At 40.3% G+C, this 124119-nt stretch overlaps 2 protein-coding genes and 1 pseudogene across 5 annotated transcripts; 2 read left to right on the top strand and 1 right to left on the bottom strand.

The window, feature by feature from the left end:
* The first annotated feature begins 12167 nt into the window (after positions 1 to 12167).
* PROX2 (prospero homeobox 2) lies at positions 12168 to 20682 on the top strand. 2 transcript variants are annotated; one of them, XM_030319578.1, is made up of 4 exons: positions 12168 to 13495; positions 17450 to 17557; positions 18583 to 18777; positions 20238 to 20682. In XM_030319578.1, exons 1-4 carry the CDS (start codon positions 12173 to 12175, stop codon positions 20421 to 20423), a joined length of 1812 nt encoding a protein of 603 aa, XP_030175438.1. In that variant the 5' UTR covers positions 12168 to 12172; the 3' UTR covers positions 20424 to 20682. The 2 variants fall into 2 exon arrangements, with proteins under 2 accessions (XP_030175438.1, XP_030175439.1); XM_030319579.1 differs by lacking the exon at positions 17450 to 17557 and having other exon boundaries at positions 12168 to 12925.
* A 20412-nt stretch (positions 20683 to 41094) lies between these two features.
* Positions 41095 to 116158, bottom strand: YLPM1 (YLP motif containing 1). 3 transcript variants are annotated; one of them, XM_030319575.1, is made up of 21 exons: positions 115170 to 116158; positions 105896 to 106132; positions 104793 to 104972; positions 103033 to 104027; positions 83906 to 86026; positions 81156 to 81276; positions 73444 to 73864; positions 73239 to 73331; positions 72824 to 73019; positions 72022 to 72140; positions 70962 to 71116; positions 67462 to 67524; positions 67055 to 67174; positions 66406 to 66582; positions 66243 to 66326; positions 65871 to 65954; positions 63597 to 63677; positions 60397 to 60448; positions 55199 to 55329; positions 41826 to 42008; positions 41095 to 41510 (listed from the first exon to the last, which is right to left on the bottom strand). In XM_030319575.1, the coding sequence occupies exons 1-20, from the start codon at positions 116043 to 116045 to the stop codon at positions 41862 to 41864; spliced, it is 6453 nt and encodes a 2150-aa protein (XP_030175435.1). In that variant the 5' UTR covers positions 116046 to 116158; the 3' UTR covers positions 41095 to 41510; positions 41826 to 41861. The 3 variants fall into 3 exon arrangements, with proteins under 3 accessions (XP_030175435.1, XP_030175436.1, XP_030175437.1); XM_030319576.1 differs by lacking the exon at positions 73239 to 73331; XM_030319577.1 differs by lacking the exons at positions 41095 to 41510; positions 41826 to 42008; positions 60397 to 60448 and having other exon boundaries at positions 55213 to 55329.
* On the top strand, positions 74946 to 75964 carry LOC115516683 (annotated as a pseudogene).
* Positions 116159 to 124119: the final 7961 nt, after the last annotated feature.

The following is a 124119-nucleotide window of genomic DNA, read 5'->3' as shown; positions in this document are numbered from 1 at the left end:
CAGATACCCTTCTGTTCAATTGTAATTAATGATAATGGGTGGATGAAACTCAATAAAAATGTAGACATTGTTGGGCCTATTTTTAAACGTAATGTAACTGGGATCACAGCATCTGTATCATTCTGTGACTTACTTCTTTCACTCAACAGTGCGTTTTGAGGATTTACCCATGTTGAGTTGAGCTGTAGTTCATTGATTCTCATTGCCGTATATCATAACATACGCTCCACTTCCCAAACTGAAGGAGGAGAAGATGGCAAAATTCAAGTGATGTCTGGGGGTAGGTGGATTTGGCCGGTGAGTTCTCCCCAGCTCTGTCACAGATGGAGGCTTTTGGCCCAGCAAACAGCCTCCCCAACAGTGTTTAGACCTCTGCTAAAAGGAGAAGCCACACAGCCACTCCTTCCCGCACAGCCAAGATGCCATATTTTGGTGCCGAGCCGGTTTTAGTATCTTCAGGATGCTTGAGGCACAGGGAGAATGATGTTCGCTTTGGAGCAGCCTCGCTGGGGAATTTGGAAGCAGAGGTCAGGAGCTCCCCGAAGGCCAGTGAGTGCAATGGGAGAAGCTGGGTAATTAAGTCCCCCAATTTTTAAGAAAAGGCAGAAGAGATGGCATTTCAGGAAGGTCTTCTCTCGGCTGGCTGGCTTTTCTGGGCACCTAAGTTGGGGCGGGGGTAGGAGATGGCATGGGGGGGTGGCAGCCAACCAGCTCCGGCCTCTATCTGCATATTCATAAGCCCCCCACAGCGGTTGGCTGCGCTAGGCAGCCCCCAACGTCCCCACTGCCCGTGGCCGCTGCAGGGCTGGGTCTGTCAGATGGTGCCTTGCACTGAGAAGGGGTGGGCGGGAGGCTTCCCTCACCGGCCACAGGCACCAGGCCTGCCTGGGGAGGAAGCCAATCACTTCCTGACCATGGCTCTTTGTGCCCCGGGCTGGTGAAGAGCGGGCTGCTCCATCTCCTGGGGTGGTAGACCCCACCTGGCCGCAGAGCCCAGGACTTGGATCTCCCTGAGGGCGTCTTCTCTGTGAGTAATACCGTCCCCTTCCATTTACCTTGCCAGAGCACTTAAAAAAAAAAAAAAATGATGGAATGCTTCTTAAGAAAATTTTCAAGTATGTAGAAAAGTGGGGAGGCTAGCCTGGCAATACCCACCACGTAGATTTAATCATGGTTAATATGGTGCCATATTTGCTCCACCTGTTTTTGTTGGCGGAAGTATTTTCGAGCAAGTCACAGGCAGGACGGCAGGACTTTTCGCTCCTAGTACCTCACTCTCATACCCTGATACACATCTCCAGAGCACTTTTAAAACGCTCCTTTCATCAGGTTCTCACACCAGTCTTGAGTGACGGGATGATCTCATCCCCATTTTAGACAAGTGGAAAAGGCAGAAAGTGTGGCTTGAGGACAAATGGCTGTAGAAGAGCCCAGACCTCCTAACTCCCAGCCCAGGGCACCTGTCTGGGCCACAGGAGGGGATCTCACGTCCACAAGTGTTTCGCTAGATAGAATGAGACATTGCAGCCACTTTGTGACCTTGGGCATGTCACTTCACCTTGCTACGCTTCGGTTGCCTCATCCAACACATGACGATCTGAGGTTCCCTAGTACTGGTCTGTGATGTTTTCATTGGTTTTCTCTGCTGTGAGCCTAGAGCCTGCTTCAGATCCTCTGTCCCCCTCTCTCTTTCTGCCCCTCCCTCACTCTCTCGCGCTCTCTCTCTCTCTCTCGCAAAAATAAATTTTAAAAAAATTAAAAAAAAAAGAAAAGACATTGTGAAGAGTTTTTTTTTACAAAGCTAAACTTATTTGGGTATTATGCCCTTCCTCCTGTTTTTCTTAAAAAAAAACAAAACAGGATGGTTAAGATTCTTTTATGAAATAAAAATGATGGTGGATTGTAGCCTTATACACTTATTTTGGGGGGCTCTTACCTGCAAGTAAAATGTCAAGACCTCTCTGGCTGGTCCAATTTTTTGTTTGTTTTCCTTTTTATTAATGGTTGACATCTAAAAGTCTGGAAACCGTGCGCTGTGCCAGATGATCCCCGAGTCCCCTGCAGGGCTAAATAAAGTTCCAGGGCTGTGGGGCCTCCCAGACCCGTCCTAGAGGAATTAAGGAGTGCCTATTGTCAGTGCTGGAGACGGCAGGCACGATGATCTGGGAGACCGCACTGTGGTCAATTCCCTTTTACAGATGAAGAAACTGAGAGGAGAAAGAGGCAAAGCTAACTTAGGTAAGAGCTAGTGAGTCTGATCCAGGTCTGACACCCCGTGGATCATTCTCACAGCCACCAATGACGCAGACCCACAGGGTTCTGACTTGGTTGTATTTATGCCTGTCTATGACGGGGTTGTGTGGACTGGGCTGTCACAATGACCTCCTCTACCCATTTCCACCATCAGCCAAGGCAGGGAGAACTGCTCAGGGCTGGACCAGAGACGGACAGGGTCATTCCCAACCCATACCCGCATGGGGATGATTCAGGGGGCTCCCAGAGAATGAAACAGAGATGAGGTTGGACATGAAAACACCTTAGTAAAGTGTGAAAATGCTATATGACCTTGAAATGTGCCCCCACCCCCACCCCCCGAACAAGTTTACATTGACAGCTAAAGTTTGCTAGGCCTGGTAAGTACCTGGATGAGAGGCTGTTCAGGAATACTGTATCATATATAATGTGTGATCACAGCATGAATCCCGGTGGTGGACCCCGAGACCCTGTGACGTCTGCATGGGAGAGGCTGTTTCAGGTTAAGGCTTTTCCTCCATGTTTCTCCAATCATCTTATTGGTGGTTATCTGCTAGGCACAAGGCTGGTCCCTTTGGAATCCAGCCGGGTCTAGGAAATGAACGAAAGAAATTCTGCGAAGAGGAATGCGAAGTGTTCTCAACAAAAAACTGGCAGAAACTTTAACAAGGAAATAACAATAAACCTTCTTTCACAAATCTGGATTTAGCGTCAGTGGCAGCCATGAGAATGAACTGGCATCTCTTGGACTTTGCGTGGTGCGTTTTATCTAAGGCCCTCATAGTCTGCCTTGCTTTACTGATTGGTTCTCTGGTGGCCCTGCTGGAGTGTATCAGAGGTGTTCGCTGTTCCCTAAACGTGGGCACAGCACAGAAGGAAAGATACAGCCTGCACACTGCTGGTCTTACTTTAGCTAGGGCTCTGTGGGCTGCCCTTTCCCTCTGCCTCCTTGGGCAGAACTTTGGGAGATCTCAAGGAAGGTTTCTTGGAAGGGTGTGGACTCTCAGGGAGAAGGGCTTCCCTGCTACGAAGCGATCTGTGCGGCTGAAAATTCCACGGACGTTGGCTGTCTTTTCAGCCGGTACCCCCCCACCTCCACCCCGGCCTCTTACCACTTCAGACACAGTTTCTTTCTTAGGCCTATTATTTACTTGAAATTCCACTTAACTCTTATTTTACGCTTCCTAGCTGTAAAATCCTACATAACTTTATAGTTATCTCACGAGCCCTGTGGTCTGTGCTCGTTTGTAGCTCAATTTGCTTCTCTAGTGGAGTTTTGTATGTCTGGTGTCCAGGAATGTATACCCAAGAAAGAGTCAACGAGAGAAAATCCAGGCTTTGTTCGTTTGTTTTGTTAATTTAGTTAGTTAATTTAATTAGTTTTGTTAATTTTGTTAATTTTCAGAGCAGTTTTAGGTTTACAGCCAAACTGAGCAGGCAGTACAGAAATTTCCCATACATCCCCTGTCCCCACACATGCATAGCCTTTCCCATAAAGGCAAGTTTTAAATTACCAAGGGCAGGGTGCCTGGGTGGCTCAGTCGGTTAAGCAACCGATTTCGGCTCAGGTCATGATCTCATGGCTTGTGGGGCTCATGGGTTTGAGCCTGGCATCGGGCTCTGTCCTGACAGCTCGGAGCCTGGAGCCTACTTTGGATTCTGTGTCTCCTTCTCTCTCTGCCCCTCCCCTACTCATGCTCTGTTTCTCTCTCAAAAATAAATAAACATTTAAAAAAATTAAAAAATTAAATTAGCAAGGGCAAAGATTGCTTTTTTTAAATTAAAAAGTGAAAACATACCCATTGAAAATACGGAAAATACCGAAAAGTAAAAAGAAAAAAATAGAGAAAAAAATTACCCATTAAAAAATTACAGTTCCATCATCTGTAAACAATTATTGCTAACATTTTAATATATTCCTTTTGCATCTTTTTCCCTTTGTATTTTCAAAAGCATTTTTCTCTCTCCCTACTTACTATATACTATAAAATAATGTTCTATAAACTCTTCCTAAACATGATTTTTTGAAAAATGATTACATAATATAGCATCACATAGATAATACCATACTTTATATTTAATCAGTTTCTACTCTAATGCTGGGATGATCATTTTTGACATAAATCTGTGGGTATGGCATCATTTTCTTGATTTCACTTCTTAGACATAGAATCATTGACTCAAATGGTATAAACATGTTTAAGTTTCATAATACATAGCACATAAGTATTTCCTCCAATAGATGAGAAAAATAAGCCAGATTGCTGAGAATCAGAGGTTCAAATGTTGAGATAATATTTTCACCCACCATATTGGCAAAGATTTAAAAGGCTGGCAATGCCCAGTGTTGGTGAGGATGAGGGCATATGTGTTCTTTTATAGATATATTGGTAAGAAAGAAAATTGGCTATTTAGAAGTATATATACAAACAACGCATGAATACATCCTTATACAATTTCAGTTAATACAGAAATATATAGAGTAAAAATCAAAAGTTCTCCTTCAGTCTCTCAACTCCACTACCAATCAGTTGGTACATTTCTGGAGGGCAGTTGAGAAATGAGTATAAAAGTTTGGGGCACCTGGGTGGCTCAGACGGTTAAGTGTCTGACTTTCGCTCAGGTCATGATCTCACGGTTCGTTCTGAGGCTTGCGTTGGGCTCTGTATGTCAGCTCAGAGCCTGGAGCCTGCCTCAGATTCTGTCTCTCCCCTCTTGCGCTCTGTCTCTCTCTCTCTCTCTCTCTCTCTCTCTCAAAAATAAATAAACATTAAAAAAAATTTTTTTTAAGTTTAACACATGCCCAGTCTTTGATCCAGAATTTCTACTTCTAGAAATGCATTCTAAGGAAAAAATAGTGTAAGTTCTAAGAGATATAGACAAGACTGTTCATCCCAATATTATTCATAATAACAATAGCTAACACTTACCAGTAATTTATGATATGGCAGGAAATGGTCTAAAAATGGGTTAACTCATTGGATCCTTACAACAACCTTATAATAACAGCAGGTATTGTGGTTATTTCCCTGTTATTGATGAGAAAGGTGAGGTACAGAGAGGTCACAAAGCTAAGTAAGTGGCCCTAGGGATTCAAATCGAGGCAGTCCGGCTCTGCAGTCCGCACTCTCCACCTCCATACTATCTTGTCTATATTGCTACACCAGTGACAACATAAGAAAAAAATCTGTCTAATCAAAAAGGAATTTGTTAAATAAATTATGATATACATACAGTGGAATATCATCAGCTTTTACAATGTTGTTACAGATGGGTATTCATTAACATGAGAGATCAAAAAAAAAAGGAGGTTATAGGACTATGTATTTATAATTCCATTTCAAAAACTGATATAATTAGGGGAAATCATGTAAGTTTCTGTACACAGAGAAAAAAGTTTTGAAAAATGACAAGCACCAAAATGTTAACTGTGAATTTTCCTTTTCTCTTCTTCTTTCTTCTTTTCTTTCTTTCTTTCTTTCTTTCTTCTTTCTTTCTTTCTTTCTTTCTTTCTTTCTTCTTTCTTTCTTTCTTTTCTTTCTTCTTTCTTCTTTTTCTTTCTTTCTTTTTCTTTCTTTTCTTTCTTTCTTTCTTTCTTTCTTCTTTCTTTCTTTCTTTCTTTTCCTCTCAATACATTCTATATTGGGAAGTAAAATGACTCTTTATTGCTTTCATCATCTACGAAAAGCAGTAAAGCTATTTTTAAAGGGCTGTGGCAGTCGCTACTCTGTCTGTAAATGTGAGTGCGCTGCCAGTTGATTTTTAAACAGAAAGTGTTGCTGCTTCATATGCCACACCCCGGTGAAGGGCTCCGAGTGGCTTGCTGGCCCAGCACAGAGGTTTCCTGTTTCTCAGCTGCCCAGATGCAGAGTTTCCATGATTGTCCTACAGAGATGGGCGTAAACATCTCTGGGTGTCCAACCGCAGTGGTGTTTGGCTAGATTTCTAGTTTCTGGCCTCAAGACATTCCCACTGATTGTTGCTTCATTAAGCACACAGACTCCATATCTTACCCTAGTAGTTCTGCCTTCTGGAGCATACGGACTACATGGAACCTCAGAAACAATGCCTTAAATAACCCACAAGAGAGATTTGGTGACGTCGATGGTTCTATGCCCTATCTATCTATCATCTATCTATCTATCTATCTATCTATCATCTATCTATCTGTATTGATTTTGTTCCATTTAGATGCTAGAAAGATCTGAAATAATGTACCTCTAATGAAGAGATGAAAATCAGTCTAAATGAAGTGCATACAGAACAATTTATTCAACCGAGTCAGCAAACATCTATTTGGTGACAATTGGCAATCAGGCACTACTTGGAGACACAAGGAGGGAGCTCACAGTCTAAAGGGGAAGATTGATTACTTCAGAGAGGGGGTGACATTTCAGTTGGATTTTGGAAAAGGAATAGGGGTGTGTCGGGTAGAAAAAGGAGGGCAGGGCTTTCCAGGGAGAGGGAAGAGTAAGGAGTAAGGGCAGAGACCTGACACAGCGCCCAGGACAGCTCAGTGGCAATGGTGAGTATTGAGGACAGTGGCTCCAGAGGAGGGGAGGCAGCTGCACCTTATATTCAACAGGCAGCTAGCAAAGACTGATTCCACGGAGGGGCATAAGCAGACCCATGTTTTGGAAAATTAATGCCGATGCCAATGTCACTGAGGAAATGGAGACGATCAAAAGGGAACTTGCACTCACTCTCGTCACCGGGGCACCCACCTGCCAGCACCTGTCCACGGACACTGACTTCCTCCACCACCATGGATGAACCAAGGGTTCTCGTCTCTAAAATCGATCCCTTCCCATGTATGAAATCTTGCCCCCACCTTCCTACCTAAGGACCAGCTCCAGAAATTCTCCCCCTGTGGCCTACATTAACAAACTTTATCTTTTCTTAAAAATGTTTATTTTAGTTTTGAGAGAGAGAGAGAGAGAGAGAGTGCGCAAGCAGGGGAGGGGCAGAGAGAGAGGAAGACACAGAATCCGAACAGGCTCCAGGCTCTGAGCTGTCAGCACACAGCCCGATGTGGGGCTGAGACTCACGAGCCATGAGATCACGAGCTGACCCGAAGTTGGCGCTTAACTCACTGAGCCACCCAGGCGCCCCAACAAACTTTATCTTTATACGGCATCATTGCCATTAACCTATAGATATACTGTTATTCTTTCTATCTTGAGAAACCCTCTCTTGACCCCATCTCTCCTTCCAGCCACTGTCCTATTTCTCTCCTCTCTGCAAAACTCCTTGAAAGAGGTGTCATCGTTAAGGTCACCAATTCCTCCTCTTGTCCTCTGCCATAAATCCACTCCAACCAGGCTTTTTCTCCCTGGGCTCCACCGAAACCGCTCTGATCAAGATCTTGAAAGCCTCTGTGTTACTAATAATTGCTATGTGACCTGACCTCTCCCGGCTCCTAGAAACACTTTCTTCACTTGACTCCCAGGAACTCACACACCCCTAGATTTCTTCCTATCTCACTGCTTGCTCCTTTTGCGCCCTTTATTTATTTAAAAAAAAATTTTTAACGTTTATTTATTATTGAGAGACAGACACAGAGTGTGAGCAGGGGAGGGGGCGACACAGAATCCAAAGCAGGCTGAGCTGTCAGCACAGAGCCCGACGCGGGGCTGCGAACTCACAAACTGCGAGATCATGACCTGAGCTGAAGTCGGTCGCTTAACCAACTAAGCCACCCAGGTGCCCCTCCTTTTGCTCCCTTTATTGATTCCCCTCTTACCCCAGGCTCTTCATGCTGCTATGTCCCAGGACTCGGATCTTGGCCCCCTCCTCCTCTCTGTCTACACTCACTCCTCGGAGCTCACCCATCTACATACTGACAGCCATCAACTTTCTATTTCTAGTCCAGATCTCTCTCCACTGACGCCCCAGGCTTATTTACCCCACGGCTTTGTCAATATCTTCATTTAGTTGTCTCATAATTGTCCCAGATTTAACATGCAAAACTGAGCTCCTGATATCTCTCACCAAACCCGTTCCTCTATGGTCCTTCTGACTCAGCTCGTGCCATTTCATCCTTCAACTCACTCAGGCCAAACACGTTGGAGTCATCATCAGGGATACTTTATTTCTCTTTGCGCTCCACATCCAGTCTGTTCGCAAATTCCACTGGCTCCACATTCAACATCTATACAGGATCTGATGCTTTGCTACCGTCCTGGTCCAAGACACCTCATCTCTGTGATTACCATCTAGGTCACTGCCTGGAGGCCTAGATGCCTAGAGCCTCCTAGGGCTGTTTCAACCCTTGCTCCCCCACCCCCGGCCTATTCTCCATCTAGTAAAGAATGATCCTTTTAAAACTAAGTCAGGCCATACTGCTTACAACCTTCCAGTGGCTCCTCATTTATCTCGGAGCAAGGGCTAATGTTTTCACAGTGGCCTTCCATTACTAACTTCGTATGTTATGCCATCTGGCTCCCTCTGCATGAATGTGAGCTCCACGTGGGCAGAGGATTTTGTCTGTTGCCAGCATTTGAGCCACGTTTGTTGAATGAATGAATGAATGAGTGTAGAAGGACCAGAGTGAGGAAAGGCTAGAAGCTGGGGGACCAGTCATGAGGTATTGGAATTGTCTAGGTAAAAAGTTGAAACCCTGAATCCAGAAACGGTAATGGGAAAGCAGTGGACTGTGGTTCAGAGCCATTTTTTGACCATAAGTGACCAGACCAAGTCAGTGGTCCGGGGAGGAGTCAGAGAGACTCCCAGCTTCCAGCTTAAACAAGATAGGTAGTGTGAGAGTTGAAGCAGAGAGGCAGTTACAGAGTTTGTGTTTGAAAATGTTGAACTGGGGCACCTGGCTGGCTCAGTCAGTTAAGGGTCTAACTTGAGCTCAGGTCATGATCTCGCGGTTTGTGAGTTCGAGCCCCGCGTCGGGCTCTGTGCTGACACAGCTCAGAGCCTGGAACCTGCTTCAGATTCCGTGTCTCCTTCTCTCTCTGCCCCTCCCGCTCACACTCTTTCACTCTCTCTCAAAAATAAATAAACGTTAAAAAAAAAAAAAAAGAAAATGTCGAATTTAAGCAGGAGATGTTCACTCAGCAATTAGGATAACCATAACCAATCCCCTCTTCTTTTTGGAAGGTACTTAACTGAAAAAATACACAGCTTGTATTATGGTGAGTTTCTGTGGTTCAAATATCAATTCTGCCAGTTCAGTGGTCATCATTAGTTAGAAAACAGCCCACGGAAGCTTAATGAGCGATCCAGTTATGCTTAGCAGATGGTAAGAGCTAGTGTAAAAATAACTTTTCCTATTATACAAATAATATATATTCCGCGTCAAATGATCACAGGAAGTTAAAAAATGTTTCTCTCTCCAAGAGGTGGTAAACCATCCAAACGGTTGGGATACATTTTTAAAGTTAACGTGAATTAGGCAAGTTATCTGTTTTGTTTTAGTAATTTATAAGTGTCTTACTCAAGGCAAAATCCTTCTACGTACTCCGACCCACGAACCCGGCTTTCTTCCAGTGGCATTTTCCTTGTGACGGACTGGAGCCACCGCCACCTCCCACCCTCGGCCCCAGGCACCAGGAGGGACATTGCTCAGGGCGAGCTTGTGCCAGCTGTGTCTGCTGGTGGTCTGGCAGCTCCGGGTGGAGGCTGTGTCCACATCCACATCCAGCGGCTACAGAAGAGCCACGTTTCGCCCCAGGTAGAGAATTCCAGGTAAATTTTATTTTATTTTATTTTTTTTTAATGAAATTTATTGACAAATTGGTTTCCATACAACACCCAGTGCTCATCCCAAAAGGTGCCCTCCTCAATACCCATCACCCACCCTCCCCTCCCTCCCACCCCCCATCAACCCTCAGTTTGTTCTCAGTTTTTAACAGTCTCTTATGCTTTGGCTCTCCAGGTAAATTTTAGATCAAAAGTAGGACGAAGCTAGTGGACCCTTTCCTGAAAGGACTTGCGCAAGAGAAGCAAAAGGACAGGGTGCCTGGGTGGCTCCGTCGGTTGAGCGTCCGACTTCGGGTCGGGTCATGATCTCACAGTTCGTGGGTTCGAGCCCCGCGTCGGGCTCTGTGCTGACAGCTCAGAGCCTGGAGCCTGCTTCACGTTCTGTGTCTCCCTCTCTCTCTGCCCCTTCCCTGCTCATGCTCTGTCTCTCTCTGTCTCAAAAATAAATAAACATTAAAAAAAAAAAAGAGAGAGAAGCAAAAGGATAGTGGGAATTTGTAGAGGAGAAATATGAATGTACCTCTTTGAGGAAAGGAAGCATCCCCTTGGCAGACAGAGGAGTCAGTCTCTTATACGGGTCTTTCCATCCGCAGGGAGGCAGCTGAAGTGTGGTTGTGTCAAAGGATTTGGAATCTCAGTAACTGAGAGCCACTCTGCGGCCTCGCTGACCCTTGGTTTCCTCATCTGTAAAATGGGAGAATTACACTGATTCTCAAGTTTGGTGTGAGGTGCAATGAGGTAACGTGTGAATGTTTTGTAAACTTGAAGGCCCTTAAACTTGCCATCTGAGGCCTCCTAAAGTACAGTGTATTTTGATACTTTGTGGGGGAAAAATAGCTTTAGGCAGCCTTTTCTAAACTAGCTGCCTCCTTCTTCCCACACCCTCATCCCAATTTACAACCCCTTATTGTGCTTTTTCTTCCTAGCAGATATCACGACGACCTGAAAATATACTTGTTCGTTCTCTCTCCCCGGGGGAGACGGCCAGCTCCATGAGAGCAGGATTCTGCTGGTCTTGTCCTCCACCGTCGCTCCAAGGGCTCAGAAGACGGCCTGATGCACAGTAGGAGCTAAGGAAATAGTTGTTGAATGTGAGCAATGAATACCTGACCTGATTCTTCCAGGAACAGGACAGTGTAGTGGTCAAACAGCTGGTTCTCAAACTTCGGTTTGCCTGTTTCAAATGCAGGTTCTCCCCTGCCCCCCAGGATGGAGGGATTCTGATTTTGCAGGGCTGGTGAGGGCTACTGAATTTGCTATTTTTTTAAAAAAAAATTTTTTTTCAACGTTTATTTTTATTTTTGGGACAGAGAGAGACAGAGCATGAACGGGGGAGGGGCAGAGAGAGAGGGAGACACAGAATCGGAAACAGGCTCCAGGCTCTGAGCCGTCAGCCCAGAGCCCGACGCGGGGCTCGAACCCACGGACCGCGAGATCGTGACCTGGCTGAAGTCGGACGCTTAACCGACTGCGCCACCCAGGCGCCCCTGAATTTGCTATTTTGTACAAGTGCCCTGGGTGATTCTGTTGTGGCAGGCACTAAGGAGGTTACTCTGAATCAGACAGACCTTGTTTTGACTCCAGCCTGCCACTGACTAGTTGTGTGACCTTCCGGAGGTAACTCAACCTCTCTGGGCCTATTTCCGTAAGTGAGAATGACAACATTCTCAGGGATTTGTGACGAGAATTAAATTAGGTCATAGATGTAAAGTTCTTGGCATAATGCCAGCTGTGCAGTTAGCTGCTGCTATTACCTTTATTATAATTCTATCATAATTATGCCCTAGCAAGACAATTCCTCCCTGAAGGATCCCTCTTGGGAATCTCCTCAGAGTAGGGTCCCACCCAGCAGCACAGTATCTCATGGGAGCTGGTGAGAGATCCAGAATCTCTGCCCCGGCCCCGACCTGCTAAATCTGGATCTTCATTTTAACAAGATCCCTGGGTTATTTGCGCACGCAAGTTTGAAAAGCACTGCTCAAAATCACATATGCTGTTTTCTCCCTGTCTCTAATTCAGAGTCTACTCAGATTTGTGAGTTCTGGCATATCAGAGTCTGAATCCTTGACAGCTGCTTCTCATCCTTCTGAGTGTGGAGGAGGAACCCCCAGCTCCCGCGAGGTACCCCTCTCGTTGAGGACATCGGGAGAAAGAATTCCCTTACAGAGCCACAACCGACCTTCTGAGCAAGAGCCTTGTGAGCCAGGGGATGGATCCAAACTCTGGCCTGCTTTCTCCTCTGTCCCGGACCTGTTCCCACCTGGCAGAACCCTGTATGGAAGGTGAAAGAAGCCCAGCCCCCCGAGAGCAAGGCGGAGACCCCCACTTTCCCTGGAGCCCTGTCCCCAGCTCTAGCTTTGCTGACCCTGACTGGTTTTGCGATGAGAACATCCAAGCAAAGAGGGCCAGAGTGGAGACCATTGTCCAAGGCATGTGCCTCTCTCTTAATGCTCTGGTGCCAGGCAATGCCCAAGCCAGGGACAGTCCGTATTGCCCAGAGAAGGCCCAGGAGCGGAAGAGGAAGCAGAGCCTTCCCACGCAGCAAGGCCCTCTGAAGCCGGGCCCTGTCGGAGACCATGGCAGCAGGAAAGGGGGCCCTCGGGTAAGAGAACAGCTCTATCAGCTGAAGCAACAGCTAAGGCATTTGCAAAAGCACATCTTGCAGGCTGCTGAGCCCAGGGACGCAGCTCAGGACCCAGGAGGCTCTGAGATGGACAAGGGCCCTCTAAGCGTAAAGCAGAAGAAGGGCTATGGATCTAGTCCCTGGGCTATGGACAGTGATCACCACCATCAGGGTTCCCGTGGGGACCTCTCCCGGAAAGAAAAACACAGAGCGTCTGAAGTCGAATACCAGTCTGAGGAGCCCAGGTTCCTTCCTTGTGGAGCACAGGATTTGCTGGAGACTCTGAGGAAAGAATTGACCGGGGCCGTGTCCCAAGCTGTAGACTCAGTATTACAAAAGGTACTCTTGGATCCACCGGGCCACCTGACCCAGCTGGGTAGAAGCTTCCGGGGGCTTGTGCCAGAGGGTAGCAGCGAGCCCTCGCCTCCTGAGAGAGGTATCTGTAAAGATCTGTTTCCTTTTGCCACCTTGCCCAGGAGGGCCCAGCCACAGACTGGGGTCCTGTTGCGAAACTTATCATTGGCCACCCCTCTAGATCCTCCCAGGTGCCCTGTCTCTTCAAGAATGATCCCCAGACCCTATCAGGGTCGGCCAGCAAACTGTCCTCTGACTGTGCCTTCCCACATCCAGGAAAATCAGATTCTTAGCCAGCTACTGAGTCATGGACCCAGTGACCACTGGGATAGCAGTCTTCCCCAAGATTCATCTTCCCAAAGTCACTCCTCCCCAGAGTCTGCCCTGCGACCTTGGGGGGCAGTCAAATTGCGACCATCGGTTCTGAGCCAACAGCAGTACCCCTTGCCCTTCACTTCCCCCCGTTTGGAAAGACTGCCCCTTCTTCCCTCGGTGAAGGTGGAACAGGGCGGCCTGCAGTGTGCCCCGGATGTGCTTCCATTTTCTTCAGTCCACATATCCTTTACTAGTAACTGAGGTTCTCAGTGCCACAGCTCAGAGAAATGGGAAATCTGGAAGATGAAGGGAGGTGGGGACAAATAACTCCATGGCGTTTAAATAGCTTTGCTTCCCTGGCGGCCTTCTTACTGTAGCTTCCAGGCCTTCCTTCCCTGGGGCTCATAGTTTTTAGGTTCTGAGAAAGTGGCAGCCACATTTTGGGATTTAAGGATGCTGGGAAGATTCATTTACTTTCTTCTGGGACACATTGGATCCTACCACTACTGACTCTTTGGGTCTAAAAGAGTGTTGTTTTTAAACTCAAATGGGCTTCCAAAATATGGGCTTCCTTCTATGGAAGGAAAAACCCCATAATTCGGTTGTCAGCGGCCTGTACAGCTAAACAGAGAGAGGGAATGACCTCATCTGAAGCATGGCTCCCCCAATCCCTTGGCTGCACAGGCAGAAAAGCCTGCATTGTCTAGGTAATTCACAGGGAAGCTATGAGCGACTAGAAACTTCTGAGGCAGATGGAAAAGGGGATGCTTTCCTGAGGGACTAGACTCAAGAGGCAGCTGGAAGGGGTAAGAAGCCTTTAGTTTAAGGAACAGCTTCTAAGCTGCAGCTGAGAGAACCAGAGCTTGGGGGCTGGGTAGGTAGAGGGAAGGGGGGCCCCTGAGGGGAGGACTGAGGGGCCCAGGCTGGGCTGTAGGGGTCTGGATCTTATTGCAAAAACTTTGCAACCCTTAGGCAGACTCCACTCTTTCAAATAGTGTTGCCCAGAGTAACCCTCCCTCAGGATATTAATAGTTGTTAAATTAGGAAGAAAGCAGCTTGGGTAAATAGGAAGAAAGCAGCTTGGGTAGGTCATTTCTACCGGTTACTTAAATACTGGTTATTAAACACTGGTTATTTCTACTACTGGGTAGTTCGTGGGACTTCTTAGAGGCTTTAACATGCTGATGTCCTATGTGAAGCTCTAAGAGGAGAATGTATGCAGCCTCAGACTCACATGACCAAAGATCCTCTTCCAGCAAGCATCTCGTGGGAGTGAAGTTCCTGACGACATTATTTTGGATGTTGCATTTTTAGCGAGCTGAGCTCAACACCGCTGCTTCTCATAAGCGGACTGTAATTCGGCCTCCAGAGGTCAACGCATCTGTGGAGCTGCACATCCAGGCATGAACTGTTGTGTCCTCTTGGCAGAGGGCGCCGGGTGGGGGGGTGGGTAGGGGGGTTGGGGGGGGTAGGTGGATTGTGTTAATGGCCGCAGGATGGGGTGGGACCAGCTCACTGCCACAAGAGGGTGGGCTCTTGTGTCCTAAATGCCACGAGCGCCCTCTGCCTGTCACGGGTGTTGAAACACCCCTAATGCTTGGGCACCGCTGCGTGCTTCCCAGGCAGGCCAGACGGACTATAAAACCAAGGCCTAGAACACCTCACCGGCCACTGCTGCCTCTTCAGGCAGTAGGAAATCTTCTTGGAGGTGTAGAGGTTGCCAGGAAATCGCCCCGGCTGACAAAGGCTGCCTGTCTGGGCCTTTGGTAAGAGGCCACTGGTTAAGACTCCCTGTTAAAGTCAGGCGGTGGCGGAAGAGCCTGAAGGACTCAGAGCCCAAAGATTCTCTGCTGTACTTCCCTTGGCGGGGGCATGCTGGTATTTCTGGGGGCACCTACTGCGTGCCTAGCCCCGCTCTGTAAAATGAGGAGTGGACTCAGAGTCTGGGGAGGCTGGGGAGGTCATCGACCGGGCCTGGCTGCTTGGAAAGATTTGGGGCTCCCAGGCAGCTTCCTGGTTCCCCAGCTGTCCCCTCATCCCTGTTGCCTATGTTCCAGCATTAGAGATGTGTTCCCGTCGGCCGGGAAAGCCACCGAGCGCCAGCACCCATTCATATTCCCACAACAACCCACGAGACAGGTAGAGCGGGAGTGATGAGACGGTAGGGGGCAGCGTTTGCTGCGCCCGTTCCCTGAGGTCGGCCAACGGTTCACAAGTGAGGGTCCACTGGCACTTAGCCACCATTCTGAAACTCCGAGCTCTGAACAACCCTGTTATTTCTCTCCCCTAAGGTGGATGGGAACATGTTTGGTGGCAAAACCCAACCTGCACTGGTTGGAGGCTATTTATAGACTATCCCACTTAGTGTAAATAGTCCTCCAATTTGCCGTGGCAATGTTAACGTATTGGATTGCAGACTGCTGCCACAGCCCCTGCTCTGGCCGTTAACTGACGTATGGTCTATGCACCATATTACCGTTGTAAAATAATAACTTCTGAAATCCGAACCCCATTTGGCCCGGCGTTTTGGATAAGAGGTTGTGGGCCTGTGTTACGTCACAATCCTCAAGCGGCCACTCTAGATCAGGTATCTGGGAGGCGGGGACAGAGAAGCAAACTAACTTGCCCAAGGTCACAAGACAGACACATGCAGAGCCAGGATTCAAACCCAAGCACAAGTTTTAACTACTATACTCACATTTTAGAAATGAGGCCCGGAGAATATAAGTGACTTGCTCAAGATCACACAGCTAATAGGTGGCGAAATCAGTATCTGAAACTGGGTCTTTGGACTCTTAAATCCAGGATTCTTTCCACAGCATTTATAAGCCTTTAAGAAGGATAAGAAGTTGGTCCAGTGAGGCAAGGGCAGGGGTCTTCTGGGCAGCAGCCTGGATGCCAGGGCCAGTTGTAACTGAAAATCAGTTGGTTTAGTCTCCTTTGGCTAAACTGGCATGTCCTACTGAGAAGCCTTAATCGTCCTAAAGGTACAGGTCTCCGACCTGAGCGCCAAGGTTACTCTGTATAATGCTTCTCACCCAGCCCCAGGACTGTTCCTGGGAATGCTATGTGTTCTCGTGCAAGAACCTTTATTTCCTTCCCATGCTGGTGCCAGGCAGTCACAACACAGCTCCCTTCTCTTGTTAGAGGGGAAGCAATCTGTTCTCAGAGTGACGTATGGGTTGGAATATCATTTCCATATTTCTGTACGGATTAAGGCTGACCATATAATCACTCATTCATTCCTTCATCCAACCAACATTTATTGAGCACCTACTATGTTCCTAGCACCGGGCTAGGCATGTGGAATACAAAGATGAAAAGATAAGGTCCTTGCCCTCAAGGAGCTCACAGTCTAAATGGGGAGACAAACATGCAGTAAAAATTCCAGGGAGGTCATTGCTACAACAGAGGTTTGTACAAAAAGCTTTGATAGCCCAGGGTAAGGAAGGCCTCATTCAGCAAGGAACTATTTCACAGAGGAAGGGTGTCTGGGCTGAACTGGGAAGGGTGAGGGAAGCTCTGCCAGGCAAATGAGGAGCAGACACAGCCGAGAAGTTCAAGCTTCCTGAGCTGGAGCCAACTGTGCTCTTGTACTCAGGCAGGTTAGGTGTTCATTGGCTTAAACACTGCAAAGGGAGCTCCGAGAATAGAATGGGGACCATCTAGTGGGCTTGTCTCATTTTACAGATGAAGAAACTGAGGCCCAGAAAGGGAATGAAATCTCTACGTGGGGCTTTGAAATCTGGGACAGACCTGCCATCTTTCCCCATCCTGTTCTGAAAGCACACACACAAAGTACAACAAACTGTATTTGATATCATAAAGGCTGTAGAACTTTCACACATCAAAATGTTTTTTAAATTCTGCAAATTTACTGTACATATATGGTATTGAGCATCTGGAAAGCAAAAGCTTTTTTCTTAGTTTTTAAGTAAGCTCTAGGTCCAGTGTGGGACTTGAATTCACAACCCCAAGGTCAAGAGTCACTGGTTTTACTGACTGATCCAGCCAGGCGCCCTAAGAAAGAGCTTATCTGATCAGACAGAAGAATGGAACTAATACACCATTCGCCCAGAAAAAATGAAACAACAGAAAAAAAGAAACCGTCAGGAACAGGACAAGTCATTATTTGGATTAACTGATAAAAATCACATGGTAAAGCGGTGTTAGTTTTCCTTGACGCTGAGATAAATCCAGGAGGGCCTAAATCCTGGTCACTTGAAGAAGGCCAAACTCATGTTTTTCTTCACACGCTACCCCAGCTCCAACCTGCTGAAGGCTTATTTCCCTGATGTCCAGGTAAAGTCATTCTTCACCTCTGAAAGCCTCTGAAAAACTCCCAAGAGGGAATGGTTTTGCCCAGTGGGAGGCAAGTCCTAGGTCATCTTATGTGCACCTCAGGTCCCCTTCATGTTGCTGATGGGATCGGCACAATTTCCAGTTCTGGGCTGAGACTCTGTATGAATAACTTTGGGCCACAAAGGTTGGGTATCTGAATTTTAAGCTTTTGACCTGTAGATATACAAACCCATGGGGAGGAAGGGTGGAGGGGAGAGAGAAACATTAGTAAATGGCATTTTTGGCCTAGTGTTTTATCTCTGCTGGGGAAGACTATGAAAAAGATAGAATACGTAAAGGGTTGGACATTGTCACATTTATATTCAAATTGCTGTATTTCAACACTGAATGAAGGTATGTAGACATCAAGCATGATGATGAGGAAAATCAAGCTCTGACAGCTGGAACCAGACTATGCCTGTTCCCTTACCCTGTGTGTTGGGAGAGGGCAGCTAATACTTTGAATCTACTTCTTTGTGTTTTCCAGATCTTTCCCTCATATTCGGTTGCTTGGTTGACTCCTGCACCAAGCTCTGATTTTGATTCATTCTGCAACTCCAAGGCTGCAATGGCCTGCTCTCTGCTCTATACCTTTATCCCTTCCTTTTGCCCTTGACTTGGCAGAGAGCTCTGGGGCTGCTGTGCCACCTGTCCAGGTGCAGCAGAAGCTGGTACCACACTGGCTTTGACCCGAAACCCTCCCAAAGTCACAGTAGACACCATGGAAATCTTTTCATGGGTAAAAGTCATAAATATAGTACATCAAAACAGTATTTTCTAATCGGCATTATAGCTAATTCGGATTTTTCTGTGTACAAGTGAAAAGGCTAGGAAAATGGCTGTGACTTCTTTTTTTAAAGAAAGCCCTTTCTCATGGTGGCTGAAGCCATCCTTATTAAGCCCTATGTTGAAATGGAGGCTGAGAGTTCTGGCTCTGAGCACCTCATGGCAAACATCCGACCTGATGGGCCCTGTTGTTTGTACAGTTCAACCGCTGCATTACCTCCCAGATGATCAAGTGGTTCAGCAACTTTCGTGAGTTTTATTACATCCAAATGGAAAAATTTGCCCGGCAAGCGATTTCAGATGGTGTCACAAATCCCAAAACGCTGGTGGTACTCCGAGACTCAGAACTTTTTCGAGCTCTCAATATGCACTATAACAAAGGAAATGACTTTGAGGTAAGGAAAATCAAGCTCTGACAGTTGGAACCAGACTATGGGCCCCCTGAGGTCTGATGAGTGCCTTCCCTTTGTGATTGAGTTTTCGAGAAGACCTCCTTCTGTGTCTGTCCGCAAATCACCGAGAGCCAGGGCAGCCTAGGGCCAATCTCTGTATCACCCACACAGATGAGATTCAACATCTTTTAGGCAACAGGTAGATATCACAAGCTGAATGTACAGCCAGTTTTCATCTGAAATGGAAGCAGAAGCCAGCCGGGTGTCGTGCCATTTGAGAGTTAATACTCTGTAATTACAACTGGCTGTAACTTGCGGAACTTCTCCCCGCAGTGTCAGGAGGCATCCGACTACATGCTACGCTGTTGCCGCACCCAGACTTGGCCTCCGTTATCTTTACAACAATTTTTGTTCATTTCATCATTTCGTTCTTTATTCTCACTTGATCAGTTTTATTTGTGGGCCTTTCACGACAAGTCACCTCAGATCCTCTCTCTCTCTCTGGAAATAATGAATAAGCAGTACTCCAGCTTCTGGGTCCTTTGGGGACCTCTGTGAAGGCACGCTGGTGGCATCTTAGAGGGTAAGGTGTAAAGGGTGAGCAAGTGGCCTAGATGTCACCGGTGAGTACTCCTAATCTAGACACGCATTTCCTTGTGTGCAGTGAACAGCTCTGCTGGGCTGCCATTCTGTTCTGCAGGTCACGGACCACCCTTCCCTCGCCTTACCCCTCTCACGTGACTCTGATACTTCCAACGAAGGGGAGGAACGCTGGTATCCACCAGACATTCTGTCAGAACCTGAGCCTCCTTTCTGAGGCTCGTGGGGTCAAGGTGTGTGGACAGGGTGGTGGTGCCACATCTTTGCGTGTGGGGTGGCCATCTGGCACGCGGTGGTGGCAAGCCCTGGGCCAGACTGGGTTTGGAGGACTTGTGGGACTCCCCATCATATACGATGCCAGTCTGTGTCAGGGCCTGGAACATACTGAGTCCCCCTCAACCTGGTGCTTGACTTGGGAAGCAGGAATGGTTCCAAGTCTTTTGGATCCAACCCCAAAAGATGGTGGGATGAGGAAAACAGTTGTAAACTTGGGCGCATGTCTTTCCACATTAGGCACTAAGGAAGAGAATACTAAAAACCTTCGTTGAACCACAGATTTAATTTCGATCAGAGTCCGTTTCTCATTTACTGAAAACGCACCAATAGTAGAATCAGCTTCTCCTCCATAAGGAGTGTCCCTAATATGCTTTTTCCCAGGGCTGTCTCATGGGTACCATCGTTTTAAAGTTTGTATTTGATGAGAGAGCAGGGGATTCTGAGGGCTGCAGAAGTCGAGGGCCGGGAGAGCAGGGATGCTCTTATCAGCCCACCACCCCAGGAACAGGCAGCACTGAGATCTGCATGGTGTCGGTGCTTCAGAGCCTCATGTCTTTTCTTTCTTGTGGGTCTCTTTGGGAATGCAGGTCCCGGATTGCTTCTTGGAAATCGCCAGCTTGACGTTACAGGAGTTCTTCAGGGCTGTCTCCGCAGGGAAAGACTCAGATCCTTCCTGGAAGAAACCCATTTATAAAATTATTTCGAAACTGGACAGTGACATCCCAGAGATATTCAAATCTTCCAGCTACCCCCAGGAGCTGTTTCGGAATTAAGATCTCACAAAGTGAGGTGCAACTGATGAGGTCTTCCTGGGTTTGTCTTAAATGGCAGTCAGTACAGCTGTAGTCATATAAAAAGGGCATAGGGAGAACCCCCCCCCCACATAGGCACTAGTACCATTTCTGATCATTTATTTCCCTTTTCAGAATCATCAGAGGTTTAATCTCAACTATAAAATATATCAACCACATGTAACAGCATGTTGGTAGCATACTGTAAAAGGAACACAACAGTTTGGAAGCAAAACTTAAATCTCCACTTCACTGTTTCTGGGTGTTGTGACCCTGGGAACTTGCTGGGATCACTGCGTCTGTAAAACCAGATTGTGAGGATTAAAAGATAGTAAGTCCTGAAGTACTCTGTGAAATGTTACTCACTACACAAAGGCTAGTGTTTTCCCCAACTTGGCTTTCAGATAAAGTTACCTTTTGTGGGGTTTTTACAGATTGCTGGTTTTAGTTACCTATTTATCGAGCTCCACTTGTTTGCTAGACACTTTCAAATACATTAGCTTTAAGCTTTTCACCCTGAAAAGTAGATATTAGCTTCATTTGAAAAACAACCACACCCAAGCTTTGGAGCTGTGAGGTAACTTGCCAAAGTAGAAGGTAGGGCATTTGGGGTGGCGGGGACGGTCAGGAGTATGGAGGAACCCAAGCCCTTCCGAAGCCAGACTGCATGCTGGACCACCTCATGCTGCTCTGTGATTGCAAACAGACTACCATGGCCAGGAAGTATCCAGCACTGCTGGGACGCTGTCATCTGACAAGCCCTGCCTAGCACTCAGGAGTGCTTCATCACCCAGGATTTCCAGGCCTATTCCAGCATGCCCAACGCAAACTTTCTGTAGGACGTGAGTGTTGCTGTTCATTCATTCATCTGCTGGGAGTTTATCAGCAGGACGGCCCAACTAGTCTCTAGCTGACCAGTGCAACTGATGCCCAGCCTCTTACGTGCAGAAGAAACTGAACTTCAGACTTGGAAGCTTGGAAACAGCCTTAGGAGATATCTGGCCCACCCAGCTTAAATTAGGAAGGAGGGAACTGAGGTCCAGATAGGAGATCTGCACAGCCTGTGCATAGTCTCACAGACAATGAATGGCATAAATCGGGGTGAAACACAGCATCACACACAGAAACAGAAATTCTCCCACTCCATAAGGAAAGTACAGGCCATGGTCAATCTTTCACAGACTCAGGAGTTCATGAAATCAATGCCACCCCCCCCCACACACTGGCCCAATACAAATTGTGACGCACTCTGAGTATCCAGGCGAGACATGTGCAAAGCTCAGTAACTGCATCTGTCCTGTGAGCTAGTCAGAGCCAAGTCTTTGTAAAGGTGTGTGAGCTGGGGTGGGGTGTCCTACAGAGTTCAGGCTCTGTCATTCCGAATAAGGGATGTCTGTGACTGCATTAGCTTCCTTGTTTCCCATCTACATAAAACAAGTTTCTATATTCAACTACCCCACTTCCTTGACTTTTTGGGTGGGCTGGATCAGAGGAGATAAAATCCCTAAACTATTGCTCGATGTATCAACAAAAAAAGGTACGAATAAAGAACTTTCTTTTGAATTTTCCCTTACTTCAAACAGCTGAGAGGAAAAACAAAACAGAAGTACTCAGCCCAAACTAATCTTCAGGTTGCTTTAAGGTTATTTGTAAGTGCCCTTTGATATATCCAGTTGCACTCAGATGATCTTTGCCATATTTTCTCCCAGAATTTTCCCTTCAAAAATGAAGGAATCTGCCAAATTTAAGTCTTAAGAGTAGGCAAGCATGGAGTATCTTGAGCAAGAACAGTTATCTGTGTTTGGAGACGGCAGAAGAACCCACTTCAATAACTATTGAAGATATTCATGAGAAACAATTCCAAGTTCACATGATTGTCTGATATGGAGCTGCCATTTTCTGTCCCAAACCTGAAATTCATTAGCGTGTGTTTTAAAGATTTAGCCACGCCACATCCAGGGCAGTGAACCTTGTCCCAGGGACCAATTAGATGAAATGTACATGCTCAAATTGAAAACATTTGTGTACTACAGTCCTTCCAGAAGTGTTCTCTAACCACTGACCTAAACACAGAAGAATGTATAAATATACATGCCTGCCAATATAAGAATTCTATCTTTGTTATGTTTTTCTGTTTCTACCAAGTATCTCTCTTTCTCTGTTGGGAACACATTCTGAGCCGTTTATTAAGTTCTTTTAGCTGTCATAACATTGCTAAAGATCTGGCCATTCTTTCCATTAAGGTATCTGTGGGTACTGTTCTCTCCCAAATTAGACATTTTCAGACTCTTTCAATGGTAGACATATTTTTATGTCTAATGATCTAGTCTAATTTCATGGGTAGACAGTAGGACCTGGACTGTGGTTTATGATTTTGGCACCACTGGGGAGTTAATACCCTATTAATGATTAAAAGTAGGCAGTTAGTTGGCATTGCATGCAGGAAAAAGTTCACTGGGAACCCTATTTCAAACATGGCTTCAAAGAGGTACACCCAGCTCCAAACCAGATTTGCACAGTGAGGAGGACAAAGGCACCACCCAGGCATATTGATGGTGCCTGAACTGTTTCCTTTGCATCCAAGGAAGAGCAAAGCATAGGGGGTGGAGGTAACAAAGCAATCTTTAATAAGGTTCTGCACCTCAGCCCCATTACTACATGGAGATCTATAGGTCTTTGTTTTCAGTAACAAAATACAGAATCATCAGGGAAAAAAATCTAAAACAAGACATCTCTCGTATAACTTTTACATATGCCTTTAGAAAATATTTTTTAAGTTTACTCCTTTTGAGAGAGAGTGAGAGAGAGGGGGGAGGGGCAGAGAGAGAGGGAAAGAGAATCCCAAGCAGGCTCTGTGCTGTCAGTGGGGAGCCTGACATAGGCCTCGATCTCACAAACCTGAGCTGCAACCAAGAGTTGGACACTTGACTGTGCTACCCAGGTGCTGCTAGAAAAAATTTTTTAAAAAATCCTTATAAAGGTAGCTAAAATTTTGGTAAGCAGTTTCCTGGATGATATCATCTAAATTTTCATAATCCTTGATTCTGATTCTTTTCTTTGTAGTTTCAACTTTTTGCTCTGTAAAGCAGATCAAGTTTTATGATGTATGCATTCAGAACAAAATAGAAATTTAAAGAAACCTTTGATGTTTTCTATAGAAACTCTATTATGCATTTGCATAGATTTCACATAATGCAATTTCATTTTCTCAGGACTGAGAAATAACAATAATGAGGGAGTTATGGGTAAGAGAGGGATGAAGAACGCGTTGGCTAAAGTAAGTTATAGTTCTACCAGGCTGGTGATTAAATTATGCACATTTGAATTTGAGAAGTGCTCTACAACTCTTAACAATTGCTTCAGGACTTGAGGCTCTGGAGGGAAAACATAAGCTTGTGAAAATATAACAAATGTAACACTTCTTATGAAAGTATAAAGACATTCTTGGCCAGATTTAAGTACATATAACACACACTGTAAGGAATGAGCTCTGATTACCTATTTGAGAGTATTAATAATGCATACTGTATCTTGGAGGTAGATCACAGTACCTAAGATTGAAAACTATGTATTAAGTGCTCACCTGTAGAAAAAGATAATTCATGAGCAGTGTATTTTTCAGGGGTATACAATTCCTATTGAAGTAATTCTCTCAGACTATACAAACCTAAGTATGCAGGAGTTGAATACTCAGTCATACTAAAAAGAAAACCCTCAAGCCCCTAGATGTTAGCCTCTAGAGGAAGACGGGAATATCTGAGGAAATGTCAAGGGCAGGTTGAGACAATGAAAACAGTAGAGGAACATCCACCCCAAGCCTCACCAGTTCACACATCCACCTACTCACTGAAGAATCTGCTCCTCCTTCACAAAGAGTCTTTCAGGTCATTTGATTTCTTACAATCTCACCCCTTCATGCTCACAGATTTGTTTTGCTATTTCCAAATTCTCCAGTCACCCCTCAAACATGCATTAGGTCCTAGTCTTCCCTTTGAACACCCCATCCCCTCCATTTACTGATTTCTGTGGCTCAGACTCCTATTCCTTTATAACAGCTTCTGGTCTGGAAATTTAGCTTTGGGCAAGAATGTTGTCTGTACCCTAACCTTTTCCCTACCTGATCCTCAGTTATCTAATCTGCTGCCCCACTCCCACCCTCACTTCCCTCTTAACCAATAGCTTCCTTAAGAAGAGATTTCAGTAAAGTGCATGAGCCTTGGAGTGTGGTTTCATCCTGGCTCAAGCACCTACCAGCTATGGACCTCCACAAGTTACTCTCTCTGCCTCAGCTTTCCCATCTGTAAAACAGAGATAAAATAGTAACCTACCTCACAGCACTGTTCTAAGGTTTAGGTAAAATAATACATGTTTAGGTAAAATAATACAGCACATTCCTAGTGCATGTTATGTTATTACACAGCAGTCATGAACTGTTAGCAAAGTCATGAGTTTGTACTGCTCCACAGCTGAAAAAGAAGTCTTAGCTTAAGAATGGCATGGATGTGTGACATTATAGATGTAAAACATACTCTGAATTTTGTTTTTACTATAACCATGCAGTAAAATGCACTAATACCTGTGATGACAACATAGAACTTAGCTTCAAACTGAGATGTTAACGGTTTCTGAGAGGTAAAGAAAGTCCAGCTAAAAAAAAAAAGCTTTGTGCTATAAAGTCTCTATGCATTCCCTCATTTACTCTTTATAACAATACTCCTATGTTGACGTGTTTACTTGGCACATGACATGACTACTATTGCTATTTGCTAGTTGGTTACCAAAGACATTGACCTGCTTTTGTCTTTTACAGGCCAATACATTGCAGTCTAACACCCTCCTAACTATAAGCTTAGTGACTAAGACATTATTTCTAAAACTATTCAACTTGCCATCTTTCACAAATGTTTTTGGGGGATGTCTCAATGTCCACTGAATAGACTGTTTGGCTTGAATATTTTAACTCCTGCACAGTTGTTCAAAACATCCTTGTTATTCCACTCCTTAGAAGATTAGATGGGTGTGTAGGGGGATCACATATTGACACAACCTTGGTTTTCCTAACATTTAAAATCTATATTCAGGAGCACATTTCTATAAAGATAAGCTTACTTTTTTATTGCAATTAATCTGGCCTTTTTTCTGTTTTTCATTTTATCGTCATTAATGATGATCTTCCTCCTCTGCTCTTTCATGAATGTGGGATTTGTGATTATCTTTTTCAGAATATTTAAGGCTCTTAATGTTTTTTGGCTACTCTGTTCCCAAATAAATTGACTTTTTCAAATCCAGTGTTAGGAGACAATGCTTTGCTGAAGTCTTACTCTTTTAAATCCCTAAGACCCTAAGACCCCTAAGACAGTTACATCTAGTGGGATGTATTCTTTTTATAAACACCCCAAAGCTGCTTTTGCCAAATTACTATCTTGATGTTTAGACATTTCACTTCTCATCACATATCTCATTACTTCATCAGAGCTGAGCTTGCTGGATCCACCAGAGTTTTCCAACCAACCCACTCTAGAACTCTTCTTTCCTCTAGAACTCTTGCTAAAAATAATGTCAGAAATAAGAGTTTCCAAGAAAGACTGGGTTGCAGGTGTTAGAACAAACCACGCATGCAAACGGTTTTGCTAGACTATAGATTTATCAGCAAATCCTGGGAACAAAAAGTTTAATGACACTGAACTTACATTCCTAAGCACCTTAGTTTTGATATACTAGGTGCAGAGACAATTAAAATCCTCACGCCATGTAAATAGTAGATAGGATTATGTATCCTTAAGTTCTGGAGACAGCAATTACCTATAAAACATAAGTGAGGCGGATTTTAATATGTTGACAATGCTTAGAAGATGCTATTAAGTGACTTTCCATTTCTTTATTGTAGAATCATACCTATTCACTTCAAACATACCAGGGCATTTCTCTGGGGGACCGACAGTCTTCTGTTTCAGGAACTAGAAAGTTGCACCATTTATTGAACAAGTCTCAAATGTTCTAAAACTTGGCAGAAGAGGAACTTTTCTAGGATTGAGTCCATTGTTGTTATGCCAGAATTGGTGGACTTGACCCCAAAATAAAGACCACTAATAGATTTTATGTTTTGGGGTATAAATTTATCATTTCACTTCCTTCACATAAAGTGACCATGATTTTCTTCCTCAAAACATAGTCCTTGAGAAACACACCTTTAATGATGATCACATAAGAAAAGTCACTTTATGTTGCAAAAGCTATGCTACCTATCCCCACAAAGCAGCAGTCCCCCAAAATAAAAAGTCCTGAACTCAAGCTGGTGGGACCACAAGCAAAGTGACTCATTCTGAATCCCTTTACAGTTCTTCAAACCCCACGTGGAACACTGTGTCTTGATCACAGTGGTGTTACATGAAACTATACAGGATGACATTGCATAGAACCACACAGATGCACAGACACACACACGCATACACATGAGTGTTTGTAAATCAGAATAAGCTCTGTGGAGTATTCCAATGTCAATTTCTTGGTTTTGAGACATAACTCTATATGACATTACCATAGGGGAAGACTTGGTGAAGGACGCATAAGGAATTCCCTGCACATTTTTTTTTTTGCAATTTCCTATGAATCTATGATTATTTTAAAATACAAATTTAAAACAAAAACCACACAGCCCATGTAGAATCAGAATGTTTGACAGAGTTCTATTGAAGAACTGATGTCCCCTAAGCAAGAAGCAAACAGAAGTCCACACCACCATGAATGAGAGTGCTTCCATAAGGACACTTAAAACCACAACTAATTATCTCAATGCCAAAGCAGGTCAATTTAATAAGGTACCTTCTAGCTTTGTGATTAAATATCAATTTTCATTTTGTTAGGTTTGTTTGGTTCTCTTCTGCACACACAGATAATGAGAACTAGCAGCTAAATCTGCTCTTTGTAATCAGAAGAGTCATAGAAAAATAGCCTCTCCCTTCTGCCCTCTGCACTTGTCTTCTCCCATCTGTGACCTCCTCTACAAATCAAAATTCTCCTCAGAACTTTCCAGTTTAAATAACACTGTACCGCAACTCATTTCTATTGTTAGGAACCTTCACCACAACTGGGAAGGTTGTGGCTTGTTTTCAGGCCCAGGGACACATACGTGTTTCACATTAAAAGACATTTTAAAATCTTGGCTTTATTTGCTCCCAATAAGCCAGATTATCCCTGTGCCTAGACTGTTTCTTTTCTGTCAAGCGCCTTTGGAAACTGCATTAACTCTTTGAGGCTTATGGATTTTATTTTGCATTTAATAAGTTTTATTGATTATTATTGCTATTGGGGCACCTGGGTGGCTCAGTCGGTTAAGTATCTGACTCTTGATTTTGGCTCAGGTCATGATCTCACAGTTCATGGGATCGAGCCCCACGTTGGGCATTGCACTGACAACACGGAGCCTGCTTGGGATTCTCTTTCTCTCTCTGTCCCTCCCCCGCTCATATATGCATTTACTTGTGCACTCTCTCTCAAAATAAAAATTAAAAAATTATTATTAACAAGTATCCTTCCAACACCTCCAACATCTTCCACACCTGCAAAGTACTAACAGACCAGGGCCTTTGGGAATTATTATTAATGAACTTATCTTCATATGGAGATGGAATAAAATTAAACACTTCCTTTAGAACTCTGGTTCTCAAACTTTGCTGCACACTGAAACTCCCTGGTGGGCTTTAAAAATGACCAGTGCTGGGGTGCTTGGCTGGCTCAGTTGGAAGAACATCTAACTCTTGATCTAGGAATTGTGATTTCAAAGTCCCACACTGGGTGTAGAGCCTACTAAAAAAATAAACTTTAAAAAATTTAAAAAAATTACTGGTGCCCCAGTCCCACCTCTAGACTCTAATTGTTATGAGGTGTATATAGCTTGAGCCTTTGGAGTTTTAACAGATCCCCAGGCAATTCTTACATGTCAAGTTTTATAACTAACTGCTCTAGCATATGACTCTTCACGTGGAGCACTATTCGTATTTTGTAATTCTTCCAAACATGCACACATAAAGAGTAATCCTATGCTTATGGAATCTACCAGAACCTTACCAATTATTGGTTTAAGGCCTCCAATGTCAGCATGCTTCCCTGACAATAAACTTTTAGGAATGCCTTTCAAAATCCTGTAGAGTCCTTACTGACACACTCAGATTCACATGTAGTGAAAGCAGAAGACTCTTATGAAAAATAAAACCTCCCCGAAGTACTTTTTTTTTTTTTAAACAACCGACTTAGTCATGTTGGGTTCATAGCAAAACTGAGCAGAAGATACACAGATTTCCCATAAAATTACTTGCCTTCATAAAAGCACAGGCCCCCTCATTATTAACATCCCCATCAGAGTGGTACATTTGCTACAAACTGATAAAACTACATTGATACATCAGCATCACTTAAAATCCATAGTGTTCATTAGGTTTCATCCTTGGTGTTGTGCATTCTATGAGTTTTGACAGGTGTAAATGACATGTATCCATCATTATAGTATCATACAGAATAGTTTCATTGCCCTGGAAAACCTCTCTGCTCACTAAACCCTAGCAACCATTAATCTCTACTGTCCTCACATTGTTACCTTTTCCAGAACATCATATAGTTGGAATTACATAGTGTGTAGCATATGATTCTTCTTTCATTTATTAATATGCATTTATGTTTCCTCCATGACTTTTGATGGCTTCACAGCTCATTTCTTTTTAGTGTTGAATAATATTCCATTGTTTGGATGTACCACAGTTTATTTATCCATTCACCTACTGAAAGACATCTTGATTACTTCCAAATTTTGGCAATTATGAATAGAGCTACTATAAATATCCATGCTCAGATTATTATTGGCCATAGTATTTGAGTCCTTTGAGTAAATACCAAGGAGCATGACTGTGAGTTATATGGTAAAAGTATGTTTACTTTTCTAAGAAACTGCCAAACTGGTTTCCAAAGTGGCTGCATCATGTTGCATTCTCACCAGCAACAAAGAAGAGTTCCTGTTGCTCCACATCCTCATCAGCATTTGGTGGTGTCAGTGATCTAGATTTTGGCCATTCTAACGGTATGTGAGGATACCTTGTTGTTTTCATTTGCATTGCCCTGATGACATATGATATGAAGCATCTTTTCATATGCTTATTTTCCAACTGTATATCTTTTTGGTGACCTACCTGGTAAAGTCTTTGGCCCAATTTTAAATTGGTTGTTTTCTTATTCTTGAATTTTAAGAGTTCTTTGAGTATTTTGGAGAATAGTCTTTTATCAGATATGCATTTTGCACATATTTTCTCCCAGTCTGTGGCATGCCTTTTAATTTTCTTGACAGTGTCGCTCATAGAGCAGAAAATTTAATTTGAATGACGTCCAACTTATCAATTCTTTCTTTCATGGGTTGTGTCTCTGGTGATCTAAAAAGTCATCACCAAACTCAAAGTCATTTAGGTTTACTCCTATGTTTTCTTCTTCTCCTTCTTCCTTCCTCCTTCTCCTCCTCCTCCTTTCTTCTTCTTCTTCTTGCTTCCTCACTCCTTCCTCCTTCTCCTCCTCCTTCTTTCTTCTACTTTCTTCTCCTTCTTTTTTTTTTTTAGATGTTTATCTGAAGAGACAGTGTGAGCATGGGAGGGGCGAAGAGAGAGGGAGATACAGAATCCGAAGCAGCTCTGAGATATCTGCACAGAGCCCGATGGGGCTCAAACCCATGAACCATGAGATCGTGACCTGAGCTAAAGTCAGACGCTTAGCTGACTAAGCCACCCAGGCACCCCTCCTATGTTATCTTCTAAGAGTTTTATAGTTTTATGTTTTACATTTAGTTCTATGACCCATTTTGAGTTAATTTTTGTAAAGGGTGTAAGGTCTATGTCTAGATTCAACTTATTTGCATATCGAAGTCCAGGTGTTCTGACACCATTTGTTGAAAATACCATCTTTGCTCCACTGTATTGCCTTTCCTCCTTCGTCAAAGATCAGCTAATTATATTTATGTGGGTCTATTTTGGGATCTCATTTACGTTCCATTTATTTCTGCCTGTTGTCTATTTTGTCTTGATTATTGTAGCTCTGTAAGTAAGTCATGAAGTCAGGTAATATCAGTCCTTCGATTTTGTTCTTCTTCAGTACTGTGTTGGCTATCTTGGGTCTCTTGCTTCTCCATATAAACTTTAGAATCAGTTTGTCAATATCCACAAGAAAACTTGCTGAGATTTTGATTTGGATTGCATTGAATCTATAGATCAATTTGGGAAGAACTGACATCTTGATAATATCGACTCTTCCTATCCATGAACATGGACTATCTCTGCATTTATGTAGTTCTTTCTTTCATCACAGTTTCATAGTTTTCTTCGTATGGATCTTGCACACATTTTGTTAGATTTATACTTACGTATTTTATTTTTAGGGGTGGTAATATAAATGATATTGTTTTTAAGTTCCACTTGTTTATTGCTGGTGCATAGGAAAGCAATTGACTTTTATATATTAACCCTGTATCCTGCAACCCTGCTATACTTATTAGCTCCAGGAGTTTCTTTTGGATTTTCTATATAAACAGTACTGTCTTCTGCAAACAAAGACAGTTTTATTTCTTCTGACCAAATCTGTGTATCTTTTCTTTCCTTTACTTTCTTATTGCATTATCCAGGATTTCCAATACAATTTTCAAAAGCAATGGTGAGAAGGGACATCTTTGCCTGTTCCTGATCTTAGTAGGAACATTAAACATGATGAAATATGTTAGCTGTAGGCTTTTTGTAGTTACACTTTATCCAGTTAAGGAAGTTTCCCTCTATTCCTAGTTTACTGAGGGTTTTTATCATGAATGAGTATTAGATTTTGTCAAATGCTTCTTCTACATCTGTTTATATGATGTGTTTTTTTTTTTTTTTCCTTTAGCCTGTTGATGTGCAGGACAACATTAACTAATTTTTGAATGTTGCATACCCTCCCACTTGTTCATGGTGCATAATTCTTTTTATACATTGTTGGATTCAATTTGCTAATATTTTGTTAGGGAATTTTGCATAGATATTCATGAGAAATCTGTAGCCTGCAGTTTTCTTTTCTTGTAATGTCTTTGGTTTTGATGTCAGGATAATGCTGGCCTCATAGTATGAGCTAGGGAGTATTCCCTTTGCTTCTATCTTCTGAAAGAGATCATAGAGAATTGGTATAATTTCTTCCTGTATCCTGGGATACAGTGAACCCATCTAGGTCTGGTGCTTTTTGTTTTTGAAGGTTAATAATTATTGATTTGATTTCCTTAACAGATACAGGCTTATTCAAATTGTCTATTTTTGCTTTTTTTGAGTTTTGCAAGATTGTGTCTTCTAAGCAACTGGTCTGTTTCATCTAGGTTATCAGATCTGTGGGCAAAGAGTTGTTCACAGTATTTGTTACTCTTTTAATGTCTGAAGTCTATGGGCTCTTTAGTGATGGCCCCTCCCTTTCATTTCTGATATTAGTTATTCATGTAAAGAATGTCCTTTTAATAAAAGTTTTCATACCTAAAAAAATGAACTAGACACTCTCATGAGAAGTGGGTATTCCAGATTTCACCAAACCAATACTTTTTTTTTAAAGCAAGGGTACAGTATCAAAACCTGTTATTTTCCAGGATTTTTCAAACTAGTATTAAACAAGATGTGTAATGTGAGAAGATATTTTCATAGCACCTGTGAATCCAGTTGTCATAATTCCAAAGGAAGAAGAGAAAGAGTTGGAAAAAAGAACTTCATGATTAAGAGAGATAATCTTCCCAAATGACAATTTCCCCACCACTGAAACAGCACCTATTCCCAAAAGCTTAATGGTTTTGATCTATGTATGTCTACTACTTTGAACTTATTTTGCTTATCCCTATCAATTCTAAATTTATTCAAAAGACTGAATTCAAATGAGAGCAGCATAAAAACCTGGGTTTTAAAATACCAAGAAAAGAACTTCTTTTGATATCCCAGCCATTAGTTAGGACTCTTTCTAAAACACATATACAGAAAATTATTAGGAGGACATAAAAGGAAGAATTGTTTCCCTATGGCCTAATAATTAAATTCTTCTGTATTTTTCCTGGAAAATTTCAAACTATGTCCCAAAACGGCATTTACAAGAATGTTCAAGGCAACACTGTCATGACAGTGAAAAACTGTCACAAATAAGAGAAATAATCTATGTTATACAGATATTATGGAATATACCCATACACATATGTATATTTATATATATGTATGTGTGTGTATATATGTATACACAGACATAAGGATCTGCAGACAACATGTAAAGAATATCACTCATGTAAAAAAAAACCAATAAAACTATATCCTTATAGGTACATATATATGTGTATAAATGCACAGAAAAAGGTTTGGAAAGCCACACTCCAAAACGATAACAGTAATTACCTCCAAAAGGTTTGTTGCTCAATAGGGATTCTAGTATTATCTGTAGTATTTTAATTTCTTTAAATGATAAGAATGAACGAATTCGTACTTTATGGCTGAAATGGGTTTGAAAAAGATAATGCCCAAAAACATACTTTAAGAAATCAAACATAGCAAAAGTATACCCACCTTGACACTGACAGGTGCCAACAAAGAAGCTTTAATGACATTCATCCTCTTTCCCCAGTAGAAATAGTAGGAAGCAATGGAGAGTTGTGAGCAGAACATTCTGGTTAAATTCACATCTGAGTATGGCTGCTCAGCTGCTCCACTTAACCAAAGGGAATTCTTGCTGTCTTCTTTCTCTGGGATAGGTGTGTGCACACTATTTAATTGTGCACACACAAGGTGCTTACCTACCATCTTGATAAATGGAGGCACAGAAAGGATGTGCCCAAGGGGGAGGCAAAATACATGCATCCATGTAACAGCAAGCAGTGGACAAAAAATAACCTACTGCAAATTCAGCATCAGTGTATTATGTATATGTACGTATTGCTATCTGCCTCAATGAAACAGAATTGCTCATTCCAAAATATCAGTTACAAGATACTGGCCAAAATATTTACATACTATGTATGTAGTAAACCTGATGTTTCTTCTCCTATGGACATCTTCTTTACAGTAATTGTCTTTCAGACATCTTTTATGGTGTATGTCAGAAGTCCCAAAATGATGGCCTGTTGGTAATATGTGGTCTCCATAGTATTTTGAAAAGGCTGTATCACATAAAAATCCAGCTTTCAACTTTATCTTCATCTGGTAACATTTGGTCTACCTTGCTTCATGGCAACCACTGGCTGGAGAAGAACTGTCTCACTGAGATAGGGCAAGTACCCTGCATCATCCCAGTCCCTGCCATGCCCTACTGCCTCCCCAGGCTGAGAGTCAGGTACCATTATCATTCTGCTTCCATTGTTGTTTTTCACACAGGAAAGAAAATGAACACTTGTACTTCTACATCTACTAAATGTGGGAAAACTAAAGATACACAGCGAAAAATGTTTCAAGAAAAATTAGAAAGAGGACATTTTTCCATGAGAATGAAGAATATTCCTACATGTCTAGTTTGTAAACAAAGTATGTTCCTGATGAAAGAACCAAACATGTATGTTCCTGACAAAAGAACAGAGCATGCCATTATGAAACCATTAGCCAATTCTCACTTATCTTCCTGTCCATAGCAGGTATTTGAATTTTAATGCCTGGTTTATAGAATACTTATGGATATACCACCAACTGGAAGATACAGAGGCAGTGAAAAAGCAAACTCAAGAATTAGAGTTCTGTGAATTATACATATGAATTAATTTATATTTAAACTTAATCACATCAACTCTAAATATGCTTGTTGAGCACCAACTACACATGACAGGTATAGCATATTAGGTGTTACAAGGATGGGAGCGGAGCAAAATATAGATCTTTCCCTCTAGGAGCTTGCATATGGGAATGGGAAGAAAGAATGGGATGGGGAAGAAAGAACAGACAGGTATATAAGCTACTCTACTAGAAAGATAAATTGAGAGGAGACCATAGACCTACGGATGGATACCTAGATTGCTTCTGTATCTTGGCTATTGTAAATCATGTTGCAATAAACACAGGGGTGCATCTATTTTTCCATTTTCTTTGGGTAAATACCCAGTAGTAGAGTTACCGGGCCATAGGATAATTCTATTTTAATTTTTTGAGGAACTTCCCTGTTTTCCACAGTGGCTCCATCAATTAGCATCCTCATCAACAATAAGACAGTAATAACACTGTTTAGTGACAGATGGTGATCACACTAATTGTGGTGAGCTGTTGAATCATTATATTACCCACCTGAAACTAATATTAACACTGTATGTTAATTCTGCTTAAAAAAATTAAATATACCAAAGCTACATGCAAAAGAGAGCGAGCGAGAGAGAGAGAGATCATAGGACAAATCAAACAAAACCCTGTGAGAGATGGAAGGAGGGAGCAAAACAGGAAGCTCAGGAAGAACACAGCTTCAGGTAGAGGGTAGCATGTGAGCCGGGCCTTAAGATACAATTTCTAAAGGAAACAGGAAATTTTAGGGACAGCGCCTACAGCGTAGTGTGCATGTGGTAAGAAGGGTGGAAGAAGAAGCTGGAGGAGTAGTTGGGATCATGTTACTGACAGACTTAATTACCAAGCTGCTGAGTTTGTCCTTAATAAGATGGGTAATAGGGAACTTCCAAGTGAAGTAGGTTACGATGCTTGTCACTGGAGCTGGAACAAACGGGTTAGTTATATTACATAAGAAATCACAAATTACAGAACACAAAATTACTTCCAGGAGCCATCTGAACAGCAAAACATGATTTCCTCTACTCTGTTCTTACATAGTAAGTAATTCAATACTTGTCAAAATTTTAAGCTTCTGTCATTAAAAACATTAAACAATCTAACAAATAATAAATGAGACTCCAAGTGTATAGGTATACCTGTGAGAGTGCAAGGAAGATGATTTTAGAGGTAACCAACTGAATTGTATTGTTCCTGATAGATATGTTTACATCAGAATGCACTTTCAGGTCCACAGAATTTAGAAAACACACACATGTGCACGTGCATACAACACACACAATACTGGAGCATTCACCACCTTAGCACTTATGAAGGCCCTCAGAAAGAAGGTATCATAGTAAGGAAAAAAGAAAGTGCCGAGTCAGGGATGAGGAAACCCAAGTTCTAGGCTTGTTTCCCCATCAAGTAACTGTAAGACTTTGACCAAGTCAGTGGTCTTCTCTCGGCCTCAGAAACTTCATCTCTAACATGAAGGGACTGGACAGGAATGAACCCTAAGGTCTTTCCAACCTCTTCTCTAAACATCAAGAGTTTCAAACCGGCAGCCTTCAAGTCTGAAATGGCAGGCGAACTGCACAGGCCAAAGCATTTGCCAAAAAACCCCCTACCAAACTAAACAGAACCCAAAATAGGTTCCTAGTGCCCAAACGCCGATTTCACATAAAAACCCTGATTTTTCACTTCTCTTGAAAACCCAGAAAATCTGGCAATGGCCCACGTCCCTAGATGGCCACAATCTGCTGTGGCTAAGCAGGCGCTGCCTCCCCTGTAACTGGACCTACCTTGTTCTCCAGTTGGCCAGTCTCCACCCTCTGACTCACTCCTTAGTTACCTGTCCGACTCTGAGTAAGTGTGTGACTACTGCCATGCTCGCGGGAGATAGCCTCTCTGTTCACTCTACAGATACATGAGCCATGCACCAAGCTAGCTAGATGCTGTAAAAGAAATAAACATTAGACATACTTAAGTCAAGAATTAGAATTCACTGTCAGAAGTAATAGGTGTGAGGGGGATTTCAAGTTATGGTGGAAGAGATTATTTCAATTCTTGAAATACAGAAGAGGGATCTGTAATCTAGCTTAACGTTGTCAAAAACAAGAATGTGAATATTTGGTAGGCAGTTTAAGCTTCTTAAGTAGAAGACTCAAAGTCAAGTCCTTTCTTATATAATAAACCATTAAATCTACAAACTCTTCATAGGATCACAAATGCAGGGTCCTGCTGGCGGGCAGAGGGCTGTGCCTAACTGCAGCTCAGCCCCAGCCATGGGGATGCTCGTTGACTAGGGTCTAATGTGAAAGCATTGGGGCCTAAGAAGTGAATCAGATCAGTCACTGAAAAGCATAAATATCCAGAGGTACAGAGGAGAGAGGCATAAGGATTTAACTCTCAGTTATGTATGGCCCAGGGAATCATCAGAGTCTCTGGCCCTCTAAGATGCATCATGATTCTTTGCTTTGTCAGAATCCTATCATGCAGGGCTTTCCAGGAAACAAGGTCTGTTTTTGTCATTTCATTATTGTCATTTCTCTTGACAGGTCACCATTATGCTGTGCTGGCTCTCAAGCACCTGTCACTCTCTGAAGATGTCTATGTAAAGGATGCCATTGGTAGTATTCCTTCATTGCTAGAAATCAGGCAAGTACAGGAAGTGGCAGAGTGATGATGACATACGAAATTCAAAATTTATAAGAGCAAAGACAGCACGGATATCCATCAACGAAAACTTGGTATATTAAATTACGATAAAGACATACGATATGCTGCAGCTGTAAAAGGGAAAAGGGATGGAACACTACTAAGCAATAAAAAGGAACAAACTACTGATACACATCATAACTGGAATGAATGCCAAAAGAATTACATCAAGTAAAACAAGGCCACAAATCCAATCCCAAAAGGTTACATCTTATATAATTTCATTTACATAACATTCTTTAAATGATACAATTACAAAAATGGAGAACAGATTAAAGTCTGCCAAGGATTAGAGATGGGGGTGGGAGGAAGATGGGGGTGGACACACAAACCCACCCATGTGATAAAACTGTAAAGAAATATACCTATACAATATATATCCCATGCCATGAAAAGAACAGAAATATAAATGAAGCAATTGCTAACATTTTTCAGCAAAGCTCCTTAAAATAAGAAGGTAACTCTGGGAAACTAAATAGGGGGGGAGAGAGGGAAAGAGAGCGAGAAGGAGGGAGAGAGGCAGAAAGGGAGAGAGAGAGAGAGAGGGAGGGAGGGAGGGGGGAGAAAGGGAGGAAAAGAGACCGGGAAGGAGGGAAGGAGTGGGCGAGAGAAGGAAAGAGAGAAAGGAGGGGGGGGGGGAGAGGGAGAGAAGAGGGGGAGGGAGACTGAGAATGGGAGTGTTCTATAGATGATCTGAATGACTTCTAAGACATACTATTAGAAAGAAAACACAAAAATAAGGTGCTTTGTGTAGCACTCTACCATCTGAGTAAACAAAAACAAAAATGTTAATAATCAACGCTTGTCCACAGAATTATTTCTGAAACGAAACAAAAGAAACAGGCAACACTGGTTGCTTCTACAGATGGGATGGGAGGTGGCTGAGGGTTGGGATGGGAGATTTTAATTCACTTGCCCTTGAACCTTCTGAATTTTATGCCACATGGATGTATTACTTATTCATAAAACTACTATTTTCTCTTTGAATATATGAAAATCAAGACAAATCAATGCTTCAGCGCTTTCACCTTTGTACACACCTGTTGTCTGGTAACTGCTTTCTGTTACTACTTATCCCCTCCTTGGTGCATATTAGCTAACCTTTGCACCTAACCTCTTAAGCTTCCATACTGGTTCTGAAAATCAGTTTCATTGCTTACCTGAAAATGCTTCCGAAGTATTACTCTCCCGACACACACACGCCACACCATTTCACATGGCATAGCTCAGTCTATAAGAGCTGGCTATAAAAGATGACAATTACCTTCAAGCCAAGCGAAAATGTCAAATTTCTAAGGCACATATAAGTACGAGTCAAAAACGAATTAACGATGATGATGACAGCTACCAATTTTTTTTCACCTTTTACTAGATGCTTGGCACTGTGCCAAGCAGCTTACAAGCATCATCCATTTACTCCTCACTGCGACCTTTGCTAGGTGAGTTTTGTTACTGTCACTTTATGGATGAGGAAATGGAAGCTCAGATAGGTTAAATGAGTTGCTTAAGGTCACATGGCTTCTAAGAGAAGAACTTGAACTTGTACCAGGGTCCGTCGATACTAAGAATGAGGAATCATTCTCGTATGGCTTAGTAAAATTCACCTCAGTTTTGGTATTTCTAAACTGTATGTGAAGCAACTATATGGTCTCTTTGTAGCTGACAACCTGTTGATTTTACGGTCCCACCAGTAAGACAGGCTGTAGACACCACTATTACCAAAAATACCTGAAACTCGCACAGTCAGCAGGACAAAATACTTAACGAAAAAGCCTACCTTAACATAAAATACCTAATAGAAAACCTAGTTCGAAAGTTTCAGCCAGTCCAACTCAGAATTTAATACTTGGTTTGCTCAATCAACAACTGGAATTCTTTCACAAAGGAAGTAAATCCAACCAGAAAATTTAAGACCGTTGTCTCTGTCAATAAACTTCTGAATTAATCACTGATATCTGACTCAAATATAACTTCTCAAAAATTATGTGAATCCAAGTCAGTGTCAACCAACAGAGAGTGTGTAACTGATGGCTTCTGATCCATGTAATCAATTACAATGTATTTTGAATATGCCAACTTAACCCTAAATAAATGATTTCTAAATAGAAAAAATGTCTGCATCTCATCAAGCAGAGCTGAATCACTGAAATGAGATTTTTCACAATTTAAAAGGTCTGAAACATTAAAGATATGAGGAACTCTCCCCAATATCAGATTATTATTAAGACACCAGACACCACAAAAGATTTTAAATCAACTTGATAGGATTAAAGTAAAAAATTTAAGACACATACCAAGCAGCTTTCGGAGATAAGGAGAACTATGTAAATAAAACAACAGTGAAATGCTAGCACATAAATGGAATCCAAGTTTGGTCCCCTGTATTCCAAGGACATCTCTTAATAAACTTAAAATATTTGTGTTATCAAGGTATTTTCTACCAACACGAAATTTCTCCAAGATATTCTTGGGTGTTCTATTCTGAGTCCAGTGATAATGCAAATTCAAGAATGTAATAGTCCTTTAGACTAGCAAAATCAAATATCAACTGACAGTCTCTATTACTTTCTTTTTGGGGCCTCATCTTTTTTTCATTAATCTTCTTTCATTGAAGTTATTTGTCAGACCAACTTCCGAAAGTAGCCAACATTCTATGTTTATCCCCTAAGGTCATGTTAATCTGTATCTTCTACAGATTGTTTCCTCTCCCCTTATCCCCTTTGGTATAAGATCACAGACACAAAGCCATGGCTGCAAGGCAAAAATATGGCAGGTTTATGGTGATTCACAGGTGATTACCACTTCTTATTTCATTGGCATTCTGAATACTGTTAGAACATAAAATGGTTAAGAAAACTAAAGTAAGACATTCTCTGTAAGAACATATACATCTCCAATGTCTTCTGAACTAGAGAACACATTCTGGAAATACTGTCTTTGATAAGAACAGGCATTTGGTAGATTCAAGTGAGTCTCTGTACAAACAATAATTCTATTGGCTATCTTGTGATGGACCGTCACTCAACGTCATAAACGCAGCTGAGAAAGACCAGTACATAGAAGTCTACTGTCAGCCAATAAGCAACCAAAGTTGTTAAATACTACAAACAGTAGGTGTTATTTAATGAAACAAATTACACGTTCAATATTGACTTGTTAAAAGCCTCTTACATGTAAACATTCAGAATTTCAGAGAAGATAAAAAGAACAGAAAGTTGTGAGGATTCCCGTTAAGTTGGTCTTCAGTACTGTAATTTCACGTTCTTGACACCCAAAGCAGTACTATTCGAATGCTAATAAATATCATCTCTGGTCACACGGTATTTAATGTAGGTCATAAAACTAAAAGGTTTTTGTCTGTAGCCCAAAAGCGAGTATTTCAAAATATTCAAGCCTTTTGTGAACACATTTAGAACTTGCAGAGTTGGATTACAAAGTGGAAACGGTGTTTGAGGAGGAAGGCTCTTCTCTAGGTCTTCTCTCATGCTAGAAAATGATATTTTTTTGCTTTGCAGAATAGAAGAGGGAAAAGAATGTTTTTCTGTTTTTAAATTGGAATGATATTTGGGTTTTAGCACCATATATTTCTAGGTTCCACCTGGTACTATCCACAAGAGGGGAAATTCTGTGCAGAAGGCCATGCTTTCCAATCATGAGCAATCTGGCAAGAACCTGAAAACTTGAAGGGCTTAAAGGCTGCCTGCCAGAGGGCTGCGCATCTCCATACTCCTTCCCTGAAATCTTGATGCAAACATCAGTTAATTCAAGTTCAGCAATAAGGCAACAAGTTCCTGAGTTCTATGGAGTACATCAGTTTTGTCCACCAGGAGTCAAAGCCAGATGAGGGAAAAATCAAAACGTAACGGGGCATGAGGCAACAGCAAGAGGATCAAAGTAATAATAATAATAAAAAACAATAAAACATCATGCTACAGAACTGATGTGCTCCAGGGAACTGATGAATATTTGCAGTTGTCTCTACTAGTCTTCAAGATGTAAAGATAAAGAAAGCTATAAAACAAAGATTACGGAGACTTCCTTGTGTTTACAATATGTGCTATGTATTATATTGAGCTATATAATATTCTATAGGAAAGAGGTTTTGGGATGTTCGGCTAGCACGTAATTAGAACACACCATATTAAAAAAGCAAAAAAAATAAAATTAAGAAAACGAGAGAAAGGGGCCCATGCTGTATAGCCCATGAATCTCATCGGCTTTATCGTGAAAGTTTATTGTTTTTAATCCTAGTACAATCAGCTACCAGTTACATACAGTAAAAAACAAAAACAGCCACAAAGCAATGATGATAGAGATAGTCTGTGACATTGTACAGTGGAGGAAATATTTTCTGTTGGAATCTTCCAGCAGACCCCCACCTGGCTTCAGCAGTTAAGCTATCACTCCCTCCCTCCCCAAAATCGTTAAAAAGAAAAATCAATGTCTTGCTTGGGTACAGCAAGATTCTAATACCTCTTGGGGACACTGGAGAACTTTAAAAAACTAAAGTGGTAGAAACAAAACAAAAACTGAAACGTGGAAGGCAAGGTGACACACAACGAAGCTCCATGAGGCCGTGGCTTCAGATCACCTCAAAGCGAACCACCTGGAAAGAAAAGAAAAGGCTGTCATGCCAGGAGATAGCAGGTAGAAAAGTTCAGTAGACTTTAGTATCTCAACACTCTACTCCTCAAATCTACAGAATCTAAGCTTTTCTCAAGTCTTACGTTAAGTGAGCTGAGTTGTAGAAAACTGCTCCATTTTCCAATACCTTGCACTGTAAATGTTGGCAACTAGCACATACTTAAAAACCAAAAAATAATACGAGAAGCATTTTTAGCAAAGCATGCTGTCTCCTTTATCTCAAACCCTTCAAAACAACCACACAGTAGAGGCTATTCATATGAGTGTGCAATCTTACCTTAGAGGAACAATGACTCCGTTCAAAAACTAAGTCTCATATATATTTGGTTCGATTGAGGGCTTTTTCAGCCAGGTGACCACTTTCATCTGTGATCTTCTCCCAATCAGTCTGTCCGACCACAAAACCTATGGCCCTTTTCCTATCTGCGTCCTTCTTTTCTTCCAGGTCTGCCCATCTCACCTAAAAAGAACACAGCATTAGGCTGGGCTTCAGGAAAAATAAATAAGCAAAGGGCCTCTTCCCTTGCTGGATAGTCTAAGGGGTAGGTAACTAATTTGAAACTAAGAATTAAAAAAACATTGGAGATTAACTGGGGAGAAGTGGAGAAAGCCACATGTCTTAAGCTACAGAAAGGAAACTCTCTAGTCAGTCACCAAGTCCTAACCCTTCCAGCCCCTGGAAAGTTCAGCTCTCAGCTCAGTCCTGGCCCCTCCATTATCCTCTGTGGCTCCTTTCTGGTTCACTGACCTCACTTCTTCCTCTGCTTAGTCTTCCTACCTTACATGCTCACTCCCTCCAATCCATCCTGCCAGAATGATCCCCAAATACACACAGTCATGACTCTCACCAGCTTTAAATCCGCCCCCTGCCTGAAGAATAAAATCCAAGCAATAGGTCCCTCTGGATCTGGCCCTTCTACTCTCCAGTGGCATTTCTGGGCAGTGCCTACAGCTTTTGTATAAGTAGTACACAATTATTTCTGCCTCTCAGAGCACAATGGGCCACTTCCCACCTCTGTAACCTTGCATATTCTAGCCTCCCTTCCTGAAACGTCTTTGCCCTAACCCTGTCCATCTGGCATGAGTCTAGTCATCAATCCTTGCTTTGTCTCTCTTGTTCTTTGCCAATCAAATAATTAACCATTGCTTCCTTAGAGCTACTTCTGGGTTTTGACACGTTTACTTTTGAACTTTCACACTATTTTGCAATGATCTACTTATAGACCTGCATTCCCTAATAGACTATGAATACCCTAGGTCAACTGAGTTTTATTTATCTCTATACAATAATTATTTCTTGAAATTTAATCTTAGAAAACAGGGAGAGAGTATTATCATTTTCATCCATGAGATAAAGAGATGAAGAGATGGACTCAACTGATATCATTTGGATATCAGTTATAATATTATAACTGTGGAAAAATTATAACTATAAATGCATAGATCAGGGATATTTCCCATTGGCAGGTATTCTGACATTTAAAAATGTAAGGAGATACATTTTAAATTTTAATAATATATCAAATATAGATTCTTATATTAACAATTAAAAGAACAAGCAGATATATCACATTCTGCAAAAGTTGAAACACCTGAGAAACTATGAAACTGTGGACATAACACCAAAGTCTGCAGAGACTGTATTTTCAATATAGCTTGTGATTTATTCTCTGTGACAAGGAATGGGAACCAGAGCATGCATACTTCATGTTCTTCACACTGGACATGGAAATGCATCAGGGCTCTTAGAGGCACACTGACCTTCCGTATTACTATTTACCGGACTGGTAATGAATCCAAACAGCAACCACTCGGCCAAAGAGAGGATATGTAGTAATAGCAGTGGGGAAAAACTGATACCACCCAACTCTTTTTAAAGTAGATTTAGTGCGTGGGAAACCTAAATTTCCTTCATGGATTTTAGTAAAAAAGAAAAAAAAAGCCTACTTAATGTGGGCTTTTTATACAGACGTCTCTGGACTTCCTACTGTGTATTTATGCTGATTATATTTATTTTGAGGGACTCATACACTCTCTCAGTTGCCCTTGGGATCAGGGGGATACGTTTAGCAAAAGATGACTATGGCTGAGGAGGATGAAGGATGGACAGATGGACAGACTGGCCAGTGAACAAAGAAATGTTGTAACCAGTCCATAGTACATCCTTGACACAGAGTTAAACACACTGGTCAGTGCCACCCTGAACAAACTAAGAGCTAATTTTTAAGCCTGCAGTATAAATTCTAAGTCTTTAAAACTCAGATAAAATAAAGAACACAGGATTAAAAGAAAAAGTATGTAATTATTTCTTAGATAAGCAATATGTTTTAGCACAAATGCCCACAATTTTAAGTTGAAATGAAAATGTTTTATTCGTATCGCTAATGTATACTGGTGCTGTATTATTTATTTACATGGTAGACTCTTCCACTGGAGGTCCACTCCTTAAGAGGTCTCATCCACAGACCTGACAGACATTCAACATTGTAGAATGAGTGAATGATTACCAAAACACTAAATATATAAGAAGCAGAATAGGGGCGCCTGGGTGGCGCAGTCGGTTAAGCGTCCGACTTCAGCCAGGTCACGATCTCGCGGTCCGTGAGTTCGAGCCCCGCGTCAGGCTCTGGGCTGATGGCTCAGAGCCTGGAGCCTGTTTCCGATTCTGTGTCTCCCTCTCTCTCTGCCCCTCCCCCGTTCATGCTCTGTCTCTCTCTGTCCCAAAAATAAATAAACGTTGAAAAAAAAAAAATAAGAAGCAGAATAATGACTTTCAATTAGAAATGGTTTCTTAAATGTCAGTGTCCGTCCTAATCTTCCTAGCGGTACTTTTACTGAGATTTATAATCTTTTTTGCCACTTATCTTAGCCATTAAAAAAATGTTATAATACAGAAAAATCTTGACTAACACTCAAAGGCTTGAGGTACATATGTTTTATCCACTGTCACTAAAAGTATCTATAAAATGTAAATGTCCAGCAAATAAGGGATCTGTTCACCTTCTACAGATATCAAAGAAACACAAAGTCGCCTTGACCTGCCATTTTATGCCCAATTAAGCAAGCAAAATTTTTAAAAAATTGTATTTAAAAAACCTAGCCATTTTGGTAAAACTCTAGTATGATCAACTCTACATAACTACTTGTTACAGTGGACATTAATCCTAGGAACATATCTGGTATTTGTAAAAAGCTGAATTAAAGGAATCAAGAGACCCCCGCAAATGAATAAATTATGAATTCTGCATTTGTTGCTACCCAAAGGATCTCCTTGTAGTCTGATTTTCGTGAGTGGTTTGAGAGTTAAAAACTATTTGAAATGAGGATGTGAGGCAGGGGAGGAGAGACAATGATAAGCCGCTTAAAGAACTGGGATGTGGGGTTAAGAAGATGGCAGCAAAGTAGGAGGACTCTAGGCTCACCTCGGCTCATGAACACAACTAGATAACTAGCAAATCATCCTAAATACCTAGATATTGATCTGAAGACTGGCAGAACCAACTGCAACAATTAAAGGTAGAGAGGAGGCCACATCAAAGAAGGCAGAAAGTGCAGAGACAACAGTTTGGGAGAGAAATGGATGGTGGCCACTATGGTAGGCAGGGAGCAGTGGTGGGAGAGAAGGGTGAGAGACATACTAACACACTGGGGAGCATCCGGGGAAAACAAATTCCCACAGTAAGAGAGCAAGAGGGGCCAAATTTCATGATTTATGGCAACCAGCGTGGAGTTTTAAAGGTCGGCAGGCTTGGCTGGAAGAGAGCCCTTAGGGCACTGCCTTGCTCTTAAAGAGAAGGCAGGCAAACATACAGCATGGAAATAGCGATCTGAAGAGCACTGGGGAGGTTACTTGCTCATCTCAGAGTATGTCCCAGAAAGACAGAGTTCACTGAGAGACCCCTCTGGGAACAAAGAAACTGGCCCGCACCATTTCTCAACCCTGCCCCTCAGCACAAGCATAGGACTGCCCGTGGGAACCAGCGTAAAGTGCCAACACTTGCTACCTAACTTGCTTAAACCAAGCCCCACCTCCCTGTGCTCTGGTAGAACTGCCTCTCCCACTCACACTTGCCTCAGTCCCAGCATGGTAGGCTCCCTCCTCCAGAAGACCAGCCCAAACCCTTGCTCACACTGTATCTCCCCATGTAGGAACTTTCTGGAGCCTTGGTTCTGGCAGTGATGGTGACAGGTCTCATTTCACAGACAGACCAGAGCACATATAGTTAAAATGCACCACATTATATAGTTAAAACACACCACATTTAGGCCAGGGACCAAACATTGCCCACAACAGACAAAGAAAGCCTCTGCAGATGACTGGCCTGAAGGATAAAATGGCCAGGACAAAAAAGCAGAAGATACGCAAAACACACTGGACACACTCCCAGAAGCACCAGGCCCTAGGGAACAGAGGATACCACAAAGCAGAGCACTACAGGACTTCTTCTTCATAAGGCCATTACCCTTAAGAATAAGAGATATAGTTGACATTCCTAACACACAGAAGTAAGCACAGAGACTTAAAATGAGAAGACAGAAACTTACCGCAAATGAAAGAACAGGACAAGGCCTTGGCCAGAGAGCTAAGTAAAACAAATATTAGTAACATGCCTGACAGAACATTTAAAGTAATGATAATAAGGATACTTACTGGAGTTGAAAAAAGAGTGGAACACATGAGTGAGACTCTTAACACAAAGATAAGGAATAACAAAGATATGAAATAAATGAAATGAGAAACATGGTTAATAGAATAAACAGCAGGCTAGAAGAAGCAGAAGAATGAATTAGCAATCTAGAAGACAGAGTAATGGAAAGTAACCAAGCTGAACAAAAGAGAGAAAAAGAATTATGCAAAATTAGAACAGACTTAGGGAACTCAGTGACTTCATCAAATGTAATAACATTCATATTATAGGACTCCTACAAGAAGAGAGAGAAAAGGGAGCAGAAAACTTATCTGAAGAAATAATAGCTGAAGAATTTCCTAATCTGGGGAAGGAAACATATCCAGAACCAGGAAGCACATCAAAATCAACAAAAGCAGATCTATACCAAGACATATTGCAATTAAATTGGCAAAGTGTAGTGACAAAGTTTTAAAAGGAGCAAGACAAAAGAAGATAGTAACTTACAAGGGAAAACTTGTAAGGCTAGCAGGAAATTTTTCAGCAGAAACTTTCTAAGCCAGAAGGGAATTACATAATATATTCAAAGCGCTGAAGGGGAAAAATCTGCAGCTGAGAATACTTTATTCAGCAAAGGCTATCATTCCTAAGAGGAAAGGCAGTTTCCCAGACAAACAAAAAACTAAAGGAGTTCATGATCACTAAACGAGGCCTGTAAGAAATGTTAAAGGGAATTCTGAGTGGAAAGGAGAAACCAGAAGTGACAGTATAAAGGTAGGAAAGACAAAAGCAGTAACAATGAATTTCTATAAAATATCAGTCAAGGAACTCACAAACTAAAAGGATGTAAAATATAACAACATATACCAAAAATGTGGGGAGGAGAGGAGAAAAGAATGGGTTCAAACTTAAATAAGCATCAACTTAATATAGACTGCTATATTCAAAACAGATGATATACAAACCTAACGGTAACCATATATCAAAACCATTAATAAATATGCAAAGAATAGAGACAAAGAAATCCAAATATATCACTAAAGAAAATCAGCAAATCAGAAAAGAGAGGAAGATAAGAAAGGATAAAAGAAAATCTCCAGACAAAACCACAAAACAAATAATAAAATGACAAATACATATTTATCAATAATTACTTTGGGGGTGCCTGGGTGGTTCAGTAGGTTAAGTGTCCAACTCAGGTCATGATCTCACAATCGTGAGATCGAGTCCCATGTTGGGGTCCATGCTGGGCATGAAGCCTGCTTAAGATTCTCTCTCCTTCTCTTTCTGCCCCTCCCTCACACATGCACACATTCTTCATCTCTCTCAAAAAAATTGTTTTGAATTTAAATGCATTAAATGTTCCAATCAAAAGACATATGGTGACCAAATGGATAAAAAAACGAGACCCATCTATATGCTGCCTACGAGAGACTCATTGTAGACACTTGCAGATTGAAAGTGAGGGGATGTAGAAACATCTATCATGCAAATGGATGTCCAAAGAAAGACCAAGTAGGGGCACCTGGATGGCTCAGTCAGTTAAGATCTGACTTCGGCTCAGGCCATGATCTTGCAATTCATGAGTTTGAGCCCCGCACTGGGCTCTGTGCTGACAGCTCAGAGCCTGAACCCTGCTTCAGATTCCATGTCTCCCTCTCTCTCTGTGCCCCCTCCCCCCACGTTCACATTCTGTCTCTCTCTCTCAAAAATAAGCATTAAAAAAAAAAAAAAAGCACAAGTAGCAATACTTACATCAGACAAAATAGACCTAAAAAAGACTGTAACAAGAGACAAAAAACACTATATAATAATGAGAGGGACAATCCAATAAGAAGATATAACAATTGTAAATATTTATGCACACAACAAGGAAGAACCTAAATTCATAAAACAGTTAATAACAAATATAAAGGAACTAACTGATAATAATACAATAATAGTAAGGGACTTTAACAGCCTACTTATATCATTGGACAGATCATCCACAGAAAATCAACAAGAAAACAATGGCTTTGAATGACACACTGGAACAGGTGGATTTAACAGATATATTCAGAACATTCCATCCTAAAACAGCAGAATGCACATTCTTTTCAAGTACATATGGAATATTCTCCAGAATAGATCACATATTAGTCCACCAAACAAGCCTCAGGAAATTCAATTAGATCAAAGTCATATATATAATGCATCTTTTCTAACCACAACACTATGAAACTAAAAGTCAACCACAACAAAAAAACTGGAAAGAGCACAAATATATGGAGGTTAAATAACACGCTACTAAATAGCGAATGGGTCAAACAGGACAAAAAAGAAGAAATAAAAAGGAAATGGAAACAAATGAAAATGAAAACACAATGGTCCAAAAACTCTGGGATGCAGCAAAAGTGGTTCTAAGAGGGAAGTATATAGCAATACAGGCCTACCTCAAGAAGCAAGAAAAATCTCAAATAAACAACCTAATCTTACACCCAAAGGAGCTAGAAAAAGAACAACAAACAAAACCTAAAATCAGGAGAAGAAAATAAATGATAAAGATTAGAGCAGAAATAAATGATATAGAAATTAACAGATCAATGAAAGCAGGAGCTGGTTCTCTGAAAAAAAGTCAATAAATTATATTGATAAACCTCTAGCCAGACTTATTAAAAAAAAAGGGAGAGATGAGTCAAATAAGTAAAATCACAAATGAGAGAAAAGAAATAACAACCAACACCACAGAAATACAAACAATTTTAAGTGGATATTATGAAAAACTGTGTGCCAACAAATTGGACAACCTAGAAGTGGATAAATTCTTAGAAACATATAAACTACCAAAACTGAAACAGGAAAAAACAGAAAATTTGAACAGATTGATAACCAGCAAAGAAATTGAATCAGTAATCAAAAAATGTCCAATGAACAAAAGTCCAGGACCAGATGGCTTCACAGGCAAATTCATTTAAAGAGTTAATACCTATTCTTCTCAAACTATTCCAAAAAATAGAAAAGAAAGGAAATTTTCTAAATTCATTCGGTGAGGCCAGCATTACCCCAATACCAAAACCAGATAAAGACACCATTAAAAAAAAGAACTACAGTGAAGAAATGGGCAGAAAACATGAATAGACACTTCTCTAAAGAAGGCATCCGGATGGCCAACAGGCACATGAAAAGATGCTCAACGTCGCTCCTCACCAGGGAAATACAAATCAAAACCACACTCAGATATCACCTCACACTAGTCAGAGTGGCCAAAATGAACAAATCAGGAGACTATAGATGCTGGAGAGGATGTGGAGAAACGGGAACCCTCTTGCACTGTTGGTGGGAATGCAAACTGGTACAGCCGCTCTGGAAAACAGTGTGGAGGTTCCTCAAAAAATTAAAAATAGACCTACCCTATGACCCAGCAATAGCACTGCTAGGAATTTACCCAAGGGATACAGGAGTACTATGCATAGGGGCACTTGTACCCCAATGTTTATAGCAGCACTCTTCAACAATAGCCAAATTATGGAAAGAGCCTAAATGTCCATCAACTGATGAATGGATAAAGAAATTGTGGTTTATATACACAATGGAGTACTACGTGGCAATGAGAAAGAACGAAATATGGCCCTTTGTAGCAACGTGGATGGAACTGGAGAGTGTGATGCTAAGTGAAATAAGCCATACAGAGAAAGAAAGATACCATATGTTTTCACTCTTATGTGGATCCTGAGAAACTTAACAGAAACCCATGGGGGAGGGGAAGGAAAAAAAAAAAAAAAGAGGTTAGAGTGGGAGACAGCCAAAGCATAAGAGACTCTTAAAAACTGAGAACAAACTGAGGGTTGATGGGGGGGTGGGAGGGAGGGGAGGGTGGGTGATGGGTATTGAGGAGGGCACCTTTTGGTATGAGCACTGGGTGTTGTATGGAAACCAATGTGACAATAAATTTCATATACTGAAAAAAAAAAAAAAAGAACTATAGGCCAATATCCCTGATGAACACAGATGCAAAAATCCTCAACAAAATACTAGCAAACCAAATCCAACAATACATTAAAAAATGCATTCACCAAGATCAAGTAGGATTTATTACTGGGTTGTCAGGGTGGTTCAATATTTACTAATCAATCAATGTCACATCAATAAGTGAAAGGATAAGAGCCATATGATCATTTCAACTGATACAGAAAAAGCATTTGACAAGGCACAACATCCATTTGTGATAAAAACACTCAACAAAGTAGCTTTAAAGGGAACACACCTCAACATAATAAAGGCTATACATGAAGAACCCACAGCTAACATCATCCTTAATGGGGAAAAACAGAGTTTTTCCTCTAAGGTCAGTAACACTCTCACCACTTTTATTCAACATAGTACTGGAAGTCCTAGCTACAGCAATCAAACAACAAAAAGAAATACAGGGCATCCAAATCAGTAAGGAAGCAGTAAAACTTTCACTATTTGCAGACAACATGCTACTACCCAAAGTCAGAAAGACTTCCCCACGGGCGCCTGGGTGGCTTAGTCAGTTAAGTATCTGACTTCAGCTCAGGCCATAATCTCACAGTTTGTGGGTTCAAGCCTCGTGCTGGGCTCCATGCTGACAGTGAGGAGTCTGCTTGGGATTCTCTCTCTCTCCCTCTCTCTCTTTCTGCCCCTCCCTGACTCACGCATTCTCTCTCTCTCTCAAAATAAATAAAATAAACTTATAAAGGAAAAAGAAAAGAAAGACTCCACCAAAAAACTGCTAAACTAATAAATGAAGTTAGTTAAAGTCTCAGGATATAAAACCAACGTACAGAAATCTGTTGCATTTCTCTAGACTAATAATAAAGGTGCAGAGAGAGAAATTAAGAAAACAATCCCATTTACAACTGCACCAAAAATAATAAGATACCTAGGAATAAGCCTAACCAAAGCAGTGAAAGACTTGTACTCTGAAAACAATAAAACACTGATGAAAGAAACTGAAGACAACACAAAGAAATGGAAAGACGTTCCATTCTCATCAGTTGGAAGAAAAAATATTGTTAAAATGTCTGTATTATCCAAAGTAACTTACACATCTAAATGTAATCCCTATCAAAATACCAACAGCATTTTTCACAGAACTAGGACAAACAATTCTAAAATTTGTATGGAACCACAAAAGACTCCAAATAGCCAAAGCAATCTTGAAAAAGAAAACCAGAGCTGGAGGCATCACAATCCTGGACTTCAAGTTACATTACAAGGCTGCAGTAATCAAAACAGTATGGTAACAGCACAATAATAGGCACAGATCAATGGGACAGGATAGAAAACCCAGAAATGAACCCACAACTATATGGTCAATTAATCTTCGACAGGGCAGGAAAGAATATCCAGTGGTAAAAAGACGGACTCTTCAATAAACGGTGCTGGGAAAACTGGACAGCAACATATAAAACAGAGAAACTGGACCACTTTCTTTACATCACACACAAAAATAAATTCAAAATGGGTTGAAGACCTAAATGTGAGACCTGAAACCATAAAAATCTTAAAAGAGAACACATGCAGTAACTGCTTTGACACAGGCCATAGCAACCTCTTTCTAGATAGGTCTCCTTAGGCCAGGGTAACAAAAGCAAAAATAAACTATTGGGACTACATCAAAATAAAAAGCTTCTGCAAGCAAAGGAAACAATCAACCAAACTATAAGGCAATCTATGGAATTGGAGAAGATATTTGTGAACGACATATCCAGTAAAGGGTTAATATCCAAAATATATAAGAAACTTGACACCCAAAAAACAAATTCAATTAAAACATGGGCAGAAGATATGAACAGACATTTCTCAAAAGACATACAGATGGCCAACAGACATATGAAAAGATGCTCATCATCACTTACCATTGGGGAAATGCAAATCAAAACTACAATGAGATATCGCTTCACACCTGGCAAAATGGCTAAAATCAGTAACACAAGAAACAACAGGTGTTGGCAAGGATTCGGAGAAAAAGGAACAGCTGTACAGTTGGTGGGAATGTAAGCTGGTGCAGCCACTGTGGAAAATAGTATGGAGGTTCCTCAGAAACCTAAATTCTAAAAATAGAATTACCCTACAATCTAGCAATCATACTACTGGGTATTTACCCAAAGAATACAAGAACATTAATTCAAAGGGATACATGCACCCCTATGTTTATAGCAGCATTATTTACAATAGCCAAATTATGGAAGTAGCACAAGTGTCCAGCGATTGATGACTGGATAAAGAAGATGTGGTATATATATATATACACACAAACATACACAATGGAATATTATAAAAAGGAATGAAATCTTGCATTTGCAAAGACATGGATAGAGCTAAAGAGTATAATGCTAAGCGAAATAAGTCAGAAAAAGACAAATACCATCTGATTTCACTCATGTGGTGAATTTAAGAAACAAAAATGAAAGGGGAAAAAAAAAGAAAGACAATCAAGAAACAGACTCTTAAGTACAGAGAAGAAACTGATGGTTACCAGAGGGGAGGGGGTGGGGGGGGTATATTACAGGTGACGGGGATTAAGGAGTGCAATTGTCACGATGAGCACCAGATGTTGTATGAAAGTGTTGAATCACTATATTGTACACCTAAAACGAGTATTATACTGTTATGTTAACTGGAATTTAAATTAAAACTTAAAAAAGAACTAGGATGTGCACAGCTCACGTCACTTTGTCCACCCAGCTTATGAAGTAAACAACGTGGGATCACATACTCTGTAGAGTAATAGTTATTTGACGAAAAATAAACTAGAGAAAAATATTTCTCATTTGAGATTATGCATTGTCACTGTACTATACCAAATTATTATTCTCAAGGAAGAGCTATTTCTTTTTTTTTTTTTTTTTGAGAGCCTGTGCATACGAGCAGGGGGAAGGGGAGAGAGAGAGAGAAAGAGAGGGAGGGAGGGAGGGAGGGAGAGAGGGAGAGGGAGAGAGAGAGAGAGAGAGAGAGAGAGAGAGAGAGAGAGAGAGAGAGAGAGAGAATCTTAAGCAGGTTCCAAACCCAGCATGGAACTGACACAGGGTTCAGTCTCACAACTGTGAGATCATGACCTGAGCTGAAATCAAGAGATGGACCATGATTAACCGAATGAGACACCCAGGCGCCTGCAGCTGTTTCTGCTTCTGTTGCTCCAACCTTAAAACTGGAATAGGATGAATCCATGCAAGTAGTGCCTGGGTGGAGCTAGGCACATATAGAATGCCACTAATCTCCCTTTCCCTTCCTCACAAGCCACATACACAGAGGTGGGCCTAGGGACTGTATGAAGTATTTAAAAGAGCTTTTGAAAACTGAGGTGCTTCATAATGTTATCCAATGTCATGATGTGTTACTGGCATTTTTATTTTCTTACAACAAATACTCTTTTAATATTAAAAGTACTGAAGAAATTCATAAAAAAGAAATGCTGTGTAAAGATAAATGATACAGAACCTCATCTTCTTTTTTGTTTAGTAGAGAGAGAGAGAAGAGAGAGAGAGAGAGTGTGTGGGGGTATGGGGCGGGGGGGGGGGTAGAGAATCTTAAGCAGGCTCCACACTTGGCGTGGAGCCTGATGACATGGGGCTTGATCCCATGACCCTGGGATCATGACCTGAGCCAAAATGAAGAGTCAGATACTCAACCAACTGAGCCATTCAGGTGCCCTAATACACAACCTCATCTTAATTAAGGAAATGCAAACTGAGATACCATTTTTGTTTTACTCATCAGATGTCAAAAGTTTAAAAGTTTGATAACAGCACCTTTGGTGCAAGTGTGGAAAAACAGGCATTTACTTACAGTGGGTATATAAACAGGTGTAACCTTTTTAGAAAACAACCTCACAGTATTTGTCAAAATGATAAATCACACTCTATAAGACCGCAGCTTTAGTGCTAAAAATCTACCCTAGGGATATACTTTCAAAACAATATGCATATGCACATGACTTTCACCATAGTGTTTATATTAACAATAAAATGAAAATAGCCTAAGTATCTACCAATAAAGGGCTGGATAAATACCTCAACAACCAAACAATGGAGACTGGGCAGCTATTTGAAAAGAATGGTAGTTTGTATACACTTATATACAAAAATCAAGACATAGTTAGAAAAGGCTTATCTGGATCACACATAATATGTATTTTTTGCTTCGTTATTTTGTTTTAAAAGGATATACATAAATGTCTATGTGGAAAGCCTATGCAATATCCTGGTTTCATTTCTCTGCTCCTTTTCACAGCAAAACTTCAAGAAGTTGTCTACCTTGGCTGTTCTATATTTCATTTTCCGTTCCTTCTTCAGTCAGCTCCAAACTGGCTTGTGCCCTTCAACTCTCTAAGAAAACCTGCCTGATTGTTGATCAATCATCAGCAATCTCCATGTTGCCAAATCCAATAGCCATTTCTCTGCTCCCAATTTACTTGTCTTCTCTGTATCATGTAACAATTGACTACTCTTTACTTCTTGAAACATTTACCTCTACCTGAACTTCGAAATTCTGGAGTCCTGAGTTCTATTATCATTTCTAACTTAAATGGTCTCTCACTGAACTTCTCATGTTTTACTCTGTAATTGGACTTCCCCAGTTTTCTCTGACTCAGTAAATGGCACCACACACATGGAGTGCTCATGGCCAGAACCCCGAAGATTCACCTTTGAGTCCATCCACTCCTGGACTCTCTAGATCTAATCCATTAAGATATTCCACAGATCGTCTTCCACACTTTACTCTGTACTTAGCTTTTCTGCCCCAGACAAAACAGCACAAGCGGCCCCTTCAAACTCCTTTAAGGTTGACAACGTGCTAGCCACGTGAGATTCTGTTTTTCATTTTTTAAAGTACCTATACATTTTTAATCTGGTAACTTGTAAGGTCTGACTCATTTTTTAAAAATTTGTAATATGATAGAACATAAACTAAGTCACTCTAAAAATAGCATTCATATTCTTATCTGCCTATAACTCTCCAAAACCAGATGCCTAACGGGGCCCGTCCCCTATTGGAAATTATTGACAAAGTCTCTTACCCTCTTCTTCCCAGGCTCAGAAGCACGAGTGTCATAATCATCAGGGAGCTGAAGATAATCCTCCATTCTGCTGGCAATTGCCTCCCAGTCACGTTTCCTTTTAGTACCAGTTCTCAAGCCATCCAACTTGTCTGAGGGACAAACACAGAGCCGCAGCATTAAGGGAGAGTGTGAATTTGCACACAACACACAACTAAAGGAAAAGAAGTCTGGAGCACTGTCAGAGGGCACATCCACATTTTTGAGGGCAGCATCACTTGCAGATCCAACTATCTTCTTGGCGGAGATAACACCAAGTTCTGTGCAATTTCCATCGTTTATTTGATGTTCATACTGGCAGGCATTACGTTATGATGTTGGTTTAAGTAACAAATACAGGCAGAGTAAGGAAAGTCACTGGTCTCCTGGCCTCCCTGCCCCTGCCCCCCCCCCCCAAGTCACACTTCAGCTCTCATGTCCTGAAGGAAAATGCAAAGACGGGTTTTTCTAAAAACTCTTTCTTCTCCTTTTTTTTTATTTCCCCTTTGACACAATATTAACACCACCCATTTGATCAGTAATCACATGTGATACTGTGTCATACGAAAAGCAGGTAGTACCAACAACTTAATGAGCCAAGCTAACGTTTAAAGGTTTTAGATGAACGGTTCCTTGGGAACGGTTGTACGAGGATTTGCCGTTAAGTTAATGTTTCTGAGTAAGATGATTGTACAGATCGCCCTTTTCTTTGTTTATATTATGAAATGCTGTTGACCATTCTGAGGCTAAGAACTAGTCAGCCAAAGTGACCAGATCTAAATTTTCTTTCTGAATCCTCAATCTGAGAGGGCTGGGTTTCCTAAGGGGCCCAAACTGTAACCACTTAAATGAATGGAGATTGCAGATTCAGAAATTAGGAGATAGGAGTTTAGGTGTCTGCAAGAAGAACACGCGATGAAAATGTGTAGGGTTTTCCATTGGTTATTAATACTGATTTTGAATTCTGTATGTAGAATATCATGAGCTATATATATTTTTAACTACATTGAAGCACTGAACTTTGGAATCATCTGCGGTTACACACACACACTATTATTAAGCAAGTCAATAAAAGAAAACCTACAAAATGTCAGAAATACACAATAACCACACCTCATTAAACTCCAAAAAGGGTGCAGAGTGTATTAATAGAAGTCTTTTAGGCACCAAGTTGGAGAGAACTTGATATGAAAAGAAAAGCACAATGGAAGCCGTGGCAGGAGGGAGGGGGAGTTTATGCTTCAAATGTAAAAGATTCACACACAACTAACTGTACCATACCATACAGGCTTCAAAAACCAGTAAGATTTCACATATTTGGCAAAGCTTTTATTTCCTAAAACCCTCCCCGATAAAAGCAATATTACTGAAAAATCGGCAAGGCAAACTACAACACTGTACAAAACTCAATAAATTTTTATCATATTGCTTTAGAAAATTTTTTAATGTGGATGAGTTCAACAGAAACAGTTTCCTAATCTCCTCTGCAAATCACATGCTGTACCAAATGGCTCTATTTTCATGTATGACAGGCCATGATATACAAATGCTTAAAGAAGTGACCCCTTGATTGCACAGGGATGTAGATTATGGTATTATAAACCCAATGAAGTCTCACAAACAATAGAACTGTTCTAGTTCAACAGTCTACAGTATTACCAGAAGAGTAGGTCAACAGACTTATTAAATACACCTCAGAGGATTTCCAAACTTAAGATCAACTTTGACGTTAACATACTTCAAAGGAATAATTTCGTATCTGAACCCCTGGAATGGAGCATGGCCAGGCAGCATTGCAGAAGGGCAGTTTGAAAACTGTAAGAACTGTGCCTCATACACTGGGTATGTGACAGGAGTTACAGACCAGGAGTCCCATATGTGTAACATGGAAGATCAGAAGAACATGAACTACTAGTCTGAACACCCTGTTCGTAACGTTTAATTTGAAATTTCATTGTGCACACATGTTTAAAGCTTCCTTCTTGGGGCTGAAGAAAGGTTCATACCTCTTCCACATGGCATCCTGGAAACCCAAACACACAGACGTATGGCATAAGGTGAGGGAAGAGGAATCTGGGGTGTTAATTACAGCAGACGGCTGGTATCCCATACACTCATACTAAGGATTTTCAGAGGTTTCAATTTCAAAAATGAAGTTTTACGATGAAGATGAAGGTTTAAATACCCAACTTGGCAGGTCACAGAATTTTCCCACATCTTCAGAACAGTATATATTATTATAGCACAACAGAAAAATTTTGTAGACATACACGTATGCATTTTCTAAACATAAATGGTGTTTCTGAAAATCTGTTCATGGTAAACACACAAGGGTTATGTGCCTATATGAATAATAATTTCATTCCAACTGTGAAGAGATGATATTGCCTGACATGTAGAAGGCCAATACACAATAACTCATAAGCAGAGACAAAAGACAGATGAGAAAAGTAAAAGTACTCGGTATGGAGAAACCTAAATTAGGGTAACAGTCTCAAACCTTCTTTCAGTTTCTCACAATTTGAGAAACCAAAATCACATCATTGGAATTTAAGTAGCTTCAGTGCTGAACCCCAGCATCCGACGTGGCATGTAACACCCACCCTTGCATTAGGGTGCCTGTGTCCCAGCTGAGAAGGAGCCAGACAGGTGCAAGTGAAGTGGGCCACAGGCGGTCTTTAACAACTCCATGACACCGATGCCGGATGTATTTCAGGCCAGTTCTGAATCTTTCTAGAATTACACCACTTCCAATTTAACACTCAAACATTGGCTGAACTGCATACTGTACTTAATTAACACAGATCAAGAATCTGCAATGAGATTTAACCAGTTGCATGAAAGGTAAACGAGCACTTTCTCACTGGCAGACTCATTTGTAAATCAAAACGCCTCAGTTACACAGATTTATCACTTCTGGCTCAGTGTGTTACACTGATGAAGCTTAGTGTGTTTCCATCCAGCATAGTCATGTTACCAAAAGGAATTTACGAATGTTGGTAAAGTACCTAGAAAAATAAATTGTACCCTGTAATCAAATCTATTAAATTTATTAAGATAAGGAAGGGCACTGTAAATAGGCTGATTCTTGGGTGAAGAGCCTCATGTTTTAGAGAAGAATCTTCTTCTCATTTGGCTCCATGGACCAATCTCAAAGAAGCTAAAGCACTTTCAAGAATGCTCACACTCAATTTGCCTTCCTCCACAGGTAGATTAGCTCTCAAAATAACACCGTGGTGCAAGATGCCAGTCATTACATAAAACATCACTGTCACTCTTACTAAAATAGCAGCAGCAAACATGTTAGGATTTATTTTCTAGATTCATTACTACACCTTCAGTGCCTTTAACTGAATAAGTAAATAAAAATGATTTAACAAATCCATTTCTGGAATTAACTGCCTAACACTCTCTCTTTAAGTTGGAGTGAATTTGTATAAAATATATTTTCTGAGAAGCAAATGGTAGGCCAGAATTTTTTCCAGAAATCAGTACCAAGTTTAATATCATATATTCTTGAATAGTCATCAGAGCTAAATTCCATTTTCCTTTCTCTTTAGAAATTAGAAAGAAAAATAGAAAATGGACTAGCTCAAGTTTAAAAAAGTATTATCCTAGATCATGTATTTGTAATGCCTGCGAACATTACACGCTTGGCTAAAATATTTATCACTTTTACAATCCTGTTGTCTCTTTATTATGATCTCTTTTTGCCCCAAAAGACAATTGCTATTTAGAGAACCAGAAGAAGGAAATGATCTTACAGTCTTACAAGTTATTCTCAAAGTACAGAACTTCAAACAGACTTAATCTAATATCACAATAAGCAGACCTAAGCATTATTATTTAAAAAGTAATTTGTGCCTGTTATTTTCCTACATATGTAATTGCACTTAAACATTTATAAATGCTTTGAAAGTTTAGAGGAAGAGATCATTGACTAGGATTTCCCAAGGAGGGAAGACTAGCATAAGAATATGTCAGTAATCACATATAACTTTCACATATGATACAGTAGAAAAAAATTCTAGACTGTGTAACAAAGTACCTCTCCCAATAATGTAGTAACAATGAAGTTTATGGAACTGCTTTTTACACAGGGCCTAGTGAACCTCAATTGCCCACGTGATCACGTGAGCAAAATAAAAGGCAAAACTTATGCGGTTGTGTGTAAAATGCACTCCTCTTACATCAGAAACACAATGTTTCCCCAACAGTGAAGCAGCTAAATGACGCAGATTTCTTCTAGGAACTTAAGATATTTAGAAGGCTACTTCAGTTTTGGAGTAACAGCATGATACCAGGAAGAGAAACGCAGAGACTGACAGTCATACTACATACATTAGTAAGGTCAATCTTCTAGAAAGTCCTCATCTCATTTTCTTAGATTATTTATTAATACATCTGAAATCGATGTGTTAAAGGATTCTCTTTAAGTGAGGTGAAAAAAGTAAACGAAAAAAAAAGTTTTGCAGTTATGACCATGAATGAAATATTGGGAGGAAAATCCACTGGATATGTAGGATGTTCTGCTTGACGGGATACCTCACGTTAAGCAACTCCAAGTTTTGATTTAGGCAATCATTTTAACCAGTTTACCTTGTAATCTGGCGCTAAAAACAACTTGAAGGAAACTTGACTCTTACAAAGCAGGCTCCTCGAAAACCTAAATTATAGATCTACCTCCCCGTACCCAGAAACTCTAATCTATTACACAAGGAAAATAACTGCCTTTAAATTAATGTTTAAACTTCAATATTTATTATTCCTACTACTATTATTACCCAAAGTATTCACAATCAGGTTCAACTTTGGCCTGCAGTTAAATATTCTTTTAAAAAAGCAGAAATCTCATCGCACCAACATTTCTGATTAATATAACAGAACGGATTTTACAAGTGACAGCATTTTGTTGCTAAATGCATCATACTTCCGCTTACTCTAATACCCTGAAGTGGTACTGAAGGCAGTTCCTCTAAAATACTCTTCTTTCACTCTGTCCCAAGATGTAACTAGTTAAACAAGATGTAGCTAGCACAACAGACTGAGGACGTAAGGTAGGCCAAGAATCTTGGCTTAAAGCAGAAATTTGGGAGAAATTTGTTCTTCTTACAGCAGAAAGATCTATGACCATTACCATCAGGTATCACATATAAAAACAGGAAAAAGGAAATACCCACCTAGCTTGGCCTCAGATGTGTCCATCTCCCATTTGCTTTTCGGAATGTAACCCTAAATCGCACACAGAGAGAAGCTCGAAGGGTTAGAAAGAGACACATACATGCATATCACTGTTGAACTGGAAAAGCATTAAAACTGGGAACGGATTCAGTTTCCACTCACTAGTTACATATATATATATCTATATATATATATCCTTAGGGAAAACACAGTCTCATTATCTCTGAAGAAACTGAATTACCAATTCACCAAACTTCCCTGCCCAGATTTCAGAGTAGTCACTTCAGAATAGTATCATGAAGGCGCTTTGAGGCAGCTACAGTTCAGGACACCCGGCTGTAGTCTGAACAACAGGTAAACAGTAAATATGGAGAGGACGTACGGTCGTTTCTGCGCTAGTATTAATATCATTCAGAGTAGCAGAAGACTTCTAATAACTAGCTAGCTTATTTTCTAAATACAACTGCAATTCTCAAGTGATAGTAGCCATGAGGTACAAAGAGTGTTCTTCAAGACAGCTACTTTATATTTCAGTGTAACTTTACTCAAAAGAAAGAAGAAAACAATGGTATCACTGAACACAACTATGAAGTTCCAACTTCATTTAAAAATGACTCAACCCATTTACCAGTTAGATCTTACAAAGGCTGGTTTCACTGAATCAATGTGAGAGCATTTCTTCTGCGTCAGTTGGAACCCAGATTATTATTTTCAATGTCTTTTAAAATGATATTTTCCTATTATACGAAAAACCAGAAATGTCCACAGGCAATTTATATTTTATTTAATAAAATAACTGGGTAGTTTATTTCAAACAAAGTCCCATAAGATTTTCAAGTTTTCCAATGTACCTATTTAATTATGTAAGTAATCCTTTTCGTTTATTCACCTAGCAAGTGTATGGTGATGATTCCTCTTTTCCTTCATTTGGACCCTGTTCTCAATTAAACCCTAACATACAGAGCTTTAATATTAGGACTTACTGTACAGAACAGACTCATCAAAGGTGTCAGCATCTTCTTGTAAGAACTAATATATCTACTACTGGGAATATTCAAGGTCATGGAACAGACTGCCACAAAGGTAAGGTGGAAAGTGTGTTGAACGTTTCATGACAGTAACTGTTGTGTTAGAGTACTGGAGCATCAGAATTCTTCCAGGAAACCTATAGGTTTTGTACATTTCTAGTGTTTAAGTCAAACTAAGAATTCACTTTCAACTTATTAGGTAGTACTTCAGGTTATAAGTCATATCATCTTTCCCAAATACATTTCTAGAACAAACCAAGACAAAGCTATGCTGAAGTGATGGTGCTAAAAGTACTGATGAAATCTGTACAAGTGGTATCTCAAAAATCATCTGAAAACCTTAAGCATCACTAGAATAATATATCTATAAATTCTGAGTCGTATCTACTAAATTCACTAAAGCACTAAAGAAGGAAAAATATCATACCAATGACCCCCAAAAAAGATTCTCTTAACCAAGAAAAGTTTGGATTTCACCCAGTTGCATTGATCAGCACAGAGTAGAAAATGCCAAGTTTATTGAGACTTCAATGAAAATGGTCTGAATGACATGAGACTTGCTCTTAACCCTTTGGTTAAAATTCTCCAAGAATCTTTTACTGTTGGAATAGAACCCAATAGTAGAAGATCTGGATTCTGCATTTTTGAATGGGTTAAGAGAAGTTTTATAACATAAAGATAAGCAAAATGAGTATATTAATTTCCTTCTGCTGGAACCACCCTGTTCTTCCTTACAACTGTATCATCTTCTCACTGCTTGAAATGTTAGGCCATTTGGAAATAAAAGAGATAGTCCAGCAGGGTAGAGTTTTAAGGCTTCTTTGCCATGTTTCTGGTGTAAAAATAGAGTATTTACAGCGTGTTTCACTTTTCAAAATAATTAGTACATTCAATGAAAAGTTCCAAGCTTTGATCTACACCTACACAAATCAGATGTTATGAACCATGTCCTGAACTGAAATCTCCACAAAAGGAAGACGGAGCTTCAGAAAGCTAACATTATAGAATTCTCACATGATCACTTCCTAGTACACACGCTGCAAGGAGCTAACGAGGTCATTAGCCATATTCCAGAACAGCGTGGACCTTTAAATGAACTTCCTGCCTACATTTTAGATCATATATGTCAAAAAACAACCTAATTAAGAAAAATATTTTGTTTAAAGACAAAAAAACATACTGAGACTCAAATGCCATTATCTTTAAAGCTTATTTTTTAATCCACATATGAAATCTAGGAATGTAGAGGTTGACACCATCTCTATGTACACACAGTTTCTTTTCAGAGTCCTCTGTATCACACATGGGTTTGATGGGACCACTTCTTAGAGAGTCTGTATTCTCTAGGGGTAGGAATCAGGGTTCTCGCTTTGTACATTTTCAGAAGAATATGAGAAGCAGCTTTAGCAAGGGCTGAAGTATTAAATAAAACAAATAATGTTTTGAATTAAAAAAGACACACTCTTTCAAGGCATTGCTAATCTCTGTGTCTCATTAGCAAACACTGAAAAGTAACATAACTCTACAGGTCGCGTATTTTTCAATGACAGGGTAAGGCAAACATCTCTACAGAAGTGTGATCAAAAGCATTTACAGTAGGTACACGGGAACTTTGAACTCACACTACAAAGCCTCTAATCAGCCTAAGCAAAATGCATTGCCTACACAGTCAAATCATTTTCCCCATCACTCAATAGGATAGAATGCAGAAGAACAAATCCAGCAGTCAGTGGCAACCCTCTGCCTCCTCATTCTAGAAGATCTTCTGCCTCAGTTGACAGAAACTCAATTTTGAAATCTTGTAGCAAAGACGAGACAATTATGCATATGTTGGGTAGGTTGTACCACATATCTGCTGGAATGTGAGAATGCCCTTTCATATGTAATTGATTTTCTTGAAAAGTATACTCCCCTAAAGCCACCCATAATAGATGAGTGACTAGGAGGGTATGTTTCTTAGCATTCTAAAATTTTCATGTAACAGTACAGTAGAAGGTTCTTTTGGTCAGGGGAAAAATAAAAAGTATCCAAAAATCTCCTTAAAGATGATTATGGAAACTTTGACCATTAAGGTGCATATCAGCAGCAGTAATCTGATCACAGATCTGAGATTAAACCCTTAAGGATTTTAATAGAGACACTTTGTTCAAAGTGGTTGGTCTGTCTCCTACCAGTTCGCTTTCCTCTTCCTCTGCATCTTTCTTTTCTTCCTTCTGTTCTTCAATATTTGCATCAAAATCTTCCATCTCTACCTACATTATCCCAATAAAAAGCAATGAGTTAACATTTAGGAAAATGTTGAGTTCCTTATTGAGATCTCAAACAAGCACAGGTGCCCAGAGCAAGGCAGCACAGACTCACTGTTACACCCTAAGGAAGCTTAAATCCTAAACTTTGAAACAGAACTTATAAAAGACAGAATGATATTCCTGCTTTTCGTTTTCTCGGGCTATCCATCTTTATAATTCCCTATGAATTTGAGAATAATAATCTATTCTAAGCTGATGATTACCTGTTTTGAATGCCTATGGATTACTAAGATTTCTTTCTAAACCTTTAGCAGGCATTTTTCCAATCAAGTAAAACATGTGTATGATTCAAATTTCAAAATGTAAGAAAGGACATAGTGAAAAGTATGATGATAGTAGCCTGGCCCAGAATGGAAGCAATGCAAACAGAGAGGAAATGGATAAGAAAAGTGTTTATAAGGTAAACTTGCCAAAACTTGGAGCCTGACTACATGGTGGAAGGATAAGGTTGAAAGTTGGTAGGACAGAGAATAAAGAGCAAAGGGTAACACAGGTACTAAGAGTCAAGGTTTCGGCAACCAAGTGATTGGTGGGTCTAATTACTAAGATAGAGAATACCAGAAGAGGAACAGGTTTGTATGATTTACATACTGGATAGGCTGCATTTGAGATGCACTAAAGTAGTATATGTTTTTTGGTAGAGAATTTGGAAAACAATGGTAGAATTATAAAAATCACCCGTAACCTCTCTACCAAAACGTAATTAGTGTTACGATACTGCTAAAATTCATTCCAGTCTTGACAGTTTAATATCAAGGGCACATATGTGGCAATCGAAGCTACCAGAAAGATTATCTATATCAAATGTGCAGAATGATAAGAGCCTAAGACAGACAGAGCCCTAAAGAACTCCAACATTTAAGGGCTGAGTAGCAAGAAAAGCCAGCAAAGGAGACTGAAACAGACGGCCAGAGAGGCAGGAGGAAACCTGGGAGAAGGTGGACTCACAGTAGCCAAAAGAAATATGTTGTCAAGAAGGTGGACATGGGTCAACTAAGTCATATGTGGCTGCAAAATTAAGAAACAGAAGTGAGAATTATCTACTGTCATGGAAATCTTTCATGAGAAAGTCTCTGGAGAATGGCTGGGGCAGAAACCAGAGGAAATGGGTTGAGGAACGACTTTGGGGGATAAAAACACATAAAAATACAATGATAACATTAAGTATAGAAAACCCTCATTCACAGGTTGTCAAAACAAACAGAAGTACACAACTGATTTAAAAAAAAACAACAAACCTCTCTCTTCTTCCATGATATAACTGATATAGGCAAAAATTATCAATGAGTGATAAATCTTTTGAGGAACAGGATATTAACAAGGTATCTAATTACAGATTATTACAAAGGGATAAAGGTAGAAAAATTTGATGGATACCACCTGAACCAAGTGATCAACATTTCAATCATCAGCAATGAAATAAACTGACATCACATGGCTTTTAATATGATGCACTAAGGACCCCGCATCACTTATGTAGCATTCCTGGTAATGTTTAACTTAAAACTAATCATGTGGAAACACCCAGACAAAACCCAATTGAGGCGCGTTCTACAAAACAAATGGTCTACACTCTCCAAAAATTCTTTGTTTTTCTTGACGATGACATGGCTGAGAAAGTATTTTTTATATTAAAGGACCAGGTCCTAGATTTTTAAAAATAGCTCTAAAGCACATTATGGGAACATCTGGTGAAATATGAACATGGACTATATATGAGATAATTCAAGAAATTTAATTTAGGAAATTTGTACTACTTAATACAGTACTTTATCAGTATTAAATTTCCTGAATTTGATAATTGAGACTTCTAGATCTGTTAAGAGAATGCCCTTGTTCTCGGGAGATACCTACTCAAATACTGTATTTAGAGGTGAGGGGTTAAAGGTTATGGGGTTTACAACTTAATTCTTAAACGGTTTCACAATAACAGTGATAACAGTAGAAGTAAGAAGACGTATCTCTCTGTGTAGAGAAAAATGTGGCAAAATATTAACAATCAGTAAATCTCGATGAAAGTTGAATAGGTGTTCTTATATTACTCATGCAACTTTTCTGTAATTTAAAATTTTTTTGAAATAAAGCAGGTGTAAAAAAGGTCCCTTTTGCACTGCTTTCAAGGCAAAGGACACTTACCTCTTCAATAGCAGCATCTTGCAGCAGAGAACGAATGTCCAGACGCATCATATGACGAGGTGCAGTTTCCCAGTGGTCAGCCATCTGTTGAGAGATTCAGGAGGTCAAGTTATCTCGGGAAACTACTCCAAGAAAGACCAAGTGAGCACCTAAGACAAATTTAACTGATACTGTGAAGTCTAACAGGCTACTTCCAGGAAGAGGTAGGCCACACCTCTTTCACTTAGATACAAAGGATAAGAAACATTTACTAAAGAAGGTAGAAAAGATTTTCTGAAAGTAAAGGAGATAAACAATTATTTCCAGACAACAGTGATCATACAAACAAAATGAAGTTTGGAATACAACACCTCCTATGTTTTCAAAAATCACCTTATTTATTTCTTTAAGCTTTCTTCCATGAATATTTCTCTTGCCACAAGTCTGGTTATCTGCACTCATTTCAGCCAAATATACCTAAGCAAGAATGAACAGTGATTAAGCAAACAAATGTAGCACTTACATGGTAACACAAAGTACTCTACAGTTCTTTTACCTCAAATCCCTTGGTTTTTGCTGCGCTCCAAAACTGGTCAAAATGTCTAACTCTGTCGTTGATGGCATCCAGGATGATAAAGGGGAAAAAGCCATCATCCAGAGTCTTTTTGAAAGTTTTGAACATGCTGGTCCGGTAGGTCTCCTCCATCTCAGCTTCATATTCATATTCCATTACCTAAGATACCCCAGAAGAGATATGGAGTTAGCAAAGACAAAGAATCTTCCTAAACCTCTTCCCTAGTTACCACCAGGATAGAGATAACTTTGTAGTCTTTCCTTCACACCTAAGTACTAAAATTTGTGTTCAAAAAAGAGAAGTCTTTCTTTGTCTTCAAAAAAGCCACATTACTGGGGCGAGCGGGTGGCTCAGTCAGTTGAGTGTCTGACTTCAACACAGGTCATGATCTTGCGGTTCATGAGTTCAAGTCCCGCGTCAGGCTCTGTGCTGACAGCTAGGAGCCTGGAGCCTGCTTCGGATTCTGTCTCCCCGTCTCTCTCTCTGCCCCTCCCAGGCTTGTTCCCTCTCTCTCTCTCTCTCAAAAACAAAGAAACATTAAAAAAAAAAAAAGCCACAGTACTCTCTGAACATGTTTTCCTTCCAATACTATTAATGAATCAAGATGTAATCTGAGAGGAATATGCCATACCTTCTTTTTCACTTTCTTTCCAGAATCTGGGTCTTTTTCTTCTTTTTCCACTTCAGTGATGAAGTAATCATCCAAGCTTAGGACTCTGGGTGCAGGTCCTCCAAATTCTACCTCTTTATCCTAAGAATCATACAGTCAAGAGAGTTAAAGAGCATTTATAGAATATATTAATGAACGTTAATAACAAAGTTCCTTCTCATGGCTAAATAATATGCAATCTCGTGGATTCAAATCAAGCAGAGGCAAAAATACCTGTTTAAGCAGAACAAAATGTTTATGGGATAGCATCTCCCACATGGGCCAACAAGAATGGATCAAATGAGAAATACCTGGATTGACACCATGCTGCTTGCATGAAGGCAAGTGACTAACCAAAGCAACCAATTCTCTGGCTTTCCCATACTCACTCGAATAAGTTTTGCAACATGTGTCTTTCCACTGCCAGGCAATCCTCTCATTATAACAACAATCTGAAACACAATGAAAAACCAAAAAAATCACTCAGAGAAGATATTTTTTACAATGAGGTCTTACAGTTAAGTGACCTATCATTCTCCAGATACACCATATGACAGACCATGAAACAAACCTTAGCAAATTTGAAAGGGTAGAAATAATACAAAGTATGTCTCTGAACATAACGGAATGAAATTAGAAATGAACAGTAAGAAAAAATTTGAGAAATTCACAGGTATGTGGAAATTAAACACCATACTCCTAAATAACCAATAGGTCAAAGAAGAAATTTAAAAATCAGAAAATACTTGAGATAAATAAAAATGCCAAAACTTACGGGATGCAACCAAAGCAGTGCCTATAAGGAAGTTTATAGCTATAACTGCCTATATTAATAAGAAGAAAGACTCAAATCAATAACCTAACCTTCAGATACTAGAAAAAGAATAAACTAAACTAGAGCAAGCAGAAAGAAGGAAATAATATTAGAGCAGAAGTCAATAAAATAGAGAACTGAAAAACAATAAAGAAAAATCAATGGAACCAAAAGCTGGTTCTTTGAAAAGATCAACGTAATTGACAAACCTTTAGCTAGTCTAAGAAAAAAAGAGAAAATATTCAAATTACTAGAATCAGAAATTAAAGGAGTGACATGATTACCAACTTTATAGAAATAAAAAATGGTTATAAAGGGATACTAGGAGCCATTGTACAGCGACATATTAGACACCTCAGGTGAAATGGGCAAATCCCTAGAAAGACAAAGGGCAACAGAAACTGACCCCAGAAAACACAGACAATCTGAATAGATCTGTGACAAGTGAAGAGACTGATTGAGTAACCAAAAAACACTACCTACAAAGAAAAGCTCAGAGGCCCAGATGGCTACATCACTGAATTCCAACAAACATTTAAAGAACTCTTTACAAACTCTTCCAAAAAATAGAACAGGAAGGAACTCCCTACTCATTTTGTGAGGCCAGCATCTCAAATCAAGCAGATACCCTGATGCCAAAAGCAGACAAAACATCACAAGAAAACTATAGATATCTCTTATGAATATGGATGCAAAAATCCCTAAAAAAAATACTGGCAAAAGGAATCCAGCAACATATAAAAAGAATTATACACCATGACTAAATGGGATTTATCCCAGGGATGCAAATTAACATCCAAAAGCCAATTACTGTAATTAATATATCATTATCAACAGAATAAAGAAAACAAAAATCACATATAAAAGAATAAAATCACACACATTAAAAAGCAAACAAACAAAATCTCAATTAATGCAGGGAAAGCATTCAACAAAATTCAACATTATTTCATGATGAAAACATTCAACAAACTAGGAAGGGAAGGGAACCCTCTTCAACCTGATAAAGGGCATCTACTGAAAACCCACAGCAACAGCATACTTAATGGTGAAATACTGAAAGTTTTCTAAAAACAAGAATAAACATAGATGTCCACTCTCCCCACATCCATTCAACACTGTACTGGAGGTTCTAGCCAGACAACGAGGGAGTTAAAAAAAGAAAAAAAGGATTCAGATTGTAAAAGAAGAAGTTAAACCTTCTCTATTGGCAGATGACATGACCTCATATATAAAAAATCCTAGGGAATCCACTAAAAATTAATTAGAATAAAAGAGTTTAGCAATGTTGCAGGATATAAGATCAATATACAAAAGTCAGTTTTAGCTCTATACAATTGAATAACACAAAAACGGAATTAAGCTAACTATATCAATAATAACAATAAAATGTGAATGGAAAACATGATCCAACTATATGCTGTGCTTTCTAAAGGAGACATGCTTTATTTTGTATTTTCAATTTTTTACTTAGGTTCTAGTTAGTTAACATATAGTGTAACATTGGTTTCGGGAGTAGAATTTAGTGATTCATCATAACCAGTGCTGATCATAACCAGTGCCCTCCTTAATACCAACGCCTATTTAGCCCACCCCCACCCACCTCCCTAAAGGAGACATACTTTAGATTCAAAGACAAATAGACTGAACATTAAAGGATGCAAAAAAAGAAATCATACAAACAGACAACCATAGGAAAGCTAGAATAGCTATACTAATAATAGATGAAATAGACTTTACAACAATGACTTATATAGTCATATGTAGTCAAAATATTTGATGGAAATCTCTAGCATCAGTTTACTGAAACAGAATCTAAATATTCTGCAATACAAATTTAAGAACGTATGCATGTGACACTTGTCAGAATGGTTAAAATCAACCACACAAGAATCAACAGGTGTTGGCAAGAATGTGGAGCAAAAGGAACCCTCGTGCAGGGTTGATGCGAATGCAAGCTGGTGCAGCCACTGTGGACAACAGTATACAGGTTCCTCAAAAAGTTAAAAATAGAACTACCCTAGGATCTAGCAATAACACTACTGGTATTTACCCAAAGAATATAAAAACATAAATTCAAAGGGATACATGCACCCCTATGTTTATAGCAGTATTATTTATAATAGCCAAGATATGGAAGCAGCCCAAGTGTCCATCAACAGATGAATGTATAAATAAGATATGGTATATATATAACATACATTTATATATATATATATATATATATATATATATATATATAAATACACACATACATTTTTATATACATATATAAATTACGGAATATTATTTAACCATAAAGAAGAATAAAACCTTGCTATTTGCAATGACATGGATGGAGCAAGAGAGTATAATGCTGAGTGAAATAAGTCAGAGAAAGACTAACACCTTATGATTTCACTCATATGTGGAATTTAAGAAACAAACGAGCAAGGGGAAAAAGAAAAGAGAAACAGAGAGAGACAAATCAAGAAACAGACTCTTATGTATAGAGAATAAACTAACAGTTACCAGAGGGGAAGGGGGCTTGGGTGGGATAGGTTAAATAGGTGATGGGGATTAAGGAGTGCAAGTGTTATGATGAGCACCGGGTGATGCATGGAATTGTTGAATCACTATCTTGTACATCTGAAACTAATGTAACACTATTAACTAACTGGAATTAAAATTAAAACGAAAGAAAACAAAATAAAGAACATATATATTTGGGGGTCACAAGGAAAATAAGCCCAAATAAATCAAGTCTCCTAATTCTCCCTTTTTTTGTACCACATACCATAGAACCAAATCCACTTCCCCTCCTCCCCTCTTCAAAATGCAATTAATAAAGTTCTTATGAATTGTTTTCTAAAATTTTCAACATCTTTTTTTGCCAAGCAATTAAGTTCTAATTTCTTAAATTCTATAGGGTAGGTAATTTATGAATTTATATGATGACTTGTAGATGATAAAATGCCTTGAATCTGATATTATTACCATGTCACAGAAAAGTAGAGAAATTACGTTCAGGGTATTAAAAAGATCTCCTGATAGCTTCTGATTTGCAAGAAAGCTAGTCAACTACACAGGACTCACTCTCTCAGGTCTGCTCTCTCGGCCAGGTGGTTTCAAAATATCATCTACGTTCTTAGATTCGGGTTTCTTCTCAACCCGTGGGGCTGGAGGTGGCTGGTGGCTTAGTGAAGGAGCTGGCAGGGGCATTCGCTCCTCTGGATAAGTTCTTCGTTCTCCTAGGATTTCAGCAATTGAACAAAATTACTATTTATATGGTAATTATTTAAAATTTTAACTCTCTTCAGTCATCCTAAGGTAATAAAATTCATGATGATTTGGAGGCCACTTCTAAACCTTAATCAGAGAAAGTTTAAAGTAATGTAAATTTACATTTCTTGAAATCAAGAAAATGAAAAGATTTAGGTATATGATTTTGGGCAAATAGAATGTTCTGAAAAATACTGACTTCATCTTTGTTTGTATTAAATTTAGGGAAAAAGTTAAGCAACAGGACATAGGAGAATAATACATACTTTGCCGATAGTCCCAAGTATGACTTACGGTCTGTCTATAACTTCTGGTTTTACAGTTTTAAGAACAAGAGTTACTAGCTTAGGAAAGCTTGTTCTTACAAATAGGTATGCATTTTTGGTTTAGGTGTATAACAGTGAAAAACAAAAAGCAACCTAAATGTCCAATAATAAGAGTCTTCTACTTTATCCACTCAATGGTATATAATAGAACCATTATTATAATAGGTTTACATACAGAAAAATGTTACATATCACTGAGAATAAACATGATAAAGAAATTCTATTTACACTTTGATTACAACTTCATTAATACATACGTGAAAAGAGAATGAGAAGAAACATACAAAATTATAGTTGTTGTGGTATGGTAGGAGGTGGGATTATAACTGATTTTGTTTCTATTTTCCAAAACTTCTTTAATAATACCAAAGAACAATTTGTGTTTTCTTTCATTAATTACATTGCTATTTTTGATGATAATGCTCCCATCTCTGATAAATCAGTGCATTCATTTTATTCTGAAAGTTTAAATCCACAGCTATAGGGGGAAACATCTCCAGTGGTCTGTATTCTCAACATCCTCATAGTTAATAAGGCACTTGTTCTACCTCCAAACATGGATGGTCCTTCGTAGGCTGGTCGGTCAGACTTCCGGTCATAGGATGGCCTATCAAATCCCCCTCTTCTAGATGAGGAATGGTCTTTTTTGTCTCGATATGACTGAGTCCTAGAGGTGTAACAGGAAGTACTTTAGAAAATTAAAAAAAAAAAAAAAAAAAAAAAAGGAGGTCTCTGTATTACAATGCAATACCACTATCTGCCCAATTTTCTCCATGGGTAGCTACTACACATAGTCAATATTTTTATTTTTATTTTGCTTTTCCTTTTATTTTATTTTATTTTTTTGAGGGGGGAGGGGCAGATAGAGAGGGAGAGACAGAATCATAAGCAGGCTCTGTGCTCAGCACAGGGGGGCCCAACACGTGGCATGATCTCACGACATGACCTGGGCTGAAATCAAGATGCTTAACCGACTGAGCCACCCAGGTGCCCCACTTTTCCATTTAGATCTGCCTTGCACACAGACATCTAAAGGGCTCATGAACTGCAAAAATACGTTGTTGACCTACTAATGAAGTAATGACTGTACCTTTATTGACAATACTATTTCCTTTCCTTACAGGCTATCTCCATCTCCCATTTAATTCTCTGGAATTCAAGCTCATAAAACTCAAGCATCTCGTTTCCTGCAGATTGGTCTGGAACTGCTTTTCCTTCTCCAAATTACACACACATGTATGAGAAGTATACATCATTTACCAAATTTCCCTTAGATACAATGACTTTTGCTGAACTTAAGTCTATGGTAATTTGTACACCTGGCAAAAAGGTATTTTTCATAACACGTACCTATCATCTCGAGGTCGGCGTTCTCTATCAAATCGATCCCGGTCATAGTCAATAACACCACGATCCCGTTCTCGGTCTCTGTGTGTCTCTCGATCCCTTTTGAAATCTCGATGATCTGCCATGACGTTACTTTGACGATCAAAATAAGGCTCACGGTCTCTGTCTCTATCATAACGATCACGTTGGCCTGCATGTTCTACAAAAACAATTAGTACAAAGTAAGAGCTATATTCCTTTTCTGAAATAAAAGCAGAAAGGTGCAAATCTAACTTTAGAGCTAGTATAAATTATTGTCCTAAATTCAACTTATGAATCTTTCAGCTATATTAAAGGGAGGCCCAGATAACCTTATCAAAATCACATGATAATTAGGTCCTAAAAGGTTTAAAAATACTGATCTCTCTGGGACTCCTACCTGTCTCAAAAGTTGATCTTTCAGGTAGTGGATCTGGGCGCAAAGTTATTCTTTCTCCATAGGGTATCTGTTCAACTTTATTAGTGGACATATCTGGTGAACCAAATCAGGGATAAAACACTGTAAGAATGAAGCCTAAAGAAGACAAAGCTGAAGCTCACGATTTCCTGAGAATCCCAAATACAAAGCTGTCACCATTACTCACCTCGGCCATGGCCATAATCAACAGTCTGCTGCACTGGGGGTGGTTTGGACATCGGTGGCAGACCCATAGGCATTGGGCCAGGAGGAGGGATGGGAGGGTGAACATGTGGGGGTGGTAACACTGGAGCAGATGGGATTGTTCCAGGTTCTGGTTTAAATTCTGAATTCAGTCCTTGTTCATCATTTGTATCCCAGAGGCCATAGAAAGAATCTTCATCCCAGCGCTCCTGTTCCACAGCTGAAGTCTGTGGCTTTATTACTGGCGGAGGAGGTGGAGGTGGAGGAGGCGGCGGTGGTGGTGGTGGTATTGGGATAGGCGGCCTGGTCACAGGAACAGATGGTCTTGCTGGTGGAGCAGAGGGTCTTACAATTGTTCCTGGTGGTTTACCCATAGGAGGGGGTGGTCTATAGGCCCCTGGAGGCTGGAGAATAGGGTAAATGGTTTAGTGAAGGAGCATACCATCATGTTCTCACACGTCGGTAGAAATTAAAACCCGATTTTCCGTCCATACAAGAAAAAGTTCTTTTTCTTTTTAAAACCTTTTTGTGTCTTAAAATACACCATTGGAGGGGTGCCTGGGTAGCTCAGTCAGTTAAGTGTCCGACTTTGGCTCAGGGTGTGATCTTGCAGTTTGGGAGTTCGAGCCCTACATCGGGTTCTGTGCTGATAGTACTGAGCCTGTTTGGGATTCTCTCCCTCTCTCTCTGCCCCTCTCCCACTAGTGCACCTTCTAGCTCTCTCAAAATAAATAAACTTAAAAAAATAATAATCAGGGGCGCCTGGGTGGCTCAGTCGGTTAAGCACCCGACTTCAGCTCAGGTCATGATCTCGCGGTCCGTGAGTTCGAGCCCTGCGTCGGGCTCTGTGCTGTCAGCTCAGATCCTGGAGCCTGTTTCAGATTCTGTGTCTCCCCCTCCCTGACTCTCCCCTGTTCATGCTCTGTTTCTCTCTGTCTCAAAAACAAATAAATGTTAAAAAAAAAATTTTTTTTAAATAATAATAAATAAAATAAAATACACCATTGGAGAGAAATATGCAAATCATGTATCTAATAAAGGAACTGTATTTAAAATTTGAAAAATTAGTATAATTTAATAGTAAGACAAATAATAGAAAAAAAAATCAGCAAAAAATTTGGAGATTTCTCCAAAGAAGATACACAAATGGCCAATAAGCACTTGAAAAGACACTCAACATCATTAGTCATTAGGGAAATAGATGATGGTTGCACAGCTCAGTACATTTACTAAAAATCACCTAAAATGGGCAAATTATATGGTATGTAGATTATACCTCAATTAGGTTATCAAAAATTGTCCTCGACCTTTTGCTAGATTGGACTGGCTGGCTCCTGCCATTGCGGTGGTGAGCCACTTCATTCCCATCCTTCTGACACTCTTACATCTGGAGATCTTCATATTTCTCTAAGTTCTTCCACCTCAATATGTAAACTGGGCCTTTCTTATAATCTTGCTCTCTTTTTTTTTTCCTTCTGCCTTCAGTTCAGCAACATGATTGTGGATCCAGTTCAGGCCCAGTGCCCTCCTTGCCCTGAAGCACCCAATTCTAGGGACTCTTCTCCAATGCCTGAGATTTATGGGCCTGAAGAAAATTATGCATCCTTGCATGTCATCTGCTGAGATACCCTACACGGAGACCGTCTCTCCTCTTCCTTCCTCCACGGTCTGCTTATTCAGGACAGCTTCGTTTCTTCCACCAGTCCCAGAGTAAAACCACTACCCACTTTTGTAGAGGAGAGCACAGTGAAGAAGGAAGATATGGCCCAGGGCAAGAAACAGAAGATCAGAACCGTGTTCTCTCAGACCCAGCTATATGTACTCAATGACATATCCCAGAGACAGAAATACCTCAGTCTCCAGCAGATGCAAGAACTTTCCAACATTCCGAACCTTAGCTATAAGCAGGTTAAATCCTGGTCCCAGAACCAGAGAATGAAAGTAAGAGGTGGCAGAACTGGCCAAAGAACAGCAACAGTAGGACTCAGAATGGCTCAGCAACTGCAGAATACCCAGGCTTCTCTTCCTATCACCGGGGATACCTGACGAACACTTCTGGAAACCTTCCAATATGGAGTAACCAGACCTGGAACAGCCAGTCTTGGAGCAACCATTTCTGGAACAGTTAGACCTGGTGCCCCCAAGCCTGGAATAGTCAGCTCCACAACTGTGGAGAGGAATCCCTGCAATCCCAGATCCAGTTCCAGCAAAATTCTGTCAGTGACTTGGAGTCCATCTTAGAAACTGCTGGGGAAAGCCATAGTGTAAAATGCTTTAATAAATATTTTTTGATATTAATTAATTAATTAAATATTAATTAATGTTACTTAATATTTAGCACTTTATTAAAGTGCTAAGCATCTTAGTACCCAGCAAGTAATAGGTTTATTCCCAAAGTACTCTGTGAACACACAGCCTGAAGATGTGTGACATGATGAGTATATTATTCAATCTCAGTTTGGGCAGTGGCTGTATTACTTCTCTTACGATTTGTCTTTTAGGGTCCTGTATCTCTGCCTTGATATTGTATCCCATTATGCTTATTGTTTCAACTAAGAAGGTACAATTGGAATCTAATCGAAGAGGTTTCAGTAGCATTGGCTGCTATGGACAGCATGATAAAAGATGCTTCTGGCTACAAGTAACTAGATATAACACTAATTTGGATATCTTTAGTTTCTAGAATCCAACTTCAAGAATAGGAAGTAAAAATACAAAGACAAATGATGAAGGATTACTTGTATTTTCTGAGTTTGTGAGGCTTTACTTATTAGTAACCTCAAATGTTATGATGAAGGGTCAAACTATAATGTGCTTCATTGGTTTCCTGTGCCCCCTGTGTTATTTTACTACAACTCCTAATTTCTTCGTTATTCTAGTTATTTGTAGAAAGATGTTTTGTATTTTAATGTATCATGGTAATAGTATCAGTTTGGCTGGTTGGTTTATAGGTTTAAGTACAAATAAATAAAATACCCACTTAAAAAAATTGTCCTCAACACTATCACCCTCCCACCAATGTATCACCCTCTCTTTTTTCTCCTTACTTAAAAAGTAGGGTGCTAGCCACTTGAGATATAAATGTCCCAGGCCCACCCTACATCTACTGAATTTCTGTAGGGGGAGATCCTGGCATTAATTAAAAACCAAAACCTCCATGAGTAATTCTGTTGTCTGGTTGACAACAGTAGTCTGTGGCAAGACTAGTACCAACACACAACATCAGCACCAGGAAACAACAAAACAAAGAAACTGAATGGGACATTTAGTAACCTCTCCAAGAGGAAGTGCCACTGTCGTGTGCAATGTTTGCATTTGTCTTCCCAAATCAATCACCGAATGTCAACAGAAATGTGTATTAAGGAGACAGTAGAATCTCTTGACAGATAGGTCCTATCTACTCAACGCTGAAACCCAACTGTCAAATTTTATTTTAATCTCTGCAAGCCTGATTCGAACACTCATTATCCTTTTCTCTTAGTTCGTTGTTTCTGGTTTGTTTTTCATTGACAGCTATTTTAGACCTTAGAGACCCAACAACATACGTTACTTACCTATTTACTCATGTATGGACTGTACTTTAAGAACAAACTTTGGGTAACAAAAGGGATTTGGCCATTATGTAAGGAACATTGTTTAACTAGAGGTCACTACAACCCACAGTAAAAGACAAATGGTTGCTACCTAAGGGAAACATTTGATTGTAGCACTCTAAAAAATTGCTAATATAGGACAAAAACTATGGTGTCTGGAGTACAGCTATCCAGACCTGTTCCAAATATCTTAAGAACTCTTCAGATTATGTCTATAAATAAAAGTGTTTTCTTTACACTACACAGTGAAAGCAATAGATACATTTGTAAAAAAAAAAAAAAAAAAAAAAAAATCCCTACAGTATTTACATGAGAATTACTATGTACAGTATATTAAGAATGGGGCGCCTGGGTGGCTCAGTTCATTGGACATCTGACTCTTGATTTCGGCTCAGGTCATGCTCTGACAGTCCTGGGGTCGAGCCCAGCATTGTGCTGATAGCACAGAGCCTGCTTGGGTCCTTTCTCTCCTTTTTCTCTGCCCCTCCCCCATTCATGTGAGTGCTCTCTCCCTCTCTCTCCAAATAAATAAACTTAAAAGAAAAAGAGTAATATAAATTGGTAAGAAAAAAAAACCTTACAAGTCAAACAGACAAATGGATAAAGGACAAAAATAGAATTTTTACAAGAAGAAATATAATATGGAAAAATACTCGTGTTCACTATCAAAAATGCATATTAAAACATTTTATTGGGGCGCCTGGGTGGCGCAGTCGGTTAAGCGTCCGACTTCAGCCAGGTCACGATCTCGCGGTCCGTGAGTTCGAGCCCCGCGTCAGGCTCTGGGCTGATGGCTCGGAGCCTGGAGCCTGTTTCCGGTTCTGTGTCTCTCTCTCTCTCTGCCCCTCCCCCGTTCATGCTCTGTCTCTCTCTGTCCCAAAAATAAATAAAAACGTTGAAAAAAAAATTAAAAAAAAAAAAAAAACAAAACATTTTATTAAAGCTACTAAATCGACCAAAAATATCAAGTAGCTGGTGCTTGCAAGGCTCTAGCATACATTTTATACAACTATTTAAAAAAAATGTTTTTTATGTTTATGTTTGAGAGAGAGAGAGAGAGAGAGAGAGAAACAGTGTGAATAGGAGAGGGGCAGAGAGAAAGGGGCACATAGAATCTGAAGCAGGATCCAGGCTCTGTGCTGATAGCTCAGAGCCCAACGTGAGGCTCGAACTCACGAACCACAAGATCATGACCTGAGCCAAAGTTGGATGATTAACAGACTGAGCCACCCAGGAGCCCCTTTATACAACTATTTTAGAGAGCCATTAGCTATATTCCAGGAATCATTAAAAATGTCCTTATTCTGTAACTGAAATATCCTACTTTGGGATTTTGGGGATCTTAAAATTTAAGAAGTTATCTATGGGACCCGGGGTGGCTCAGTTGGTTAAGCATCTGACTTTGGCTCAGGTCATAATCTCATAGGTCGTAAGTTTGAGCCCCGCGTCAGACTCTGTGTTGACAGTTCAGAGCCCAGAGCCTGCTTCAGATTCTATGTCTCCCTCTCTCTCTCTCTCTCTCTCTCTCTCTCTCTCTCTCTCTGCCCCTCCCTAGCTCACGCTCTGTCTCTCTCAAAAATAAACATGAATTTTTTTTTTTAAATAAGTTACCTAGAGTAAGAACTTGATACAAAGACATTCACTGAAGTTATACTAATAATAAGACTGAAGGATTAGAAGCAAATGTCCAACAGAAGTGGAATAGTTTTAATAAATTATGCATCAAAAGTAATAACGTATGTAGGAATATGAAAAATGTTTTTTATTTGTTAAGTGAATAAGGCAGAAATGTGGAACTATAATCTAGAGTTTCAACTATTTGCTAAGAGATACAAAGATAAAAGACACAGTTCCTATTATTAGGAGCTCTGTTTAGAAGGAAAGACAGACAAGGTAACAAACAAAATACAATAGGATAATGGCTATGACAGAAGCTTGTACAAGATGTTACAGGGGTACATGTGAAGGCAACCATCTTACCCAAGGGGAAGAGAAGATACAAAGCTGACTTCTAAAAAATGAACAAGAATTAACTAGTTGGAGAAGAGGATAAGAGAAAGAAAAGAAACTCTAGGTTTAGAGAACAACATGTACGTGCAAAGGCATGGGGAAGTTAAGAGTCTGGCACACTCGCACAGTTGTAAGAAGCTCCACGTGGAAGGAAGGCAGAGTGGAAGGGAGGAGAAGAGCAAGTAATGGTAAGCAGAGGTCAAGCCAGCTCAGGAGAAACATAAAGGGTCATGCAAAAGACTTTAGATTTTATCACGTAAGCAGCGGGGAATACAGCATTCTAAAGCGAGGGTGCACGCAACATGGTGAGATTTATGTTTTTAAATGTCCATTTTGTGGTGCCTGGGTGGCTCAGTAGGTTAAGCATCTGACTTCGGCTCAGGTCATGATCTCATGGTTTGTGAGTTCGAGCCCCACGTGGGGCTCTGTGCTGACAGCTCAGAGCCTGGAGCCTGCTTCAGATTCTGTGTCTCTCCCTCTCTCTGCCCCTCCCATGTTCACGCTCTGTCTCTCTGTCTCTCAATAATAAATGTTGAAAAAAAAAAAAAATTAAGTGTCCACTTTGGCCAGAAGTCCCATCAGTGCCGCCTAAGGTGAAGTATAGGGGTACAAAGTGGCACTAGAGAACTTTTTGGGGTGATAGAAATTTTGTTCTTCTTTATATTTGTCAAAACTCAAACTGCAGGCTTAAAATGAGTGGGCTTAAAGTGAGTTAAGATGTGTAAACTATACCTCAAAATTTGATTCAAAAATACAATAAAATAATCACTCTAGCAGAATGGAGAATGGATCAGAGGAGAATGAGATGGAGAGATGAATTGGGATGTTTCTGAAATAATCTAGGCAAGAACTGATGAAGGACAAAACTGAGGTTGTGGGGAAGTGGAGGACAGTATATTTGAACAATATTAAAAAGGTAGTAAAATCAATCAAAAGAATGACTGGATACGGAAGGGCAGGACACAGTAAACAGTTAAGGCTGACTTTCAGGTTTCCAGTTTGGGTGAGTAGGTGATGGTGAGGAGAAAGAACAAGGTTAATGGAAAATGATACTGAGGTCCATTTTGAATATGCTGAGTTTGACAGGAGACACATCCAGAGAGAAACGCTGGAGGCAGACAGATGCACACACAAGTCAGGAGATATGATATGGGGAGGCAACATCATGGTGGTCATTGGTGACAACTATGTAATCTGTTTCGTGTTAGACTATGTGTTATGATGAAAGGGCACACTGAAAAGTGAAGAGTTAATTTCATGAAATGATTTGGGTTTTCCCTCTCATTGTGTTGTTATAAAGTTATTTGCATGACAACATTTTTAAAGGTCATCACTGGCTTAAAGGTAAAATAACAAACAACAACAACAATGAACGCAAAACAAAGGGAGAACCTGATCACACAAACCTTTCACAGAACTTTACTGCCTGAACTAGAGCATGATGTTTGATCCCTTCCCTAGCTGAGGAACCAGTAGCCCAAGGCAGTGGGGAAACTCTGAGGCTCACAGGAGGCGGGCTCATAAGGGGCCTCTGCACTGCCCAGATGAAAAACAGGACCACTTCAACAAAAGAGATTATTAGAAAAATTCTACACTTGTGTGAACATGAAGCCATGTAGCTCAGGTGTGCGTGGTGTATTTATCAAAACCTAGGGGGAAAAAGTGGCTGTCACACTTTTGACCACATTTAAAAGATTTTCAAAGGCCAATTACCATTAGCTTTTTACTTTCCCCAAATTTACATTAAAAAAAATTTTTTTAACGTTTATTCATTTTTGAGAGACAGAGAGAGACAGAGTATGAGTGGGGCGGGGGGTGGGGGGAGGGCGGCAGAGAGGGAGACACAGAATCCAAAGCAGGCTCCAGGCTCTGAGCTGTCAGCACAGAGCCCGACATGCGGCTCTAACTCACTGACCATGAAATCCTGACCCAAGCTGAAGTCGGACACTTAACTGACTGAGCCACCCAGGCACCGCAAATTTACATTTTCTATAGAGGAAATTTATACCTATTACAATGGAAAAAAATCAAACAACATACAAACATACAAAGTAGGAATCATTTCATTTCCCGAGCACACGTTTTTCCATACCGGGTACATTCCAGGCCTTGAAGATGCATTCTGCAACCTCGAGTCCTGGGGTGGCAGATGGTCAGGCATCTGTGGCTCAGACCCAAAGTCTTTCATCTTCTGAAGCTGTTCTTTCTGTTCCCTGTGAACAAATAAAATTGCCATTGTACATTAAGGCATGTTTACTCCAGACCCAGTGACTACAACTGATATCAAAGACAAAGAGATCTTAAGAACCCTGTTCCAAAACCCTCTATGGTGCCCCCAGGGCATCTCCAGGGTAACACTCTCTTGCCTTTATGTAGCTAACTGACTAGTCTTCTACAACCTATAAATGACTATAAATTACTAAACCTATTCAAGGACAGGTTCCACAACCTGCCTCATTAGTCTATTCTAAAATAGCATCTACTGGTCACCTTTTTCTTTCATTGAACAAAAAGTTCTCTCACTATTTTCCTTGTTCAATACTCTCTCGCTAGATGAGAGGTTGCAAACTGGTGGCCAAATACGGCCTACAAAGTTTCTTGTTTGTTTTTTTTTTAATTGGCTTTCCCATCAGTTTTTAAAATCTGAATTAGCTGCTGTTATTTACGAAGCAAAATATTTCACATATAAATTCAAATTGTAAAGAGATTTGGTAACAACGGGTCTATGTCCCCACATGCCAACAATCAGCTGACTGGAGTGATGGCCGTCCACTTTAGATGAAGCGGGTTGCTATAGTCCTCACCACACTCGGTAGAGTTACCCTGTCCCACTTTCACTCATTATAGTTACCTGTCTGGTTCTTGTGGGTACTTTAGTTTATGGCCCAGTGAGAGCTAATGTCAGTCTATACCTTTAAAAAACAACACTTCATATTCCTGAAAAGGATTCATGGAACTCTTCATGCTTTTCTTGAGTTCTCTGGTCCAATCCCTTCCTTCCTTCCTTCTTTTTTTTTTTTTTTTTTTTTTGAGTTTTCCTTACAATGCCCACCATAAACAGGTGTACATCTACTACAACCTCTTTAGACTTTTTACAATTTTCTTCCTACACTGGATGTAGTGCCCCAAATGGACACAAACTAAGGGTCAAAAAAGTTTATTTTCTACCTCATGTAAATCGTATTATGACTTCACACCAATACAACATAGCTTACTTGTATTCACCTATGATAATTCTTATCCATCACTTCATATATTTTAGTTATGCTTATGTTGCCTAGAAAGAGCTTAAAAAAAAGGATGATGAAGAAGAAGCACCTTTTATCAAAAGGTTTTCTATACCAAGTAATAACGGATGAAAAGGAAATTTTAAAAAGAAAAGGAAAGAAAACTTGGCAGTTTGGGAACACTAACCAGCTTGGTGTTCTCCATAAACAAAACAGATTTTAGAGCTGGACAGACTGGGTTCAAATTCTGGGTTTGCCACTGATTAGCCAAGTGGACTTAACCTCTCTGAGCTTTAGTGTCATCTGTGAAGTAGGGTATGTCTACTTATCATTGCAGGCCTTTGAGATAAAAGGATCTGAGACAGGAAGACTGAGACAATGTAGGCTAAATTATTAGCACAGTGCCCAGCACATGGTGGGTGTTAAGTTAAAGGCGTCTGTTAATTTAAAAGTGAATGGTGTGGTAACTAAACGTTCTCTATCATGCTTTCCACATCTTCTTCACGAGTAATCTGGAAAAGTAAAATCTCTCAGAGCGTATCTTCTATAGACAGAAATCTGTTGTGCTGCCCGAGACACCGGATGTTTCATCTTTACCTACAGGGATTTTTCCTCGTTGTACTTTGCTAGTCATAAAGCTTCAGTTATGATTTCAATCGGTACAATCCACAAACATAGACCAGAATTGAAAAATGAAGGAAACACAATACACTGGAATATGTTAAAACCTAACCATTAATTTATTTTCTCAAAACATTGCTCATTCCTAAGAACTTACTCAAAAAGCTTACAATCTATCAATGACTGCTAAATTCTTATCTCAGGACATAGTTGGTTTAGGGATTGAATGAACATACACAAAGTAATCAGTATTCAGTACAGTTCCTGGCACACAGTAAGCATGCAATGTTTCTTCTTCTTCTTCTTTTTTTTTTTTTTAATTGTTACTCCCTGGGAAGCATTAGATAGATACTTATACAGAGGTGATTTTAAATCAAGAAATCCAAATTTTATTCTCCATTTCACAAAGAAAATATTTGATTATGTAGAAATAAGTAACATCCTCAAGTAGAGATATCTGCTTTTAGTTATAAGGAAAAGATAAAACACCCCAGAAAGAAAGTATCAGCAGTTAGCCAAATCTGAGGACGCTTTCAGGTAAACCATTCTGAGCTTCAACAGAGGAAAACCCTTACAGCACTTTCCAAAGTTTTATCAAAGATACGTGAATATGAAGTCTATAAGATCTAATACCAAAGAACAAAATGCCTCCTGGGGAAAAAAAAGGATGTTACATATGAGCTCTGTGAAATCCAGAGCACTGGAGAGTTGAAGTTTGACACTGAAACATGTACAGGCATGATATGTCAGCAACACATCTATAAAAGCCAAGAATGGCTACCAAACTTTCACATTTCAGGACATAAGCTTACAATTAACACAGTTCCAAAATACATTTCCTAACCCTAAAGCAGCACTGAATGGCCAGAAATATAAATTAAAATTTACAAGAACTTGAAGCAAAACGATTCCATTCACATACATCGCATCACTTTAAAAAAGAGCAGTCTGAATGCGGTTTTGACTAAAAGAAAATCTTAAGTAGTCAACTTACCGAAGCATTTTCAGTTCTTGTGCAGCTTTCAAAATGATTTCGTGCTGCCTCTGACTGAGAACCATTACCCCTCCAAGGCCTTGGTCAGAGTCTAAGTTTGTATCCGACCCCATCATTTCAGAAGAATGATGTGAGGAGGGCATATGTTCCGCCATGGGGGAATGTCTATCCACATCAGATGGGTACCATCTGTCTGACAACCGTTCTCTTTCCCAGTCCATTCTGTCAGGGATATAATCTCGCTTTTCCCGCCATGTATCTCCTCTTTCTGGATACTCTCGGATCCTCAACTCACCCCTATCACGAAAATCTCGATCATACCCATGGTCTCGATTTCTTTCTTCTCTCCATCTATCATCCCGATATCTATCCAAAGGTGGAAGAGGTGGGAGGGGTGGTAAAGGTGGAAGAGATGGAATATCCCGTTCACGAAACTGTGATTCTTGTTCATCCAGTGGTCTCCCATAATCTCTGTCCCACTCATTATCCAAATTTCTATCATACATATCCATGGGTCTTCCAATCCGATCCACATCCCTGTCCAAGTCCCTGTCCATTTCCCTGTTGTAGTCCTCATCCATATCCTGATCTCTCTCCCAATCATCCCACCAAGGGCCTCGTCTCTCTCCATCATGAGATCGAGATGGTGGTGCTGAGAACCTGTCCTCTCTGTTATATGGGTCTAGTGTATCATCTTGATAGTCACGTTCGCATTCTCTCCAGTATCTCTCTCTATCCCAGTCATCAAGTCTTTCTCGTTCCATTGGAGCATTTCTACCATCTAATGGGAACTCTTCATGCCCTCTCTCTTCTCCATGATTCCATGGAGCTCTAGGAGGCTCATCTCGGTGATATGGATACATTTTTTCCCCACCATCTCCTGGTTCTGGTCTAAATGGACCTCTGTCACGACCAAAATCTGGTCTTCCCAGTCCCCTTTCCCTACTGCCAGGCCCTCGAGGTGGTCCCCTCTCCCTACTCCCAGCTCTTCGTGGTGGTACTCTTTCCCTACTCCCAGCCCTTCGAGGAGGTCCTCTCTCCTGACTGCCAGCCCTCCGAGGTAGTCCCCTTTCTCGGCTGCCAGCTCTACCCCGGTCCTGGCTGCCTTGCAGACCACCTGGCATTTTCTCCCGACTGCCTCCTGGCCTCACCAACCCTCTGTCCCGGCTGCCTTCTCCTCTGCTCATCTTCTCTCGACTGTCTTCTCGTCTACCCATCATCTTATCACGAAAGTCTTCTTGCTTGACCAACCCTGGGCCACGGCTGATTGCCTGACCTCTACCTCTATTTACTAGTCCTTTATCCCGTGTGTCTTCCATTCTGCTTTGCCCAGGACCTCTGTAAGATGAGCTGCTGCCTCGATTGCCTTCTAACCTATTATCTCTGTTATCTGGCCGAGGCAGCCCTTTATCTTGGTTGTTTTCTGAATGGGGCAGACCAATACCCAAAGGCTTAAAATCATTATCTGCAGTTAATGATGATGATGTTGTCACTGCTGCTCCTCCCTCCATCCCCCCTGGTTTTGAGGGAAAAGTAGATTGAGTAGGTACAGGTTTATTTGCAAGGGGTACAGGCTGAGTAACAGCTTGGGCTTTGTCCATTTGAGTCTCCATACTTTGAGAATTCTGGTCCCAATTAGAAGGCTCTATGGGCCCTTCCGAGACTTCGCTTTTAGGTGGCTCTTGTTGAGAGTCGCTTAGATTCTCATTTGACTGAGCCGCCTTGGCATCCTTTATATCTGCAGCAATGGAAAATGTAGCTGACTGCATTTTAAAATTCTTCTGCTGGTTACTATTGGTGTCTGCTAATGGTTCTTTGTTTCCTGAAAGAGGTTCTGCTTGTGACTTAGGTTGCTGCTGATGTTGCTGTCCAAAAGCTGGCTTGGGGCCTTTCCACTGTGGTCCACTCTGTCGAGGACTGAGGGATGTATTGGGGGTAATATAAAACTGAGATGCTGGCCCCCGGGGAATCATTCCCCATTTGCTTTTAGTGCCCTCTGTTGGGTGACCTTCATATCTGGGTCTTGGCCCATCGGGGCGATTTCCTTCAAAACGAGGCCCTTTGGGTCTCGGTCCTTCACACCTTGACCCTAAATCCTCAAATCTTCGAGGACCATCAAATCTACAAGTAAAACAAAAGATATTACTCAAGACAGTAAAGCAGAAAAAAAAATATTCTCCATGTAAGAATATTTAAGGCAATCTTGCCTTAGAATCTGTTTACAAAAATGACTCTTTCAGTCATTAAATAAATCCTGAGGTATCTATCTTAGAATCGGTATGCTAAAGTGGCAGTGCTCAGAAGGTCTTAGGACAGGCTTTGGAAATCATGTCAGTATTATTATCATCCACTCCAAAACAACTCCTGCAGCAAGTCACTGATACACTAAATTGTTAAAAAGCAATCATAAGTATTGTGACTTAGTAGACAGAAAAGCCCACTCATCTTAAATGGGGGAAAAAGTGCCATGGCTAACTCTGAGAGTACTTTGAGAATTAAAATATAACTAAAATCTAAGTAGGAAACAACTAACAAGATAATATAGGATGATTATAAATATTGTTGGAGCTAACATTATCACCTGGACTACTGGACAAAAATTCAAAAAGCCAGTAGCCAGCTATAGCTTAAGAATGTGCCCTGATATTTTAAAGTCTGGACAGTGCCCTGACAATTTGCTACGGACCCACTCGCCCATTCAGAAAATATTTACATTCCTTGTCTGTCTAGCTATACTACACCTAGGAGATATACAAATAAAACCTCATCTGTGCCTCAAAGGGTTTACAATCAAGGAGAAAGAGAATCTAAGTATAAATAAATGCCCAAAGGTGCAATAACAGAAGTCTATCTGCATACAACAAGGGCAACAGAGGAGCGGATGGTCAATTCTACCAGGGTAAGGGGGGAGGGGGTGCTGTCCAATAGAGGCTTTATATAATAGATGATGCTTAAATTAAGTCTTGAAAGACAAATTCTCTGAGGCCAGGCTAACAGAGTGCATTGGAGATAAGGGAAATGGGTGGCAAGGACATCTAAGGTTAAGGAAGCATTATGAGGAAAGGCAGAGAAACACACACCACCAAAGCAGTCTGGAAGTGCAAACATGGCTCAAGCAAAAAGAGTAGGAAAGCTGGGAAAGGAGTGGAAAGGTAGGGAACAAAGAGATAAGGTAAAGAGTAGGCAAGAATCGAGCTCCAGAAGACCTTGTACACTCTGTGTGGCAGGGACTACTGGTGCTCCTCTAATATGCATTCCCCCTTTTCCTAAAGTATCTGAGCTTCTTCATTCTTAGCTGGACACAAAGCTAGCGAGACTAAAGATTCTCTTTCCCAAACTCTGCTGTAGCTAAAACTTATAGACATGTTCTGGCTGGGCTGACAGTGAAAATGACCGACAGCTTCTTCCGGGTTATAGCCTCAAAGGGAAGGGCACATCCTCCTCTTCACCATCTCCTTTTCATGCTGGCTCTGACATGGTGGTGAAGCATCCTGGGCCATGTAGATAAGGGCAATATACTAGGGGATGAGAAGTAACAAATCAGAAGGAACTTGGATTCTTGACACTGTAGAGTCATCACAAAAGTGCTAAAAGAGAGTAAGTCTTTAACTTATTAAAGCGTAGGACTTCAGATCTCTGTTACCACCAATGAATTAATTCAGCTGGGTAAGAAGTTAGGAATTACCTAATGAGACTTAGAGCCACTATAGATGGTCTGATTTTTAAAAGATTCCTCTAGCAGAAAACAAGCAGATAGGTAGGAGAAGTTTACCGTAGGTTGTTTCTACAATTTGAGTAAGTTAAAGTGAAGCCTGTTCTAAGGCAGTGACTGATATGAGGATGTAGAGAAGGAGATAAAAGTGAAAGATGTGAAGAAAGGTAAAATGGATAGGACTTTCTAACAAGTGAAATTAAAATGATAATAGAAAAGGAAAAATTTAGGACAATTCTAAGTTTCCTGGCTTAGGCGACTAAATGGATGATGATGCCTTTCATGTTTTTAATGAGAAACAGAGAGTTTTTCTTTCATTTGTTTGGGAAATCAATGAAGAATGCTAAATTCAGTTTCAGGAGAATATTTATTTCCTATCCCTGTTGACATTAGGCTTTTTGCTGGTCTAGAAGTCTTAGTTTCAAAGGAAGAATGCTTCCATCAGGAAACACCACAGTAACTCCATTAAATTCAACTTGAGACTGCCACCTGGCTACTTGGGTTCTGAATAAACAGGCCAAGAAAGAAGTAACTACATTGGCTGGTAGTGATTGGTCCTGAGTTGCAAGGGGAAATTGGGTCACTAGTACACAATGAGGGTACGGAGGAAGATGTCTGGAACGGAGAGCCTCTAGAACACCTCTTAGCGCTTTCATGTCCTGTGATCAAAGTCAACAGAAAACTACAGTAACTCAATCCAGGCAGGACTGCCAAGAGCCCAGACCTTTCAAGAATGAAGGTTTGGGTCACTCCACTAGGCAAAAAACGAGGACCAACTGAAATGCATGTTGAGAACAAAGGGACTATGAAAGGTGTAGTGGAAGAATATAGTTATAAATACAAACTATGGTTACATGACCAGTTGCAGAAAGCAGGACTGTAATAGTTACAAGTATTTCTTCCTTAATTTGATACTATATGTTTAAATACATACACATGTATTAGTTAAATGTCCTTGGTTGATCGTTCTTTGTCATCCTCTAACATTAGATGTATTAATAATAGTTAATTTTATATCTCAGAATTTAATTTTTTTTAATGTTTATTTTTGAGAGAGAGAGAGAGAGAGAGAGAGAGATAGAGAGGTGCAGCGCACAAACAGGGGAGGGGCAGAGAGAGAGAGAGAGAGACACAGTGTGAAGCAGGCTCCAGGCTCCAAGCTGTCAGTACAGAGCCTGATGAGGGGCTCGAACTCACAAACTGCAAGATCATGACTTGAGCCAAAGGTGGATGTTTAACCAACTGAGCCACCCAGGTGCCCCTATATCTCAGAATTTCAATTACAGAGTATCAAAGAGAGAATGTGAACCAGCTAGGAGAAGAATGAAGATTTTCCCAAAGACAAAAAGATGAAAGGGACTATATATCCTTTTCTGGGAAACAGGTAAGAATCTTTTTTTTTTTTTTTTTTTTAGTTGTTCAGGGATAAATATTTCACATCAGATGAAAAAATCTCTTTGTGTCCCACCCTAATCAGAAACACATAAGGGAACTCTATGAAAGGTACTATAGGCTAGCCAAGTTGACACCACACAGAGTCACCACAAGGAATGTCAATATACATAAATTGACTATAAACAGAAAGGGGACCGCCAGCAAATGGTTTTTAAATTCTGGAAGACAAAGGGCAAACATGAGTGGTAACCTATGCAAGAAGAAGCTGGAGTTTAGAATGCTGGTAGAAGGAGATACAATCAAAACGGGGCTGGTCTGCCCATAGAAACCCAGGGAGAGTCAGAATTCTCAGATACCAGAGGTGCTGGGGAAGGACAGGGGTAAGACTTGGGGCTAAAACTGTGTAAATTAAAATCTATATTCAGAACCATCAACTAGACTTTCTCTGGGATGAATGTCCCTATATTCTTGAATCCGAGGGTCCTCTAACATTGGCAGTTCTCTGCCCTACCACATAAGCAAGGCCTGAATCTGCTGACTGGGCACATCAACAGTTGATGAGCGCCTCATATGCACACAGAGCTTCCAATTAGCTTGTCAGTGTCCCCCGCTCTTAAATATAAATGGACAACCAAGGATCACTAGAAACTTGAGGAATGTCTCCAAAATGGAAGGAAGAGACCAAAGGTAAACGGGTCATAAATCTGGAGAAAAAACAGAGATAATGCAAAAAACAGAAGATAACTTTTAAAAAACCCTCAAATAATATCCTCAGATTCATAATGAGATACTGTAAATATAAATCAAGAATAAAACTTGATCAGAACCAAGAAAACTGCACAAAAATTTAAAAATTCTCCAAATAAAATGCAATAAAAAGATTAGAAGTATCTCAGAAAGTACAATCAAATGAAAAAGAGACAAATATAATCAACCCTGCAGGTCCAAAAACCTACTAATGAGGAGTTCCAGAAAAACAGAAAACAAGAAAAATAAAATTAATGAAGAAATAGAAAGATTTAAGAGTTAAAAGACTCTAATTTTCAGACAGAAAAGGTCTAGCTTAGTAAATAATAAGTATAACTATTAAAACTAAACAAACAAAAAAACCACTATAAAATTTTGGAATACCAGGAGGGAATAAAGTTTCTAGCAATAGGGAGACATCATCTAAAAAGGAAGAGAATCAGAACAGTATAGCTCCTATATTGACTGGCAGAAGAAAATAGAATGGTGATCCTAAACTTTTGAGGAATAATTATGTTCAACTTTACTATACAGTACATAAATGGGGTTAAACAGTATGGTACTGGCATACAAACAGACACACAGATCAATGGAACAGAACAGAGCGCCCCCAAATAAACCCATGTGTATATGGTCAATTAATTTATGAAAAGGAGCCAAGAATATAAAATGGAGAAAGGACAGTTTTTTCAATAAATCATACTCAGAAAAGTGAAGAGTCATGTAGAAAAGAATGCAACTACAGTGTTATCTCACACTGTACACAAAAATTAACTCAAAATGGACTAAAGACTTGAACATAAGGCCTGAAACCATGCAACTCCTAGGACAAAACCTAGAAAAACACCATAGGTGTAAGCTCCTTGACACAGGCCTTGGCAATGGTTTTTTGAATCTGATATCAAAAGCAAGGAGAATAAAAGCAAAAATAAACAGGTGGGATGACATCAAACTATAAAGATTCTGCACAGCAAAGAAAACCATCAACAAAACGAAAAGGCAACCTACCGAATGGGAGAAAATACTTGCAAATCTTATAACTGATAAGGGGCTACTGATCAAAATATACAAAGAACTCCTATAACTCTAGCAAAAATACAAATAATCTGATTTTAAAATGGGCAGAGGACCTGAATAGACATTTTCCCAAAGACAATGTACAAATGGTCAAGAGACACATGGAAAGAGACTCATCATCACTCATCAGCCAAGAAATACAAATCGAAACCACAATATCACCCCACACCTGTGAGAATGGCTGTTTTCAAAAAGGTTAGAAATAATAAGTGTTGGCAAGGATATGGAAAAAAGAAACCTTGTATATTGTTGCGGGGAATGTAAACAGGTGCAGCCACATGGAAAGCAGTATGAAGGCTCCTCAAAAAAGTATAAGTAGAACCCTCAGATGATCCATCAATTACACTTCTGGATATTTATCTGAAGAAAACAAGAAAACTAACTTGAAGAGATATATGCATCCCATGTTCACTGCACATGAGTTACAATAGCCGAAATATGGAAACAACCTAAGGGTCCATCAATGGAAGAATGGATAAAAAAAACTGTGGTGTGTGTATACATATGTATGTATGTGTAACACAGACACACAAACACACGGATATTATTCAGCCACAAAAAAGAATGAAATCTTGCCACTTATGACAATATGGATAAACCTCAAGGGTACTATGCTAAGTGAAGTAAGTCAAATACTGATTTCTCTTATACGTGGAATCTAAAAATAAATAGATAGATAGATAGATAGATAGATAGATAGATAGATAGATAGATAAAAGCCAAACTCATAGATACAAAGAACAGATTGGTGGTTGCCAGAGGCAGGGGTGGGCATAGGAGAAATGGGTGAACTAATTTTGTTTTTAGTTTAAATAAATTAAAAAATTTTAAATGCTTGACTTTAAAGTCTATACCCAAATTATAATCAAGTGTGAGGTTAGAATAAAAACATTTCAGACACACAAGACTCAGACAATTTGCCTCCAAACCACAATTTCTTACTAAGTTACTTGAGCATGCACTCTGGGAAAAAGAGGCACTAAACCACAAACAGGAAGCCATGACATTCAGTAAACAGTGAATCCAATCCAGGAGGGTAATCAAGGGAAATGCTGGAGTAACAGCCATATGGCAGATCTTGAAAGCAACCAAGCAGCCAACCCAGCCAGGTGAAAAGCAAGAAGATGCATAAATATGGGAGAGAGATCACCTCAAGAGAAAAAGAGATGGTGCTTTTGGGACTAGGGTTGGAGAATTATTTTAAAGATTTTTCAAGAAGACAATTGGAAATTCTAGAAAAGTCATTACACTAAAGGAAATATAATTATAACACACTGCTTATCTCTACAGTGGACATTGTTTACTTATCTAAAAACAGTGACACGTATTAGACATACGGGGTTAGAGTAGTGGAAGAAGCAAATCTCTGTTAGAACTGGGAGTAAATATATAACGTTTAAAATGTGGAAGTTCAAGAAAGCAGCAGCATATTTTTTAGTGACAGGAAGGTAACTACCAAAAGAAACAGCTAAAGAACGAAAAGATGTCATTAGAAAACACATCTAGGGTGGCTTGGGGCAGTGGCTGGCTGTTTTTCTTGATTTCTGAAAACTATGTATGTACCACTTTGATAAAAATGTAAAATGAATTTAAGTGACACAGAGAGATTAGCCCTAACTGGGAGAAAGAAGAGCTTCTTCTGAGACTAGAAGAAGAAAGATGAGGATAATAAGGTAAGGTAAACACAAGGGTGGGAAGTGAGTTTCACTGGGCCTGAAAGTCTCAATTTCCTCTGGGAGGCAGGAATCTAAATTAAAGATACAAAGCGAAAGAAAAATGTTTGTGGAGACAACAGTGCAGATGGTCTCTGCACAGCAGTGAAGGCTTGGCACAGCTACTGTTGGGCACAGGGACAGGAGCTGACTAGAGACTTATCAGAGGACACACCACAATACTAAAGAGGGAGACCACTTATCTACTTATTTAGCTATATATGATACTGTTTCAGGGCTTGTGAGGGTTTGGTTCCATTTCTTGAAGTGCCATTTATTAATTCAAAGTGCCTGGAAAAACACCTTAGATCATTAAAGTTGTGTAAAACCATCTGCTTTGGATTCAATTCAGCAATGATCAGTTCATGGAAGTGCTAAGAGGAGACTATTCTCCACAAGGTAGAGTCAGTAAGAAACCTTGTCAACTTGTTACCTAATATTATAATCAAATTTTGAATATAAACAAACTGCCTTCCTAACCAATTTGTGAATGCCTTGAGAATTTCATCCATAACTGAGACATTCCAGCATAAGTAACAGTTACTGAACATCTGTCAGGCACTATGTTAGTGCTGGAAATAAATGGATACTTAACTCAAGGAGTTCATAGTCCAAGGGAAGAGTGAGACAGGTAAACCAACGATTTGATTTACTTAAAACTTAGAACATAACTTGATAAAATGGAACACGATGGCTGGCCTTGTTTACAGAGGTATCCCCTTTGTCTGACTCACCAAAGGATTTCAACACATAATTACTGAAGTGCTCCCTGCACTAGGAATTACTAAAGCAAAAACTGGCAGGAAAGAGAACAAAGAGAAGAGCACATATACAGAATGGCCAGAGGGAAAGATAAAGGAAGGAAGAGGCACTAAACGACGACGTACAGATAAGGAAAAGAGAACATGGTGACAAGGTTGTAAAAGGTAATTAACTCACTACTGCAAGCCTCATGCCTGCACATATAATATGCAATTTCCATGACAGGATAGGGTACTTTGCTTTCAGATTAAATTGCTGATCAACAGCCAAGGGTCATCATTTTATTTTTATTTTGGGGGTCAGAAAAAAACCAACTGAAATATACTTTCAACACTACATATAAATGGCAATTATTTATCAATACTGCACTTTCAAATTTTCAAAGTTCAAGGATGTAACAAAATGTTAGACTATCAAAACCTTTTGTATTCATAAAAGAATTTTAAAGCCTTTGGAATAAATATATTAAGAGATACTCAATTTTAAAATATGCACAAAAATTAGCCATGTTTACATTAATACAATGAAATGCTAAGACCTTTTTAACATATAAAAACATTTGAAATAAAGTACAAACATAGCATATATTCACTAAATACAATCACAGAAAAACACATGTATTGCCCATTGGTTAGATGAAAAGTAAAACAAATATTTGGTGTTTAAATATTTAGAAAATTTGTATACAGTTAGGTATTTCATAAACTTCTAAAAAACAAAAACCCTAAAGCTAGGTATGAAAACATTAGAGGTATGTATAAAAATTTCACGATTTAACATAAAAAATAGACCCCAAGTGGGTATAAAAACTTAAAGAGGTATGCGCAGAAATACAAATGTCTTATTATCACAATATTTACATAAACATACTCAAATCAGCTGACCATGGGAATTACAAAATATTAAATTCTGGAGTCAAATTCCTGCCCTTTTAGTTTTCATGCGAGATGATTTTTCTAAGTATTTTCTAATATGTATAACTAAAACCCTAAAGTCAAAACTCTCCCTCCAAAAAGTAATTGCTATAAATAGGAACAACCATGGCAAATGGAAGCACAGAGTAAAATTGTATTGTTTACAGTCCCTTGCTAATCCAAATAAGACAGCTACAGAATAGAAGAGGTCCACAATTATAATCCGAAAACCAATCAAAAAGTATGTATGACCAATCAGGAGCCTAGATATTACAAAGATGTCAATTCTTCCACAAAATGGTCAACAGATTCCATGCAACGCTCATCAAAATTCCAGCAGGTTTCTGAAAACTGACAAGCTGATTCTAAGCATTACATGGGAAACAGAGAGGACCAAGAATAATCAAGACAATCTAAATCAGAGGTCAGTAGACCATGGCCCCAGGGCCAAATCCAGTTAAGAGTGATCTTTTACATTTTTAAATGTGAAAAACAAAAGGAAGAAAGAAAAATAAGTGATAGAGACCAAACATGGCCTGCAAAGCCTAAAAATACTTACCATCTGGCCATTCACAGAAAAAGTTTGCCAACCTCTGATCTAGAAACACAGAACTGGAGGACTTACACTAAGAGGTATCAAGATTTATTACAAAGCTACAGTAATTTTTTAAAAAATCTTTTAAAAGTGTTTATTTTGAGAGAGAGGGAGCACGAGTGGGGGAGGGGCAGAGGGAGATGAGGAGAGAGAATCCCAAGCAGGCTCCGTGCTGTCAGCCCAGAGCCTGATGCAGGGCTCGATCCCATGAACTGTAAGCCAAAATCAAGAGTCAGACACCTAACTGACAGCCACTCAGGCGCCCCTAAAGCTACAGTAATTAAAACAGTATGACACTGGTACAATGATAGAGTCTAGAAACAAATCCATACATATGGCCATTTGACTCACAATGAAGATAGCATGAAGTAGCAAGGAAAAGATGGGCTGGGGTCAACTAGATAGCCATATGAAAAATAATAAACCATGATCCTTACCTCATACCTCATTAACAAATCAATTCTATATGGATTGTTGATTTAAAAATAAAGGGTAAAACGAGACAGAAGATAAAATAGGATAATATATTTATGGCCTTGGGGTAAACAAAGATTTCTTAAACAGGACACAAAAAAGTACTAACCATAAAAGAAAAACGGATCGATAAATTGGACTGCTAAATTAAAATCAAGAATTTCTATTAATCAAAAGACACCACGGGTGGCTGGTGTCTCGGTTAAGCGTCTGACTTCAGCTCAGATCATGAAAGCACAGTTTATGCATTCAAGCCCCACGTTGGGCTCTGTGCTAACAGCTCAGATTCGGATGCTGAAGCTCTGCTTCGGATTCTGTGTTTCCCTCTCTCTCTGCCTCTCCCCTGCTCTCTCTCTCTGTCTCTCAAAATTAAATAAACATTAAAAAAATAAAAAATAAAAAAGACACCAGGGGCATCTGGGTGCTCAGCTGGTTAAGCCGTTAAGCATCTGACTCTTGATTCTGACTGAAATTATGATCTCAGGGTCATGAGTTGGAGCCCTGCATTGCATTGGGCTCCTTGCTGGGTGCTGGGCATGGAGCCTGTTTAAGATTCTCTCTCACTCTGCTCCCCCATCCACCTTGCATGTGCACACACACATGCACACTCTCCCACCAAAAAAAAAAAAAAAAAAAAGACACCATTAACCCTTGGGGTTCCCTCTGGGTTCAGATCCTAGTTTTAGAACGTTTTTTTTTTTTTTTTTTAAAGGTTTCGTTTGTTTGTTTTGAGAGATCACACGCACGTGTACACAAGGTGGGGGGGAAGGCAGAGAGCGAGGAAAAGACAGATAATCCCAAGCAGGCTCTGCACTGTCAGTGCAGAGCCCAGTGCTGGGCTCAAACCCATGAATCATGAAATCATGACCTGAGCCAAAATCAAGAGTCAGATGCTTAACCAACTGGGCCACCCAGGTGCCCCAAGAACTGTTTGGTTTTTTTTTTAATAGTTCTATTATACTCATACCTGTCAGAGAGGCTAAACTCAACAACACAAGAAACAACAGGTGTTGGTGAGGATGCAGAGAAAGGGCAACCCTCTTACACTACTGGTGGGAATGCAAACTGGTACAACCACTGTGGAAAAGTGTATGGCAGGTCCTCAAAAAGTTAAAAATAGAACTACTTTGTGATCCAGCAATTGCACTACTAGGTATTTACCCAAAGAATACAAAAATACTGAAACGTATTCAAAGGGGTACATGCACCCCCATGTTTATAGCAGCATTATCAATGGAGAGAGCCCAAATGTCCAAAGGTCCATCAATAGATGGATAAAGAAGTTGTAGTGTGTGTGTGTCCATATAACAGAATATCCCTCAACTATTAAAAGAATGAAATCTTGCCATTTGCAATGAAGTGGATGGAGCTACAGAGTACCATGCTAAGCAAAATAAGTCAGCCAGAGAAAGACAAATACCATATGATTTCACTCATATGTGGAATTTAAGAAACAAAACAGACGAGCAAAAAGAAAAAAAGAAAGACAAACCAAGAAACAGACTCAAATACACAGAACGAGCTGATGGTTACCAGAGGGTAGGTGGGTGCGGAATGGGTTAAATAGGTGATGGGGATTAAGGAGTGCACTTGTGATGAGCACCGGGTGGTGTATGAAAGTGTTGAATCACCACATTGTACACCTGAAACTAATATTATACTGCATGTTAACTAACTAGAATTTAAATAAAAACTTTTAAAAAATAAAAAATAAACAGCTCCATCATAAGGATTGAAACTTTGTGACTTTTCTCTCATAGGCTTCCCCAAGAACAAAGAAAATTTACTCCTTAAAAAACAGAATGAAACTTACATTATCTTGCAATTACTATATGGGTCCATTAGAACCTTTCATAAATCTAAGACACATTATGGGATCCTAAGTGACTTTTTCTCTGAATCTTAAAGCATTCTGCAATTTCCTTACCCTCAAAATCATTACTCATCATTACTTATCAATTATCCCCATCTATGCTAAAGAAGATTAAAATACAAAGACAATGAAGGAATGATGGACTCGCCTAAAGATGAGGCAAAAGTGAAATAAGCTGTCACCTCACCCCGCTTTGTACTGCCCAAAATATTACAGCCTACTTTTAGGCTTCACTGAGTACAATTGAGAATTAAAAATTTTTCATTTCCTGACTATAACAGCAGAGAAAAGTGAGAGAGAAAGCTGTGTCCAAATCAAAAAATAAACACAGACACAGAAGGACTCTAAGCTCTAATAAAGATGTGACATTGATCACGTAAGTAAAATCTCCAACTGTAAGTCCTCAGATGACAGTATCCTAGATGAATATTCTCAAATTCAAGATTCGATGAATGAACAATATATTTCTAAGGACAGAAAGGAAATGTAGTACTATCATCCACTTAGTTATTAAACTGCAAGGATGTCACCACATAATATTTTGTGCCAAGAACCTGGACCATTCTGCTTTGCCAGAAATTCAAGTGACAGGATTATTTCATCTTTTATGTTTATGTTTTGTGCCAAAATTTACCTGATGCAGGGTTTTGCTCTTCTAAAATTTTTATTAAAATTTTGAATAAGCAGTTTTTCACTATCCCTTTGTTACTTCTGTACATTATTTGTAAAATTACTTTAAAATTTCAAAAATAAAAATGGCCCACTGGATCTAGGTGATACTTTTTTTGGCATACTGAAGATAAGAAAGAAAAAGGACTGCACAATGAGAAAACAGTCAAGACAATCTAGACACAGGATGCTATCTCGTGTACATAAGGAACTCCTACAAATCAGTAAGAAAAAATCATAACCCGGTAGAAAAATGGGGAAAAGATTTCAATAAGCATCTCGTAAAAGAGGAAATCCAACTTAACAATAATCAAATGGAAAAAGAAGTTAACCTCATTTGTCATCAGGGAAATACAAATTAAAGCCATAGTACAATACCACTAGACATCCACCAAGATTACTGTAATTTAAAATTTTAATAATACCAAGTGTTGATGAGGATGCAAAAAACAAACAAACAAAAAACCCCAAAAAACTGGAACACAAAAAACCTGCTGGTGAGAATATAAATGGATACAATCACTTTGGAAAACTGTTTGACAACATCTACCAAAGCAGGACCGCACATACCCCATGATCAAGTAATTCCAATCCTTTGTACATTTCTAAACAAAATTAAATACACACACACACACACACACACACACACACACACACACAGATGCACCTAAAGGGACACATACAACACCAAAAGACACAAAGCAGCATTCTTCATAATAACCAAAAAACTTAAATGACTATCACTATGAAAACAGACTGTGGTAAATTCATACAACAAAATACTGTAAAGCAATGGGAATGAACAAACTACAGCTACACAAACATGGATAAACCTCACAATAACATAATGTCGAGTGAAAGATGCTAGACTCCACCGAGTATGTACAGTATGATTCCATTTATACAAACTTCAAAAATAGGCAAAACTAATCTATGGCATAAAAAATCAGTATAGTGATTATCTTTGGGGCAAGGGAAAATCAGAAGGGGCATGAGGAGGACTTTTCAGACACCAGTAATTTTTATTTTTTGATCTTGGAACTGTAACATGAGTGTGTTTCCTTTGTCAAAATTCACTAAGCTGCACACCCAGGATTGTGCACATCTCTGTATGTTACTCTTCAATAAATAAGTTTTACGATTGAAAAATAAAAGGTTCTAGGAAACCAACATCCACTGACCTAATAGATTCTTGGAGCAGGGCAGTCTTCTAGAAGACTTGATGAATCCAACAATACACACACATACACACAATTTCAAAATAGCTGCTCCAGATGCTCAACAATGTAGTATGATATTTACACATGATGCAGGTCTATCACTTGCCTTTTGGAAACCTTCAGTTTTTTTAAACAGCAGCCTAAATCTGGATTTTGCAAAAACTCTATCTTAACAGTGTGTTATTTAAAACTTCTCTTGGGGCGCCTGGGTGGCTCAGTCGGTTAAGTGTCCGACTTCAGCTCAGGTCATGATCTCGCAGTCCGTGAGTTCGAGCCCCGCATCAGGCTCTGTGCTGACAGCTCAGAGCCTGGAGCCTGCTTCGGATTCTGTGTCTCCCTCTCTCTCTGACCCTCCCCCATTCATGCTCTGTCTCTCTCTGTCTCAAAAATAAATAAACATTAAAAAAAAATTAAAAAAAAAAAACTTCTCTTGTTTATTTATTTATGAGAGAGACAGAGACAGTGTGAGTGGGGAAGGGGCAGAGAGAGAGAGACGGGGAGAGAGAGAGAGAGACAGAGACAGAGACAGAGACAGAGAGAGAAAGAATGACTGCCAAACAGGGTCCGTATTCCCAGCACAGAGCCCGATGCGGGACTCGAACCCACGAAACCGTGAGATCATGACCTGAGTTGAAACTGAGAGCCAGACACTTAACTGACTGAGCCACCCAGGCACCCCTTAATCGTGTGTTATTTCAATAGTGTGTTATTGGTAAATCAGTTATCTGTGTTCTGCATTCTTGTTTTTCTACCCAGCTGTGTTAAAAAAAACAAGGCAAAACAGAGTGGCTTACCGTATCAGTTATGTGTTTATAGCAAACTCTGGATTCAACTAGTAAGAAAAATTCACAAGTTTCCTTAATAGTGTGGATTATTTCTACCTCATTCTCTTTCATTCACCAGTGTCCACTGATATATGTTTTTTTTTACTTAGTTACACAAGAGAAAAAAGAACTATGCTTGGGAAATAGTCACAAACTACACTTAATATGAGCCCAGAGAGCAAAAGCAGAAGAATAATAGAAATGGAAATGACATAAGCTAGACTGCGGGAAGGTTTTAAAAACAGGGTAGATGTGAGCAGGATCCAATTCAAAAACAACAACAAAAAAAGCCATCCTTATCTAAGCTGCAGGCGAAAAAGCTGGAGCGGAACATACATCTAAAAGCAATGTAATCAATGTTTCTTAAGATTTCAGCAGGCCAGAATGTTGGCCCAAACCTAACCAGATGACGTGTAAAAACCAAGTCTTAGAAAAAGAGAAAAACAAAACCAAACAAAAACTGCACAAGTTCAGGATGAGAGAGACCTGGTTTAATAACAGCTAATGTGAAAAAGACCAGGGAAGCCAAATGGGTGTTAAGCTCAACATAAGCCAACGCTGTGAGAGTGAGGACCAACAAAAGCAATTTGTTTAGTTATCCATTTATGTTCTTCATAGCAAAGTTGGTAATGGGTTCTATGGCTCCCTGCGTCTGAAGTGTTTGCTCTGAAGGAGACTGACCAAAGGCCCTTCACAAGACAATGAACAACGTAGCAGGAGGAGGCTAGAACCAATGTTAGTGTGAAAAGAAAAGAAGAATCTGAGTTTATGTGACGGCAGAGAAGAGCAGGTAAGGCAGGATCGGGGAGACAAGAGCGTGGCGTTTAAATAACTGTAGGGACACACTATAGTAGGGGGACAGGGTAATTCATTATGTGTTGCACCACAAAGGCAGATCGAATCAACAGGCAGAAGTGACAGCAACACATTCAGGTTCACTCAATATAAATAAACTTTCCCCAAACCTGTCGACACCTTATATAGTGGTATGCCTGATCACAGTGCCAGTGTTTAATCAGAGGCCATCAACCACTTGTCACAGGAAGTAAAATGAACTTAAATGTGGATCAGAAGGCCTTGGATTCTAATTCTATCTCAACCATTTACTAGCTACGTCATCTGAGGCAATTCATTTATAACCTCTCCAAATCTCAGCTTCCTGTCTATGTTTACTTCATGAGATCACGGAGAAGAATAAATCAGGTAATAAGAAGTAATAGTAATAGGTGCAAGACCCAGGATGACAGCACCATATGCAGCATATATACGAGTTGCTACAGAGGAGATACTGCACTAGATAGTTGCTAAGATCCTCCTAGCACTGAAATTATTAAGGTAACTTAAGGCAAGAAAAAACTTAAAATAGGTGCTAAATTTACAACAAGATTTGGTAGGCAAGACAGAAAATATTAACATGAGAGAAAAAAAGAGAGCAGGAAATCTGTTTCACAAGGTGTTAAGAATGTACTTTTCTGATAGCAAATTAGTCACCAGATCTAAAAGGCAATGCTTAATCCAAGAGATAAGAATACAAATTAAGAAGTTACACATTCCAAATAAATCAAGACTACAAAATGCACTTGTAACACTGACAGTATGAATATCACTGAATCATGGCATGAAACACAGTGCTTAACTAATAGTGCTTTCACTTTGGGGACTCTCCGGACTCTGCTCCCACTGGGTGTGGACTCAGGCTCTACTTTCCCAGTTACGTGATATTGAACAAATTACTCAAACTGCTCAGTCCCAGTCTGTAAAGGGTAAATGTAGGGTATGACCCTGCCTAGTTCACAGGCTGCTGAGAAGATTCCATGAGATAACATATGTAAAGCCTCTGGCAAGGCTTCTGGTACCCAGAGGAACTCGTGATAATTATGTGTTGCACCAAAGTGGCAGATCTAGAACAGGTAGTAGTTACAGCAACACATTTAGGTTTAATGCAAGAAATAAACTGTCTAGGAAATAGTCAACACCTTATACGGTGGAGTTGCCTCGCCTCTAAATAGCTTTGACTTTGGATGGAGTTTTGCACCATGTTGTTTTCAGAGTTACAAATTTGGGGAACAAATGATAGATTTTGTTTCCAAAGGCTGAAATTAAGTTTAAATTAAAAATGATAATGTAGATACATTGACCCTGAGGTGAAAAATTAATCAACATACTAAGTGGAAAGAGCACGTTTACAAGACAACATACTCAGTACGATCGAATTTTTCTGATGTATATGTTTTTAAATTATTGTTTCTAAATGGTGAAATTAGGGGACTTCCTTTTTAAAATGTTTTTTCTGTACTATCTAGATTTAGTATAAGGAATATGTATTTCTATCACAATTTTCAATTGGAAAAAATACGATTGAAAATGTTTTTCTATAGGAAAATTAACATTTAGGTCAACTTGGGTAGAAGAATGCTCTTCTATAAACTTGAAAAAATGAATTTAACACTTTTTAAAAAGCAAAGAAGAAACTCAGAAACTACTAGTTAATTTTTCTGTGTGCTTTTCTAAATAAAAATGTGGTTCAGACAAAAGGAAAATATCTCCCAGATTAAGTGAAATATACAGGAAATAAGCTCCATGGGGGCAGAGATTTGTCTGTTCTATTATATTCACTGCCATAAGCACAGAGCAGGAATCAATATTTGCTGAGCAAATGGATAAAAGTCCTATTTACCCTTACACTAAATTTTGTTGCTTTATTTCACTAGAATATTGGCTTATTCGTTTTTATCTCCAACAGCTAGCATATTATCTAACAAAGAGAAGTTACCAATTCAGTTATTTGTCAAATTAAAAAAAAAAAGATAAATAAATTTAATAAATATTACTTTTATAGCTAAAAGGTCAATAAAAAATTGGTAAGCATTACTCTGAAACATGACGTTCACCCTGAATTATAATCTTTACATATAGAATGAAAGCAGTGACATCAAAGAAATGGGGCATGTTACTATTTCTAGATTTTATTATGTCACATCGAGTAAGTGAACAACACTAACATTATTAATTGTAAACCAGGAATATATATAAAAGTACAGAGAGAATATAAAAATCATATAAAAAAAGCTCTTTATACCAAGGGCTACCCAGCCTAAATCAACAAAAAAGCCAAGCCAAACCAACCAATTATCCAAACAAAGGCAGACCTACCTTGGGCCTCTTGGGCCTTCCAAGTAACTGCTTCTAGGAGGATCTGGAAGCAGTCCACCTGACCTCACTGGCATGTCCTTGACTGCAGTGATTGGCTGAGATGGAGCAGCTGAAGACTCCCCAAGTCCTTGCTCAGATGAGAACGAACTATATGGCAGAGTAGACTTGCTCAGAGGGGCTTTAGAATTCACTTGTTCTGATGGGCTAATAGCTGATTGCAGTGGAGGATGGTAGGTTGAGGGTGGGGCTGAACCAAAAGACACAGGAGTGGGAAGCAGTGCTGGTCTAGGTTTCTCTGGAACCTGTGAACTCTGAGAACTGGAGGCGGGTGGAACTGGGGCCGTTGCTAACTGAGGAGGTATCCCTTGTGGAACCCCAGGGGGAGGTAATCCTGGAGGAGGTGTGGCTAAAGACAATGGTGGGAGGGGCAGGACAGGTGGAGGTGCCGCTGAGGAGAGAGATGGTGGGGGAAGAACCGGTGGGGGCCCTGCAGAAGAGAGGGAAGGTGGGGGAAGAACCGGTGGGGGCCCTGCAGAAGAGAGAGATGGAGGCATCACAGGTGGGGGCACAGAGGTTGGGAGAGAAGGTGGCATCACAGGTGGGGGCATGCCAGGCGGTGGCACTGAAGCAGGCAGGGCAGGGGGCATCACTGGTGGTGGCAATGATGGAGGCAATACCGGAGGGGGCATTGTTGGTAGAGGTGGAGGCATCTGAGAATATGGAACAAAAGGAGGTGGCATTGACATGTTCCCCATATACTGGTTCTTCATGTTCTGAAATGAATTGACTTTCTCCTGGAGATAGGTCTGAGTCGCTTTCATATGTCCCTGCCATGTTTTCCACTGCTTCTCATACTCCTGAAGCTGATCTTTATGAGGATAAGAATGGAGCTGCTCCTCCCACAGCTGAAACTCCCGCTCCCACTCTTGGTAGAGATGTTGAAACTGTTGCTGCTGCATCTCATAATGCCGCAGCTGCACGTCTACAGACATGGTCTACGAATAAAGGGGTAACAATTATTCAAGACATTCATAGAGGAGAATTCATCAAAAGTTAAAATATTAATGAATCCAGGGCATTTGAAGTCTTAGGAAATTAAAACCCTAGAGACTTTGGGACACTAAGGATAAGCTTGTTACATCTCTTCAGTGATGATCTTTCTTCCTTTGACTCGTTTCTGTAAGTTATCACCGAGATGGAGAAACCAACTAAATACCAAAGCAAATACCTATCTCAGCAATAATTACTTTTCAGGTTTTTAATATTACCGTGGATCATTTTAAGAACTTGAGAAATGATCCATTATTATAGACACACAGACACAAGTTTGTATCTTCAAGATACAAGAAAAACAAGTATCTTTTATGGTGTATTTCCTTAGGTTTTTATGGTGGTTGCTTTGATCTTTCTGATGGATTTTGGCTTGTCTGTCACTGTAGTGATTTGTAAGCAACCTGAAGCTACCTGGTAAGAATCTCTGGCTCTTAAGATCCTCAGCAACAGTGCTCTAACATCCACCTCAGCTGACATGACCAGGAGACTCCACTATACCTGCCCCACCCCAAGAGCATTTCCATAAAACCATACTTCCCAAATCCCTGGTGATGTGACAGATAGCTAACTACCTGGGCCCTCCTTGGAAACATCTATCTGTCAGTTTTTAGCATCCTTCCTTCTTCATCTTAAATCTCTCTCAGGAATAAGAACTCCTTTAAATGACTTGGGGCAACTTCCCACATGTCAGCGGAGGAAGCACTTGCCTGCATGTGCGGCGGCTGCTGTATAATCTGCTGGTACTGTTGCAGGATCTGCTGTAACTGAGTGTGCTTCTGCATTATTCCCTGATACTGGAAGCCAACTCGATGTTGTTGGTGCTGCTGCCAGTGTGCTGCCGCGGCCTGCAACTGTTTCAACCGGGCATCTTCTTCCGGGTCTTCAGACTACAGTTAAGAGAGAATATATTCTTATGTAAGTAACAAATCAGCAACAAAACTAACAAGAAACCTGAATATTTTACAAAGTAGTATACTATAAAGTCCAGAACCCCTACAACCCTGGCTGACTGAGAAAAGCTATTTTATGTTTAGATAAAAGACCTGGCTCTATTTAGACTACGGGTTACAAATACTAATACAAAGGAGTTTATAAATTCCACAGTCTTCATTGGAATAATAATCCATCCCGCTGACCCTAAGTAGGGCGATCATTTCCCCCAAAAAGCAAATTTACAGCTATGTCCTTTGCCCTCTAGGAGAAACCTTTTTCACGTTAGCCACTTTTCACCAATAGACGACAATGTACTCATCATGGCTCAATAAAGTTTCCACACGGCCTCTGGGAGAAAAGGTGCCTTTGGATCAAAGTGAGAACTTTCCATGTGTCAGTTAATATGTTAAGTGACAAGGATTATCACATTTCATGCTTCAACAGCTCTGTAAGATAGCTACCACCCATTTTGCAGATGAGGAAATTACAGCACAGAACAGTTAACTAACTTGTGCAGAGTCACCACCAGCAAGTGGCAGTGCCTCGACTACAGCCTGGGCAGTCTGACAACAGAAGCTGAAGCTCTTAAACACTGCCCTGTGCTGCCAGTATGAAAACACCCTGGTAGCCCGTTAGTCCTTAGAGACTCTCAGTTCAGAAGAGTGTCTAATTCTTTATTCACTGAAACCATGAAAAAAATGCCTTTTCTAAACTTGATCAGGCATTCATCTGATTATTCCGTAACAGAATTCTACATGTACTTAAAAAAAAAACATACATAAAAACATATATCCGTTTTGACAAAGGTATATATAAATGAATCAGGAAAAAAAGCTGAATAATTTAGTAAACACCAAGTAATTAATTTTATGGTTACCTGGGGTTCCTCAGGTGGGAGAGGAGGTGGTACCTCCTCATTAGGAGGTGGTAACGGGGGCTCCTCAGATGAAGGGGGTTCTGGTACTTGACTGGTGGCAGGTACTGTAACTTCTTCTTTTACTGGCTCGGGAGCATCCTTTGCTAGGACAGGACCTTTTTTGTGTCCTGGCAAATGTACTTTTGTCCTCTGCTGCAAACTAAGCAGGTGCTGTCGATACCAATACTGCTGCTGTTCCTACAACAGAAGCCATTTTTAAGAATTGTAATTAACAATCCTACATATCTGAAACTCAGTGTTGACAGAGACCTGCGTTGGTATCTGTGTTCACAGGTCTATATGTAAGAAAAGGCAAAGCTGGACTGAGAAAGGCACATAAGTACACAAGATCTTTCCATTCCTCCTCTAAATTTACACATTTAAGTTAAGCAAATATATTAATTCAACATACTTCTCTACTCTCTCAACACATACGCTTTTGGAAGTGAGAGCAGTCTTTTTGATAAATGCTTTCAATATTCACAGCTGCTTGTTTTTAATCTGCCATTACTTGGTGTGGATTTATCAAGGAGTCTTGTAGTTAATGAATACAACCAAGTAGTTCTGTCTCTTCTCTGCCTTCTCTCTCTCCAGTGCTCTTCTCTCTTTTAAACACCTGTTATATCCCAGTTATATACACATAAATGAGAATATACTGTGTTTTAGAATGCTATTTATTTTAAAAGTCTCAGCTTTGTCTTCCAAATTATACTTCCAATAATTCAATTTTCTGGAAGCTTGTTTTATGCTTCCACTTTAAAAAAGTTACAACAAAAACAAGTTTAATGCAGAAATAATTAGAAAATACACCTGATCCTCATTATTCATGGCTTCCATATTTGCAAATTTGCCCACTTGCTAAAATTTATTTCTAACTCCCAAATCAATACTCAGGAATCTTCGGCTATCATTTGTGGACATGCGTGGCAGAGCAGTGAAAAATCTGAGTTGCCTGCCTTGCACATTTCCTGCTGTGACAGAACAAGGCCATGCTCTGCCTTTTTGTTTGGCTCTCATACTGTAAATAAGTGTCCTTTTCATGGTCTATTGAGGACCACATTTTTCAGATTTCTGTGCTTTTTGTTGGTGATTTTGCTGTTTAAAATGGCCCCAAGTATAGTGTGGTGTGCTGTCTAGTGTTCCTAAGTGCAAGAAAGCTGTGACTGATGTGTTTAATACAGAAAATCTGTTGTAGATACTAACTTCATTCACACCCATGTGTTATAGTGCTATTGGCTGTGAGTTCAATGTTAATCAACAATATACATTAAATAAGGTGTCATTAAACAGGAACACATATAAAACAAGGTTATGTATTAACTGGTTGGTGAACATGAGACCAAAAGCTCATAGGAACCTAACCCTGTATTTCCCCTGGGAGCAGTGGTTTAGTATTCATTAATTCAATGTTCCTGGTCACTTTTTTGCCAGTGTTCCTGGCAACACAAATAAGGAGAATCAACTGTACAAATAAGCAGTAACTGATGAATTAAATTCAATAAAAAATCTCACCACGCAGACATAACTACAGGATCTTCATTTTCCCAGTATTCATTATATAACTCCCTATGGTTACAAGGTTGTATAAGGAAAAAAGTTGTCATAACACTAAAATATTCACTAATGTAATACCCTTTATAGTTCCATAATTAACAACAGCATGCATTTCTACTATAATTATAAAGGTGCAGGATTTTACGAAAGTGATGTTGGAGAACTTTGGAACTCATTACTGATAGTTGAGGATCTAGCCTAAGTCCTGTCAATTACAACCAAAACATTTTTTAGAATAAGAACTGCAAAAGAGAAGGACATGAATATTAAAGGTTGAAAACAGCTCCTGGGAAAATTGATAAACCCCTACATTTTTTTCAACATATCCAAAACCAAAATACAAGATGATATATAATACTGCCATACGACTTTGCAACAAAAATTATAGTACAGAAACCAAATCAACACCAGTCTTTGTTCATTCTAAGACTCAGCTATTGCTAGGGCGCCTGGGTGGCTCAGTCATTTGGGTGTCTGACTCTTGATTTCAGTTCGTGAGATTGAGCCCTGCATCAGGCTCCACACTGAGAGTGGAGCCTGCTTGGGATTCTCTCTCTCCCTTCTCTGCCCCTCCCCTGCTCACACTTTCTCTCTCCCTCTCTCTCAAAATAAATAAACAATAATAAAAAAAAAAAAGATTCAGCTATTTCTTATGATTTTGGGCTTTGTTTTTTAAGATTGTGTTCCAAGTCAAATTTTTTACTTTTTACAATAAACTTTTGGTTCCTGTGTTAAATGGATTCATTTTCCTTAGATTCAGGGGAATTCACCATCTTTGGATAACCAGGATTTCCTACACTGTTAATATTTTATTGTACATCCTCTTTAATTTCCCACATGCAAACAAGATGCATAAAATATATACATAATATATACTCTTTTCTCACTAAACATAATGTTTTGTTATCTGTTTTTTCACTCACAGAATAGAATTTTCTTGGGAGAGAGTTGTCTCATGTTTTTCTTATATCCTATCTGGTGCTTACACATACTGCTGGAGCACAGGAGAACGTCAATAAATGGTTATTGATCAAATGAAGATCAATAACCATTGATCTTCTAGGCCACTCCTTTCTATGACCTGAACCTTGCTTCAAACCATTGGGAAGAATAAATTCCATCTCACTAACTACATCTTGCAGTCTGGGTCATGATTGGGCCTTTCGGTTTTTAATTACCATGCACATAATCATCAGCTCCAGGGATATAATTACTCTTCCTATTAAACATAAAAACAAAACAAAAAAACAGGACACTGACCATGCAGGTGACAATAATGTACCATTAAAACATTTTCAACTTTCTTCCACTATTTGATGAAAACAGCAAGTCTTATCTTTCAGCTTAAAAATATTAATAAACTCAGTCTCTTTCAAGCAGAAGTTAAAAGTTTCCTTTAGTTTTTAGTTGCTTTGAAAGCATCGCTAAAAGATACAAAGACACAAACCACCTTACATCAACTAGAAGCCAATAGCTACAGACTGTACAAGACCTAGATTCTAAATCAATTTATACCCATCTTATTATCAATGTTTCCTAGACCTAGTCTAGGGTGAAGAACCTTGTTGGAGGGGCACCTTGGTGGTTCAGTCACTTAAGCATCTGACTCTTGATTTTGGCTCTGGTTATGATCTCAGTTTGCAAGATCAAGCCCCACTCTGGGCTCTGTGCTGTCAGTATGGAGCCTGCTTGGGATTCTCTGTCTCTGTCTCTGTCTCTCACTGCCCCTACCCCACTCACGGTCTCTCTCAATATAAATAAACCTAAAAAAAAAAAAAAAAAAAAAGAACCTTGTTGGAGCTTGAGTAGTTGTTGATGTACTGATAGCATGCATTGTAGGTCAATTTCAATTTCTACTTCATATGAACACAATAAGCAGAAGCCAGATCTAATTCAATCTTAGGACTAGGCTTTGGCACATTTTTAAAGCTCTACAAATGAGCATCATTCAGACATGTCCTCAGGGACTCCAAAAGAAGGGTGTTTTTAGCTCTATTGTAGAAAGGAATAAAACCTGTCTGGACTTCCTAATGAAGCCAAAGCCAAACTAGTGGTCAGTTCTTCTGGTTGTTCAATCGTATCAGACAACTCCATCTCACATGGGATGTTAGTTCATAGGTAGAGGAAAATCATTGCACATGTCACATTCAAGAAGAGACTGAACGAAGACAATTAAAAAGGATGTAAGAACTATTTGTCACAAATATCATTACCAAAAAAGATGCGAATTTATTCAACACTTACTGACCACTTGCTGGTACAGTAATGAACTATGTGCTAAATGATTTTCCAAGCAGGGAAGTATAAAGCAAGAGAGTGTGTGAGGTGGGGAGGGGAAGGAGAGACACAGAGAGGGAGAGAGAAAGGGGGAGAGAAAGAGAGAGAGAGAGATGTTTTAGAGATTAATTTTAGAAGGTTGCCTTTCCTATCCAGGTTATTATAAATGCCTATAACACTAAATGTCCTTTGTCTTACATCCTAAAGCAAGGGGTGGGGAGAAATCTGGTAAAATAATGAATTGGTTTTCCATCTTTTAGATTTATTTAAAGTGTTTATTTTCAGTATTCTTGAAGTGCACATTCTACTCCAGGAATCTTAGTCCCATCTAAAAAAATTAAAAATTAAAAAATAATGCTCCTTTACTTCACCTCTTCCTCCAGCTCCTGCCCTCATTCTCTCTCTCTCTCTCCTTCAGTCAAACTTCTTGAAAGAGTTGTCTATACTCACCATCCCCATTTCCTCACCTTCCATCACTCCTCAAATCAATGCAATATGGCTTCAGTCACTATGAAACTGCTCCTGCCAAGGTCAACAATAATCTACATGTCAGTAAATGCAAAAGATAACTCACGGTCTTTATCTTGCTTGACCTCTCAGTGGTAGTGACACAGCTGACCACTCCCTCCTCCTAGAAACAGTCTTCTTTGCACTTCCGTGGGACTGCACTGTCCTGACTTTCCATCTATCCACTTGGTCTTTCTTCTGTTGGTTCCCCTAGATACTGAGACTCTGCGGGGCTAGGCTCAATATCCTTTAAACTCTATCCTTACTCTACACACACTCCTCAGGAGACCTCAGGAGGAACTAACATCCCATGTGAGATGGAGTTGTCTGATATGATGGAACAACCAGAAGAACTGACCACTAGTTTGGCTTTGGCTTCATTAGGAAGTCCAGACAGGTTTTATTCCTTTCTACAATAGTGCTAAAAACACCCTCCTTTTGGAGTCCCTGAGGACATGTCTGAATGATGCTATTTCTGTGCCCCAAATACGATTTTTATGCTGATGACTCACAAGTCTATCATGTCTCCAAGGTCTCGATTCTAGACTCTAGACCTGTATCTAACTTCCAATTGGACATCTCCATTTGGAATCATGTGTCTCAAGGACCTCAAACTTAGTAGGTTTAAAACCAAACTCATGCTTTCCCCTCCTCCCCAGACCTGCTCTTCCCCCTCTTCTAGGTTTTCCTATTTTATTAGTAAATGGGACTACCACGTACCTAGCAGTCTATTCCAGAAACTCAGGAATCATCCTTGCCACCTCCCTTTCCACTACTACTCAATCTCCAATTAGATTCTAGTATACAAATACTTCTCCAGTCTTTCTACTTGTCTCTATCTCCACTATTTACCATCCAAGTCCAAGCCACTATTATCTCTTGTCTGGATTATTCTAAGTGCTCTCTCTAAATCACCCTTGATCTTTTCAATTGCACTCTCCACACTGTAAGCACAGTGAGTTTTCAAAAATGCCAATCTGTCACATTTGACTATATAAAATCCTTCAATGTCGTCCTACTTCCCAAAAGTCCTCATAGGCCCACCCTGATCTGGTTTGTGTCTACCATTCACACCCTGAGCTTTCAGTAAGCCTTACTTTAAATGCTATCTGGATAATTCCCACTCATTCTTCAGGTTTCACTTAAATATCACTTACAAAGGGAAACTTCTTCAACTCAGTTACAGCTCTCAGCTATATCCAATCATTTACAAAAATATTTGTTCTTCACCTACTATGTGCTAGACCCTGAGCAGGGCACTGTAAATACAATGGTGAGCTTAAAACAAAAAAGCAAAAAAAAACCCTCACCTTTTCCCACTCCTCATCAAACAGTCTAGTGATATTTTAGGCATATTTTACAATTCCACAGCACCTTGTGCTGCTCAGAATTACCTATTAAATGGCTTGTTCTTCCCATTGGAACAAGTCAATGAGGGCAGGTGCTATGTAAATTTTCTTCACCATTTCATCTCTGGTACTAAACTAAGGAAGGTACTTGGTACATAGTTGCTACTCAATAAATAGCTGAATTTTAAATAAATGACTAAAAATTCTAATCAAAGTCAACAGCTTTACCTAAATAAGTTTTGAGAATAAAAGGATAAAGTCACAATTTATGAAATAAAGGCTAGTATGCACTTTACCTAGCCAGTCCTTTAAACATACAGAAAAGTTAATGCTTCAAAAAAGATACATTCCATTAAATCATCAATGCTTTACTCTGAAAACTAGAAATTAAATGGAAGCATATCAAGCACTTATCCTGTCTTTCCTATACCAACCGTATTTCTAATTAAATAGTCCTAATTTATGAAAGCTTTTCTTTACAGAATTCCATATAGAAAATGAAGAAATGACAGAAAAAAAATTACGTTATAATCTTTAATGGAGAAATAATTTACTCAGGCAGAGACTATAACGGATGAAACATTAGAGGCAAAACTGATGGGAAGGTTTACAATGGAGGGACCAGACTGTTCCTCCCGATCAATCTTGGCACCACTAATAGTGGGACAACCAGGCATTGTGTGTCTCTTGATGGGATGCAAATGAAGCACACAGGACCATTCCGGTTATGAAGCACACTTGCGAAAAGAAAGGTGAACTTAAACCTAAGTTTTCAGAGTTTACCAGAACTGTGAAAGAGAATGCAACAGCTCAAATGATTGGAAAACTATGAGACAGCAGATAAATCCAGCAGGACATTCTACAGGACCACTGAGATTTCTCAAATTCAATGGCATGGGAGAGAAAAAGAGAATAGAAGAGACTGGTCTAGATCAGGAGTTCTCAACTGAGGGTGATGTTAACCCCCAAGGGATATTTAGTAATGTCTGGAAACATTTCTGTTTCCCACTGGGGGCTGCTACCGACATCTAGTAGTTAGAGGCCAGAGATGCTGCTTACACATCCTACAACACACAGACTGCCCTCCACAACAAAGAATTATCCTGCTTCACAGTGTCTATATTGGATCCTGATTTGAACAAACCAATAAAACATGACTGAGTCCACTGGGGAATTTTAACATGGATGATATCAGAGAATTATTTTAAATTCCATTAGTATGATGAGATAATAGGGGAAATCTAAATGGGTCAGGTATTAGATGATACAAAGAAACTGTTGCTACTTTTAGTAGGTGTTATGATGTATTTACCTAAGAAAAGGTCCATTTTTTTTTATGAAAGATGACTAAGAATGTAGGGATGAAACAACATGAGATTTAAGATTTGTTTTAAAATATTTCAGCAGCAATAATAAAAAAGTATAGATGAAGTAAACATGATAAAATCTTGATAGTTGGTGAATCTGAACGATGGGTATATAGGGGGAACCATGCCATTGTCTCTACTTTTGTGTATGTTTATAATCTTTCACCATAAAAATTTCCAATGACATATTCCAAAAGTAAAGTATGAAGCAAAGAATAATACATGTGCAGAAGGGTTCATTGTAAGAGATTGGCACTGGCATGAAGAAAACCTTTATAATCTAATAAATCAAAGTATCCTAAATCTAGAACATGATAACTTTGTAGCACTGTCCTAGGTGCTACAGAAGATTAAAAGATGAGTGAGATAGTCCCTGTCTGCAAGGGACTTACAATCTGAAAAACAGAACCAAACCAGGTGGGTGAGCTCAGGGATGGCTTCAAAGAGACCTGACATTTGAGATGTACCTTTAAAGCAATACAACTATCTAAGCAGGGAGAGAGGGTTGAGGAAGTTGGGATGAATTCTAGACAGAGGGAAGGAAGCCTAAACAAGCTTACAAGGTCCTTCTTGGTCTGACCCCCACACTTCTCAAGTCATCTTCCACTTTTTTTCCCCGGATCTCCACAAAAAACCGGAGGCAATGAATACTGAAAGCATTGAAAGAAGTTCAATACAAACAAGGGTACAAAGGCAGAAAAGCAAAACCAGGAAACCAGTGTTCATGGTATTTGTATTAAGGACTGGTCTGATTCCTCCTCCTTTCCCTCCAAAAACAATTCGTTTGTCTAGTAAACAGGAGGATACAGACGTCGTACTTTGGCTTGGACTACCTCTGAGAGTGTTTGACAACAAAAGCACTGGTAATTTCAGAATGGGTTGGGAACGGGGGACAGAAATGTTGTCTCTATTATAGAGGAATCTGAGGGAAATAACCTGGTGGGATGGTACTAATTTGGTATAAGCCAACAGAATCCCTTCTTCTATTTTACTCCAGCATTACAAGAGTTTTCTCTTGATGATGTGCCAAACACAACATCTTGCTAACTTAAAACAACTTACTTATGTTCTTAATTTCTAATGCCAAACCACCACAAAATTAGAGTACCATATCCCTATTTTTTGGTAATCTTTTATATGTAAATCTCAGCTTGTAGATTAAAAGACTCCTTTTTCATTAGGGAATCTAAGGTGGATTAGTAATTGCTAAAAGTGTCTATTTCAAGAAATCATAACAAGCTATCTACTCTTATCTATAACAAGTTATCATAACAAGTTATCTACTCTTATCTACAAGTTATCTATCTATATTTACTTTAGTTCTGTCTTTTTTCTTAAGGGAGGAACTCATTTATTACTGCTATCCTAGATATCTTTGCTCTGTAGGAAGAATCACTTAAAGAAGTTTAGAGGAACAGCTCTCTCATAAAGGAAGAGATATCACTAACTTTTTTCCACCTTGGCCACATTCCACAGCAGTTACTCTGGAGTGAATGGTAACAGTGCAATGCAGCAAACTGGCTATATCTTACAACTTTAAGTGATGTGAGAAAAGGATGTATGGGTCCATTCCTCAAATTACCAAGATACTCCCAAAAGGGTAAAAGGTGAAGAGACTTCCTATGGATTGCATATGTATCTATAAGCATAATTAGGATGCTTCTGTTAGAACATGACTTCATTCTTCATTTGCTAACACCTTGTATTTCACGTAGCTGAGAGCTATCGGTGGCCCCCTAAATAACTTTTTAAAGAAGCTAACTGGCCATAAGGTTCATATGCACTTCAGGTATCAGCCCTTTGGGAAGCTTCTTTTTAATGCTGCCTCTCAAATGGCAATTTGAGTTTAAAATACAATTTTAAAACAAAGCGCTTTGCGAGAGCAACAAAATCTAGGAGGTCAGTCAGAGGAAACCAAAGAATACATCTGAGAAGTAACTCTTAACCCACCTCACTACTCCATGGTGTTTAGGAACATCTTCAAGAACTGTTCTTTTAATAATCCACATTTAGCTACTTGAAAAGCTGGGATGTCAGACTTCTGACTCTCAAGGAATCCTTTGGAGTGTAAATTAGCTACTCATTGTGCTGGAATTAGCCTAAGCACTGGTTAAAGCACTGAGGCCTGCTCACTTAGGGCCCTCTAGGTGAAAGATGCAGTTCAGGCAGATGCTTTCTTACCTGTGGAGTCATTGTTGAGGGATCTGGCTCAGGGGCAGCTTGCTGCTGTTCAGCACTCTTGTTCTTGGCCCCACTCTCCAAAGGCTCTTGCTGGACAGTTGTCTTATTCCCAGAAGGGGCGGACGGTGGTGGTGGAGCTAATAGTTGGGATTTAGCATGGCCCTGGGAGGGGCGGGAAGGAGATGCCTGAGAAGGGGGCAAATAGGACTGGGAATGGCTCAAATAGGATTGCGAGGAGGAGGAAGAGGAAGAATAAGAGGGGGTGGGCGCCAGGTAGGATGGGGAAGGTGGGGACTGAGAAGGGGACGGCTGAGCGGGAGGCAGGTAGGGCTGAGACGAGGCCGGGGGATAGTACGAGGGTGGTGGCTGAGGTGGGGGCATGTAAGATTGAGACGGGGGCATATATGACCCCGGCGGTACAGGGGGAGATTCAGGGGGGGAATCCAGCTCCATGGGAACCAAACCAGGAGACCCGTCTCGTTGGTGGTGGAGCATCTGGTGTTTGTACTGCTGCTGCTTCTGATAGCTGAGGGCCGGCCCAGGTGGCGGGGGCATCGGTGGCGGCGGTGGCTGCCAGTCCCCGTAGCCGCCCCCCGGCATCACCGGCGGGGGCGGCAGGGGGGGCGGAGGAAGGTGATGGGGCTGGAGCACGCACTGCATTTGCTTCTGGTGCATCTGCTGCAGCTGCTGGAGCTGCGCCAGGTGCTGCTCGCGGAAGCTCATGAAGCCCGAGGAGGAGGGGGCCGCGGGAGTCGTCGAGCTCGAATACCCGGGCCCCGGCGAGGCCTCAGGAAGCGCCACCGGCGGTGGCGGCGGCGGGACCGGCGGCGGCGGATAGTGGCTGCTCCCGCCATACCGGCCCCAATTCGGGTACATATCGGAGAAGGCGGCGCAGGGCTCGTCCCGGCGCCGTTACTCGTCGCAACCGACTTCCAGGAGCTGCGGCGGCGACAGCGACAGCCGGAACTCGCGGTGCCTACAGGCCCCGGAGCGTGTAAACGGAGCGCGCCAGTGCGCCGGCGCTACCGAGCTGGGCCCGCGACCGGGAAGGCGGGGACGGCACGGGGGCGACTACGCCTGCGCAGTAGCCACCGAGAGGAGAACAAAGGCGAGATAGAGCGACCCTTTGCTTGGAGACTCTCGGTTGCCATCTTCCTTCGGGTTCGGATAATGTAGGCGCGAGTAGAATGTTCTCATAGAATCGAGGAACCATAGAGTCTCACAGCCGAAAGCGGTGGTAGAGATCGTATCGCTCCACGGGTTCATTTTTGAATGGAAAAAAAAAAAAGGTTCCATTCACAATAGCAACAATCTCAACAACAACAAAAATGCCATGAAACAAGTAGCAATAACTCTCATAAGAAATATGTAGAATTTATATGAAGAAAACTACAGAACCATACAGGATCATATCCGACGGGGATAAGTTAGACTTGAAATAATGGAGAGGCTTACTATGATCCTGAATGAAAAGAGGAAAAATTGTAGAGATGTCAGTTCCTCTCAAATTCAATGAATAGATTCAGTTCAGTTCTAACAAAAATCCAATTAGGAACGAATCTGTGAAGAATAGAAACATTCTGAAGACAGAACGTAAGACTACACCAATATATGGTGCACACTTACATGAAAGGTAACATCTGCAGTTATTGTAAAAGGTGAGAAATAGAATTCCTTAGAATAACTCAACACATAAAAATTCACGTTGGGGAATCTCAGCTAAAGCAAAGATAGCAAAAACCAGATGCAAAGATTGTCTAGAGAGGGTGACCTAGAAAATAATCCAATCTGTCAGCAAAATACTCAACTTTGGCTTGAGTGAATTACTGAAAAACAAGGCTGATACACCCTGAATTCTGGAAAGAAAAGAAGAACCTAACTCTGAGAACGCTAAGTGTGTCAGTGTGTCAGTCGTGCACCACTTAAAGATTCGACCTTTCTTCCATCTTAGCAAACCCAGATCTTCACCTCTCTTAGGAGGTGGATGTGAGTAGAAAGTGGGGCATCCAAGGATCTTTCAGAGGGAAGAGCTTTTCATTCTCTTTTTACTTTTTGAAGTATACCATATATACATGAAATTAAACATCATAAGTGTACAGGTTAGTGAATTTTCACAAACCAATCACACTGTGTAAGTAGCACCCAGATCAAGAAACAGAACATTAGGGCCAGGTCAGATGCCTGCCCTTGTGCCCCTTCATCTCTCAAAAAGAGAAGAAGAAAAGAAAGAAAGAAAGAAAGAAAGAAACAGAACATTATCCAACTCATAAACCCCACTTACTTGCAATTTTAATATTTGCTATTGAAATTCTCTTTTGAAAAATATAAAAATACAAGTTATTTACCATAGTAATAGCCTAAAGGAGAATATCAGATGATCATTGCATTAGATGAAGAAAAAGAATATGATAAAATTCAACATCCATTCATGATTTTTATTTTTTTTAATTTTTTTTCAAATGTTTTTATCTGTTTTTGAAGGAGAGAGAGAGAGCATGCACGGGGGAGGAACAGAGAGAGAGGGAGACACAGAATTCAAAGCAGGCTCCAGGCTCTAAGCTGTCAGCACAGAGCCCGATGCAGTGCTTGAACCCACGAACTGTGAGATCATGACCTGAGCTGAAGTCGGACGCTCAACTGACTGAGCCACTCAGGTGCCCCGCCATTCATGATTTTTAAAAAGCTTAGCAGACCAGAAATAAAAGGGAACACCCAAATCTTATGAAGAATATTTACTTATTTTAAAACAATTTTTAACGTTTATTTATTATAGAGAAACAGACAGAGCATGAGAATGGGAGGGGTAGAGAGAGGGGGAGACACAGAATCCAAAACAGGCTCCAGGTTCTGAGCTGTCAGCACAGAGCCTGACGTGGGGCTCGAACCCACAAATCACGAGATCATGACCTGAGCCGAAGTCGGATGCCCAACCGCCTGAGCCACCCAGGCAACCCTGAGTATTTACTTATTTTTAAAGTTTATTTATTTTGAGAGAGACAGAGATAGCGCACACACGCACGCACACACACACACACACACACACACACACAGGGCAGGGGGGGGAGGGGCAGAGAGAGAGGGAGAGAATCCCAAGCAGGCTCTGAGCTGTCAGCACAGAGCCCAACACGGGGCTTGATCTCACAAACCATGAGATCATGACCTGAACTGAAATCAAGAATCTGATGCTTAACCGACTGAGCCACTCATGTGCCTTGCCGAAAGCCAAGCTATCCAACCAGCCTGATGGCAGGGCCTGGGCAGTGGACGGATTGGGACTGCATGGTGGCCCACTGAAAGTGAAGCTTCTTGTACTCCTGCTTTTATGTAATTTGGCCTTAGCATTGGTCAGGGCAGCCACCCTACCAATGAAAGTACCTGGGGATTTGTCAGTTGGGGAATTGCCCACGACAGGCCCCCCGGGAAAAGAATCATTGGGGAAAGAAATAAGATTCCGCAGGGAAATTTTGCGGCCCTACATCTAGCCCTTGCCACCCCCTATAAAGATTCCTCTACCTAAAGGAAGGATAGCCCCATACATTTCCCAGCCAAGGAGGGGACAAATGGGTTCAAAATCCCCACTCTGGGAACAAAGGAATGTATCTATGGATACAAGTTACTCCAACCCCTAGGCCCACGTGGCCCCCAGGAGGCATTCCAGATGATAATTGGACCTGGTGGGTTAAGGTACAGAATGGTTCATTAGTTCCTCCGTATACATTGTCTCTCTGGGAACGCATAAGGCATGGGTTCCCAGTGCCCTCTTGGCTCCCTCCCGGCACCCCAGACCAAAGCGCATACCTTTGTTGCTTGTACTGCAAATGGTTCAAAGGAACAATTAAGAAGTCATATCCCAGGGCGCCTGGGCGGCTCAGTCGGTTAAGCGTCCGACTTCGGCTCAGGTCATGATCTCGCGGTCCATGAGTTCGAGCCCCGCGTCGGGCTCCGTGCTGACAGCTCAGAGCCTGGAGCCTGCTTCGGATTCTGTGTCTCCCTCTCTCTCTGACCTTCCCCCATTCATGCTCTGTCTCTCTCTGTCTCAAAAATAAATAAAAACATTAAAAAAAAAGTCATATCTCTGTAAATGTTCCACTTGAGGTGTTGAGAGATAGATGACCTTTCATGAAAATAGCAGGGCAAATGCTTTATAGACAAACATAGATACATAATGAAAATAATATGAAGAAATTAATCAATAAGCAAAAGGCAGGAGGGAACGTTACAAAGAAATAACCATGAGGTTCCTTAATGGGTGATTACACAAAGGAACATTTTTAGAATTAGGTAAAGCCGAGAAACGTAGATGACGCACGCTACAGGGAAATTGCTAACAATATAATGCCACATTTGCCACAATAAAGCGGCCAGTCTAACACATTGCTGTTGTCTGTGTCCACTTGTTAGTTTCACTGACGCCGTTCATCCTTCGGGAACCCCTGGACCTGCTGGGGCTGGACCTCAGCAGTGCCTCAAGAGTATTTTTTCTTTTTTTTTTTTTTTTTTAATTTTTTTTTTTCAACGTTTATTTATTTTTGGGACAGAGAGAGACAGAGCATGAACGGGCGAGGGGCAGAGAGAGAGGGAGACACAGAATCGGAAACAGGCTCCAGGCTCTGAGCCATCAGCCCAGAGCCCGACGCGGGGCTCGAACTCACAGACCGCGAGATCGTGACCTGGCTGAAGTCGGACGCTTAACCGACTGCGCCACCCAGGCGCCCCTCAAGAGTATTTTTTCTAATGTTTATTTATTTTTGAGAGAGCGGGGTGGGAGGGGGTGGTACGAGAGGCAGAGAGAGAGAGAGAGAGAGAGAGACAGAGGAACCCAAGCAGGCTCCACACTGACAGTAGAGAGCTGCAGGGCTCAAACCCACGAACCGTGCGATCATGACCCGAGCCAAATCCAGACGCCGAACGGACTGAGCCACCCAGGTGCCCCAAGAGCACTTATTTTTAAACACTACGACAAACATCATACTTAAGTGTGAAACGCTGCAAGTTTTCCCACTAGGATCAACAACAGATGCCCACGACCATCACATCTGCTGTGGACTGAATTGCGTACCACCCTCTCCCCGCCAAAAATGTGACTTGGGAATGTGACTTTACTTGGAAATAAAGTCGTTGAAGATGTAATTAGTTAAAATGAGATCATCCTATAGTAGGGTCAATCCAATATGACTAGTGTCCTTATGAGAAGATGGCCATGTGAAGACACAGATATGCCCACGTGATGCTGAAGGCAGAGACTGGAGTTATGCAGCTGCAAGCCAAAAAGTGGAACAGATAGAACTCTCAGACACTGATGGCGCACGTGTAAACTAGGATGACCATTCTGAAATACTATTTGGCAGCATCTACTAGAGCTGAACAGACACATATATGGCCCAGGAATCCCACTACTAGGCATATAATGCCTCAATAATGCATGTAGATGTTATACAGAAGGCATGTTCACAGCAGCACTCCTTGTAATGCCTGAAAACTGGAAAGCAACCCAAATTTCCACCTAGATGAGAATGGATAATGGAATTGTGGTATATTTATACAATGGAATACAGAACAGTGAGAATGAATGAAGTATAACCACATGCGACAACTCAGGTGAATCTCACAAACATAATGTTGAACAAAAGAAGCTAGGCAAAAAAGAATATGTCCTGTATGCGTTCACATATATAAATTCAAAAATATACAAAATTGATATGTAGTGTTAGAATTCAGGATAGACCGTTGGGGTGAAGAGATAGTGACTGAAGGGGGGCGTGAAGACGTCTTCTGGTAACGTTTGGTGTCTTGATCTGGGTGCTGGTTACATGGGTGTGTTTAGTTTGTGAAAGGTTCATCAAGCTGTGCCACTTAGGATTTATGCACTTTCCTGTTTGTATAATTCAATGAATGTACCTAAGAAAACCCTGAAAGATGGAAGTTCAAGAGAATATTGACCATATAATTGGCTTTACATATAGTTCAAAAATAGGCAAAATGAAATTGTAATGTTAAAAGTGTCACCAGTTGTTGCCTTTGGGGAGAAGGAAAAGGGTAGTGACTGGAAGGGGGTACAAGTAGGGTTTCTGAAGTGCTAACAATGTTCTATTTCTTGAGCCAAATAGTAATTACACAGATATTTGCTTTGTTAAAACTTATTTAGCTGTGTGTTTATCCTTCGTGCTTTCTTGTTTGTATGATGTACTTCACTTTTTTTTTTTTTTTTTAAGTTAAAGGGGTGCCTGGGTGGCTCAGTCAGTTAAGCGTCCGGCTCTGGCTCAGGTCATGATCTCATGGTGCGTGGGTTTGAGCCTCGCGTCGGGCTCTGTCCTGACAGCTCAGAGCCTGGAGCCTGCTTCAGATTCTGTGTCTCCCTCTCTCTCTCTGCCCTCCCCTGCCTGTGCTCTGTCTCTCTCTCAAAAATAAACATTAAAAAAAGGTTTTTTTAAAAAAAGGTGGGAAGGAGAAAAGTGATATTAGCAGAAAGCTGAGAAAGATGAGATTAGGTGGAGGGAAGTGGAAAGGTTTCAGGGATAGTAGGTTCTAGCTGTCGTGACCACCATCCCATCTCTCAACCACCATTCGTCTTTCAGCACCTACTTGGGAGACAGCACCTTTGTTTAAACAGCCCATTCCACATTCTTTCTCCTCATTGTTTCAAGATAAAGATCCAATTGGGCATTGTTTGAGATGCGATAGAAATCCTATGCCCTAGATTCTTACTCTCAGGGAACGAAGATATAGTTGGCTACTCAAACCTTCTAAGCCTGCACGATTTTAAAAAATCACAGCCGCCTTTATGATACAGAACCCCTATCTATACCAGTAAAAGAAGCTTCATTGTGTAATGCTCTCCTGGTGACATTTTAATAACACTGATTTCACATTATGTGACCAGCCCCAGGCCAATTTTTCAGAGATAAATTTTTACTAATCTAGCATGAAAAAAGCAAATAACAATAAAAATATAAAGTGCTCTGGGGCATCTGGGTGGCTCAGTTGGTTAAGAATCCGACTCGATTTTGGTTCAGGTCATGATCTCAGGGTTCATGAGTTCAACCCTGTGCTGACAGTGTGGAGCCTGCTTGGGATTCTCTCTCTCTCTCTTTTTCTCCCCCCACCCCTGTGCTCTCTGAGAGAGAGAGAGAGAGAGAGAGAGAGAGAGAGAGAGAGCTCTTATTCAAAACGAACTAAGGGATGAATTAAAGCACAAATCACACAGAAGGTTTTGTGTAGGAGATTCCAGAGGGGGTTAGCTCTTAACTGTCAATGCTGTCATAGTCAACTTGCATGAGTCTTCTCTGGAGTACTTTTATAACCCAACTATACTTCTGTCTTTTATGTTTCATTCTTGCTGTTGCTAGGGGGACTTGAGTGAGGGCTGGGAGGTAGCACTTGATTGGTTAGTGGTTTGAGGTCATATTCTGATTGGCTGATGGCTTACATGCCATTTTGAGGAATAAAAATCTCTGCTAGCTCGTGCAGCATGTCCTGTTCTAAACAACAAGATCTAGAGGCAGATCATCTACTGTTGGACCTATGCATCCTTCGGCAGGCATTTCATAAGGATTTTGGATGGTGTCTAGACTTAGAGTAACCTGGTCATGCGTAACCTAGGCAACGTTAGTGTTTCTTCCCCTCCCTATTACCATGGAGTCATGTTCTCATTTTATCCTAAAGAAACCCATAGGTGTTCCTATGGAATCCCAATTGCCATGTAGACAGTCCTTTCAACCATTCCCAATGGATCACAGTTTAGGCGAGCCAGGACCTTGAGGATGGTTGTGTCCATTACAGTTCTTTGGATGTTATCCATAGCAACAGCTGCAACTTAAAAAAATGTATTGAAAAGATACTGTGGAAGTCACAAAATAGACTAAAAGGTCATTTAACTAGATCTAGCAGTAGGAAGAAACCAAGGCAGGAGCTATTGTACCATCAAAGCTCTGAATTCTATAAGAAACAAAGTTCAACTCTTTTTTTTTTTTTTTTTTTTTTACACCTTTAGCCATTCAGTGCCTTTTCAGATATGTGGGATGGCGAGAGGAAAGATCTGGAAGAAAGAGCCTCCAGTGCCCCCCTCATCTTCTATAGTGAAAAGGCTGGGTACTTTGATCTCATCATAGCTGCACACAATTGGGGAGAATGTAACACTCCAAAAACAGAGCAAAACAAAAAAGTTTGGGTGCTGTTAGGAAGGAGGAGTGGATGCGGGCAAGCAAAAACAACAAGCTACCCTGGACCTCTGTTGTCAGGCAAATATTCTTAAAGACAGGAGCATAAAAAGGAGTTAGGCAGTATAGATCAAATGCAAAAAGAACATCACCAAGAAGATCTTAAGAACAAATACAGGCACTTTTAGCAAGGGTAAAATTGCGAATGACTTTAAAACTGAATAACTCATGTATTAATTAGGATGCAGACTAAGCTGCTGTAACAATGAGACACTGAGGTATAGTGGCTTAAACAAAATAAAAGTTTATTTTTCATTTATACAACAGTTCAGAGGTAAGCAGCCCAAAGTTGTAGTCTTCAACATAAAGCTTCCGCCTCTAGGTTCAAAGTGGCTGCTCTGGCTCCTGCCATCAAATCTGCATCTAGCTAATAGGCAAGTAGATGGATTAGGGAAGCAGACGTTTAAGGAGCATGCCTTTTAAAGTCATGACCCAGAAGTGATACATATCACTTTCAGTTACATCCTGTTGGCTATAACTTAGTTGGTTGGCTCTGCTTAGCCTCAGGAAGGTTTGGAAACCAGATAAAACTCATTAGATATATTATTAAGGGAAGATGAAAGAGTGAATACTGGGGACAACTGGCAGTATCTGCCACACTGACGACACCAAGTTCTAATAAGGCTGTGGAGCAACAGAAACTCTCATACACTGTTGATGGGAATACAAATGTGAACTTAAAGAGTAATTTAACAGTATCTAACAGAACTGAAGACACATAATGCCTTATGACA

This window comes from Lynx canadensis, chromosome B3 (genome assembly GCF_007474595.2).
Source record: "Lynx canadensis isolate LIC74 chromosome B3, mLynCan4.pri.v2, whole genome shotgun sequence".
NCBI classification, from domain to species: domain Eukaryota; kingdom Metazoa; phylum Chordata; class Mammalia; order Carnivora; family Felidae; genus Lynx; species Lynx canadensis.
The sequence above is the reverse complement of the archived record's forward strand: the minus strand, read 5'-3'. Positions and strand labels throughout refer to the sequence as shown.

Coding starts and splice junctions, on each gene's coding strand:
- PROX2 (XM_030319578.1), top strand. CDS start 12,173: ATGGATCCAAACTCTGGCCTGCTTTCTCCTCTGTCCCGGACCTGTTCC. Junction 13,496..17,449: donor TTCCATTTTCTTCAGTCCAC/ATATCCTTTACT, acceptor ACGCTGAGATAA/ATCCAGGAGGGCCTAAATCC. Junction 17,558..18,582: donor CTTATTTCCCTGATGTCCAG/GTAAAGTCATTC, acceptor TTGTTTGTACAG/TTCAACCGCTGCATTACCTC.
- YLPM1 (XM_030319575.1), bottom strand. CDS start 116,045: ATGTACCCGAATTGGGGCCGGTATGGCGGGAGCAGCCACTATCCGCCG. Junction 73,865..81,155: donor CAAGGCCTGGAATGTACCCG/GTATGGAAAAAC, acceptor CCTATTCTCCAG/CCTCCAGGGGCCTATAGACC. Junction 72,141..72,823: donor CGCCGACCTCGAGATGATAG/GTACGTGTTATG, acceptor TTACACCTCTAG/GACTCAGTCATATCGAGACA.